Here is a 140,499-nt window from a genome sequence, read left to right on the forward strand (position 1 = left end):
GGTTGCCCAGGATCTATACATGAACATATCAAAGAACTAGAATGAAGAAGAATACTTGGATTCGCTTCCCCACGAACTAAATTCCGACTAGTATTCAGAAGATAAAGAGCTTCAAGTGGAGTTCCTCTACATGAGACACCGAATTGTATAACTCGAACTCCCTTCTTTTGAGTCAACTAGGACCTTCTTGAAGGTTGAGATGAAGAACTGCTTCTTCTAGACTTGATAAATAGAATGTGAACCTTTTCTCTAAAATCTTCTTCTCTCTAAGATGTATGAGAGAGATGATTTTTTCTGAGAAAATTCCACACCTTTTCTGAACTCATAATGAGCCTCTATATAGACATTACGTTAGTAGAGTCCTACTCAAATATGGAATCCTAAAAAGTCTCTTTCAGAAAAGATAAGCACAAGTTAGTGTTTAAACCAACAAGGACTTCTTTTATGAGGAAAACTCTAATTAGGGTTTCGCACTCATATGGCCGGCCAGAGTAGCCCTTAATGGCCTTGCTCTGTCCGACCCAACCCTATATAATGGCCGGCCAGGGATCTCCCCTTAAGGGGATCCCCGGTTGCCCCTTAAAATTGGGTTTTTACCTTTTCAGACTTCTTCAAGCCCGATTCTTTCTATCTTTTAGGTTGGATCATATCCATCTATTTACAAGTTCCCATCAGTCTATTCTCACTGTTCTAGTTACCAATTCTTATGTGTAACCCGTTATAGGATCCGGTCTATGTTAGCTGCGGATAACCGAAGTGATCCGACAATCGTAAGCGGCTTCTAGCTAAGCATTACGACTCCTAATTGAACCAGATTGATTGATCTTCCAATAAAGTCATCATTATCCTATGAGCCAAATCATACGCATAACCATCTTGGTCGAAGGACATTCCTTTAGAAGGATATACCTTCAGACTCCAAGGACATATATCCTTCAATTTACTCTTAGGTATGCAGATGGTAACTAGTTTGAGAATAATCGAGATTTAAGTGCTTTCATCGCTCAACACCTACAAAGTATACTAGTGACTATAAAACCAAAGCAGAGCACCACTATCCCTAACTTATTTCCTTCATATCATCATAGCCAACGAGATAGTTCACTCCATGAAGATGAGAAAGAGTAAACAGAAGTATATAACCTTGAAGCTGAACATATCTAAGATAGAGAGTGACAAAGGGAGATAGATAGTGTGAACGAGAGATAATGAGAGAGAAAGAGAGATAGAAAGATAGTGAGAGAGAGAGGGAAAGAGAGATAATGAGAGAGAAAGAGAGATAGAAAGATAGGGGAAAGCGAGAGAGAGAGAGACTATGAGAGGTCCAGAGAGCTAAAGAGAGTGAAAAGCCAATGAAGAGAGGGAGAAAGAGGGAGAGAGAGGTTAAAGAGGAGGAAGAAAAAAAAAAGAAAAAATGGTGGTGGTGATGGTGGTCGAAATTGAAGAAGATTATGAAAAAGAAAAAAATGTTTTATTTACGCTTAAAATTTGTTTTCCCGAAAAATCTTCTAAAATTCGCATCTTCCCTTTAAAAATTTCACCTCGGATAATATTCTTATCTCCCCAAATCAACAACCAAAACACAAATATTCCGCCTCCATTTGTAAGGGGTAAACATTTATGCTAATCTCCTCTCTTTCACGGTTATATTTTAATTCGAAATGTTATATGTTAGAATGTATTAGTTTTAAATTATTTTCACATTGTAGATTTGTAAAATCAAATAGATTTGCAAAATTAAATTGCTCTACTCGGTTTTTGAGAGTTTGTATGTTTGAATTATAAGTTTAGAGTTTGTATGTTTGAATTATAAGTTTACTTTGAGCAAACCGACTTTTATGAGCTTGCGGATTTGTAAAATCAAATTGCGTTAAACTAAAATCATTTTTTTTTACATTTTTTTTCTAACGTGTTGACTTATCTACTCACATCATCTCAAAAAGCACATTTGATAGAAATCTACGTTCAGTGTCTCACAACACACATTTTAATAGAACTAGGGGGCAAGCACCGGTCGATCTTTTTCGGTTTTGGCTCGAGCCAAAACCGAGCCAATAAGTGGCAGTTTGACTAAATCGTTGGCCGAAGTCGAGCCGATCATTCGGCCGGCCGACAAGGTTCGACTCGGTTGAGTTCGATTGATCGGTTTAACCGAACACAATTTAGAAAAAATTGTAAATTAATATTAATTTCAGTGCATATGCCGAATATAAAAATTAAGAACCCATCGTACTTTTCCGCCATTACACACATATGCCGAGAATAAAAATTAAACATTCATCGTACTTTTCCACCATCCAAAAAAAAAAGTAGAAGTGCGAATACAAAGTCAATAATTGTAAGTTACTAAGAATAGATTGTGGTAAAAAGAAAATCAGTGAAGACTTACCTTTAAAACCTTTCAATCAAGTTGAATAGATGGTTGATGAAGCCGACAACAACAACTAGGAAGGAGGACGGATAATAGTATGGAAGACTTGATTAGGGGTTTTCTAATTTTTTTTCCTTTTTAGTTTAACACTTTCTAACTTTACAAATTATTATTTCATTTTTCTTTAGGATTCGATCGGTTCGGTTTGGGCAGTTTCTAGAAACTTAAATGGAGGCCAAACCAGACTGATTTTGGGTTGTTTGTTTTTTTGGCCGAACCGAGTCAAAAATCGATCAGTTTGGCCCAAAAATCGATCAGTTTGGTTCGGTTTTTGCTCAGCCTGTTCCCACTAGAGAAATATTAGGGACCCTTTGGGATTAAATCAGAAAAAATTGCTCCCGAGTCCGTTTCTCCCACGCCCTAAGTTTCCCGTGTTCTTTTGAGAGTTACAGAGTCGGCAACCATTAGCAATTCGGGTTAATTGGCTACGGTTTGGACAGAGAAAGCAACCACAAAGAGAAGGCAACCATAGAGAGACAAGCTAAGGAACGACTTCGAGAGAGGTAGAGAGATTTTAGGGAAACCAAAGGGCTTTTAGGGTTAAGTGTTTAAAGAGAATAGAAAAGACAAGGAATTCAAAATCAAAACCTTAAATTGATGGTTAGAGGTTGAAAATCCCTCAATCAATCATCCAAAATCAGAGAAGGTATGTGATACTTTTTGAAATCTTCTTTTTCTTCATCCGAAAACCTTAATCTGATTTGAATTTCAGTTTGTTCTTGGTGTTTTAGAGAAATGATTTGATTAATGTTTAGTATTTGAACACCCGACTAAGTTCAAGTTTGATTAATGTTTGTTATTTAATTGTTTCTTGGTTATATTGTGTTGGTCGTATCGGTAATTTAGGGTTTAGTCGGGTGAAATTTATTTATTTATTTTTTTTCTCTTTCCTCATTCACGGGAAAGGGAAAGGGGAAGGGGAAACTTCCCAAACCGAAAGAAAGAAGGAACCGAGAGTACTTCTAAGCTCTAGGGTTTTCATGTTCAGTTCATCACTTGATTCACTTCATCTCCAATCTTTACTTGCTCTCTCAAGGATATTTTGTGAAGACATCAAGGAGCCAAGTTTCTGAGTTCTAAGAAACTAGCCAACTAGGTTTTTTATTTTATCTCAAATGTTCAATTTCTCTCTCAAGGATTAGGGTTAGTACTTTAATTTATTAGTTATAACAATTTCACTCATGTTTGATGTTTCAATTCTAGCATGAAGTTAGAGTCTCTAATTTTGTTAGATGTTTAAATTTTAGGGGTTTTCTAAGTTTCCCATTCTAGTATTCTCCTATTCTGGCTTGAAATTATAGTCTCCTATTATATAAGTTAGATACTTAGGTATTATATGAGATATTAGACATACCATAGTCTAAATCAATGCAATTCTAGTATGAAATTAGAGTCTCTAATTTTGTTAGATGTTTCAATTTTAGGGCTTTCCAAGTTTCCCATTTAAGTATTCTCCTATTCTTGCTTGAAATTATAGTCTCCTATTATATAAGTTAGATACTTAGATATTATATGAGATATTAGGCATACCATAGTCTAAATCAATGCAATTCCAGTATGAAATTAGAGTCTCTAATTTTGTTAGATGTTTCAATTTTAGGGCTTTCCAAGTTTCCCATTCTAGTATTCTCCTATTCTAGCTTGAAATTATAGTCTTCTATTTTGTAACTTAGATATTATATGAGATATTAGACAAACCATAGCCTAAATCAATGCAATTCCAATGTTTTAGGGACAATTGGAGGTGGAGGATTGATGAAATTCCTATTACTTTATAAGTTATAAATCTTAGAGAAGTTTGAAATTAATTCATTAGTTGGTGACTTGATGTCTAAATACTCATCCATTGACATTGTTAATTGATTCATAGTTAGCTTTAGTTCATTAGTTTGAATTCTATTCTTTGAAAGATCGTAGGGCTCAACTCAAGTAACACGATTATATATCTCAAGTGGCGTTCTTTTGATTGTCGGATAATATTTCATCTTAGTGGTTTTTTGTATCTTTTGGTAGTCTTATGTTTCCACCTTTCTTTTGTACGTATTTTATCATACTTCATGAGATATATAGCAAATCTTTTAAATAGGTACACATTGGTCAATGTAAATGTTACTTAGAGTTTTATATTAGTATACGAATATTTTAATGAATCAATTCATTTCTAGTCTCAAGCTTTTCCATGAAACATTATATTTTGTCAGGTACCAGATTGGAAGGCCAAGTTATTTCGCAGATACGGGAAGGGAAAAACGATCATTTTCGCGATCAGGTATTACTAAATTTTAACTATTGTGAACTATTTAATTTTCTTTTTCAGAAAATTTACATAAATGTGAGGTGCTCGTTATTGTTGTCACTAGAAATTGCCTTTAAATAACACTTTTACATGTATCCTAGGTATAAACCTACTTATAGTGACTTTTAGTTAAACATTTTGGCTACCATAAAATTAAAGCTTAGCCTTGGTCAAGTTGAAATCCTGGCTCCGCCCCTGCAAGTAGGTTAATTTTTCATGAGATTCTTGAGCTTTTAGTCAGTGTTAATGGTGAATTAGTCTTGATCTAAGTTCCGGAAACTTAGTTGTTGGTTTTGTATTATCTATAGCAATAATGAATTGACTGTAATCTTTTCCTAGACCTTGAATATTTTCAACTGGCTACTGATATCATGTTCATAGATTTAACTTGTAGCCGATTTATTATGTCGTTGTAAGGGAGTGTAAGGGAGAGACCTTCCGAGCCCTTTCAGGCAATTTATTCCTCCTAAAAATATTTATTTGTCAAGGGATCACTGTACCCGGTACGCAAGCACTTAGAGCATCTCCGAAGCAAGACTCAATCTTAGAAACTCCAAGTGTCGCATATGATTTTAAGAGTATTTTCTTAAGAACTATTTTCTCTTAATAGAGTTTCTTATTTTTTTAGTTTTGATATGATACCCTTTCCCCTATTAGTTCTTTACTCCCACCTTATTGGATTAGTTTACTTCTTTTCTGATTGATTCTTTTATGTAGCTTTGTCATAATTTAGCTTATTTCATAGCGTTGTCCTAGTTCATCGGTGAACCCTAATAGTCTATTTTGGATTAGTTCTTGATATTTCTGCATTGGTGATTTTCTTAATTTTCCGCATTTCTGTTCCCTTCCTCCTTTAAATTAGTTTTTGAGGTTAAACATTGTTTTTGTGTTGTATTTGAATTGCAGATAATGGGCAAGGATTATAAGAGCAGTAGAAGGGATGAAAAGGATCATGGAGGTAGAGATAGAAGAGAAGATGTAGATGAGCGAGATAAAGAAAAGAACAGAGATAAGGATCGAGAGAGGGATAAGATCAGAGACAAGGATCGAGAGAGGGATAAGATCAGAGACAAGGATAGAGTAAAAGATAAAGACCATGGAAGGGAGAGAGATATAGAAAAGGAGCATCATGAGAGAGGTAGAGAGGGAAAGGATCGAGATAGAGATAGAGATGCAGATAGAGATAAGGAACGAGTTAGGGGGAAGGAAAGAGATAGAGAGAAACATAAAGATCGGGAGAGGGAGAAGGAAAAAGAAAAGGACAAAGACCGTGATAAAACTATGCGGGAGAAGGTTAAGGGTAAGGACAGGGACAAGGACATAACTGATCATGAGGGTAAAGAGAGGTCTAGAGACAGAGATAGAGATAAATTGAGTGTAAGGAACCGGGATGAAGGTAATGATAGAGTTAAAGATAGTAGGAAAGACGAGAAGGGAATTCATGGTGAGGGTGACGTCAATACCATAGAGCGGAAACAAAAGAGTGAAGGCGCATCAGATGGACTTCAGACATCAACTTCACAGATTAAGGAGCGCATTTTAGAGTAAGTACATTTTTAGTTCATTGATGTTATAACTTATAAGTCCAATTTCTTAAGATTATTCTCTTTAGAATGCCGTAGATGTTGTCTTATTATTTGAATTTTATAAAGTACTTCCGAGAAGCATAATTTCTGTTTTTACGATAATCAGTGTCACAGACTAAGATAATCTGATGAGCCCATCTCCTACTCATAGGAAGCTCATGCTCAAAAAAGAAAATATTCACCAGTAAGTTCAACTCAGATGTGGGTTTATTACCTTGACTGATATAGATGCCTAGAAATTTAGCAGTCCTAGAATTGCTTATAATGTATTCCCTTAATCTAGGAGTCCTTAAGAGCTTTGAAGTTTATTGTTGACCATTTATGCTGGTTTCTTTAGACACCATTTGTTACACTGGATAGGTTATAGGTTTCCTTAAACAAGGATGTTTTTTTTGCAGAATGAAGGAAGAAAGATTGAAGAAGAAATCTGAAAATGTTTCTGAAGTTCTTGCTTGGGTTAATAAGAGTCGCAAGATTGAGGAAAAAATAAGTTCTGAGAAAGAGAAATCTCTTCATCGTTTGAAGGTTCTCGAGGAGCAGGTTGGTTATTGTCTATTTCATTTTTATCTTTGGTTAATTAATTTTGGCATCCTTCATTGGGCTTAACCCTATCGTTTTCGGGTATATAGTTGCATTATTAGAGGCGTTGATAGGCAGTTAGGTCTTCCAGTGAAATGGTTAATGAAAGCATCGTCGAAGCGTATAAAAGGCAAAACACTCTAATGTTCAAGCATGAGATTTTACGGTTTTCTGTATTCGTTACTGAATATTAGTGTTTGGTATGTCTTTCGCAGGATAACATCGGACAAGATGAAAGTGAAGACGAGGGTCTGACTCAACACATTTCAAGTACGTGTTAACCATATGACTTTTTGATAAAAACTTAAGTAGCGAACATTTAAGAGAAATCCTTTTTGGGCAAGAGCAAAAATTGTCTAATTCTCATGAACACTTCTTTATTGTAAAGTAAAATGATAAAATAAACTAAACTTTGTTAAGTGAAGAACATCCATTAGTTAGGAAATATGATATGTACAATGGAATAAATGAGAAAGCCGTGAACTTCTTAAGGTACTTAACTGAGGGGACTGGAGATCCTTGGACAAGCAATAGTGGTAAAAGGCATGGGGTACCCACACAGTGCCACACTCCCTGAGTTCCTCAGTAATGAACATGTGTTTCAGAATCTTCAATAGGTTCATTAATAACACTCCCCGAGTTCCTCATGAATGAACATGTGTTTCAGAATCTTCAAGTAGGTTCATTAATAACACAATAGGGATTTGTTAAGGATATACTTCTTACACAGTGGAAAAGCTGTTAGTGTGGACAAGGTTTATACCATTTTCATTGTGTCCCTGATATCAACTTTTTTTTTTTCCACAACTATCAATTCTATTGTCAAGGGGTTGGTAGACCCTTACACAAGGAGAGGGCTATAAATGACCGAGGTCCCTAACACTGTCTAGGCTTCCATGAATTAGGCTGTGTATTTGACAGGCATATACATATCCTTTAGTAACATAATAGAGCACTGCCAGTGGCAGTATTCAGATGGACTTTGGGATCTGACCATCTATGTTCATTAAGAGCAAAGAACATTATCTGTGTTCCAAAGTTGACAATTAGACATCTGATCTAATAGTGAAGTGTAGACGATTTTTATGTCACATATTATGCTAGATGAATCTGCCCAATACGTGTACATGGTCTTGAACTTAGAGCACAAATAGTTTTCACGTTTCGTGAGTTCAAGCTTGAAAATGGACCTTGTTGTAGGATATTTATTTTTCTGTTATAGCTAACGTTTAGATTCTTGGGAGGCTAAAGATACGTACGTAATCAGTAGTATCCATGAGTTCAAGTGTTCCAGTTCATTTCGGTTTTAAGAGTCAATCAATTGGAGAAGATTATGTGACATTAGGTTTAGCGAACATTTATTTGTGGATATTAGAGCCGAACTGTCCTATACCACATGTAGTTTTTGATATTGAGTTCAAGTACTATTTCTTATATATGTCCTTAGAAAAAGTATTATGTAACTTGTGATGCCGCACATTATAATTCTCTTATTTAATTGCTAACAGAGGATCTGGCTGGCGTTAAAGTTCTTCATGGACTTGATAAAGTAATCGAAGGTGGAGCAGTTGTTTTGACTCTCAAAGATCAGAGCATACTTGCCGACGGTGACATTAATGAAGGTATTTTCTGCCTGCATTTTATCTTTTCAGATTTGGAATGGTTTTGTGTGTTCATAGATTCCCTAAATCTGGAACACATTATCTCAGAGATTGACATGCTTGAAAATGTGGAGATTGGGGAGCAGAAACAAAGAGATGAGGCTTACAGAGCTGCAAAGAAAAAGACCGGAATTTATACGGACAAGTAAGATTAGTTATTTTTGCTTTTTGGAATTGATTTCAAAAGATTTACGTATCTTACCTTCTTTCATATCATTTAGGTTCAACGATGACCCCTTTGCTGAAAAGAAAATGCTTCCGCAGTATGATGATCCAGCTGAAGATGAGGTTAGTGCAAACTTTAAACCACGGGTATGATATGATACTTTTTCCATTAATAATTCTAGGATAATCTCATCTTAATTCTCTTTCAGGGGATAACTTTGGATGAAAGTGGTCGTTTTACTGGGGAAGCAGAAAGGAAGCTAGAAGAGGTATCTATCTTCTTTGACCTGATATCATATTCATCACGGGCTACCGTGCTGGTTACTTAATTGTTCTATTCTTTTTTGTAGCTCCGTAGAAGGCTTGAGGGTAGTTCGACAAGCAGTCGATTTGAAGATCTCAACTCAACAGGAAAAATGACATCGGATTACTATACCTCAGAAGAGATGCTTCAATTTAAAAAGCCCAAGAAGAAAAAATCACTGAGGAAGAAAGATAAACTGGATTTAGATGCCCTTGAAGCAGAAGCCATATCTGCTGGGTTGGGTGTGGCGGATCTTGGTTCAAGGAAGGACACGAAGATGCAGTCTGTCAATGAAGAACAAGTAAGATCAGATGCACAAAAGAGGAGTGATGCTTACCAATCAGCATTAGCCAAAGCAGAGGAAGCATCTAAAGCATTACGACAGGAGCAATTTCCAGTGGCTCCAGTGAATGAGGATGACAACCCTATCTTCGGAGACGATGATGAGGACCTCCACAAATCATTAGAGAGAGCTAGAAAACTAGCTTTAAAAGAGCAGAATGAGACAGTGACATCTGTTCCTCAGGCAGTTGCTGCACTAGCTATTGCTAAATCAACAGATGTCCAAGTGCCCACAGCTGGAGTAACACAAGAAGACAAGGTTGTCTTCACGGAAATGGATGAGTTTGTCTGGGGTCTTCAGCATGATGAAGGTAATTCTTGTTATCTCATACTCTCATAGTCTCATCTTGATTTATCGCTTTGTTGATTGTAGACGCATTTTAGTGATTCCACCTAATAGATGCAAGCTGAATGCTAAATAGTAGATCAACTGATGATTTCAACTTTAATAGTCACTTTTATATAATTTTATCTGGGTTAGCTTATGTTGATAACTATCCAAAGAAATGTGTGGGATAATATGGTTTACAAAAGTAGATGATTTAAAATGAATGAGCCATTTAACAATATACTATGGCCATTTTTTTTTGAAAATTATATTGAATATATAGCCAAAAGAAAAACTGTACAAGAGGGGAGCTAAGATCCTGCTATGTCACAGTATCCAAGTCTCCCAGTTACTAACTACGTCTGCATAAGAAGTCAATATATACTTCTCGACGCATCTAATCCAATTATAGATTGTTCCTTTTACATCATCTACGTCAAGATTCGAGTGATCATTTGAGTCCTTAAAGATTTTGTCATTTCGGTTCTTCCAAATATTCCAGATGATTGCAGCCGGGATTACTTCCCAGACAACCTTCTTTGCTTTCGGCTTGACGATCCCCTCCCATTGTTCGACCATGTCGTTGATAGAATTTGGTCTGCACCATTGAGTCTTCAAGGATTCAATGAAATAAGACCATAAGACCATATATTATCAGCAATGCCGCAATGGATGAACAGGTGATTTATGGATTCCTCGGCTGACTTACACATCACGCACCTATTTACTAGCTGGATGCCCCTGTTCTTCAAAAGATCCGCCCTAGGGATTCTTTCTATGAAAGTGGCCCATAGCAAGAAACTCACTCTAGGAGGGATGCTCTTCCTGTTGATAGCTCTGGTAAAAAAACTGCTTAACGATTGCTCCTGAGGCTCAAGTAACAAGTAGCATTCCTTGACTGATAACTATGGCCATATCATTTCTTCTGAAGTAGTTCAATGCTATTGGTCCACTATCTCCGGCTTTACAAGAGGATCCTATATATTTTGTTTCTGTTGTATTAATTGACATGAATTTCACCTATCACATTTGTGGTGACTTTTTAGTTGATTTTGTTGGTACCTTATTCTTGTCTTTCAGATCGTAGATATCAATTTTGTTATTTAATTTTGATTTTACCCTCTTAATCGCATTTGCATTAACTATTTGTTGTTTTTTCTTTCAGAAACTCAAAAACCTGAGGCTGAAGACGTTTTCATGGAAGACGAAGAAATACCGAGAGCAGCCGTTGAGGAAGTAAAAGATGATACTGGAGGTTGGACAGAGGTAAACGATGCTAACAAAGATGAGAACCTGGTCAATGAGAAGAAAGAGGATATTGCCCCAGATGAGACTATTCATGAAGTCGCTGTTGGTAAAGGTTTGTCTGGTGCACTCCAGCTTCTTAAAGAGCGGGGAACTCTCAAAGAAACTGTAGAATGGGGTGGCAGGAATATGGACAAGAAGAAAAGTAAACTTGTGGGGATTTATGAAAATGATGGGAGCAAGGAGATACAAATTGAGAGGAGGGATGAGTTTGGCCGGATTGTAAGTATTTCTAGCTTTTAGACCTAAGACCCCATTTTATTAACTGAACTTAAATGAAATGCTACACTATGAAATAAGATAGTAAATGAAGTTATAACTCAGATCATTGTAAAATACCTTAGGTAGCATACAGCATAGGGGCAGAGGAGGTATGTCTTATGAGCTTGTTGTCTAAACATCCATGACAAAAGTTCGATCTGCCTGGACAGTCACAATACTCTAATATGCATAAAAAACACAATTGGTATACTTAATTAAAGGGAACACGATAGAAGTTGGCATGTGGATATTTGACTGAACATACACGATGATCATGTTTGAATTGTTTAGTGGCGGCCTTTGTTATTTCCTGAAGGACAATTTTGTCTTTTTCTCTAGTACTACATCTTTCTGACCTAAGTTTGGTTTCTATGATATGATGTTCAAATGCACTGATTATGTACTGTATTAATACTTGTTTGATTTTCTTTACCTTCCCAGATGACTCCAAAAGAAGCTTTCCGGATGATTTCTCACAAATTCCATGGAAAAGGGCCAGGCAAAATGAAACAAGAGAAACGGATGAAACAATACCAAGAAGAAATGAAGTTGAAGAAGATGAAAAATTCTGATACGCCATCCGAGTCAACAGAGAGAATGAGGGAAGCCCAAGCCCGGATGAAGACACCATATCTTGTGCTCAGTGGACATGTTAAACCAGGGTATGTACTTTTCTCCCTTTCATATGTTGTTGTGTCGTGATAGATACGGGACCCCCCATTTGCTCATTGGTGTCTTTCTTTCTTCCCCCAACTAGGGATGAAACTATGCCAAGATATAAGGGCTATCATTTTTCATTTACTGAAAATTTAAGCATGTGAAGTTTCAAGGCATTCTGGATACAAAGAAGATCTTTGCTTAAGCATGAATTCTGCACATTTCATTTTTCTCTAGTAAAACGTGTTGATATCAATTTGAAAATTATTTCCACCATCTTCCAGGCAAACAAGTGATCCTAGAATGGGCTTCTCCACTGCTGAAGACCTCCCCGGGGGATTAACGCCCATGCTTGGCGACAGGAAGGTCAGTCTGTTCATTCCATTTGTATTATCTTTGATTAATTATGTTGACTCTATGAATTAAAAGGCAAAATAGGGGCTATAGATAAACTGCATAAAAAGGACCCAAATTTAATAAAACTCCTACAACATGCCAACCAAGGTAGTATACTTTAGGATTCCTTTTATAGGACTCCTAACAGTGTACAAAAATTACGAAAAAATAGTGTAAACTTAGTCTATAACGGGGACCTAATTTAGTTAGAAAGCTACATAACTTAAGCTACAAGCAAATATAGCTTTTAAAAGTAACTATATGTACACAGGTAGCTAAGTAATATACGAAAAATAGCTGCTGCTCAGAAGAGTCTCCATGGGCCATATTGAGCTGCTCGCCTGCTCCTGTCGAGGTTTGAGGGGCTGATTGTAAACATGGATTCTTTTATATCGGGCGTGCACATATTAGTATTTTAACCGTCTTTTTATGACTAGGAAAGGATTACCATTACCTTGCACCATAATATGGGGCAACCTAAAGGTATTTTATGGCAGGATCTATTACTATTTGAAAGTTACTCACAAAAAAATTCCATTGATCTTATTGCTAAATGGCCTCAATTATTTTTCTTTTATTTTATTGAACTCTAAAGGAATCCATTACAGTGATAGAATGGCGTAGTTGATTACGGTCTATAAAAGAAACTCATTTTTATCACACCTAGAATTATTTGTTGGTTATAGTTTAATGTCATGATTTAAGGTTAATGCGAATGATTTAGTTTGAAATTTCAAGATCCCCACATGATATGAGCTGCCTCTATTTCTGTGTAAATAATGTGTACAATCTTCACATTTCAGGTTGAGCATTTCTTAGGTATCAAACGGAAAGCTGATAACAGTAGCATGGGTCCCCCAGCAAAGAAGCCAAGCACCTAATCGGCTAATCAAGATGCATGTCATTGGAGTTTGATAAAGGAGTTGTACATCATGGCCAAATATCTCGGTCTCAAACAGGTTACGGTTTATGAGATCAAAAGCATTGATGAGGAAAGAGTTGTGGAAACCATTTCTAATTGATAAAATAGTTGTTACACTACAGATGATGACCCTGTTTTGGTCACGTTCTTTTGTTAGTACGTATTCCAGCTTCCTAGTTCTTTTGTTACTCATCTTGGGATTACTTTATGTTGTTTAGTAGCGAACCTTGATCCCATGGGACAAGGATAACGACTAGAAGTACATACATTGAAAACACTTAATTTTGAACACATTTTTATTTGAAACTTGTAAAAACTTTCTTTTCATATGCGACTGGAGTGAAAACCATAGTTGAATCCCTATCTTGTGCTTGCAGGCTGTGGTGGGCTAGTTTCAACGTATGATCCATTCAGCAGTCCATTCAGCTTGAACGGATAGTCCCTTCAAAAACCAAAAACTTTCTTTCCCATTATCAGATCGTTGTACATGGCTGAATAGTAACTTATCAAAAACCAAAAACTTTTATTTGCCTTCTTCAAACGCTCTTTTAGCAGTCTAGTGAGCTCGAATGGTTATCAAACTATCGAGTCTCCTTGTATCCCGACCCTAGCACCTGTAGCAATTAATGGCAAAGCTGAGGGGTTGAAGAGCTGACATTGCCTCTGCTGACCTGCATCTTTTGATGGCCTATTCCCATCCCCATTGGTTACCTACATAATTTTTGGCTAGTTAAGACAGAAAGATAAGAAGCATCTAAGTTTATAGTAAATAAATGATCTTCCATGACTAGTATTACATTCCTGGCAATGTGTGCTTTCATGGTTCACCTCTCCATTAAAGATAAGAGCTGCTATCCAGTAATCATTGAGATTAAGTTGATCTTGAGAGGGTGAAACTCAGAATTTTTTCTTTGGAAAGGTAATATATGTAAATATGTCTCGAACAAGAGATATCCAGGGTGGAAACTAACTCGCTAACCGCTTTAGCCAGGGGTTGTTGAAAACTCCTCCGAATACTATTATCTCACATTTATGCTCCCATATCAGGCACAGACACAGGTAATCCAAAGTGATAGTGGAATGAGGTCAGCCCCACTGTCTATTTAAGGGAAGAAGCTGAACCATTCTAAGAAAGTTGGGGCAATATTAGGATGTGTGTGAAATCCTTGAATATTTTCGAGACACTGCTCTTATCGAGTGGTACTTGAAGATCAGGTAGCACCTAGTCTCTTGCTATTACTTCTCTAATTGGGGGCGCATTATGGGATCCTTGTGATGGATGGCGAAGTAGTACCGTGAGAGAAGGGTGAAAAGAACCCCTATCGGAGAGTGAAATAGAACATAAAACCGTAAACTCCACAGCAACGTAGGAGTCCAGGGATCGCGTGCTTGTAGAAGATTGAGCTTTTGGAAGAGTATTCATCTTCCAAAAAATATTCCCGACAGTAGTGTTCGGGAAGAGGGGATTGGTCCTTGAAAATTATATGACACGATGTGTCAATTGGCCTCTCCCCCTGATATGGACAAGACATTAGTAATGGAAACACAATTTTGGTGTCTTGAGGAAGTTGGTGGGTTAAGTTGTAACTTTCATAAGCCTGACCACTATTGAAGTTATATGACGCTGTTTATTACTTTATTGGCTTCCCGCCCTATCAATTTATCATGCCACGTTTCTAAACATGCTGTTGGCCGGGCTAAATGATCCCAAAATTGGAATGAGGAAATATTACTCCACATGCCAGGATACTAGAAATAAAGGCAGTGCTATTTGGGAATATGATTTAGTCGCGGATTTGGGTGGATGAGAAAATGTGGGGAAAATTTTCTGGAAGTCTAAAAATTTACAGATTTGCTTTTAGTCATTTTTTTCCATCGGTTACACAACTTTGGTCCACCACCGTTCCGACGAACAACTGAAAGGTTTGTCTTCTCACTCTCTTACTCACCCGCTAACTCTCTCTCTCTCTCTCCCATAAAAAAATAGAGAGATAGAAGAAAGAGAAGTGGTGAAATTTTCAATGTTGGTCCTTGTATAGTTATATACGTATAGGGAGTGGGTTTCACGACCCAGGTGAACCCGACCCAGGCATTATTTCAGGCAGTCTAGTTCTGTGGCCGGCCGGCCATTTCCCCGTGCTTAAGTGGTAGTAAAGAAAAAGAAGTTGTTAAAAGTAAAAACAAATCTTTGAAACCTCAAAAAATAATTTCCTCCACAACTTTTCTTCCACCCAAATATTTGGAAGGCCGGTGTTACGGGGAAATAAAGAAATTTTCCGGGATTTGAAGTTTTGGGTGGAAACAAAAAAAAATTAGATTTTTCTATTTCCCCCAAACAGCCAAATCCTTTTCAGCTTCTTCTTCCTTTCTCCGGCAACTCCACCATCTCCGACGACTCCACCATCTCCGGCGACAATTTTTTTTTTCTTCTCCTTCTCTCCATTGCGAAGGGGAGGAACCCCATCGCCGGAGCTCGTCTGGTGCAAACCAGACGATATCTGGTTTGCAGACCAGACGGGATCTGGTTTGAAGACAAGCCCCTTCGCCGGAGATGGAGAGAAAAAGAGAACAGAGAGAAAAAGAGAAGAGAGAGAAGAAACATAAGAGAGAGAGAGAGATAGGAGAGAGAGAGGAGAGAAAGGGGAGATAAAAGATTATGTTGTCGGCAACACCCGCCCTGCGACTTTCTACCGGCGACGTATAAAGGGCGTTTGGTTCTATTCTTTTTATTTCCACCGTCTTCTCCGGAAGCATTTTTACTTTCCCCAAAGCGGTGGCCTATTTGTAAAGTGGATGACGAAAAAGGTTAGGGTAATTTGGGAAAAAGGTCCTCCATGACAGGTCATATGTTGCCGAAAGCCACGAAAGGGAAAGGGAAAGGGAAAGGGAAAGGGAGAAAACTCTTGGCCGACCGACCTGCTGGCCGAGAATACTTTTGTTATTAACTACTCCATTCAAGGGTATTTCTGTAAAATATCCTGGAAAAATTAAATTAGGTCACATATAAGTACTGGGTCTTGCCTCCGAAACCCTATTCTGCTCTTATTATCGTTTTCTTTTTCTCGCATTGGCTAAGGGTTTTAGACGAGGCGCTCTAGAAGGTGAGATATTCTTCTTCTTCTCTCTAATGCATTTGAGTCTCTTCTTTATCATCAGTGACTGATTCTTATATTTATGTAACTGTTGATCTTGTTGTTATAGTCTATTTCTATTTTGATTTGTTTTGTTCTGTTCATTTTCGAATCAAGGCATTTAGGTTACTGATAAAAACTTGTTCAGATCTCAGTTTGTGATTTTAGATCTATATTTCTTGATGATTCTCTTTAATGGAGTTTATTATCTATACTTCCTGCTAGTACGTAACCTATTTCTATCTGAGATCTGCCTTAATATAATTTAGTTTTCTCAACAGTGTAGATCTCTCTTGCTGAATTTTTCTAGGTTTATGTGTTTTGATCCGCGTTTTCTATATATTTTATTTGTAAATACTCGTATTGGTTAGGTACTTTGGATCTCTAACTTGATGTTTTACTATTCTTTATGATGATGATGAGCAATTGTAGTTTATTAGTATGATGCTTTAATTTGTTAAGTGAAGCATATGGTTTCTGTTTGTTCTGTGGATTAGCTTTGTTTACCTCTTTGTCAATGTTATAGTTTTCTGATTTGCATGTACTCATGTTTGTGTTTTGGCATCTGCAGTATCGTAGCATCTGCTCATCATGGGTAAAGAGAAGATTCATATCAGTATTGTCGTCATTGGACATGTCGACTCTGGAAAGTCGACCACCACTGGTCACTTGATCTACAAGTTGGGAGGTATTGACAAGCGTGTTATCGAAAGATTTGAGAAGGAGGCTGCTGAGATGAACAAGAGGTCATTCAAGTACGCATGGGTTCTTGACAAGCTTAAGGCTGAACGTGAGCGTGGTATTACCATTGATATTGCCTTGTGGAAGTTTGAGACCACCAAGTACTACTGCACTGTTATTGATGCCCCAGGACATCGTGATTTCATCAAGAACATGATTACTGGTACCTCTCAGGCTGATTGTGCCGTCCTCATCATTGACTCCACCACTGGAGGTTTTGAAGCTGGTATCTCTAAGGATGGACAGACCCGTGAGCACGCTCTTCTTGCTTTCACCCTTGGTGTCAAGCAGATGATCTGTTGTTGTAACAAGGTATATTTTATTGTGATGAGTTTAGTATTCCTTATGATATTTTGATGTTCATTTCTTGGTTAGATGATATACTAATTGTACTAACTGTCCTGTTTTTGTTAATAGATGGATGCCACTACTCCCAAGTACTCAAAGGCAAGGTACGAGGAAATCGTTAAGGAAGTCTCATCTTACTTGAAGAAGGTTGGATACAACCCAGACAAAATCGCCTTTGTTCCCATCTCTGGGTTTGAGGGTGACAACATGATTGAGAGATCCACCAACCTCGACTGGTACAAGGGACCAACCCTTCTTGAGGCTCTTGACCAAATCAATGAGCCAAAGAGACCCTCAGACAAGCCACTCCGTCTTCCACTTCAAGATGTTTACAAGATTGGTGGTATTGGAACTGTGCCAGTTGGACGTGTTGAGACTGGAGTCATCAAGCCCGGTATGGTTGTCACTTTTGGTCCCACTGGGTTGACCACTGAGGTTAAGTCCGTGGAGATGCACCACGAGGCTCTCCAGGAAGCACTTCCAGGTGACAATGTCGGATTCAACGTTAAGAATGTTGCTGTCAAGGATCTCAAGCGTGGTTTCGTTGCCTCCAACTCCAAAGATGACCCAGCCAGGGAAGCAGCCAACTTCACCTCCCAGGTTATCATCATGAACCACCCTGGGCAGATCGGTAACGGATACGCTCCAGTTCTTGACTGTCACACCTCCCACATTGCTGTGAAGTTCGGTGAGATCCTCACCAAGATCGACAGGCGATCAGGAAAGGAGCTCGAGAAAGAGCCCAAGTTTTTGAAGAATGGTGATGCTGGTATGGTTAAGATGCTTCCAACCAAGCCCATGGTTGTGGAGACCTTTGCTGAGTACCCACCTCTAGGACGTTTTGCCGTGAGGGACATGCGTCAGACTGTTGCTGTCGGAGTCATCAAGAGTGTCGAGAAGAAGGACCCATCAGGTGCCAAGGTCACTAAGTCTGCTGCCAAGAAGAAGTAAATTGTGAAGCTCAACTGTGGGGTAGATTTCTTCAACCTTCATTTTTACTATTATCACAAAGACTTGGTCCTCTTTAGTCTTATCTTGAAACGGTTATGTTTAGTTTGTTGTCTTTATGGTCCTCTGCCATCTCCTCTTTCTAGCCTCCATGAGAATTGGGTGTTAGATAGGCGGTGGGAGTCGTTACATATGAACAATGTCTGTCTTTAATATCTGGATTTTGTTTTCTTTTCAATTTAAGTTTTGAATTGCAGAGTTATGAACTAATATTGCATTGGGGGTTCGGGTATTTTTTTACTGCATCTGAAAGTTCTTCTATACTGGTTTCTTATTTGCTTTAGAATTGCCCCTCAAGCACTCTTTGGGAAATCATGTTTTTCGTGAGTTTTAGATGTTGTATATTTGGGTGGGAATTTGGACCTGACTTAGAGCATCCATGCATGGGTGCTTCTAGTCTGGGTTAGTATATTTCGTGTGTGGGTTTGGATGTTTTGTGTAGCCTACCATAAACCAAAATTAACCTGTACAATGTTGGTCATGTTTACAAAACCCCATGGGCCGAGGGAGCTCTCTGCAGCTGGGATTGTTGTCCAAGTTATAAGTCTCTAACTCATAATGGATCCTGATGTGTTTTTAACTCCCCTCTGTAATGGTGAAATGGAAAACTTAACTTATTATTTTCAACCTAAGGTTTGATATTTGCACTTATATCCCCCAGTTTGCGGGTTGTGGGGGTCCCCTACCTCAACTCAGCAGGCCTCTTTGGGCGAAAGGGAACCCCCTTTGCTGGATTGGGTGATGAAGAGGGAAGAAAGAGAGGGCCGGCTTGGTGGATGAAGAGGGGGAAAGAAAAGGGGAGAAAGAGAGCGGCGAAAGGACAGAAGAGAGAGGGGCCTTTTGCCGGATTGGTAGAGGGCGAACAGAAGAGAGAGGGATGAGAGACGACGGTGGTCGTAGCCTCGTAGGTGGAAAATTTATGGTCTTCCTCGGAGGATTATTCTGAAGTGGAAAAAGAACGATGGTGGTTGGGGTAAAAAAAATTAACTCAAAATCTTGTGTCCCAGAATTTTCTTGTTTTTCAAAATGGCAACAACCATAGTTTTTTTTTTTTTTTTTTTGTTGAACCGCCAACAACCATAGTTAATAGCACAGGTGATTAAAATAGATAAAGGAAAAAAATATTAATAGTGTTGTAATATAATAATAGATATGGAGATGAAGAGAGAAGATACTATTGATTTAAAACACTACAGATTTTATAACATAGAAAAGTTTATTTCTCAAAGTGAAAGACCATAAATTATATTTCATCAAAAAAAGAAAAGAAAAGAAAAAGAAAGACCACAAATTATAGTAATAGAGAAGAGGGGCAGAGGGAAAGATACATATTAACATGGGAAGTGAAGACCATAAATTATGGTATTAGAGAAGAGGGTAAGAGGAAAAGATACATATAGGTCACGTTTGGCGCGCGGGAATGAAATGTTGATTCTCGGGAATTGTATTCCTATCACGCGATTCCTATGAATTAGAGCATTCACTTTGATGTTTGGTTTGAATAAGAATAGGAATTCGATTCCCGATAGATTCCTAACTTGGTGTTTGGTTCGTGTAGGATTCACAACATAAATTTTTGTAAAAGTCCTATTATATCCTTTAATCCTTGAACTACATAAATAAAACGCCAACTTTGTTATATATTTTGATCGGTATTATCTGTTCAAATTTGTAGATATGAAATGATAACGTGATACACCAGTTTAAGTAGTATTTAAGAATTTGTTTAAAATAAATAAAAGGTCTCGGCTAAAAACTTTTAGTTTTAAACATCATGAAATCGATTGGAATGAAAAGAGAATAATAGAAAAGGAAAAAAACTAGAGAGGAAGAGAGAGTTACGTTCGAACGAGAGAAAGAATTGTTATGGTGGTGGCTAACCATAGATTTTTAATTTTTTTAGTTGTGATATTATGTGGAGGACGATTTTAATAATAGACACTCCAATGTTTATTAAGGATAATTTGGTCTATAAATATTGAAAGAAAGCATTCCCGGGAATAGGAATCACAAACCCACCCCCTCCATGGGTTTGCTATTACCCCATTTTGAGGGAATCCTACTCCACGGGAATAAGATTCTCCCTGCATTCCCGCGAGCCAAATTGTTATCAGGATGGTGATTCCCAGGAAACACATTCCATTCACACGCAATTTCTGCGCACAAACATGGCCATAGGGTTAACGACAACTTAAATCCACTGTCTCCTTTCATGATAAATATACATGGGCAAATGCGATCATTTACATGACCTTCTTTGATCAGATATTCACTAAGACGATTGTACCACATTCGTCCAGATTGTTTCAATCCATATAATGCTCAATTAAGTTTCAGTGAATACATGGTACATGGGTTGCCTTTAGGCAATTTAAATCTTTCAGGGACTTTCGTGTATATATAAGTATCTAATTATCCATATAGATACGCAGTGACCACGCCCATTAAGTTCATCTCGAGTTCTTTTAAAACTACTAAACTGATCAAATATCGAATGATTATTCCATCTATAACTGGAGAATATGTTTCTTCATAATCGATCCCTGGTCTCTACAGGAAACCTTGTGTCGCAAGTCTAGCTTTATTGCGAACAACTTCATTGTTTTCATTTCGTTTTTTAACGAATACCCATTTGAAACCTATATGATTTACATATTTGGGTGTCAGGACTACAGGTCCAAAAACATTACGTTTTGACAGTGAATTCAGTTCTGTCAGTATTGCTTCTTTCAATTTTACCCAACCAGTCCTTTTTCGGCATTCCTCAATCGAAATGTGGTTCATAATCATCATTTTCAGTGATAATATCAATGGCTACCGAAAGTGCAAATATATCATTGATGATTTTGTTATCTGATTCAACACTTTATCATTACAAGCATAATTTATAGATATCTCTTCATTTGGAGATAACTCATATTCCTCAAGAGCTTCTGCCTCTTCTGGGCTGCACCCACTCTTAGGGTTGTATTAGCTAAAGGTGTAGCTTGTGATTATTTGCTTGTGATTGTTGTCTTTTCTGGGACATTATTTGCTTGTGATTGTTTTTTTATTTCTGGGGAACTATATCTTTATAACCGATTGGTCGTCCACGTTTCAGACGTGTTTTGGACTTTCATTTGCTACAATATTTTTATCCTGTCCTTCAGGGACATTTATCTTGCTGGAACATTAGCAACAAGTATATATGATTTTGTCACTCTCGTTGCGTCATTAAATGCGTCAAGCATTTTATTAGCAATCTCTTGTAGATGTATTATCTTTTGTACTTCAACTTCAGATTGATTAGTACTAGGATCAAAGTGAGACAAATTTGGAGTAAACCAAGATAGTTCATTTTTTGTAATATTTGCTTCAGGCAAATTTACTTCCCTTAATGGCGGACAAGTTGCCTCATCAAAATGACAATTGACGAAGTGTGCAGTGAAAGTCTCTCCCGTCTGGGGTTCGAGATATCGAATATAGATGATGTATCAAAACCAATATATACTCCCGTCGGCACTGAGGCCCAAACTTTGTACGATGTGGAGCTGTAATAGGAAATATACAGCACAACCAAAAATACGCAAATGAGATATGTTGGGGTACTGGCTTTGAACATATTGCAAAGGTGAGTATTGGTTATTTAAAGTATGACGTAACCTTATCACGGTTGCAGTGTGGAGGACTGCAGGTCCCCATGCAGTAATGGGTAGTTTTTTCCTCATCAACATAGGTCTCGCAATCTGTTGGATATGCTTAATGAATGATTTAGCTAGACCATTCTGAGTATGAACATGAGCTACAGGATGTTCAATATTAATTCTAACTGGGAGACAATAGGAATCAAATGTACTCGATGTAAATTTTCCTTAACATCTAGACGAATCTACTTAATCGGATAATTAGGAAAGTGAGCTCGTAAACGAATTATCTGAACCAGTAACTTTGCGAACGTCTGGTTTCGAGTCCACATCAGATTCACATGAGAGTATGAGACCATCTAGTTGATGCATCGATTAATACCATAAAATATTTAAATGGGCCACACTACGGGTGTATAGGGCCACATATATCACCTTGAATCATTTCCAAAAATTTGGGAGATTCGATATGTGCTTTTGTCAGGGATGACCGAGTAATAAACTTTCCCAATGAACAACCAGTGCAAGTAAAAAATCATTTTTATCAGAAACTTCTGGTTCTGAAGAGGGTGTCCCTGAGAGTTTTGTATTATTCTACTCATCATGGTAGAGTTTGGGTGTCCAAGTCGATCATGCCAAATTTCATAAATATTTGGATCGTGCAACTTCGGGTTGACAACGACATATGATTCAACTGTTTTAATCTCTGTAAGATATAACCTAGAGGAAAGAGCTTCAAATCTTTCTACAACACGCTTCTGGCATGATATACTTAAGGTGATATATAAATATTCTTTATTATCCTCATACCCAATTTCGACGTGATACCCATTTCGGCGTATGTCTTTGAAGCTCAACAGATTCTTCAGAGACCTGGTCGAGTACAAAGCGTCGTCAATTATTAATGTAGTACCACGAGGCAATATTATAGTAGCTCTTCCGGAGCCCTCTATACGACTTGATGAGCCGGCGATAGTAATCGCATTTGTCTCAAATAATTTTAAGGTTGAGAAATATTTTGTATTTTGAAGTATCGAATTTGTGGTCTCACTGTATGCTAGACAGGTATCTTCATTACTTTTAGATATGTTTCTTCCAAAATCCACACCTTTCACCGGGCAGAATAACGGCTTAGTTGTTCGATCTTTGACGTCGACAAACGGTCAGAGTAACAGCGTAGTTGTTCGACTTGGAGAACAAATAAATAACGACTTCTTAGTTGGCTAAAGGCTCGTGTTGATAACGTGTTGTGATATAATAGATACGGAGATAAAGAGAGAAGATATTATTAATCTAAAACACTATAGATCTTATAACCAAAGAAAAGTTAATTTCTCAAAGTGAAAGACCATAAATTATAGTATTAGAGATGAGGGGAAGAGGGAAAGATATATATATATTAACATGGGAAGTGAATACCCATATATATATATATAGGGTTAAAAGGGAGGTGGAAGTCGAAAACGCGCAGGAGGTTCTCTCTCTAAAACTTAGAGAGAGAAAGTAGATCTAAACAATTTCTACCAAGAACATAGTACAAAAATCTTGTTTTGATCCTCCTCGGGTATGTTCCTTCCCTTTTCTTGTATTTTTGGTACAGATCTGTCTGGTTACAACCATTCCTATCAACAACAATTTCCATCTTCTAGAGAGAGAAACCAGATCTAACTTCAACTCCTCTCATCCTAATCTTTTCTAACATCAATCACGGATCTTGGCTGGAAACAGTCGGAGATAACGGTATCCCAGAACCCAATATGCAGGGACTAGATTCTTATCATATAAATTAGGTTTTTTATTCCTAGTTTTAGTTTCATGTATTAAGTTTTTGTTTTTCATTGTTGTCTAGTATATTATCTTCAGATCTGAATTATATATTTCCATTAAGAATCGGTTGTTTGTTTTAAGTGTTGTAACAAGGGAGATCTTGGATTAGTCAAGTAGTTTTTTTAGTTGAGAATTTGCCCTCAAATGAACAGCCGTACTTTATTTACCTGTTTGATTTTCTCTATCATGGGTTGATGGTGGACGAGCTCTCCGACGCCGGAAACAACAATAGTTCGGTGGAAGAAGATAGTGCACGCGTCACTTGCATTGCAATTACTAAACAAGGTGGATACACGTGTGACATACGTGTACGTTCTGTAAATGGGTCGCAACTTTTAGTGGGCCTTGGAATAGTTTGGTGGCCCCAAATCATATTTTATAGTTGGACTTGTTTCCATCACTATTTAGGCTAGACGTTTGATCCAGGAATAATTCAAAGGGTATGTGTACTCTGTGGCGCCCCGTGTTCCGAATCACGATTTGCCCGGCAGTTTATAAAAGAAACTCGGTCTAATACTAACTCAAACCAGTTTCAAATATAAACCCAAGCCAAAACTCTCATTACGGGTTACAAATCAAGAACAAACACAGCGGAAAATTAAATATAGTTTAAACCTTTTGAAAATATGTTCGGAAAATATGTAACCCAAAATAGTTTTCATAAAGAGAAAAACAACTTGAATTCATGTTTATGAATAGTTCACAGAAGAGACTGAATTTGGACAGAGTCTCCTCTATAAATTGAACATATCAAACCTGAAAAACCTGTCAACATTCATACATATCTCATAAACTTCTAAATATCAATAGCATCAAATAAAAAGTGATAATGTGCATATTATTTACATGTGTACAATCACAAACAAGTGAGAGAACGATCCTAACTATTCTAGATGATACATATATAATATTAACGTTGTGATTATGTTGAAAATATAATAGAAATTATAATCTTACATAATGTGAGCCGTCGAAGTAAACTATGTCACTCCGGGTCACCAATACCTGCAACTGAACAACAACAAATAGGAATGAGATAACCCGAAGGTCAGCTCAGTAGGATACCTAGACATCCTACCCGCACCACACACATCAACATTTTAATATATTAATAGTTATAAGTGTTACATATATACAGAGATATCAATATGCACACGAAGCAAAACAATATAGCAAGATAATTCTTCTAGCTTACCAAGATCACGACTGAATACGCCCTCAGTCGGGGTCACCTACTATTCGGCTAGGAAGAACCGGTAGGCCTTTGTTAGTGCGTAGGCAGGCAGCGCCTTATCGAACGTTTGACTACTGCAGTGTACACATGAATCCACGTAATACCCCGGTAAGAGCTTCCGTAACTCTCCCTTCGTCATCATCGCCCATCGGGCTGGCTTGTGATCTCAATACGCATCGAATAGTAAATCTCACCCAAACAATGATACGCTTAGAATATGTCATGACTTACCCAGACGACTATAAGAGTATCGTCGCTTAGTAGAGCCATATACCCACGGCGATACAATTATCTCGTCTTGAGGCGCGTCCTATCTCCGGCCAGATCTGACGCTTCCTCGCAAGGTAACTCATTGACCATTCGAATACCCAAACATATGCATGAACCTATAATAATATTAAATGATCTGATAGGCTCCCAAAGCTACAAGAACAGAGCCCTCCTAACAAGTCCCATCAACCGAAGGAGAAGAGCGTTCTTGTGTCTCAAGGTAGGGTAAACCCTGTTTAAAGCCAAGCTTTTACAAGTTTTCACTTTCAGGGATTAAGTATTTTCTTTTAAGAAAACTTAGGTAAACACCCTCTTTCGGTTCGGTGAAACATTGTACGTATCAAACACAACAGAATTCAAACCACACACACCAGTGGTTTAGCATAATAAATAAACAAGCATGGCATTGGGTCAGTCCCCTAATCACTCCAAGGGTCGGAATACCCCAACTCCCATCCTCTCCGGACCCCATTCCGGGTAAACTAGAATGGTCGTTACCAAACGGCTGGCCACGCACCGAGTGTAACCCTTGACATAATTCATGGCTAATCCATAACATAAAATAAACAAGGGGACCAACCAATGCCCGTCGTAAAACAACCATTACACGTAACACAGATCAAGCGATTCCGCCTCCATGTTATACACGCAGCTCAAGCGATTCCGCCACCACGTGTTTACAATTCACACAAAACGATCACACAGATCAAGCGATTCCGCCTCCATGTGATTATTTTTCAAAAAAACCAATTTGTTTTGAAAAGAGAAACATCCATAACATAGAGTGCACCACATACATACATATCAAACCATATCATATCATAAATTGAACTAGAGAACTATAAAAAGAAGAAAAACGACTATATATATAATGGTGAAACGGGGAATACCCGTGCTCCAAGTAAGATTCGTAGGATCCTACCTCTTCTTGCGCCTCCAATGGTGCTCCTGGCTACCCTTCACCTCTCTTCGAGTTCCCTATTGCAGTTCATTAGTCCTACTGAAATATGAAAAGGCAAAACGGTCATTTGACAGTTACATAACTGTCAAGAGTCCTCTTGCAGAGCAAGAATGCATAAAATGAATGAAACTATACTAGAAATGTCCTATCGACACTAAAGAGATCACTGAGACGTCCCATCGAATAACTGAAATACAAACAAATTAACCAACCAACTTCCCACAAACTCTATTTTACATTTCCGATACCCCATAAGCTGACAAATTATATAACGAACCAAATTCTATGAATCTTGAACTATCAAATCATAAAATGAACCTAATGTTACGAATCCATAACTCAACCTATCCATTTATGTTAACGGCAAGATTCGGGTAACCATCTCTATTTCAATTCATTATAGAAACTGATCCAAATATCAAATTTGAGCCGTAAAATAATTCGGCAGCAACCCGTCTATATATGAACACCCCAAAATAGTCTATAACATTCTAAACATGATTCTGAACATAAACCATTAGAAGAAATTGACTAATAATCGTCTAAATAGCTCCAAATTTCGATCCCAAATGAAATTAGTACCACTATACAGTATACGAAATAGCTATCACAAAACCACCAAATTCGGACGAAATTCAAAATTCTGAACGGATAGATATGTAGAACAAGCCGATTGGAATTACCTGGAATAAATTTCATCGAATTCCGATAACCGAGCGCGAAGAAATTAGTTGTCGAAATCAAACCATAAAAACTTTATAAATCAATTCACTTTCTCAACCTCTCTGTTCTTACAGGTGACTTCAAAAGAAAGCAAATAGCTTTTGAATTAAGTGGGGTGCATGGCAAAAGAAACGTGTACAATTGTGGCGTGAGGTGGTTTTAGAGAAATAATAAAATAATATATAAGCCGGTTATTTCATTTCAAAATCTCAATTTCAAATTCTAATTAACCCCCACGTATCCTCAACAAAAAAAAAAAAAAAAAAAAAAAAAAAAATTAACCCCCACGTCACACATGCATGCACGGTGGAAGGAAATAGTGGGTTGGGTTCATTTTTGAGTCCTACATTTACAACACCACCTAAACAAGTCCCTCGATTTGGCCAGATTGCAAAATGACCCCTGAAATCAGAACAAGTTGCAAATTTAACCCCTCTTTTGACTTGACCCAATTGTCAAATAGTCTTTCAACTAACCTTGAAAACATGGGATGTTACAATCCTCCCCCCTTATAGAAATTTAATCCCCGAAATTTAGATCAACTCGCTTCTTTATGCCCTGTCCTTTCGACCAACTCTGAATTTGAGAGAACCTGACCCATTTCGAAAATCACCAACTCACTGTATCTAACAAAAATCAATCTGACTAAACTCTATAAACAAATTAGATCCATTCCTTCATATCCCGAAATTTTTCTACATAACCACACGACTCAAGAATATTCAATAACAATAACGGTCCTTCATATGAAGAGATAAAGAAAAAAAATGAAGGCCTCTATAATATAATATACAAGAATAAGTTCTCGTCGATCCCACATCTTCATAACAAATACCATTCTCGATAATATAAGAAAATACCGTTGCCGATAATATAAGAAAATACCGTTGTCCATAATATAATAAAATAACGAATGAAGACCTCTATAATCTATAATAAATTTAAGTCAACATTGGCCTTGACACTATAATCTCAAGAAAAATATAGTTGTTGTCGATAAGATGATAAAATGAAAATAGAAGACCACTATAATATCTATACAAATCGTAGATAAACCAACCATCGAAAAATTCTACAATAATCTGAGAACCCCAGATACATCTAATAACAAACACAGTCTCAGACAATATAACCTCCAATATCAGAGTATCTCGTTGAACCAATATAATTCAACCCTACGCATTAGCCTTAACAGTACAACAATAACTTGCTAGCCATAATTCCTCAATCTCTAAATAAGCTGAATGTTGTCGATGAGAACCATTATAGTCTTATATGAAAAATATATATCCTTTAGAAAAATCGAACTCAATATCGTGCAGTCAACATATAACTTGAGAATACCATCTCGTATAGTACAACTGAATGAAAAGATGTACCAGATAACAACTGAACTTAGACAGCTATCCTTATCACTGATAATACTCTGACAACTGAATAAAAACCCCGACATAACTGACATTTGTGCCACATCTATAAATCTGAAGACCAACACATCTATTATTTCCAGGTGACGAACTACCATTCAGTGAAGTAGTCTCTCTCGATAAGGTTATGTGTCTGATGCCCCTAAATCTCACCACCAACAACTATAGCCGATAAAAGATATGTATCTCTATCATATAACTTTCTTTCAACCAGACCATACCTTATCTGTAATCAAACTAAAATAATACATGCTCGAAACAAAACCGATCAAAGTCAACCTCAACTCTCTCTAATTGATCTGATCGAAACTCATAAATGAAGGACGGTGTACAACTACCATGAGGTCCATAACACAAAAGGTCCGACTCATCTTCTCATCTAGTTAATCCTTCGTAGAGATGGTTTCGCACCATTATGATCACAATACTTCTTCAGTGGTTCAATATGTAGCTTTTTGATTACTCGATGGCATTTCTCATATTACCGATTCACCTAGGTTAATTACTCCTGGCAATATCTTCATATGAGAATCACCTGCTCGAGTGATTTAGGCTCACAAAATTTTACCACAAGTCCATCCATATCAGATAAGTTGTCCACGCATATTATTCCTTGGCTTTGCTGCCTAAAGTTCGTACACCTTATCGTTAGCACCATTTGTTGCTTTAGTTTCCCCGAATCGTTGCAGATTTTCGAATTTCCTTTCTATGGAGACTAGGTTACTAATTTCCATGTCATTGTCCTAATGAACGAACCGATACATCCATATATATCTTGTAAATTTCTTAACATTTTTTGATTGTCGATCTTTGTGAACTTGTATACTGCCAAAAGTCAACTACACTTAACTTCCTTAGGCACTTTTGTCTTTGATACTTTCACAATATCAATATGTCGTCCTGCCCAAAACTTTTAACTAAAACCTCTTATCAACCCTTGATTGTCCTCGTATACCACCTTGCACAATAATCAAGGAAAGATCAACCAACGTCAACCAATCACAAAGTGTTCCCTTTTTTTTTTTTGAGTAACTCGAAGTCACAGGAATACATCCACAACCATCTAATGAAATGAACCTGAACCTAGTATGAATGCAATTCGTACCTCAGTAATGCTTGGTGAAGGCTATCTTAATTGGACATAAATGTTGGCAAGAAAATGGTAATACCAAAGACCCTCAGTCTATGGGCAACCACAGATGCAACACTTATTTTGTGGGCAACCACCTCTTTATAACAATTAACAAATAGGTACTGATTATTAATAGTCATTAATATTGACAAAATAGACCAAATGCAGATCCTTAGATGAAGATGAAGTAATGACTCCATATCAGCACCACTGGATGTCTATCACTTTTTTGGAGTTACTAATTTTGATATAATTCATTTTAATTGTGTAAATATATCTGAATACTACAAGCAGAAAGAAAAATTAGATAAATGGAATTGGTGGATTAGAGCATCTCCAACGCAACACTCAATCTTAGAAACTCTGAGTGCCACTTAGGATTTTTAGAGTTTTTTCTTAAAATTCATCTCCAATGCAACACTCTATTTGGATCTCTAAGATGACGTGTCGAGGGTGGAATAGAGATATCTCAAGAGGACACTCTAGAAATAGAGTGTCCTCTTGAGATATCTCTAATTGTCCAACTCATCAATATTTGATTTTCAACCAATAGAAATCGAGTCTTTTATATTTTCTAAAATAACTAATTATTTATTGACAAAAATAACTATGCCACATAAGTAAATAAGATAAGTTTAGAGTTTTGCATTGGAGACAAAAAATATTGAGGATCTCTATTAAGGCCACCTAGGAGTGAGAATCTCAATTAGAACTTGACACATAGGATGAATAGAGATTTTTGTGAGTTTTGCATTGGAGATGCTCTTAGGAAGTATAAGACTTCTTGATCTTGCAAAAATTGTATTTTAGCACAAGAGTTAAAACTCATTTTCCAATGTCTCCAAATGTGTCTTTTGAGTTCCGATAATTTAGCAAACATTTCATAAAACTTGTTTTGTTTCTAGGTTTTCCAAGGTTTGGCTAATTTTGTCAAACTCGTCAAAAGAACGTCAATTAGTCAATCATGAATCATGTCGATATCTTGGTAAATTTCGTAAATGTAGAATGTCTCTTGTTTTCTCATATTCCATCTCGTTTATAGGTTATGCATTTCCACTGATTTTAATCACGATGTTTTAGCTTACTCCAATGCTCAATTCTTATTGTGATGTTTTCCCATCTGCGTGTAAATGTAAGAAATGATAGAATCTCAGGTGCTCTACTTTCTGCTCAACTAGTTGAGTTGGTGATGGGTTTGTTCAAATTGAATCCTTAGCTGGATTGTTTTCGCTGTTTCGAGGGATCTATGGACGTCAATTCAAGAGCTTCTCTGGTTCGCTAAATTTATCTCCTTGAGCTCTTGAATTTAGACCCAAGTTTCATCTAGTTCTGATGCCCATTGATGAGTAAGTGAGGTTTAAAATCAGGTATAAATATAGTACAAATTAACACTATCTCAAATTAAAGTTTATCTCAGTATCATATTTACCTAGGAGTGAACATCGGTTGGATAACCGACTTCTTGAGCCTATCCATAGTCCAATCCAAAGGGTTCGGTTATTTTAAATTTCAATCCGAACCAATCCGTTCATGGTTTTGGTTACGATGCATGAACGGTTTGGTTCGGTTAAATAACCGAACCAAAGGTCAATTATACTTAGAACGTGCTTAAAAAATTGTATTATCTCACAAAACCTCAAGTCTACATGTACGTGATTAATTCGACATAGTTTATCAACATTCAAGGAAGAGAAGAAAAATGATAAATAATTGAATCATATATTCTCACATATATAATATATAGAAAGTAATAATAAATGGTTTGGTTCGGTTATCTGTCAAACAAATCCATAGACCGAACCAAACCACTCAGTTTTATATTTTAGTATACAAACCAATCCGGATAATCATTGGATCGGTGTCCAAACCGCCCAAACCTGTTTGGATCGGATTGATTTGGTTGGTTCGGATACTAAATGTACACCCCTGTATTTGCCTAATAGAAACAAATGTCTTCCTCTCTTATAAAACACTTACCAATTGATAGGGTAGTGACTAAGAGAATGTTAAAGTATTTTGCCTCGTACAAAATTACAAATCTCGCAAACTACGCTCTTTTGGCGTAGGCGTTTAAGATACTTGGTGGAAGGAGGAGAGAAAGCAGGCAATATTTTCTTTACCGACAAGGGAGATTTGCTGTCTGGACCCCCTTTCATATAATTAACTTGTCGCTTGCTAATGATTGAAGAAAAGAAAAGTGCTAGTGGGATGTAGGGGGCAAACAAGAATCAGGGTTTCCACCCAAAGTTTAATATGCCTCTAACAAATATCGTGTTCCCCATACCATCGACTTGTAGATTCTTAGACGGATTTCTATATTAGTTAGACGAAGTTAAGGTAAAATTCATTTTTATAACAAGTTTCACATTACCCCGAACACCGAATCAATGGTTTCCCCGATCATGTTGGTCCAGCCAGATCCTGACAGGCCCAACTCCTTTAAGATAGGCTGGACCTAGTCCTTAGGCGGGCCAAGCAGGCATGCAATCTGGACTAGACCCGATTTGGTTGAGTTTTCAGTTTTTCAGATAATTTTGGCTCCTCCCCACAAAAGACTGGCACACGGGAAACAAGGTCAGGTCGAGCCGAGTAGCCGACCATGGTTGTGGAGGACATAAAAAAGTTAAAATAAAAAAAAGCATCTAGTTTACCTTAATTTTGTATATGATTGAAAAATAATTAAATTAGTGAAATATTACAATTTGAATGAACAAGGAGCAAAAAAATATTTTATATTGTATAAACTAGTCTGTCACTTGAGACATAAGTTTAGCCCTCTATTTTCATAAGTTTAGCCCTCTATTTTTTCAATTGGGGGTTTTATAAAGATCAAATAAACGGATGCTAACAACTGCTTGCCTAGTTGGTTGTTCATCTACTCTGAAAACCCGAGGTCACTGATTTGATTAATGGTGGGGACGGAATCCATCATTTATTGACTTGTGTTAAAAGCATATAAATAACCTAAAAGGTAAAAATGAACTTCTATGCCCTTAGGATGACCTTCAAGTCTATATACCAACCTTTAGGATCCAAGTGCCTTTAATGATTGGAGTTACCGGACTTCATCAATTCATGATGTATCTATATTATATTAAATGTAATGGCTCTTGGAGCCCACATAAAAAATTGACGGAGGAAGATTTTTTTAAAGTATAGGTTAAGCTCTTTAAGTAATTCTTTATCTCTGCTTCTATTCTATTATATGGTAATTAAGTCAATATTATGACATACATGTGATCATGTGATCATCTAACATATGTAAAACATAGATAAATAAGATAAAAAAATTGAATGTTAAGGTTGACGGTAGTTTGGGGGGCAAAATTGAACACTGAACAAATATAGGGGGGCATGATCGTCCTTATTTCTTAAAATGGATCCACCCGGTAGATGAACCCCAGTTTGAATAAAAATGGCTGGGTTGATCAAACTACCCTAAAGAACTTATGATGAGGACGATCTAAAAGCTCCTAAGGGTTCTTAGATCGTACCAATCCGAAAAATCGTCAAGAACATAGAAGTTTGAGTGAGAAAAATAGAAGTAAGCGAGGGAGAGAGAACAAAAGAAAACAAGAAGTTAGAGAGAGAAAATTTAGAAAAATAGAGAAGTGAGGGAAAGAACTGTATAGAAAAAAAAGAGACTAAAAGGAAACTGAAACAAAATAGAGAAATTAGAATGAGAAAGATAGAAGTTGAAGCGAGTGAAGTGTGTGAGAGAGAGAGAGAGAGCAGGAGTAAAAGCCTCCCCAGTGCAAAACTCAAAAAAACACAAAACTTGTGTCTCAATTGAGATTCTCTTTTCTAGATGACACTATTGAGATCCTCAATTTCAAAGACATCAGCTATCATTTACTAGATTGGTAGCTTTTTAATATTCAGTGGACAATTGAAATCCTCAATAGAAAATTCCAATATTAATTTTCTTCTTAAGACATTTTAATTAATCCTGCTCAATTCCGAAGACATCTCCAATTCAACACTCTAAAAACTTAAAAATTATTTAGGTATTATTTCCTAAATTGGTAGTTTTCTACTTAATACGGAGTCGACATTTGAAACCCTCAACAGAAATCTCAAATATTGAGTTTCTACTTCATACATCTTAATTAAATGTTGTCATATCATCTTAAGATCCAAATTGAACTTTGTGTTAGAAAGAGCTTTTCTTAAACATCTTGAGGAGCAATTAGGGCTTTTCCGTTTTGACTCTTTCAATGGAGATGATCTAAAAGAGAAGTGAAAGAAAAAATGGGGTGACTAAAACCCACCATTAAATCCCAGCCCCATAAGGGAGTGCAGGTCGAATAAAATTGACCCAAGTCATCAACATAGCTGGCGCCGCTACAACATCCAAGTGATTTCAAATTGATGTCTCATGACAACCCTAAATTTGAAAAGATATCTTGTTCTAGTGTAAGAAGGAAAAAAAGACAAACAAATGTCGTTTAGAACTTAAAAAAACGGCAATCAGATCAATGAACATATTAAAGAAGGAATTTCAGCAAACAGAGGTCCTCTCAGTTCTATTAATTTCAAAATTAAAACATGTTCAATATCCAAATAAAATTGGTTCTTGAGAAAACTAAAACACCACAAAACATAGACTGATTCAAATCATAAAAACCATTACCCAAACAAAATTTCTCTCTACTACCTCTCTGACCCTGTTGCTTCTCCTGCCAAACCAATTCCCATTGCTCATTTCTTCTTGGCAGCTGACTTGGTGACCTTGGCACCTGATGGATCCTTCTTCTCCACACTCTTGATGACTCCCACAGCAACTGTCTGTCGCATATCCCTAACAGCAAAACGACCAAGGGGTGGGTATTCAGCAAAGGTCTCCACAACCATGGGCTTGGTCGGAAGCATCTTAACCATACCGGCATCACCATTCTTCAAAAACTTGGGCTCCTTCTCGAGCTCTTTTCCAGATCGTCTGTCAATCTTGGTGAGGATCTCACCGAACTTCACAGCAATGTGGGAGGTGTGACAATCAAGAACTGGAGCGTATCCGTTACCGATCTGACCAGGGTGGTTCATGATGATAACCTGGGAGGTGAAGTTAGCAGCTTCCCTGGCTGGGTCGTCCTTGGAGTTGGAGGCAACGAAACCACGCTTCAGATCCTTGACAGCAACATTCTTAACATTGAATCCGACATTGTCACCTGGAAGTGCTTCCTGGAGAGCCTCGTGGTGCATCTCCACAGACTTAACCTCAGTGGTCAACCCAGTGGGGCCAAAAGTGACAACCATACCGGGCTTGATGACTCCAGTCTCAACACGTCCCACTGGCACAGTTCCAATACCACCAATCTTGTAAACATCTTGAAGTGGAAGACGGAGTGGCTTGTCTGAGGGTCTCTTTGGCTCATTGATTTGGTCAAGGGCATCAAGAAGGGTTGGTCCCTTGTACCAGTCAAGGTTGGTGGATCTCTCAATCATGTTGTCACCCTCAAACCCAGAGATGGGAACAAAGGCGATTTTGTCTGGGTTGTATCCAACCTTCTTCAAGTAAGATGAGACTTCCTTAACGATTTCCTCGTACCTTGCCTTTGAGTACTTGGGGGTGGTAGCATCCATCTATTAACAAAAACAGGACAGTTAGCATCATCAAACCAAGAAATGAACATCAAAATATCATAAACAATACTAAACTCATCACAATAAAATATACCTTGTTACAACAACAGATCATCTGCTTGACACCAAGGGTGAAAGCAAGAAGAGCGTGCTCACGGGTCTGTCCATCCTTAGAGATACCAGCTTCAAAACCTCCAGTGGTGGAGTCAATGATGAGGACAGCACAATCAGCCTGAGAGGTACCAGTAATCATGTTCTTGATGAAATCACGATGTCCTGGGGCATCAATAACAGTGCAGTAGTACTTGGTGGTCTCAAATTTCCATAAGGCAATATCAATGGTAATACCACGCTCACGTTCAGCCTTAAGCTTGTCAAGAACCCATGCGTACTTGAAAGACCTCTTGTTCATCTCAGCAGCTTCCTTCTCGAATCTTTCGATAACACGCTTGTCAATACCTCCCAACTTGTAGATCAAGTGACCAGTGGTGGTAGACTTTCCAGAGTCGACATGTCCAATGACGACAATACTGATATGAATCTTCTCTTTTCCCATGTTGAGTTCCTCAGAAAATCAAATAACTGCAATATATTTCAACAAACCAGTGGTAAGCCTATGACTAATTCTAACAAACAACTGCACATAATGGTAAACAACAACACATACTAATTAACATGTAGGCAAATTCGAATAACATCTTCAAACGTCCAATGTGATTGGTAAACCTAGATCTAACTTTCAGTAATGTACTGACAGCGCATCAAACTTGTAAAAAGGAATGAGATGAACATACAGATACAGATCCAGATCACGATTGAAGATTTTGAGTATTCATCAACGATAAGCCATTATCTAATCAAGCAACTACAATCGTACAAATCAGATCCAGTAAAATAAATTGCAACTACGACCTAAAGCTCAGATTCAGTGAGAATCAAATCCGACTACAAGTATAACAGTGAGATCTACTTAATACATGATCTAATATATTGAATAAAATGAATCATGAAACAAAATAACCTGATTATAGTAAACAAAATAATCGAGAAACTCTCAGATACTAATTCAATTAAGTTATTCAACAAACCTAGATTTCGATCTAAAAACAACAACAAAAAACGACGATATGATTCATGAAAAGAATTGATACAAATCATGCAAAGAAAATCACAGAAGATATTTGAATCTCTAAGAACAAATCAAGTATTCATAAATAGAATAGGAACTAAAAGAAGTAAGGAAGGAGAAGAAGCGAACCTTTGGTGATGAAAACGTCAAGGAAAAAAGCTCTCGCCAATAAGAGCTTTCGAAGTGAAGAGAGTCTGAGGAGGAAGCGGCTTCTCCTTTTTAAAACCCTCAAAATGCGATTAGGGTTTCATTTTTAGGTTTTATTGATCTAACGGTCTAAACCAAAAGTTCTATTTTTAACCGTTGATTTTGTGTGGGGAAAGATTTTGAATCGCTTTACGAAAAAGACGGTGCCCTAGTCACCGCGGCTTCCACTATTACAACAAAATGTCGACATAGGGCTTTGGTATTTGTTAGAATGACTGTATACTCCTGCGCTTCACCAAACCCTAATGGGAAGTTTTAAAAACGCCCCACCCACAAGTATTATTAGCGCCCTCCTTCTTTAGAATCTTCCTCCAAATTTTGCATTGAAGCGGTGCCATTATAGAGGGGGCCTTTAAAGCAACCCAACCCTAGTCCCGTGTTACCGATGCGAGTGGGGTGGGGTTCTGATACTCAATGTGCACATGGCCCCATGTACAACATTTCCGACTCTAAATTCACAACACTTCAGGTTTTAAGCAAGCTAGGTCTGAGTAACCTTATTAATGGGTTGGTATCACAGGGATCTAATCTAATGGCTCTCAATCGAGCCTTTAATTGAAGTACACGAGTTTTGAAAAGTTTTTTCTTTCCTTGTTGTCCATAGGTAACCTATCTAGTATGCGAGGGGGTGTCATAGGTGCGGCAAAATCGGTCCTCCATTAAACAACAAGAAATATTGTGAATTTGTAACACGAAAAGTAAAAGGTGTGAACTATTTCCTTGTAATGATGGAAAGATTGTTGTGTTGCTCTTTGTATTTACAATCACAAAGTTAAAATAGGTGTAGGAAGATTTATCCTTTAAGATGTCATGTAACAAAGAGTGAGAAGTCCAGTGAGCAACTTTTGATTCAAATATTTGATGATGTTTTGTGAGACTCCTTCTAGGATAAAGTGACAAACTTTATGTTTTGGAAAACATCATCAAACCGTATTAGTCACTCGTTTTTCACAAAACAAAGTTAGATATATAATAGAAAAGTTGGTTTCCTTTGTTGTGTTAATTCGCGAGAAAGGTCGTCCTTATTTTAGCCATCAGAAAAGTTACACGCCTGAGGATAACGTGAACCATAAGCAGCACAACAAAGATGGTTATTGCACCGATGCGATAATATACAACGAAGTAAAATGAATCAAACTTGACTTTAGTGGGGGAAAGACTATTATACAACAATTCTACAAGTTATGCAATTACCACCAATATATTATGAAACACTCGTGTGATGAATACTGTTATGAGGTAGTCGGATTATTCTTTGCACATCCAAAAGGTGTAAGTCTTGTTTTATGTTTTCACTAAGTTGTCATTATTGATTGCAACAAGACGAACAAGTTTAAGCACTCCCTTTTTCATGCGGTATCTCGAACTTCAACTGGGAAAACATCACTATTGCCTGTGCATTCATGTCTTAAGAGACTGGAGATTATTATAAGTGGGGTTGGAATGTGTCAAACAACTATATATGCCGGGTGAACTGCCTTGTGTTATTTTAACCGATAGAGAACTTGGTTTAATAAAGACAGCCGGCGTGGTATTTCCGAAAGCTCATCTTCTTTGTACATGACATACAAATAGAACGTTAAATCCCGTGCAACGACTACATATGAGGGAATCTTTGCTTGTGAAGATTTCATTATCGACTAACACCTCGTCACTTGGGTACGAAAAAGATTTTGAAACACAGTTGTCTAAGTTGAAGGTTAACTGGTTTAAAACTGATAAGGATGAGGAAATAATAACGGTATTGTTTAGATAATTGGATCACACCTTATAAGGGAATTTCGTACATTGTTTGATTAATCAGGTAAAACACTTCGGCGCTACATCAACGAGTATAGTAGAGGGTGAACATGGTAAACTTGAAGGGTTTTTAGCTAATTCAAAACGAAATTTTGTTACATTGGGAATCTGCACACCAGGTGGTAGAGCATGAGTTTGTCGGCATTACAAGCTCATTAACTATATATAAACACATCATATTTAAAACACAATATAAACTCACTAAACATAACAATAACATTCACAAGAAATTTACCATATATCATAACAAAAAGTCAAGATCAATTCAATGGCAAAAGTATTCACAAGAAGTTTAATACATTTCTTAACAATACAAAGTCATCGTAGTCAGCAAACTAGATCTACAGTACTACTATAAAGAAACATAATGCCAGTTTTTCTCATCATCCCCTTGTTCCTTGTGTATTCCGAATAGCTAGAATTAGACTCTTCACTTAAATCAATCTCATCATTTACTTCATGTTCACTTTCAATGGCTTGTTTTTCTCTTCTACATTTCTCGTACAACAACTCAAGACTTTTCATAAAGTTTCTGTGTATCTTTCAATTTGCCTAAAATTAAACGAAGTTTTTTTTGTTATATAACACAGACAAAATGTTAGTGTATGTCACATTTTCCTAGGAATGATGTAGTTATATAAAAAAAAGTCTGAAAAGTTAAACTTACACAACGGTTGAGTAACAAAGATGTTCTTTGATCAATTTCATCACTCGACTTAACTACTGTCATTGTTCTCTTAGATGGATGTGTCACAATTTTATCATGATTCGACTTCGCCTTGATTTTTAGATTTTTGATTCAAAAGATGACTACTCCAGTCATTCCATGTCCACGCACCCATGTTGGCATAGTTCTTGGCAGTCACCTAATTTGATCTCTTCATATTATGTTTTAGTGGCAACAGTGGTACACCTTGACAAAACTCAAACTGGCGTAAAACTCTGTTAGGATATATCACTGAAGTCGCCTCGAGACAAACTTAGAATCCAACACAATGCGCCCAAGGTCCAATTAGGTATTCGACACAGTAGGTTTTGTAGAGGTCCCATACAACCTAAGAAAATTAAATGTTATCATACACGTCAAAAATAATGAAACAATTTATTTGCAAGTAATATTTTTATATACTTACACTGGTATTAGTGAGGTCGTCCAACTGCTCACAACGATTCTTTAAAATCATATTATCCCTGGACCTCTCTTTTAAATTCAGGTTCACTATGACGGACCAATGGCATCCCCAATCGAAACCTATGAACTAAATTCGTTTTATAACTAGCGGGGAAGTGGAGGTAGATTCAACTCTGGGAAAAGAATAGTGATCAACTCAAAATATTTTGTGATAAATGACGACCATAAAATATATTCAAAGTTAAATTTTAATATCTGGACTAGAGTGATGCACCCTAACATCGTTTGCCTACCGTGCCCACTTACATAACCTAGCTCATGGAGTAAACAAGCCAAACAAATGGTCCCCCGTCAATACGATCTTAATGATCTGATGTCCCTCAAGCATAACAAATATAATACAAAGACCATACCACCACTCTTGTCAGGACACAAAAACTACCTATAACATATAAAATACATGCTCTAATAGTCATATCTTTTCTCTTTATTGGGTCGTCCTTAATGGAATTTTGAAACAGGGATCGTAGAAATTCAAGATTCATCTTTTTCACCTTTCCATTCTTAAGCTCTTTAATTGACCCTGACTTACTAAATCCAAGTGTTTCCTCCATAAGGGTATAAATTTCAGAGTAAGACATATTTAAGCTTTAACATCTTCCATGACTCGTCCATCGGTAAGGAGATGGAAAATGTGTTGTACGTCATCGAGAGTTATCATTATCTCGCCAAAAGGTAAATGAAGTGTATTGTTTCTAGGATGAAATCTCTTTACAAACGCATCGACTAACACATTGTCTATCTTTTGATGGGAGTAATTCGTTAAAGTTAAAAATGCGATGTTTTTTTATAGTGTCCATCACATAAGAGCATTGATTCTCAAGCTTCCACATGTCAATAATGGATACAGGGATCTTAACCTTTAACAATTATGTTGAGCATCCTGTAATTTTAGGAATGACTCATTACTCAAATAAATTAAATTATTTTCAAATAATACTTAACTAAAATACTGCAAAAATTTTACATCTTTGTTCCATATCTCTGTAGCTATATGATATTTAAAAGAAAGAAAGAGTAAAGGTTTTACTCATTACCAAATATAGAAAATTAGGTACAAATAGAATTGCAAATCAACACTATGCAATAAGTTGTAAATCAACACTGTGTTTAGGTTTTAGGGTACACATTGGAAGAAACAAATCAACACTGTGCAATAAGTTGTTGAGTTCTGAGATATATGTCTATTTATCCTCTGTATACCCTAAAACCTCTTTTCTCCCAATGTAAACGCGCATGACAAAGTTTCGAAGGAGGTTTACGATCTTTATATAAAATAAAGTTATATCTCAAGAGTTATCTTATTAATCTTTGTTGATCGAAAGAAACTAAACTGTTTAGCTCTAAAATTAAAATGCATGTATGAATAACTCCTTCAAGAAGACCCAAAAAACATACCAAAAATTTGAAGACTCTCTAAGCTTCATATAACCTCAAAATTAACAAGTTATGACCTCCTAAAATCTCTCGTACAGGCAATTACAAGAATTGATGAAAATAATAAAAGAAACTAATCCCGACTAATGAAACAACATGTATATAAAATAAAAGATAAGTAAGTATAAATAAAAGTATTCTAATTAGGAGACTGCCTTTGAAATAGAAGAATCCAAACTCTGGCTGCAATAGTTGATAAATTACTAGCTCAACATACATGAATGGCAAAGTAAACAAGTTTAACAGGCCAACAATTCTTGCAGGGACGGAACAAGAATTTTTGTTGACGGGGGACCGAACTATTATAGTCATAAACTAGTTCGACTGTTCCCGCTAGTTATTTCAATTGTACCTACTTAAAATACACTTTATTGACATTAGTTAAATGATTACTTACAAAAATATACACAATTATGTAATTAACTTGTAACGGAAGAGACGAGAGATAGGGAGAGAAAGAGAGAGAGATATAGATAGAGAGAGAGAGAAAGGAAAAAAAAGACTAGTTCTCTAAGAATTTACCTGTTCACGAGTTATGATTTGAGAGACAATCGATTTTGGTTAGTGAGAGCTCAAAATTTGGATGACTCGAATTGATTTCGCTTTACAATTGGAATCAATATAGTTAACATATCGAAAAGAAATTAAAATAAGTTAATAGTGAAAGTGGAAAACAAAAACTTGTTGTTGGGTTAATCAGTTCACTGGGTAAGTTGATTGGTAGCTATGAATTATGGGTGGTGAATTGAAACCTAAAATGATAGAACTAATCGAAAGTTAAGGCCCTTAGGAACAGGACATTGGCAGCTGTGAGTTGTGACCTGTGGGCGGTGGAAGTCAATTGGCATCTTTGATTAGGTCATTGGTTGTTAAGAATTTAAGTTGGGCTTTAGGTTAAGATTAGGGATGGTTTAAGTTTGGAATAAATGAGGGCCAATAAAGGATAGGTTGAATATTTTAATTGTTATAAGTGATAAACAGTGGGAACATTTAAGGGTGAGGAGGGTCATGGCCACTCCTGGCCCTTACATACCTCCGTCCCTGAATTCTTGGTTGGAGCGGTAAGAGGTTTAGTCTTCCACCTTTTGGGTCAAGGGTTCGAGGCATACTGACAATACCAAAAAAGAAAACTGTGGCTTCTAAAATTCTGGTTTTGTAATCATATACATACAAACTAAACAATTGTCTCCTTCTGAATTGATCTCATCATTAAAAAAACAAATTATAACCGTGTACAATCGGAAATAAGAGAAATTGAATGGGAAGTAAACGTACAAGAATTTTGGTTTTGTACTTCTTTAAAAAATTTTGAACTTATGAATGGTGATGAATTCTTCTGTTGGACACGTCTCTTTGTTAGAGACTAAAGGTGACCCACATTCCTAATTTCCCTCTTTCTTGGCTTTGACCAATTTACTGATTTGAATTCAGTAAATGTTTACGTACATGGGTATTGGGAATAAAGATTTGGGAGATAAAGTTGGTTACAATAACAACTCACTAACCCCTTCTTCGATAGAAAAGAAGTGGGAGTAGTTACAATAACTGAAGGTCCCTAACCCCTCTTATATTATTGCTTGTGTCTCTCCATCATAAACACAACAACTTACGGAGAGGATTGGGGTTAGAAGACATTCAGTATGCAGTATTCAATTTTTTATCTTGGTTCCAACTTAGACTTAATCAACAATGGCTGAAGGTATGTAACTTCCGCACCTATTAGAATTTAATTTTCTATCATTTGATATCAGAGCCTTCCTTTGGCTTTGTTGATTAGTATTTACAATTATTTGCTGTTTGTTATGATATATAAACCTATGATTCCATTTATCATTTAAGATATCAGAAATTATAATGTTAAATTACTTTCATTTGAAACAAATTCGTTTTATTCCCATAAATCTATAATTCTATAGAGAATTCGGTTGAGATTTAAAATCGAATTTGTTTTTTGAAACCAAATTTGTAGGGATTTTTGGAATTTATAAGTCTGTTACTTGATTATTATATCTCTGTTTGTAAACAAAATATTTGGGTATACAGTCTATTGAGATATATTTGTTTGACTCGGTAAACACGAATTTTCAATACTTTCTAAGAAGCAAAATCTATTCGACTGGTTATTGAAGGTATTGTTTAGACAACAAAAGTTGTTTGATTCGGTTGGAATGTTGAACATTTGGTTTATTGAATTAGTCACAGAGAGGTAGTAATATTCTTTGACTAAGTAAAGAGAGATATTAGGAAACAAATTTTGGTTGAGATTTTATGATAACGTAATTGGTTACTGTTTAATTACTCGGTAGATTTTAATAGAAACTAATTCGTGGAATAAATATTCCAAGTCAATTAGTTATACATCTATATAGAATTTTTAGTATTCTCTTGGGTATGTTTAAACTAAACATATTTGATTTAAATCTTCTTGTTACATATATTTCCTGAAATAGATTATGATAAGTTCGACTTGAAACTTTATTCCCACATGGAGATGTCTCGTATATTATTACTGTAAGTAAGAGACAACTTATATTGGATTATGTTATGCTTGAAACTCATTAAGTAAAATACCAAAAGTTATTATCATTACAGTCAAGGGCGGAGCTGTTAGTAGGCTAACCCGGGCTGCAGCCCGGGTCAACCTACTAATTATTTAAGCAATGTAGCCATTCATTTTAACAGAAGCATGTGTTGGTGTAATGGTATGATGGTTAGATGTCCACCTCATTGGCACAAGTTCAAGTCCCCTGTACCTACTTCTTAGTCTTTTCGGCCTCTTTGGTTCTTAATTCCTAAAAAGAGTCTCAAATCTTCAAAGTATATAGTCGATTCTTTTCAGCTAATTAAACACAATATTTATATAGTCGATTCTTTTCAGCTAATTAAACACAATATCTATAACTATCAATGATATATTGTACAAATTTCTCATTTACATAATAGTAATTACCACATGAATTGTGTGAAACGAGTTAAAGATTCACATGGTGAAAAGTTTTTTGTGTACTCTTTATATACAAAATTATTTTTTATCGACGTTAAACTTTCAGCCCGGGCCTGCGCCAATTCCTGGCTCCGCCTCTGATTACAGTGGATATGACATATATGCATATGAAACATTGTGTTTTAATAATTAGCCTGATCTTGAAAGTGTGTTAGTCCATTTATGTTTTTTTCAGTTTGGTTATGTAATATTTTATATGTACACATCGTATGAGTACAAATGCCAAATAACACGAGCATAATGACTAGCTTATGAATGCCACTCCATTCATGTTGTCATGACCAATTTATGCTAATTTTATTAGAAATTTGATGTGTCATGTGTTGTTTTATAGACATGATATTAGTGTATGTCAAATTACATGAGGAACCGTTTATTAGGATGGATAAATTGTCATTTGTTTGAACATTGCACATTTTTAGAGTAGTCATATATAGCATCTAGAAATATACAGATGTGTTTATTATTTATCGCATCAAGTTAAAATGACATTCCAATTGTAATGTAATTTTTGATAAATAATTATTTTGCCCCACAGGGAGATAATTATGTTGTAAAATTATATTAGAATAGGATAGTAAAATAAAATATTAAATGTGAATTTTCTATGCCCACAAGTATGAAAATTTTACGGGTTTGATATTTTCTTTATACTAGTCTTATTAATAAAGTATAGTAAATTCTTATGCGTTGTAGCCTCTGCCCACAGGAAGGTTAGAATTTACAACTAAATTTACATTGGTTGGTTTAGATTAAAGATAAATGTTTCATAGCTTGAATGTTTTTTTGCAGCGATTTCTACTGCTTTTATGAATGATACTTCTCATATTCCTATTTTATGTGGTGATAATTTCTCGGATTGGAAAGACAGTCTTCTCTTCACTTTGGGGTGTATGGACTTGGATTTGGCGCTTCGTATGGATGCACCACCCGTCCCCACGGAATCAAGTACGCCTCAGGAAAGGTTGGACTATGAGCGGTGGGAGCGATCTAATCGCCTAAGTTTAATGCTCATTAAGTCCCGCGTGAATAAGATTATTCGGGGTTCCATAACTGATTGAACTTTCTCAAAGCGGTTGAGGAACAATTTGTTCGATCAGAAAAGACACAAGCCATCACCCTAATGAAGAGACTTTCAGACAAAACTTTTGACTATTCTAAAGGAGTGCGTGAGCACATTATGGGGATGAGGGACATTGATGCTCAGCTGAAACCCCTTAGAGTTGAGATTTCCGAGTCATTTTTAGTTCATTTGGTACTTAACTCTCTTCCTAAGGAATATGGGTCTTACAAAATCTCCTAAAACACACATAAAGAAAATTGGTAAATCAATGAACTTCTGACCATGTGTGTTCAAGAGGAAGAGAGGATGAAACATGAGAAATTTGAAAGTTCCCATTTTGTTTCTCATGCTAAAGGAAGTACCAAGAAGGGAAAACGTGTCAAGAATGTGCAGAACAAAGAAACTATGCCATTAAAGCATCATGGCGAACGGGTGAAATGTTTCTTCTGCAGAAAGGCTGGACATGAAAAGAAAGATCGCCTGAAGTATAAGAACTGACTTAAGAAGAAAGGTAATCTCATATCTTGTGTATGTCATGAATCATTTTTTGTTGATGCCCCAACTAATACTTGGTGGATTGACTCTGGTTCTACGATTCATATTGTTAATACCATGCCGGGCTTTCTGGACTTAAGGAAGCCGAAAGGAAATGAGGTTGGCATTTATTCCGGAAACCGGATGCGGTCTCAGGTCGAAGCTGTGGGGACTTTTAGATTAATTTTGAAAACTGGTTTTGTGTTAGATTTAAGCAATGTTTTCTATGTTCCATCTTTTTCCAAAAACTTAATTTCTGTTTCAAAACTTGTGGATGTTGATTATGAATTTTTATTTAAGAAACCATGTTTTCGGATTTTGAAAAATAATTTTTCTGTTGATGGTGGAACTTTAATTGATGGTTTGTTCAAAATTGATCTAGACCCCACTTTCGAGCATAATTATTTGAATATGCATACAGATGTTGGTATTAAACGTAATAGGATCGATGAGAACTCCTCTACTTTATGGCACAGGAGATTAGGTCACATCTCCATGGAGTTTTAAAAACTCTTGATTTTCCTGATTTTGATACTTGTGTGGACTGCATAAAGGGAAAGCAAACAAACAAGACCTCTAAGGATGCCAAAAGGAGATCAGAAATCCTAGAGATCATACACACTGACATATGTGGACCTTTTCCTACCCAATGCCTCAACGGTCAGAGATATTTTATCTCCTTCATTGACGACCATACAAGATTCAAGTACCTTTATCTTTTGTTTGATAAGGTTGAAGCTTTTGATGCCTTCATAAGCTTTAAAGCAGAAGTAGATAAACAAAAGGACATGAAAATAAAGATTGTAAGGTCTGATAGAGGCGGGGACTACTATGGAAGGTACATAGAAAAGGGTCAGATGCCTGGTCCATTTGCTAAGTTCCTTGAGGAAGAAGACATTGTTGCTCAATATACAATGCCTGACACACCTCAACAAAATGGTGTAGCCGAAAGGAGGAGCCGAACTCTTATGGACATGGTGAGGAGCATGATTAGTAACACTAATCTTCCTTTATTCTTATGGAGTGAAGCCTTGAAAACCGCAGTGTACATCTTAAACAGAGTTCCATCTAAGGTCGTTCCTAAGACACCATTTGAATTAAGGAACGGATGGAAATCGAGTTTAAGTCATTTGCAAATATGGGGGTGTCCTACAGAAGTGAGAATTTACAATCCTCACATAAAGAAGTTAGATCCAAGGACAACCAGTGGGTATTTCATTGGCTATGCAGTTAACTCTAAGGGATTTAGATTTTATTGTCCTTCATATCCCCAAAGAATAGTTGAGCTAGAAATGTTAAGTTCTTTGAGGATTTTGATTCAAGTGGGAGTGATATTCCTCGACTGATAGAATTTGAGGAAACATGAGAGGAACCTAAGTTGTCAGTGGATACTAGAAATTTGGTTGTTGTGCAAAGAAGTCAACCTGACATAATTGCTTAACAACCGATTTTAGAGCAACCGATCCATGAAGAACAAATCCCTCAAGAACCTGTTTCACAAATTGAGCATGACGATGTGGTTCTAAATAGATCCTCGAGAACAAGAAAACCAGTTATTTTCAGCGATTATCTGGTATATCTCCAAGAGTCTGATTTTGACATTGGGCCTAAACGTGACCCAAATTCATTCAGAAGCCATAAATGGAGAAAAATCTGCACTTTGGTATGATGCCATGAAGGAAGAGATGGAATCTATGGCTAAAAATCAAGTCTGGGATCTCGTTGAGTTACCAAAAGGGTCTAAAGCCATTGACTGTAAATGGGTTTATAAAACCAAAAGACACTCTTCTGGAAACGTCGAACGATATAAGGCTAGACTTGTAGCCAAAGGTTACACTCAGAAGGAAGGCATAGATGATGCACTCGAAAAGGTTGCACACCCAAGCGGATGTATCAAGTAGTAATCCGGCAAAATCGGGATCGATCCAAGGATAGGAAGGTAATTTGGATAACGAAGGAGTCTCGTTCGCCGGTCTAGGTATCACTAGCTAACTTAGACTAAAAAGTAAAGGGAACAAAGGCAAATGGGGGTTTTGATTGAATAAGCAATAAAGAAAACAAATAAAACTAATTAAACGATAAAAGTAAACGGACGAGAGAGATTCGAGAAAAGAGTCGGAGGAACAAGAGTCGAGACGGGTAAGAATCGATTCGGGCAACAAATAAGTGAGAGAGGTGTCGAAGTCCGGGAATCTATAATGATAAACCTACGACTATGTGTAGTCCGATTTAGTGTGTCGAGGTACAATCGATATTCGACTCCTAAAGTAGATGTCTCTAAGTACTATGTATATCTGGAGATCATACTTAGTCAAACAAACGTCTAAATCGGTTAATCCCGAGTCATCGAAAGTGTCGTCTAGTCGCCTAACTATGTGAAGTGCATGACAAGACTACGATCGAAATCGAATACTTCATTTCGCCTATTAACTATGTGAAGTGCTTGACAAAACACATGAAAATACGATCGAAACGATAATCGAAATAAGTGAACATCAATTTATAATCAAAACATCAAATCATATTAAACATAATCACGAATTCATCACATTTCATCTCATATAATCGACACACTAAAGTTAGCTAACATGATGATTGAATAAGAAATGGAAAGAAAATGATAAGAGAATCCCCCTTTTTCGATGTGGTTCGAGGCTAAGATCGTCGGAAAATATGAGTCTTTAAGGTGCAGCCGATCTCCCTTTAGCAAATTCTGGGTTCCCCATAGTGACCACCATCATCTTGTCCATTTAGAACACAATCTCCATTAAAGCTAACCCTAGCTTTCTCTCTCTAGAAATTTGTAGTCCAAAATCAAATCAAACCACATGGGTAGCTAGATCATGCATGGGGAGTAAAAGCCCTAAGGTTTCCGGCCAAGAAAGTGGCCGGAAGACCAAGAAAAATCCGACCAAAGGTATGAAGAAATCCGGCCAAATCCTGTCTTTCCCGAGCCTTCTTAAGCCGTCCCCTGAAGAACCCGTGCATCCCCTTGCTCCCTTGCGCGTCTCGTGCGTCCCATGTTGCTGCCCCGAGTAAACCGAGCAGTAGCTCCGCGTTTTGGAGATCCCGAGCAGCAGCTCTAGTAAACCCGAGCTGCTGCAAGCTTTTTGTTGTTCTGGGCTGAACAGCTGCAACCGCGGCCTTCCCGAGCAGCTCGAGTTGCTGCCGTGCAGCCCGAGCTGCTGCCGGCCAAGGCTAGGCCGGCCTTGAGCTTGGTCGGCCTTGCTTTTGCCGGCACTCCTCCTTCTTGCTCTCTTTTTCTCTCTAGCTCTTTCCAAACCCTAAAGCTTCAAGAACAATAAACCCTAGAAACTTCAAGCCCTAGCCTTATTCTCTCTCCTCCTTCTTGGTTGCTTGATGATGATTAAAGAAGATGATGAATAGTAGCCTAAACTACTAAAAGCCTAGGTCAAGACTTTGACTTAGACTTGACTTGGATCCATAAAGAGAGTGCCTCCATGATTCTTCCTTGTCTTGTTCTTCTTCTTTTCTTTTGTGGGCTTGGACTTGGCTTTGGGCTTTAATTAAAAACCTAGGGAGTGCCTTCATCTTGTCTCTACATTTAGAACCAAAGGGGGTGCCTTCAAGAAAAGACCTTAGCTTCTATCTTTCACATCTTCCCCGTCCGAACTCCGAATTGGATTCCGTTTTCACCGTCGGACTCGTCATTAACTCCTCTTGTCATTTGATTTGTTTGAAGTCTTTTTCTCTCGTTTTCGGCACATGAAATGATAGTGACAATTCGTTCCCTTTATTCCGATTCACATGTTTAACTCCAAAATAGGTACCTAACATTAAAAACACATAAAATATTATTTATAATACTCAAAACGAACTAACTAGCTTAGTTAGGCTTTCCAAATGTGACATTTTCGTGTCACATCAATAGACTACCATGAAACCTTCTCTCCGGTTTCTAAGAAGGATTCATTGCGGATTATTATGGTTTTAGTAGCTCATTTCGATCTAGAACTACACCAAATGGACGTTAAGACAACATTCCTTGATGGACATTTGGGAGAGGAGGTATAAATGGTTCAACTCGAAGGGTTTCTTGACGAGAAAAATCACCATTTAGTTTGCAAGCTCAGGAAATCTATTTATGGACTAAAACAAGCATCCCGTCAATGGTATTTAAAGTTTCACAATGTTATAACCTCTTTTGGTTTTACAGAAAACATTGTGGATCAATGTATATACCTTAAGGTCAGTGGGAGCAAATATATATTTTTAGTCCTATATGTAGATGATATTTTACTTGCAACTAGCGATTTGGGATTGCTGCATGAGACTAAAGAATTTCTTTCTCAGAATTTTGAGATGAAGGATTCAGGTGAAGCCTCTTATGTCATAGGCATAAAGATTCACAGAGATAGATCTAAAAGATCCTTAGGATTATCTCAGAAAGCCTACATCGAAAGAATTTTAGAAAGATTCATGATGCATAACTGTGCATCACTTGTAGCGCCAATCGCTAAAGGGGAAAATTGACTCAAAGTCAATGTCCACAGAATGCATTGGAACAGGGGGAGATGAAAGACATTCCATATGCATCAGCAGTAGGAAGCCTTTTATATGCACAGGTCTGCACAAGACCTGATCTTGCTTTCGTGGTGGGATTGCTAGGAAGATATCAAAGCAATCCCCGGAAAGAACATTGGAAGGTTGTGAAAAGAGTTATGAGATATCTGCAAGGAACTAAGGACTACAGACTGACCTACGGAGATACTGACCATTTGGAGCTGGTTGGATATTCGGATTCAGATTTTGCGGGATGTGTAGATTCAAGAAAATCTACTTCGGGGTATATCTTTCTTCTTGCTAGAGGAGTTATATCTTGGAGAAGTACCAAACAGACCATCCTCGCAACATCTACTATGGAGGCAGCGTTTATTGCATGCTATGAAGCAACGACACAAGCGATATGGTTGAGAAACTTTGTTTCAGGTCTCAAAATTTTCGATACTATAGAGAGACCATTAAAGATCTTTTGTGATAATTCTGCTGCGGTTTTCTTCTCTAAAAACAATAAGAGTGGAAGCAGAAGTAAGCATACCGACATAGTACCTACTTGTCAGAGATAAAGTTAAGGAACATGTAGTGGCCATTGAGCATATCATTACTAAGTTAATGATTGCAGATCTGACTAAGGCGTTGCCGGCACAAGTGTTCTGAGATCATGTAGAGCGTATGGGTCTTTGTTAACTTATGTAATGCTTGACATGTACTTTCTTTGACTAATTTAAGGTGTTTGGCTATTTTAAATAAATGGTTTTATTCGTACACATAAAGAATAACTATCTTATATCCATTGTGATATTAAAGGAGGACCTAAGTAATTTTGTCAAAAATTACTCATTCGGAAGTTATGCTCATCAAGTGCTTAGTTAGAGAGCATAATGCATTGTAATACATAGAAGGAAACATTCACTTATCAGAATGTGACCGCTATGATTCGTGTGATATGTTCTTTAATTAAGAATGAGTGGTATCCTAACTAAGTGTTCGTATGGCCATACAGTCCATCACTCATGTGCTTATGAAATATATCATGTGGGACAAGTGGGAGAATGTTGGACACGTCTCTTTGTTAGAGACTAAGGGTGGCCCACATTCCTAATTTCCCTCTTTCTTGGCTTTGACCAATCTACTGATTTGAATTTAGTAAATGCTTATGTACATGAGTATTGGGAATAAAGATTTGGGAGATAAAGTTGGTTGCAATAACCAACTCACTAACCACTTCTTCGATGGAAAAGAAGTGGGAGTAGTTACAATAACTGAAGGTCCCTAACCCCTCCTATATTATTGCTTGTGTCTCTCCATCATAAACACAACAACTTACAGAGAGGATTGGGGTTAGAAGACATTCAGTATTCAGTATTCTGTTTTTTATCTTGGTTCCAACTTAGACTTAATCAACAATGGCTGAAGGTATGTAACTTCCGCATTTATTAGAATTTAATTTTCTATCATATTCAACATACATAAATACCCACTAACTATGTAAATAATCATTCAAGCAACAATCAAAGAAGGAAGTAAACTAGGGATGTCGACGTGGTGGATTTGGGGCAGTTCGCCCCCTTCCCAATCCCGTCCCGTTAACGGGTCAGACCGCCATGTTCAAAAGAAAATTTTTGCGTTTTGTTTCAAAAAAGTTATTTTAGTTAAAAATAATGTTATTAATAACAAAATTTTATAAAGATTTGAATTTATTAACCATAAACACTACACCTAATTAAATAATATAAAAATTAAAATAGTTAACTTGGTAATATAACATAGCTAAGGAATTCTAGTCATGAACAAACTAGATATATATAGGTAACGAATTACCAACTCGAAATCAACCTTTTTCTAATCATTAGCATAAACAAATTACAATAGTAAGTAGGTACTAGGTTTCAATCTCTCAACAAACAATTTGGTAAACCCATCAATTTATAGTCTCCTTATTCATTTCTTCAATTCCAAGTGAAGAAAAAGAGAATCCCCACCACACCAATAATGCTATTTTTTCCTTACACTTTCTAACCTTCCAAATTTTAATCATTTTTTATTAACTAATACTAATCTAAGATCTCATTGGTTCCCGCCTCTTTTAAATATAAGTTCATTATTTTTTATCTCAAATGTCAAACTTATATATATGCTTGCAATTTGCAATCTCTCTCTCTATTTGAGTTATAGTGGATTTTTGGGTTCTTGTTTTTGTACATGTGTTTGAATTGGTTCTAGATTTATCATGGGTTCTTTAGATAGATCAAAAAAGAGATTTCAATTATGGAAGAAAGCTTTATTTCATTTCACTTTGTGTTTTATTATGGGATTTTTCACCGGTTTCGCCCCCATTACTATTCGGTCGACTTTCAATATACGCGTCAAATCGAATCAATCTATGGAGTATGGAAAATTTTCGAACGAAACCATTGGAACTATAAGTACACAAGTCCAAGTTGAGAACTCTAATGGAAGTTTAATTGCAGAAATTCCCGTATCGGTTCCAACTAGAACGGAAAATTATTCAGTACAGGATTTTCAAGTTGGTGAATTTGAAGAAGAATTGGTTCCTAGAAAGCAATTGATAGTTATTACACCAACAAGTTTAAATGATAGATTTCAAAGTGCATTTATAAGAAGACTTAGCTACACTTTGAAATTGGTTCCAACTCCACTCCTTTGGATAGTTACTGAATCTGGTTCCGATTCTTCCAAATTGTCCGAAATTTTGAGGAAAACAGGAATTATGTATAGGCATTTGGTTTATAAAGAGAATTTTACAGATCCGAAAGCTGAAGTTGATCATCAAAGGAACCTTGCTCTTAATCATATTGAACATCATCGTCTAAACGGGATCGTTCTTTTCACCACAATTTACAATGTTTTCGATCTTGAATTCTTCGAAATGATCCGAGAAATTGAGTACGTATATCTATTTTCTTTCTCCCGTAAATAATTCATGTTAAATTATTCAAATGGATAAAGTAATAAAGTAACACTAATAACAGTTATACGTTAAATAACAATAGTTGTATACCGTTTCAACAATACTATAAAAGAATTGTTAGTATTGAGTTATAACGATGATTCTAAAAATACTAATTATTAATTATAATAGTTGGAATAATGATTAAAATTTAATTAGAATTTTGAATAATTTGGGGAAATTTGCAGAGATTTTGGGACATGGAATGTGGCAAGGGTATCAGCAAATAGGAAGAGAGTGGTAATAGAAGGACCAAATTGTGAAAAAGTAAAAGGTGGAGGATGGAAAATGAGAAATACGAATAATGTGGAGAGTTCAATAAGAAAATCAAATTTTGCATTTAACAGTTCGGTTCTTTGGGATCCAGAAAGATGGGGCCGTTCTTCTACTCAAGATTCCTCACAGGTACTATATATACCTAACTAATAATCATTCTCTCTAATTTATGATTTTGTAGTATTTGTTTGCTTATAGTATCTTCAAATTATTGTTTTTGCTTGCATTTTTAATAATATTTTTGAGCCTCAACGCGTAACTCTCGTTCGCTAACCCTAATGTTCCTGGCCAATATGTATGGTTGTCAGCAAATTTGTTCTTGATATTTTATACAGTTATACTTCTTCTATATATCAAGGTACATTTGTTGCAAAATTTATGTTGGGTCTATCTCACCTCGAAACTAATCCAAGACGGAAGATTTCGGGTTTTATTTCTTTCGTGGATTAGTTATACTTCAGTATGGTCAGGTCGACCTAGGGCTAAATGAGTCATGGGATCTAATGTAATGAGAGTCGTCTAATAACATTAAATTTTAACTTTTTTATTTATTTTTCTATATTGCAGGATTCGATTAAATTTGTTCAAGAAATGGTGGTGGAAGATGAGACCAAATTGAGAGGACTGCCAGAAGAGGATTGCTCCAATATTATGCAATGGCATCTCAACTTACCCTCCACACTTTCTTGATAGTATCATAGTTGAAAGACTATATTTGCACATCAAAGATTTTGATGCCCAAGACAATACAACCAAATAAGCAGATAAAACTGAAATGAGCAGAAAAGCAGTAGAGATGATGCCCAAGACAATAAAACCAAATAAGTGAAACTAGAAGGTGATAAAGGTGCTAATATTTATATTTGCACATCAAAGATTTTGAATTTGTGGCATTGTAATATTTGCAATTTTCCAAAAAAAATATCTTTTGTATATACATCTTGTAATCTTTTTATTTTTATTTTTTTGTGCATTATTGAGCCCGCAACAACCACAAATTGTAACATGTTCTTCTTTGTTGGTGATGTATCTCGTGGTTCAAATCGAGTTTTCATTTTTTCTAGTTTCCTCATTAAAACCGAGTTTATGTTCGTAGTCGTAACATAACAACCTGACTATACTTCGAGTTGTCACTCTATCTGTTTCACCAAATTAAAAATAGAATTTTTGGTTGTACACAAACCAGAATAGCCCTTTCTCTAACTATTAGAGAGATGAACAATGTTAGTGCCTAACAATAAATGTTCAGTGACGTAAAGTGGTTTAAGTTGGGGCCGTAATAAATTATCTTTTCTTAAGACAATAACAGTACCGCCAGTAATAGTACCAATTGTGAGGTGTTTGCTTCCCAAGATCAAACTACTCCCTTTTAGGGTTGTGATGGTAGTTATTAGAGGGGAAAGCGGGTGAACCTTAGTGAGTAATACAAACTCTTTGAATTCTTCTGACTTAAATGCTCTTGATTTCTGCCTTAGGTTCTAGATAAACTAGAATGCTCCTGACTTCTGACTTGTTTCTTGGACACAATAGATTTCTCCTTACTTCGGACTTGGTCCTAGACAAACTAAAAATGCTCGTCATTTGGTATTAAGACAAACTAGAACCTTCCTAACATTCTCTGTAGATGTTTTATTGTAGACACACAGAGAATGCTCCTGACTTTCTCTTTAGAGTTGATATTGTAGAAACACTAGAATGTAGAAACCTTATTGTTGAATGCACTAAAAAAGACTGTATTTTGGAGTTGATTGGTGTCCAATTTATAGGAATCGAAAGACACCTATTTTAGGAAATTTTGATATTTAGGGACGTATACGTTAAGAAAGTGTGAATTAATCTTGATCGGATACGATATGGAGCGTCAGATCTGGCTTAAAACGCGACGGGAACCTTGGGTTTTCCCCAATCCGCCTGAAAAAGGAATAAAGAATGATGTTAGATTAAGATCTGAAGTGATCCCCGCCACGCGCCCGATTTGGGCGAAATGCGACTGTCGGATCTCGTAGATTCAACACCCCATGTAGGCGTCTCAACAAGATCCCAACATGTGCCTATAGTGACAGTTGGATCCTCCTCTTTGGGGCAGGTGGAACACAAGTCATTCAATCTGGGCGGTAACGCATTTCCTCAAATAACCCCCAACTGATTTTTCTTCTTTGTGGTTTTAGTTTCTAAAGTACCCGATTTTGTCCAAACTTTATTATCTCATTTATCAGGAGTCGGATTTGTATTATTCTTAGCTCTAAATTTTAAGAGCTCGACGAAGCGCACACAATGACATGCTCTGTTTGAGTTTGATGAGTTGGAGCAAGCTAAAATCCGTTCCAATTGGAACAGTTGGAAAACTCTATGGCATTACTTTCTGAGCAATTTGGTTGGATAGAATGCTTTGGTTCTTTTACTTCTTGAGCTATTTGGTTGGATAGAAAACCATGGCTTGGTACCCTATACATCTCCTTATCTTCTACTTTTATCTTCATAGTTAAGGTTCTTTGGATACACCCCTCTTATTGATGCCTACACTTACTACTTTCTCATTAAGTGAACTACAAGTAAAACTCTTTTCAGCCAATTAATACAATTTCATACCATTCACCAAAAAAAAGAAAATTACAATTTCATACAACAATAAATAGGAACTTAGTTACACTTTCCACTCGACCTGAGAAGTATTTTCATATTTTTATATAAGAATTAATTGATAAAAAATTGGAAGTGGTAAATAAATTTTCAATCAATATATATTATATATACATGTATATTTTGTGTAGGTAGGTCAATAATTATATGCACCACAAGAAGCTAGCCGGTGGTTATTGTATAGGGAGCAAGTAAGGCCCCACTATACCAGTAAGAGGTCCCACCTACAAGAACTTCCACTGTTGATTAAGCAACAATTTATCTGACCAATTAACAAATAACAATTTCTATGATTGGTAGGTTAGCTCTGCATTTGTTTGTGTCATTGTTTGAGAAACTGTAAAATTGTTTTCTCTCCAGAGACAGTAATATTCGTGTATCTTTGTTGGTATCTTGTAGGAAGGTAGGGTGATTTACATGAAAATTGTTTACTTCAAATCTATATGGTTACTACTTTGTTTACTCATTTAGGTTGTTTTTAACATAAACCATACTTTGACGTGTTAACTTTTTTCGGTCTCTAATTTATGACCAATTTATTATTTTGACCGCGATAAAGAGTTTCTTATTTGATCATCATAAGTGTCTGAATTTCCATTTCATCAAAAAAAAAAGTGTCTGAATTTCCTATTTAACTTCTAAACTTTTTTTAACCTTCAAATTCTTCGTTCATGGCATTCAGTAATTTAATTTTTTTTTTTCTTTTTATCCACCTCACATTAACTATTTCTACCTCACCTTCTTCAACGTAAGAAGGTCGGTCGCATGAAAAGGTTACCACAGGCGACTTTTTCCAATGAGTTTCAATTTTTTCTTCTTCTTCCCCACCTTCTTTCTCTCTCTATCTTCTCTTTTCTTCCATCTCTTTCTCCCTCCATACCCTCTTCTCTCCTCCCTCTAACTTCTTTGTTCCGACGAAATAGTTTTCCTTAGTTGGAAAGTCGTCTAGATTTGGGGAAAATCTTAGATCTAGAACCCTTCTTTGTCCTGGATTTCGAGATGAAGAAGAAACCTCTTCGTCTAGAAATTCCAGATGAAGAGGGGGTCTGGATCTGGTGTTCTCCTCAAATCCAGAGGACTTTCCGGCGAAGGCAAATTTATTCGCTAGAACATAGAAGTTGGAGGGGGAGAGAAGAAGGGAGGGAGGAAGAGGGAGGAGGATGGAAGAGAAGAGGGGGAAGAGAGAGAAAGAAGGTAGGGAAGATGAGAGATTGGGAAGAAGAAGATAAAAAAATTGAAGGTCGCAGAGAGAAGTCATCGGTGGGTGACCTTCTTATGTCGTCGGAAAATTGAAGCTCGCTTCTACAAATCTCCCATTCCAGGACTCAGGTTGTAAAACTAACTCGAGCCCACCCTTCTACTGGTGTTTAAGTTATGACATAGTTGAAGGTGCCTCGTGTTGACCTCCTTTTCATGGGCTCGGGTGGTAGTGTTTTTTCGAATGTATCCCTCTATTGGTTATATCGAAGTTTTGTTCGTCCTACATTTAGGGTACCGCCACGTGCCGCCTAAGTCAATTGGTTGATTTCTTAATTAGTTAATGTTGATCAATATTTAACTCAGCAAACACCTTCGATCGACAACTTGTTGTTGAAGATAAAGGGGAAAGAGGAAAACTTATAAGAGACAAATTAGTTAGAAAGATAAATGAGTTAGAAGATAAAAAGTAAGATGAAAAAGAAAAGAAAGAGAATACATATTTAAAGAAGGGGGTAAAGTAGAATTGAAAAAATTAGATAAAAAAGATAAATTAGTTAGAAAGGTTTAGAACTGATCAATTAGTTAGAAAGATAAATGAGTTAGAAAGGTTTAGAAGTGATAAATTAGTTAGAAAGATATACTATTTAGAAGATAAAAAACATATCGAAAAATAAAAGAGAACGAACACATTTTTAAAGAAAATAAAAATAAAAATTGGGACTTTAGGGGCCTAAGCTAATCGACAGACACGATGAAGTCCAAAATAACCAATTAATCACGACTTAGGGGCCAAAACCGCATTAAACCAAAAAGGATATATATCCCAATAAAAATACTTAAAATGGAGTAACGGTCACCTGTGATAACATTAATTTGGATATGGTTACCGTTCCCACCGAATTTAATGTTTAGGTGTTTGACCAACCCATTCCTTTCCTTATATTGTTTAGGGTATTTTGCAATTGGCCCCCTAAAGTGCGATTAGCTCTCAACATGACCCTTTAAGTTAACATTAATGAGAAATGACTTCTTTTTGTGATTTCTATATATTAACTAAAATCAAATCTAAGCTTTCTAGTACTTTGTCTTTTTCTTGTCTGTTTTAGTCTCGTAGTTTCTCTCTAATCTCTTTCATTTACTTCTTTTCTCACTCAATATTTTTTAAATCGAAATTAAAATAAGTTCTTGGTCTTTGCTCTCTCTCTCTCTCTCTCTCCTTAGAAAAAGGTTTAAACATAACGTTTATTTTATAAATTTTACAAAGAAGAAGAAGAAAAAAAAAATCTATTTTTGTGTAAACGGAGAAAAGAAGCCCAAAATTTATTTTAATCGTTTTTGAGGTCCTTCATTAATGGATGTCTTTGTTGAGAGAAAGAGAAGACGATAAATAAATCAAAAGTGAGAAAAAAGAAACTATCGAACTAAAACAAAAATAAGGGGAAAAAACAGAAAGACATGGTTAAAAAATTTGAACTTGACTTTTTAATCAATGCTTCCAATTACTCAGACGAGGCTCATCTCAACATTTGTAATCATTTAGAAGTCCACGTGGAAAATTAATTGCACTCCGGGGCCAGAATGAGAAATATCCCCACATTTATGGCAAAATGTTGAATCTTTGTTTTGTTAATAGTGGATAAATATACAACTTCTTATGCATTTTGTTTAGAAAATAACCTTACATATATGTTGGCCCTAACTTATATTAATTACACAACTTGTGTGTTTCATAATCTCATTAAATTACTATCACTTACCAATTACATACCTTGCGTATTTCATAATCTCAGTTAGACTTGTTACTATCACTTACCATCGAGCAACTTTATCTAGTAAGTATATTAGATCCGAAGCATTTCAACAACAAAAAAATTCGGAGAGGCCGAGAGGGTGTCTCTTCATATCCATTTGCTCAATTTCGGTCATTACAAATCTCTAATTGACTTAAATGCATGAAAATAATTGTGAGCATACTGTATCATTTAGAATTTCATATTTATTTGAAGGGGTAAAGTAGAATGAATTTTGAATAAAGTTAAAAGAAGTCCTATTTTTAACGGAAAACAACAGTACTTTGTTTGATAAAATCGATTATCACTTAAGCCAACGAGTGGGTCCACTTGCAACACACAGGCTGTTCCTTCTTCATCTCTATCTATTCTCGTTAATTTCCTTTTCCAAGATCCAATTTTTATGTCTGTCTCACAGATAGAGTGAGTGTGAAAGTTTTAGAGAGAGAGAGAGTGAGTGACAGAGGCAATAGAGTTCCGAGATCCGGGGATTTAGTTTTACAGGTATTTCTCTTTTCTATCTTCTTTTCCTTTCAGATCTATGAAAAGTCTATTATATGTTTGAAAAAATGAGTATGGGTATTTTGTTTTTCTCAAGATCTTGTGATTTCAGAATCTGGGTTCTTCATTATTTGAAGATTTTGATTCATGATTCATTGATTTTGGGGTTTTCAATGTGGGTTGGTGATTGCATTGTTTCTCTTTATCTTAATTTGGTTTTACTGGAGTTTCATGTTCGATCTGTTTATGGTTCATGTTGTTTAGTCTTGAAAAATGCATCTCTTGAGCTGAAATTTGTAGATGGTATGATTTCATTAATTATGATCCTCTTTTGGTTATAAATGAATTAAAGCATAAGCATTGCCTTATTTGATTATGGAATTGTTATAGAATACTCTTAATTTGATTTGAGTTTGTAATTATGTTTTTCTATATATGTTAAAGATCGAATCGAGGAATGATAAAGAGATGGGTAGGAAAGGAAATTGGTTTGTTGCATTAAAGAAAGCTTTTAGCCCGGAATCAAGCGAGAAGAAAGCTCTGGTTAGGACTAAAATCCCATTCTTTTTTAGTAATGAAAGCTTTTAGGTCTAAATTAATCATTGATTTGTTCTTGATCAGAGAAAGAGCAAGTCTAAGAAGAAATGGGGGTTTGGAAAAGAGAAAGAACACGAAACATCTTCTTCAGTGGTGGAAAGTGTTCAACCCTATCCTCTACCAAAGGAGGAGGTGAAACTAGAAGAAATAAGGAATGAACAGAACACACACGATTACTCAGCTGTAGTAGCTAGTACTGCTCCTACTGCTGAGGTTCCAGTTGCTACTCCTGTTGTAGCTGCAGAGGTTGTTAGGCTCAAGAATGTGAGACGATTTCCGGGTAAATCGGAGGAGGAAGTTGCGGCAATCAAGATTCAAACTGCATTCCGAGGATATCTGGTATTACCCATGTTTACATTAAAGTGTTTTTTCTCAAAAATACTTACCCAACGTGTTAGAACTTTATATGTACAGACTTTGATGATAAGAATCATTAGATGTCGGGCATATGATTGCCCATTTAGTTAAAATTTAATGTCATCGATTTACGAAATATATAATGAAAAATGCCACTTTTGGAAAAGGTTATTAGTTTCTTGAATTTGTTTCCAATTTCAAATGCTTGTAAGTTGGTTCTGTTTAAAAGAGTGTGGCTCCTGCTGTCCTCCAACTGATATATTTGAGGACAGTTACTTTCTCCTAATATGTCAATGCCATATTGATCTGGCACTCTTGTAAGCCGCATATTCAATTCTTACTTTCTCGTAATGGATTTCGATGATCTGAATTTACGGCTCACAGTGAGTTGTGAGAATAGTCCCACATTGGGAATAGGCACTCCAACAACCAAGAATATAATGTTTGGGTCCTTTCCACTCATTGCCAATTGGTTTTGAGTTGGATGACCACCAACTTAACATGAATCTTACTTAGGGAGTGAAAAAGCATTTCCAATATATTTAGCAAATCTGGGTATGTGAATTGATGTTCTATCATGGGCGTGATAAGCTGTCTCATATTGCTTTTGTTCAAGAGAGCGTAAGTTGGGTTGGGAAAGAGTAGGGTACTTACAAATATTGCCAGAAAAACTTTTATGAATTGATTTGAACACTTTTTTCAGGCAAGGAGAGCTTTACGGGCTTTGAGAGGTCTGGTTAGGTTGAAGACGTTGATAGATGGGCAATCTGTCAAACGCCAAGCCACAAATACCTTAAGATGCATGCAGACTCTGGCACGAGTGCAGTCTCAAATCCGGGCTAGGAGAATCAGAATGGCAGATGAGAACCAAGCTCTCCAGCGGCAACTCCAGTTGAAGTATGACAAGGAGCTTGAGAACCTGAGAGCAAGTGTATGCCCTTCCCATTATTCTATCAATCTTTTCTGTATTTTTTTCATTAGATTTATTGTTATACCTTGATTGCCGGTAACTTATTAAACTAAGAATACTAGGGAAGAACTAAAAAATAATATTTGAACCTGTTAATTACCTTATTGAATTCTTGTTATTAAGCATCTCGTAGTGCTCATGTGTTTGTTTAAACTAGATAGGCCTGCTCTACGAAGTGTTCGCATTAATGTTCTTTTTCCGCCTTTTTGGTTCTCTTATGAGTCTTTGCTGTCCGATATATTTGACAGATGGGAGAGGAATGGGATGACAGTGCTCAATCCAAGGAGCAAATTGAAGCAAGTTTGCTACATAAGAAAGATGCCGCCATGAGAAGAGAAAGAGCACTCGCTTATGCTTTCTCTCATCAGGTATCTCATTTTATTCACTCTTGTCTGCAAATTACAAGTACCATTATAGCCGAAGAGCTGATGAATTAGATAGTCATCTTATGGCTCAACATGACTTCATGAGAACCAACTTCCTGATTCGTTAAGACTGAGTTGACAAAGTAACGACAATCTAGGTTTAGGATGAGATTTGTAACAGCATTAGTTTGATACGATTGTAGTTATAATTTTATAATATTTTCTCATGACCTGCAGCAAATGTCAAAAAATTCTACGCGATCTGTAAACCCAATGTTCATGGACCCAGCGAATCCTCAATGGGGTTGGAGCTGGTTAGAGCGATGGATGGCAGCCCGTCCATGGGAGTCAAGAACCAATGAGAAAGAACTGAATGATCAATCATCAGTAAGAAGTGGAACTCGTAGTACTGGAGTAATAGATATCAGCAAATCATACGTAAGCCGTGAAGCCATGGCGAATAGGCCATCACCAAAATCACAAAAACCAAATCGCCTCTCACCTTCAACTCCTCAATCCAAGCCGATATCATCATTAATGGCATCTGGGAAGTTCAAATCAGCGAGTCCAAAAGGAGGTCTATATACTCAAGATGACGATTCTAGGAGCATGGTTAGCAGCATACAGTCAGAAAGGCCACGTCGTCATAGCATTGCTGGGTCGTCCGTGAGGGACGATGAGAGCTTAGCAAGCTCCCCAGCAATCCCAAGTTATATGATACCCACTAAATCTGCACGGGCCAAGCTTCGGTTAATAAGCCCAGTAGCAGTCGAAAAACAAGAGACTCCAGAGAAGAGCTCAGCAGGGTCTGCCAAGAAGCGGCTTTCTTTTCCAGCTTCTAGTGGACCTCGGCGACATTCTGGCCCACCCAGGGTGGATATTAGCTCCATCAAGAGCATTGATGCATGAACAGAACAAACTGTGACCTATGAAGTAAGCAAATAGATAGATATTGAAAGAGAAACAAAACAACAAAGGAAAGGGAGACCTAGGTTTTCTAATGTGGAGGCTCTTTCTGCTCAATCTATCTAAGCAGAAATCTTATTATTAGTTACTACTATGTTGTATTAAGGATACGAGGGTTTGGGGTTTGACAGTTTATGATTTTTTTTATAATTGGGTATGTTGTAAGTTAATGGTTTATTCTTTGTTTTTCAGGGCTTAAACCCTGGTTTAGTGAATGGTGATAAATTTGAATTTGTGTTTCTTTCTACTAAATCATAAATGAAGTTTCAATTTCTAAAATTTTCATGTCAAGTTGGGATTTTAGATGCTTTTTGCGGCGCCTTTTATGATTTTTTTTTTCTTGCAGTTTGTTGCCTTTACGGGCTGCATATGAAATCTTGTCTTCTCGAAAGAAAACGATAAAAAAACAAGGAGAAAACATAACAAATAATGGACAAAGAAAGAAAGCACATCGGAATTTTTTTTTTTTTGTTGAACTAAGCACATCGGAATTCAACACCAAGAAAAATATTACAACCAAAAAGACCGGACCGGGCCAGAGAAGCCTCGGGGCTCAGATCAAGGCCCAGCTCGGGCACGAGGATAAAACTCAGGCTTGAGGATAAAACTCAGGCTTGCCAGGCCCATATTTTGTACGAGTCGGCTAGGCCTCCCTAATCGGGCCGTACCAAAGGAGTACCATGATACGGTCTGGGCGGGCCATCCTAGCAACCGACGTACATGGGCGTTGCTTGAGAAAGCTTATTACTGGCCGGGCATGAGCAACCAAGCTTAAGAGTACCCCGGGCTGGGCCTGACGGATCCATAAGCACCACTATAGAGGATATAGCAACACTTTTATCTCCTATTTTCTTTCCTGCCCAATAGAAACTGTCACTTTATAAAAATCTAGCAAATACACTGTCGGGTATGGGTTACCGACAGTTTATTTTGTAAATGTAGCTTACAAGAGAAGAATGACAAAACAACGGTCATCTCCCTACCGTACCGTTTCATAATCTAGTTACTGCTGTTCTCATCTATGAATTTCGAAACCCTAGATGACAGAAATTCCACCCAAATCTTCTCCTCCTCTAATCCCCATTGAGTTCATCACCGAAGATGAAATGTCTCTCATTGAAGCTGCCTTTGCCGCTACGACCTCTTCTTTATCTTCTTCTTCTCAGTTTCATGGACACCAGAAATCAAACGATTCGATGACTTTTAATTCTAAGAGGAAATTGACAAGTTGTTCTGAAACTGAAACCCTTGATGATCAAACTGAAGATATCGAAGATTTGGGTGATTTTAAAGGTACCCAGAAGAAAAAGATTAAAGCTTTCGAAACTTTCTTACATAGATTCCGGAAAAGAAGAGGGCTTGCTATCACTGATATCACGGCTACGGTTAGAATTTCCGGTTGATAATTTGACATGGGTTTATGTTAATTCTGCTTAAAATCCCATAATCCAATTAAGTTCTTTTAAATGAATCAGTTAATTGATTTGTTTGTTATTTGTAATTGTTGTGAAATTTGTTCGTTCTGTCTTTTAAAATTTAATTCAATATTGTAGACTAACTTGATCGACTTCATTTTTCTGTTTAGGAGTGGTGCGAAAAGCAAATGGAATTTGTTCTCCTAAGAGGCAAACCAAAAGACTCTAAAGGTATGAAGGCAGGTAAAGCTCGACATACGAAACTCGAAGAAGAGGTAAGCTTTGAAGTTGTCGAAATCATCAGATTTTAGTATTAAATGCTGCTATACTTTCGTTATTTAATTATGTTATTCGACTATTGGTGGGCATATTCTCTTATTCAGTTGTGTCTTAAGACTCAATTTTTTCATGAAATAGAGCAAAATAAACTCTTGCTTTGGGAGATTTTGGTGCATGTATCATTTTCAACCAAATGACAGTATCATATCAAAGTATTGATTTTTAACTTTTTCTACTTTGAACGTGAAGAAAGATCAATTAATAGAAACGTGAAGAAATATCCATTTGAATGTGTTTGTTTGTGTAGTTTGGGCATGATATCAATGAGGATTTGGGCATGTATCAATGTCCATGCATATTCTTGTTTATTGTCTTAATGAACAGAGAGCCTCACGTCTTTAAAACAGTGAGAGTCACACAATATAAGTTCGTTTTGTTGTCCAAACTTCTACTTATGGTCCTTTCTATCTTCTAGTTCTTTTATCATTTCTTACTATGTGATGTAATTGTTGAGTTTATGATACTGGAGTCAGGTTCTAACCAAGGTAAAAGTACATATAGAGGCACCGGAAGATGGTTGGGCTCTGAAGTTTATGAATTTTATTGCTGGTGTACATCAACTATTACTGGAAGGATTAACCCGTGAGCTTCCCCTGTAAGTTGTTTATTCCATTTGTTTAGAATTAGATTATTTCTGACCCTCTTGGTTAATAAGCGTCTGTCGAGTGTCCCAGAATTTTGTGTATGTGTGTTGAGTTTTACAAGTAATGGAACTGTTTATTTGAGTCGTATCTGATTATTAGAGTCGTATCTATTATTTAGGGTTTATTAGTTTTTACGTGAAATAGAACTTGTGGATAATTAGTTTAGGATTCTTTAAATTAGATCCAGAAAACCCCGTAATGACTGAAAATTTGATTAAGAAAACAACAGGATAAACAGTCAGATAACGGGTTAAAAATTTGACATTTTGGGTGGGGGGACAATCTTGTGGAAATTGTAATTGTTTGATGGTTTCAAATTGGCATGTTGTTTCATATTTGGAGCTTGCTGGATCATTCTGTTGTAGATGGTATTCTTTCTAAATTCCTCTTTTCAATTTCAGAATAGGTTTTGTAGAAGGGGTATGGATGGTTGGAATAATCGATGAAATTCAAATGCCTGTAAATGATATTGCCCGCAACCCTTTATTAGTTGAGACAAAAACTCGTACTCAAGCTACACTTCCTCTTGAACCACAAAAGAGAAATGGAAGGTATGAATCTGTTTCGAGGATTAGGTGGTAAATATATTCGATAAGTTGATCGATCCAATGCTTTGTAATAATTAGAGGATTTTTTAAGGATTAAGAAATTCGTTTTCGCTTTTGCAGGCTTCAGTTAATGTGCTATAAGTACTTATGGGACAATCTAGTTACAGATAACTTTCATCCAAGCCGCTTCTTCATGTCATTTGGGTTGAATCCTCACTATATTCTATCCGAAGAAATCCAACGGCTCACTGCTAGTTCAGGTTTTCCTGCAAAGGTAACAAAGATCACCCTTCACTCTTAGATATGTCCCAATCTTCGTGAATATATGGTGATAGAACGCATCAGAAAGATCTCGATGAATATGATATTTGCAGTTCTCAATAAACCCATTCTTAACAAAATATTATTGAAGGTGAGGCTTGGGTTGACTGCTAACCTAAGAACATCTTGTAGGATGATCCTTCAACAATATTTGTATTTATTCAGCTGCATGATTATATTATAGCCAGCATATGGTGTGATGATTGATCACCAAAAAGTGGAAGCTGACTAGTTTGCATCTGTTATTTTGCATTTGCAGACCCTCGAGGACATAATGAGATTGTTCAAAAATACATGTTCTATGCTTCTCCCTGCTCACGATCAGCTACTTTTGAGGTAAACAGAATCTTAGCTATTGCTTCCCCTGACATTTGTTTTGATGCTTAAAAGTCGACCAGAACATGAACTCTGCCATTGATGCCCCTGTCGAAGCTTTGACACCCAACTCTGATCCAAAATTCCGCATTGAGATTTGTACGTGATAATGTATTTACACAAACTGAGGAGAAGTGTGGTTTGATGCAGATATGAATTTCAAGGAGATAATTCACTGGTAGGTGAAGAACAGTTCACATATGATCCCATTTGGCTCATGAGCAAAGTAAAATACCGTCTAGGGTTCTGGTTGGGAGAGAGAGAAGCTGTTTATGTTCCACAGGAGGAGCGCTGGAAATGCAAGTCCTGTAAGTTCGCTCCCATTTGCCCTGCTAACACCGATACCGATATCAAATGTAGTAAATAGGGGCCACCATATCTCCCTGCTGTTTCTATCCAAATTCCGTTGTAAGCTTAATATGTAGGTTAGCCCTCTATTGACGATGGTGATTGATCATAAAGACGTTTTTTAGATCTCCCTTTCTTTTTCATTTTTTCCGATGCACCTACGCATATAGCTTTGTATATTATTGTTAGGAAATCTCTGTTGTGATAATTATTGCTTGTACAAAATTCAACATCATTGAATCAAAATTCTTACTTCGAGTTTTTATTTTTGAGTTGTAGTATTTGAAGTCTATTTGTAAAATCAAATTGTGTGCAATAGATTTTTCAGTTTAATACTATACGTTTTAAGATCTACCAACTCAACTACACGTGTTGCATTAGAATAAAACAATGTGACAGAAACATTAAAGAAACACTCATGTCGGCCCATACGAAACTTCCCGAGTCTGATTGTCACTTGTCAGTTGTCACATAAGGTTTTGAACCAACAACTCAAACTCATCCTAATTTTGCCTCTCCCATCACGAAAGTTACAATGTCGCGTCAAAAGCTTCTCAAGACGCCGTCAACTCCACAAGACTCGGGAGTTTTACCCACTCCTTCCCCCTCGACCAGAGAAACAAAGTCCTTCGGATCAAGTGTAAAATGGAGCCGAGTGAGACCAATCTTTTCTTAAATCCAAACACTCCAAAAAATGACGCGAGAAAGTACTTTCCAAATGGCAGGGCACGTACTTGGGGATTTGAATTTCCCCCACTGCAACAACAGGTCCTTATGGACTCAACAAACTTCAAATGAATTGAGAAAGAAAGCCCAAGCGCCAACAACCACCTGATAATATAGAAAGAGATGCAAACTACTTTCTATGTTGTTCTTGCATATGGGGCACCGTTCCACCCACGCCACTCCTCGTCGAGTCAGATCCATAGTTGGGATCTTAATCAAGGAAGCAGTCCGAACCAGGAATTTAACAAATAATCTTTTACACTTTCCTTAGTGTCTTCCCCGATTGATAAGAGAAACAGAGCACTCCTTAAAGAGAATTCCTCATCCAGTGGAATCCAAATCTTTTTGTAGACATTATAGACATAATACCACAAATCAATTCAATGTAAGCACTCTTCAGAGAAAAAGAAAAAGAGTTGTCATTATTCATACAATTTTTACAGATACAGATGCAATTTCAACTACTTGCATTGTTAAATGTTAATTTACCAACTACTTGTAAATTGACAAAGAATAAGAGTTCGAAGAAGGATAAAAAAAAACGATGAGCACTTGCGAATTCCGGGACAAGCGGCTAACACTAATCTAACCAGTGAAACCAATTCCTGCCAGCCCAGGGACTCGTTCTATGAAAGGTAGGTTATAGTTCGCTTCATCCTGACAATTCTTCCATCAACCCCTGATCATAAAAAGAGCATGAAACATTAGAAGAAAGATGACATACCAAATTTATTAACGAAGATTTTGACTCAAAAGGCTAAGTGAATGCGGTCACTGACCAGAGAGATGAATTTCTCAGCATCCGTTCTGTTAAGGAAGTGAATTGAGTGTCGAGCAAGGTTTGTTGACTGATACCCAAACTCCACATGACCGATATCTTGGAGGACTCTGACTTTAATGCAAGGATCCTTTGGAGGAACCATATCCACAGCCAAATCAAGGTCCAACTCTGATATGTAAGACTCCAGAGCTTCAGAATGGCTCTTGAAATACTCTTTCTCAGAGTTTGTAAGCTTTTCTTGTATTTCTTGAGGAAGTTTATTACCCACCTTCCATCTTAAACCCTGGATAACCTCCGCCCGATTATACCTGTTGCATTATTAAATCAAAAATCAGGACTTGGAGAATAAAAGTATATGTAGCAAATCTCGAGCACTCCAACTGAAGAAGTACACATTCACTTGGAAACATGGTATAAATAAGTTTAAGAGGATTACACATAAGCCATTAGGCAACGCTTATTCCGAATTAAAGCGAGGTGGTGGATGACTGCACCAAAATAATCAGCATTTCTTGTTGTTTGTATGTCTAATCCTTCTTCGTGGATTTTCCTGTTACAAATAAGCATCAAGAACAGATAGAACTTGAAAAAATACATGCAAAATCGAATGCAACCTCCTAACTCATGTAATTGTTTGGGCATAAAGCGTGCACTATTCACAAGTGAAGCTAACAGGAGATGACAGATCAAAAAGCAATCCTTCTCAAGTATTTCAATTATGAAGATGATAAGTCCATATCATTGACATCCATAAAATGATATAAGAGAAGAATAATTAATTCGGGTTTTGTGGCATCACTAAGAATATGAATAACTTTTCATGCAATAATGCCTTTGCCTGCTTAATAGGCAGTGAAGAATTAGGACTAAGTTTTTTTGAAACCATTGTCATGCATTTTAACCACATACAAGTGTTCTGGAACTGCGATGCATCCAGGACTAGGAGTCATGTCTTAAAGTCTTTGGAAATAATGCCTTAATTCTATCGCACCGATCAACCACATAAAAGACAACTAATTGAGAAACTTGCCAATCCTAACCAAACAACAAGAGTAAAAACTTTCACATAACACCACTAGAGAGGGAAAGGGTTTCTTTACTTATGTATACAGTATACATGCAATAATATTGTCAACATTTAGTCAAGAGTCGTCATGTGCAGATAGGACAACAATATGTACCTCGTCATGTTCTGAAGCTCGAGGTGATGATCATTGCATTCTTTAATTACTTGATCGAATGTATCAGTCTACATGGCCACAAAGACAATTGCTAGATTATCAGGAGTTCAATAAATTGAAATATTTTAGGAAGCAAGATAGTGTCCAAACTATGTAACCACACTTTTATTTTGTCAGTAAATTAACAAAAGGACAAATAAGTAAAGAACTATGGAGATATTGAGGTTTCCATAATATAGAGCAACAATCATGAGATACTCTAGAAAACAAAGCAAAGACTACATGTATGAAAATCAAACAAACTAACTATACTCTACTAAACAATGTTATTGAAGTACGACTTCTCCTCACTAGTCTCCAATAAGTCAATAATCCTCACTTGAACATCGCAGTTGGATCAAGAGAAATGATATCCCACTCAGACCAAGAAAAATTGCTATTTCTTGTGATCTTTTTCATTCAAGCAAAAACTAATCTGTCGGCCAAGCCTTAGCAATTACGATATGGTCCCCGCTTTTGATACCCAGACCTAAGCCCACGGCTTCCGGGTTTTTTTCATGGCAAAATTAAAAACTCCATGAGCCCACCCTTAAACGCCTCGACACTTATATGCAAAAAAAAGGCATCGACACTTTCTAAGCTTGAGCACGGCCTTATAACCCAGCCTCGGGACGCTCTCTCAAGTGATATAGAATTCACAACTAAGGTGAAGCAGGGATGGGAAAAACTCTTAAGCTGGCGAGTTTATATATTGAGCTATCCCTAAACCCTTCTTTTGGTTTCCTATAAAATCCATTCTCTGTCCTCATTTCAATTCAATCAGTCTTTTTTTGAAAATTAATGAAAATGGTGTTTTTTCAGCATTTAATAACTGCAAGCTATGTAATTTAAAATTTGTGGGCGTTGAACATTAATGTAAAATTCCTACTCACATATAAAGTATTGGAAAATGTAGAACAATTACTAAAGCATGGAGGAGGAAGGCTTACATTGAAAGCAGAGAGTTGGTCATCTTCATTAGAAGCAATTTCTTTAACTAGCTTTGATGCACTTCTTCCATACATCTTTGCTTCCCTTCCCACTTCTTAGAAACCCTAAAAGAACAAATAACTCAGAAGATAATTATCTACAAGACGGAGCCAGGATTTGAATCTATACATCAGTAGCGATAAATATATACTCGCAAGAATTAACATGTAAAGGCAATTTGAAGCATTTAAACTAGGTTGTCCATCACCAATTGAAGTGTCAATGTTATATGTACAAGGTGATGTTTCTAATTAATTTTTGTTGTTTTCTCTTGTCGATGTAAAGAACAACGAATATAGAGTTTTTTTCCTTCGCTTTGGTACTTGAGGATCTTTTGGCATATTAGGGTTTAGGACTGGTATAGAGTTGTGACCAAAAATTAACCCAAACAATCAAAATTAAAAATCATTTACCTAAACAATCAAAATCAAACACCAAAATAATCTAAATCAGTAACACAAACAATCAATTCAGTCAACTAATGGACATTGAAGTAATTAAAATCAATTACCCAAACAATCAAAATTAAAAATCATTTACCTAAACAATCAAAATCAATCACCAAAATAATCTAAATCAGTAACACAAACAATCAAATTCAGTCAACTAATGGACAATGAAGTAATTAAAATCAATTACCCAAACAATCATAGTTATTAACACACCCAAATAATCAAATTCAGTAACCTAAATGCCCTAAACAATCAAAATTGAAATTACTGAAGTATTACAAACTTCAGAAAGAATCAACAAGAAGGAATAAATGTTACTTACTTATCTAGGTAGTTGATATCAAACCCCAAATTTCTTGTTTGTTAACCAGTGAGAAGAGCCCTAAATTTCATTTCGAAAGCTTTAATGCCCTAGTTTTCCCACTTTTAAATTTTGTTCCTGGTTCTTGCGGGAAAAAGGAAACCAAACGAAAGTACGAAAATACCCCAATTACTTTGAAATATTTAAGAAATTTACCCCTGGCTTCAGCCAGGGATAGCTTGAAGTAATGGAGAAAACGCATACAAAGAGAAAGCGGCGAGAGAGAGAGAGAGAGAGAGAGAGAGAGAGAGAGAGATTTTAGAGAGAGAAAGTGAGAACAGCTGTGGGGTCTGAACTAGGGTTTGAAGAAGAATTTTCATCATTAAACCCTCCTTTCAAGGAGTAGTTGAATCAACCAGTAATACAGGTAAAGATTTTTTTTTTTTTGCTCAAGTTTTGATTAAATTTGATGAATAACAATACTTTTCATAAATTTGACATTTTTATTAATAAACTGTATTAGGGTTTACTGATAGATTTAGGCTTCTCTGCCTAATTGATGGAATTAGAAAAGATCTAGCTCTACCTTCTGTTTTATTGTAAAACCCTTGTAGGGTTTATTGATTAGATACCAGAACCATCATACTACCACTACTGAATCACATAGTAGAGACGTCGGCATGCATTTAGGTTTCATTCAGACATAAGAAACTGGAACCACCCCTTTTTTGGGTGGTTGTGAAGTTTGAGAAAATTGGTTTCGGAAGGACTCAAAACTTGTGTTTTTGGCAGTTGGGGAGGTTTGCGTAATCATCGAACAATGGGTGACAATGTTAACCCAGTTGGATCAGACCAAAAGAAACGTACTTTAGATGCATTACAGAGAAGGTTTGCTCTTGCTAAAGCTGAAGTTCTCCAACAACAACAACCAACCCCACCAAAGATCCGGAAACAATCTCGTTTACAAAAGCAAGTAGAAGGTCAAAACAAGAATGTTTCTTCTTCTACTTGTGCTGCAGAAGACGTAGAAAAGCTTGACTTACCACCACCCTCGACTCCACACTCCAATAAAGGTACATATCTTATTCTTTACATTGTTTTCTGTAGATGCAATTATTGATCTTTAGTATAAAGTAGTTATCTAGGTTAAAAAAAGGAGAAAATGTTAGATGCAAGTTAGTTCGGAGAATTGATAGGGAATAGCTATTGTTTGGCTTTCCTAATTGAAACTTCGATTTTAATTTAACCTTTGGCAATTTGCAGGTCATTTTGCATTCTCGGGGTATGCTCCATCATCACGAGGAACTCCGGGAAGTTCAGGTAAGTACTTGGACAAAGCCTATACATATTGACCTTTTGGTTCTCTTTAAGCATGTATTTAGTGTAGTGATTCTTCAATGATTACTTGAATGAATGGACAAATTGGCATCTACTTTGTGTGTGTCTATGCAGGTGTTGAAGACGATGGTCTTGCATACTCTAAAATCAGTCATCCCGTGCATGACAATCTGCTGACTACTGATGCTGAGGTATTTATTTTCTCGAACGACTTTAGTTTTATACCCCTAGATTCTTGTATTAGTAAACAATAGGTAGACATGTTTTTAGCCTCTCAGTTCAATATCAAATGATGCAGCCTACAGGGAGAAGGAGAAGCACTGTAGATAAGATTCTCCATGAACTTCTCCAAAATGGCGACTCAGCACATAGATACATGCAAGGATCTAGAAGTATGAAAATTGACAATTGGATCCTTCTCGATAATGTAATACAAGGACGTAGTGCATCCCTTGGTGCTCGTAATAAGGTCTCGCAGAGTAACTCAAAACGCTCAAAAAAGCACATGTCCATGAAACAACATAAGAAGTGTGGTTCATTTGAATTGCCTCAAGAATTTCACAAGTACAATTCCTTTCTACCATTATTACAGAAAATGTGTTTGTACACTGTCTTTTTTCTTTCAACGGTTCTCTTGCAATAAGTATATGTTTTTTGTAATGTTCTGTGCTTCCCCTCTCTTTTGGGCTTTGTGGTATCAAGCCTATAACTGATTTATATCAAAGGCGCAACTAATTTATAAGTGAAAGAAAATTTTAAGGACGTGGGAGAAGCACCATGCTCATTTTGAAAGCTGACACTGTAAGATTTTGCTGCAGGTTCGATTACTTCAAACCAATGCATGAAATGTGGAAAGACTATGTAACACAACTTCTTAAGAATGTTGGGTGAGATACCTGTTTTTTGTCCTTCTCTTCCATCCCTTCTCTTGCCAGAAATTTACTTTATATCATCTTTTGAACCAAGTCAATGCTTACTTTTATCCGATATTGCAGGAAAAGTCAATTATCTCAATGTCTTTTGACTGCAGACTTACATGGTGCCATTCTTCTAGGTGACACGAGAAATAAACTCTTTTTTTATTTCTAATTGTCATTGTGATATTTGTTTGGTACATATAATGGAGCCAAGAGGTGGCTGTCATGTTGCTCCACACTCAATTATCTCAGACCTCTAGTTGCTTGGACTCCCAATTCCCACCACTCAATCTGTTGCCTGGTTCTATACTAATCAGATGTTCGTTTATCTTGGAGAACTTCTCATTGTATGTTCGTGATAGTTGATCAGTTTCTGCTAAGAATAGATGATTTAGCTTGTTAATATTATATTTAGGATATTACCCATCAAAGAGGTGTCGGACTCGTTTGACACTTCAGATTAGTATAGGCAGCTCACACGTATAATCGGGGTCTGAATTACAAGTTTTTCACTTCAGATTAGTATGGATAGTTTGCTAACTCATTTTGGGTATAAAGTGATTAACAGAGACTCTTTTCCACTTACTTCTTGCAGTTGCCGAATGTAAAGTAACTTCGTATACTGGAGTGAGTGGTATAATGGTTCGAGAAACCGCAGAAACGTTCGGGATTATTACGCAAGACAATAAATTTCGAGGTTCGTTCATACCCATTGGCTAATCTTGCTGAAAAAATATCACCTTAGTTTGTTATGAGTATCATCTTTTATACACTATTACATAATCTTGTTCATATTCTCCTACATGAATAAATATATTAATGCAATATCTCTTACGGCATAAACTGTTATTGATTGTTTAAATTATTTTATATTTCTTTTGTTATAATTTCAAAACGTGAAATGATTCTTATCTAGAAGGCTTCATATTAACTTGCTATTTTTTGTGATTCCCAGTCGTACCTAAAAAGCCTTCTGTGTTCATATTTCAAACTGATTCTTGGAAGATTACATTGCACGGGGATAAACTCACTTCCAGAAATGTTAGCTCCTGATTTTGATACGGACAGTCACTCCTGCCGGTAATCCCCTTACTCATGACTCGCCTGAGCTTTGATCTGAAGCGTTTAATTTCTCACAGTTTATTCCATAAATGGGGTTCTTCTTAATATATGGGTTTTATAATTACTTTTGACGGCTCCTTAGTTGTGGTTATTACTTTGTAGAATAGGTTTGGACTCATAACCTGGCTGATTTCTGCTTGAAACTTGTTCTGTAAAAGCATTATTGTGCATTGATTAAATTTTCAACATTTCAGGAGCCGATAAACCATTATAAGAAGCAGAATACGAAAGGTAACACTTTTAACAAAGGTGAGAAGATAACCAAGACTCTCGAGGAATACGGAGATTGCAAGGAGAGCCCGAGAAACTGAAACCTACATGGTCAAAATTTAGATGCTGGGCGGACAGGCTTGTTTTTTGTCCGACTGTTTACCCAAAGTACCATGTCAGATGCGTGTTGAAGTTTAGTTAGGTCACAACTTGTCAATGGAAATAAGTGCTAACAGAGTAAATGCACTTATTATACTATTTTGCTATGATCCTGAGGAACTTTTAAATGAAACAATGAAGTTCTTGCTTTGTGCACTCTTTATTTCCTCGAAATCCTAATAGCTTTTATTTCGATTTAATTGCTTCCAAATCTTGTATTTGGAAGGACAGACCAAGCGATTAGCTGAAGTGCTTGAGTTAACAATCTTAAGCCCATTTTTTACGATGTCGGTTGGTTGCACATTTTTTTATCTCTTTGAATGGTTTGTCCGGTTAAATAAGCAATAATTTTCAATCATAAATTATTCGGCCTTGCATCATGTAGGTTGTATACTCTTGCAACAACAAAAAACTAAGATAGGCCACTGACTTCTTTCTGTTTTGTATATTTTTGCATTCTTGATGCAAGCAAATTGGTATTAATATTAGAATTGGGCGAAACATTTTAGATACCAAAACGATTTTAAAGTACGATATTTTCACATCACCTAAAACATGTGTCGGAAAGATTTAAAGAAGCAGGAAGGTCGGATGAAGGCAATGAGATCAACGCTTCTCAGGAAAGTGTGTGGTCAAAGGGCAAAGGCAAAGAATTAGGTTAAAACAGTTCGGACATACTTCCATGAAACACAAATGAGACTTTCTGCCCTTTCAGATGGTTTAATTGAGTCATGTTTCAGTATTAGTTCAACCATGGACATCTAAACGAAAGAAACTATAATGTCTATACCAAAAACAACTTAAGTTGAGTTCCGGAAAGATAAATAGACAGGTAAAGATACAAAACCAGCTAACCATGTGAATCTAAAAAAAATGTCCCTTTTCCTGCTCAAAATTCCCAGTCATCATCGTCGTCCTCAATATTATATTCGTCCTCACTATTATATTCATCTTCTTCGTAATCTGAATCAGAGTCGAAATCATCATGCAATATATTCTCCTCGTCCCATAGTGGACAAGTACAAGTTGCCTTCTTGTTCTTCCATTCCGCTCCACAAGTATAGCAAAATTCATATCCACACCTGCAAACCCAAGTAAATTTTTGTTTACCAAATGGACCTTATCAACAAAAGCGTAAGAACTAAAGAACTGTTTATAAAGAAGAAATGTATTTGTATACGACCCTCGGATCTCTATAGGCTTTCTGAAACTGATGTATAAATTAAGCGAGAGCAGAAAGTAACCTAGGAATAAAAGAGATACAAGATAATATCCCCAACTATTGAAATTTTCACCTCTTACATAATCTTCAGTCTGCACACCTAAAATGTAGGATAAAACTTTTCGAAACAAACATGCAAAACCGAACTTCCATTCATAATGCAAAGGCACATGTAAATTGAAAGAGCATTTTCTTATTTTAATTTTTCTTTTGAGAGCGGTATCTTTGATCATTCAAAAAGGAATTGCTTGTTCCAGACAAGGATCAGCAATAGTTGGTCCAATCCAAGAATAGTTGAAACTAATTATACGATACATACATATTATGAAGAGATAGATACTTTCCATAATATTTTCGAGCTAAAAAGCAACTATATACGTGGGTAAGGTGGGAGAAGACCGAAGAGTACCTGCAAGTCATATGGTAGCAACCTTCAGCCAGTTCAATCATATGGCTGCACTTTACACACTGGCGCCACAGTTTCTCTGAAGCAAGAAACTTCAGTTTTGCTTCTTCTCCACGAGGATTTAACCTTTTATATTCAACGCAGGACACGCCACCATGCCATGGAACCTTGCAATTGATACAGAAAAGGCCTTGGCATTCAATGCATTTTCTAGCTCCAGATTGATATGTAATTCCAAAAATCTTAGTGCCAGATATAATCTCACTCTTTGACATCAAAGCAGAGCACTTCGGGTATGGGCAATATATTTTTTCTGTCACAGGAACAGATGCCTCCTTTATACGCTGAGTCATCATCTCGACAAATTTAGGGGTCAAAAATCTTTTACAGCTATCTACGATTAGCTGAGTTTTACATTTTTCATGAGGGCAAGCAGGCACAATTCCGTGAAGTAACTTGACTTCTACATGCTGTTTCATACAAGAAAAGCAGTATCGATGCAAGCAACCATCAATAGCAAACATTTGAGCAACCTCAGTATCTTCTAAGCATATGTTGCAGGTCTCTTTCACATTCTTGGCATGGCTAGTTTCGGCAGACCTTGTGATTTGAGAATCTATGGCATCCCTTGCCAACTTAATTGCAAATTTAACATCATTCCGTGCCAGCAACACAGGGCGAAAACTCGTGAACTTCTTCTGAAGAACAGATACCTGGTTGATTAGTATTTCCATCTTTCGTTGCTTTACATTCCATCTCCCTGTGACCTGTGTGAGAAAGTATTTCTTAACGGTTAACCATCTCGTTTCTATACATTTGTAGCCAATACTAGTATACTTCAGTCCTTGTGTTTGGACTCAATTCCAAGGAATCAACGACTAAAGGCTCAGCGAACGCATCTATGACCGGTCATGAATTCCAAAACCTCCTGGACCTAGGGCTTAATTGTTTGGTATCAGAGTTACTAATAGCTTTGATATGGATAAAACACAATAAACAAAACAGGTTCCATCGATATTCTTTTAAATCGTCATATTGATTATACAGCTTAAGAAAATATTACTGTTGTTTTGTTTTTTTTATTAATCTGAAACCCAAATCCGAATTAGGTATGTGAAAACTTGTTTTTAAGATCAAACTCCATTCAGGACTCATGTTAAACAACTAAATCACACACAATTCTAATTTGGGTTTAGACCTCAGATAACCCTAGATATGAGGAAAAACAAGCTAGGACTAAGTAAAGTTTAATAACATACGCTCTAAAGAAAAACCCTAACCCTAGATATGATATCAAGTGAATGAGTAACGCAATAACTTCAAGAACAAGTTTTCACTTAACTTACTTGTTTAAACAGAGGAAAGTAATCAATGAACACGACAATGTTCTTAACATTCAAAGAAAGAGCAGCATGAAGACCTTCAATCAAAGCCTTAACTTCAACAAATCGATGACTTCTCCAATCACCAATCAATGGTTTTTGAACTTTCAAAATCAAATTATCCCTAGGATCACAAATAGCAGCACCAATAGCTGAAATAGTAACTTTAGAACCTTTAACAGTTTCTTCACTAACCAAACCCCTAAAATACAACCTAAAAGGTTCATCAATAACTGAATTAGAAGAAGAAGATGAAGAACCTTCACCAAACGGTTTCTCAAAATCATCTCCATAGTCTAACCATTCTTCCTCAGGAAAGCTAAGTATTTCTCGAGCGAATTTCTGATCATGAATACTACGGTTAAGATCGTGAGTAAGTTTGTTCATCTCAGCTTCACATTGCTCACGATCCTTTCTTTCTTGCTGAAATTTTTCTAATTCTAGGGTTTGGATAATAGTGAGACGAGATAGGTCGTCATCATCATCAGGTGTGAGTTCAGGTTCGATTGAAGTAGTAGGGTTTGATGTTGAAGTAGAAGAAGAAGAGGTGGATGGTTGAAGCGCGATTGAAGCGTTAATGGCTTCTTCCATCTGTAAACGAAAAGCTAAATCAAGATCAGACATCATACCTTGAGCTGCCATTAATTCTCTTTGTTGCTCTGGAACTAATACCTTTAAATCGTCTTCGTCCATATTTCTCTCACTAGAAATCTTTCTCTCTCTAGAATTCTTGTTCATCCGTTCAAGGACTCTCTACCTTGCTTGAATCCTCTTCGTACGGGAAACTTCCCGTACAATCCTCATGAAATGACAATATTAACCTCCTTTGTATTTTGGGCCTAAGGTTTGGGCTTTGATTTTTAAGGATTGAATTGCTATTTGACTTGGGTAGGTAATGGGCCTTCTTAGTCAATCATTAACCTCCATAAAGTAGAATAAGGTTATATTAGTAATTTAGTGTCTGGTACAATTTGATTCCCGCCATTTTCTCGGAGAGAGATCTTCCAACAAAGACGAAGCCAATTTCGATCAAGGGAGTAAACATCAAGATGACTTCGAATCCAATAAACTTCGCACTATATTATATTATAATTTTTATGCCGCTTGGTTTTGTTTGGTTCTAATATAAAATCCATCAACCAAACCAATTTTCTTTATTCCCTAAAGCCAGCGGCCATTAATAACCTACATTAGAAAAACCAATTGGACCAATTTGGTCCAAATTTGGATTGAGTGGTTCAAATAATATTTGAACACTCCTACTCCCCACAATAGACGAAGATAATCCTAACAATCTCTTTCCGTAAATCACAGACCATGAAGGAAATTTCTCCTACAATAGGACTTGACATAATTCTAGAAGACGTTACAAATCAAAGTCTACTCATAAAATGCATTGTCCCCATTTTGGAGTCAACTATCTCTCTTAATGAACATTTTCACAGTTAATTCTTGTTTAAGATCAGAGTAGGTCTATTTTTCTTTTGATAAACATATCCGACGGTATCATTTGGTTGTGAAGAATCGGGCCTTTATGAGTCCAATGGTCTTAAGACCTTTGTCACTCTATAAGTTAGCTCAAGAGTTAACACATGCTACATATACATCCCAAGTGTTTTACGAGTTCACAACCAATTGATCTATGTGGAAACAAGAAGTACCCGTAGTCAAAAAAGTCCTCAAAATCCATAATGAAAATACCTTTACAATCACAGTCCTGTGAGGTCTGCAGTATAATTTGGGTAAGGTTTCGACTATTGAATTGGATATTATTCTGCGAAAGAAGTTGGGCAGAAGAGAAAGCTGTTTGTAAACAGTGAAAAATATTTATGATGTTTTATTCTTATTATGGTACAACTTTATCAGAAGTTTATCAAGGTCTAACCATCAACAAACGACTTCTACAACAACACAAACTGCAGAGGAAGTTCTGTACCTAATCCTCAAATGAAAATATCACTCCATCTTTTTTGTCGAAATCATGTGTTGTGTGATCCACTACCTACATATAGAAGCATATAACATAAATAGTCAAAGATCAATTAAGTATAAAATACACATATCTGTTTTATTTGTATATACGATTAGCTTGCAGTTCAACAAACTGAAATATATCAATTAACAGGGAATACTTTGGAGCAAAGCAGAATTTTCTATTGAAAAGGGTCAGTTTATACATGTTCCTCTAGTGGATAGATTGAACTCTGGCTAATTAGCATAAACCATGTAGAAACTAGAAAATTGAACATATTCGCCCTCTAAAGAGAACCGGCGTCGACTAGCCTGGGCTAGTGTTTCGCTACCAAGAAATACATCTTGAAACATGTGTTATCGAATTTAACAACACCAATGATTAGTTACTGGTCACTAGTCACATATGCAAGCAAATATCTTAAACCAGGTTAGGAGTTTTTTTGGGTCAGGAAGGTTAGCTATATTAATGATGGGAACTGAAATGGGTGCATATCTTATGGTTATGGATGTATTTCCCTTAGAGCATGCGACGTCAGGAAGCAGTTCATTTACAGAAAAATTAAGAAAAAACTAGAACACTATACTCTTACAATGAAAAGAAAGAGGGTGCGATCACTTTAAACCAAAAAGCTGCAGAAACTCTTCATAATTCTTATCTAAAAAACTCGCCATTCTAAAGGCTCCTAAGCATCTAATTTTTCACATTTTCTCCTTGATTACTGTCAATACTTTCTGAAATCCAAAGGAAGTCCAATTGAGTAAGGTTCGGGACTTCGGCTTTCTTAGAGAACCAAAACTAATTTCTAACAGATGATAAACCCTACTGCAGAATGAACATTTGCTTATCGAACATTCAAAATAAAATGTCCAATTTTATTACCAAAAGTGCTACAACGGAAGTGAAGCGAAAATGCAAGAACAGTCCCACATGGCCTAATTAAAGCCTCATAACTAAGTCTACAACGTTTGAGTTATCTCCGCTCATCGCCAATTGTTTTGAGCTGAATACCCACAAACTTTATATGGTGTTAGAGTTAGGCCAACACACGATAGACCCATAGGCCACGCGAGCTTCTCGTCACCAAACAATTTGACATATTATGGGCTAAAAAAAAACCACACACGAGGAGGATAGTGTCACATTGACAAAGGGAAACCTCATGGCCAAGTCTATAATGTCTAGATCCTCCTTAGTTATTTCCAATTAGTTTTGAGTTGGATGCCCATGGTACCATAGTAAGGCCAGCACGACATAGGCCCATCAGTCACAAACACTTCTCATAAACCCACAAAAAGACACATCGTAGGCTCAAAAAACGTCATAAAGGCGTTCGAGAAAAGTGTCACATTAATATTGAGAAATTATAAGAAAACATAAAGAGAACTTATTAAAAGGTTAAGGAATACTAACATTAGTGTTGCTGAGCTCTAGATTGTAGAAGTCCATCGAATCCGGTTTGAATAAAGGACCAGCATGCCATGTCCCTCTATGAAGCTTCAAAAACTTGGAGCCAGAAATACGAAAAACACGCACATCTTCAGGAGAAGGAGGCACGTAAAAATGCCCACAATCTGATTTTACTATTTTCGTTTTCATGGTTTCATCGTCAACTTCATTAGGGTTTATAATAATAGATGCATTGGCAACTCCAAGATACCAAACATGACCACCAATTGAACCAAGACATTGAGTAACACTAGCATGATGAGTGATCTTAGAAAATCGAAATGGTCTATCTGATATATGCATAATATAGAACCTGATTCATCAATCACAAAATTGCAATCATTTTACTCAGAAACCCTTCAATTAAAGATCAATTTTCTATAGGAGTTGAAGCGTTGACAAGATATAAAACAGAGAGGAGAACTATATTGATCGAAGCTCGTTCAGTTCAATTTAATGGTGAAAACCAGATGAGTGGGTCGTCTTAATTATTAGTTATAGAGTAAAACCCTAAAAGAGAAGGAGAAGAAGAGATAGAAAAGTGTAAATACTACCTCGGAATTCCTTGAGTAAGATCTAATTGAGCATCTAGAGGACCAAACTCAGCACCGTCGGAGGAGGCGTCGATGACCTGACCAAAATCTTCGAAAGTGGTTGGTGTGGCGTCGATTACCGGTAGCTTCACCGTTGACGACATTCCTGGAGAGGGATAGATTTTGAACAGGAGAGACAGACGGGTGCTATACTGGGGAGAGAGAAGATAGAAAGTATACGTGGGATGTGGGGAGATTAGAGCGACCTCAAGAAAGGGCACCCGAGGAATGGTAGCGAATATCCATTCATGGTAGTAAACACTTGGTTGGGAAGTCGTCGATTGTGTTGCGTAAATTTAAAAAAATTTGAAGGTCTCAAATTCGGTTCGCAAAGGAATGATTTTATGGTTATTGAATTTAGGTTATTAAAGGTATAAATAATGTAATAATAAGTTTGTTGGATTTTAAACATCTTTCATGTTGTTAGACTTTAGACATCTTTCATTATAAGTTGAACGTAGACAATTATCGTGTTTATCACATCTTCTCTATCAACATAGGTGTTTGGAGAGTGTCCAAACTTAGGTTGTATGGTCTATGGTCAACTATATTGATCAATGTGAGAGGAGGTTTACATAGGCGGTTTAAGGTTTGCTTGTGGCGGTTTGCTTGTGGGTGTAGGCGGTTTTTGAAAGTAATTAATGGCGGTTTCCAATTTGGATTGTTTCCAATTTTTTGGTTCAAATTGGAGTCGGCAATTGGGATCCCACCGGCTTACTAAGATATATAAATAGGGGGTCTGGATGCTTGTAATTATCATCAACACAACTACTCAACAACAACTCTTCTTTAGAGAAAGCTAGAGAGAGAGCAAGTGAGAGAGATTTTGTTCATAGTTTTGAGCGGTGTTTAATTTCTCGGTCGTCGAAGATTTAGTATAGAGGTTAATTTCTATACGGTACCATCTTGGGACGAACTTGCGGGTTGTGTGAGTCGTCTTCATCTATCCTTTAATAAAGATTTCTTGTTCGCCCGAGGACGTAGGCTTTAAAGCCGAACCTCGTTAAATTCTGTTCGCATATTTGATTTTGACTTAGCTTTTCGATTAATCTTCATAATCGGATCAATTTCTAGGATAGGTTCGATAGCTTCCGCGACTTTTAATTATAACAATTGGTACCAGAGCCTTGTTGAGATTGAACGAAGAGAAGATGGGATCGAGAAGTGGTACGGTCAAAGCAGGGAAATATGAGATAGAGAAGTTCAATGGGAAAAACGATTTTTCTTATTGGCGGATGCAGATGAAGAATCTGTTAATCTCGCAGAAATTACACAAGACGTTGACGGGAAAGAAACCAGGAGATTTGTCAGATGAGGATTGGGAAGAGTTAGATCTCGAAGCACGGGCTACCATTATGTTGTGTCTTGAGAGGGATGTGGCGTTCCTAGTAGACGAAGAAACAACGGCGGCGGGTGTGTGGTTAAAGCTAGAAAGCAGTTTCATGACGAAAACTTTAACGAATCGGGTCTACTTAAAATCCAAATTATTCACATGTAGAATGGAAGAGGGTTCTTCTATTCAGGAATATGTGAATAGGTTTGACAGGATTATCTCAGATTTGAAGGATATTGATGTTAAGGTTGAGGATGAGGACCAAGCCCTCATATTGTTACTTTCATTGTCAAAATCCTATGAAAACCTTGTTCAAACTTTGATGCTTGTTGGTGATAGTCTAAGCATGGAAGAGACGAGAAATTCGCTATTAGCGGATGACCTTTGTAAGGTTGCTACTAGCAGTATGGCGTCGGGTGGAGTAGACAAGGATCAAGCACAAGGGTTGTTTGTAACGAAGGGGAGGAGCAATGAAAGGGGAAAGGGAAAGGGCGGGAAATCTAGATCCAAATCTAGAGGCTCTTTCAAGAAAACGTGCTTTAGTTGTGGTGAGCTTGGCCACTTTAAAGCAGCTTGTCTAAAGAGAAAGTTGAAGCAAAAGAACGAAGGCTACAAGGAGAAACAAGAGATGCAAGAGGCGGGATATGTGTCAGAAGAGGCGGACGAATGTTTCTCGGTGACAGAGGTGTCTGAGAAGATCTTCGATAAGTGGATGCTTGATTCAGGGGCGTCACACCATATGTGCCCAAATAGGGAGTGGTTTATTACCTATAGGAGTAGATGGTGGTACAGTTATACTGGGTGATGATAGTATATGTAAAACTATGGGACTCGGAACAATACGGATCAAGATGCACGATGGAGTGGTGAGAACATTGACGGACGTGAGACACATACCCGATTTGCGGAAAAATCTAATTTCCCTTGGTGTGTTGGAGCGGAACGGCTGTAAGATAATTATAGAGAATGGCTCCATAAAAGTCGTTAAGGGTTCTTTGGTGGTAATGAGAGGTACTCGTTACGGTAATTTATACAAACTTTTGGGGACAACAATTACGGGAGATGTAGCAGTAGGAATCAGTGGAAGGGATCCAACGGCTAGTACGAGGCTTTGGCATATGCGCCTTGGGCATATGTCAGAAAAGGGTCTATCTTTGATGTGCGGGAAAGGCTTGTTGAAGGACATGAAGAAGCCTTGCATGGAGTTTTGTGAGCATTGTGTGTTCGGGAAGGCACACAGGGTGACGTTCTCTACAAGCAAGCACAGGAGCAAAGAGGTGTTAGACTACGTACACACCGATGTCTGGGGAGCGGCAAAGTTACCTTCCAAGGGTGGTTCCAGGTATTTTGTTACATTCGTTGATGATCATTCGAGATTTGTCTGGCTTTATTTTCTGAAGCATAAGAATGAGGTATTCAACACATTCCTGGTGTGGAAAGCAATGGTTGCGAACAAAACTGGTCGAAAGCTGAAGACGTTAAGGTCGGATAATGGGACCGAGTACACGGATGGGGCATTCAAGGAGTTTTGTAATCAGGAAGGCATTGTGAGGCACTGGACAGTAGTAAACACACCTCAGCATAATGGAGTCGCAGAGAGATTGAACCGTACACTACTTGAGAAGGCTAGATGTATGCGCTCCAATTCGAGATTAGGCGTAGAATGGTGGGCAGAATCTGTTGCTACAGCTTGTTATATTGTGAACAGGTCTCCACATTCTTCTTTAGATGGCGGCATACCTTACGAGGTGTGGTCAGGTGAACATGCAGATTACGGGAGACTTAAGGTTTTCGGTTGTACGGCCTATTACCATGTTAAAGGTAACAAACTTGACAATAGAGCAAAGAAGGCAATTTTCTTAGGATATGCTACAGGAGTCAAGGGTTATCGGTTATGGTGTACGGAAGACAAGAAGTTTGTAATCAGCAGAGATGTGGTGTTTGATGAGTCATCTATTGTAGCTATGGCGAAAGCTACGGTGCCTAGTTGTGGTGATGTTGGGTCTACTAAAGCTCAAGTAGTGGAAGTAGAAATCGAAGACCAACGGGTTTCTAGGAATCATGATCAGGTGGAGCATCAGGATAATACTCAGGATGAGGAAATTGATGAACCCGATCATGAGGAGGTTCAAGGGGAAGGTACACAAGTTTTACAACAACAACAGCAGGATGTTTCGGTACACACTAGGCCGAAACGGTTATATAAGCCGGTACAGAGGTTAGGGTCAGACAAACCTCTTAGGCATTACGGGCAGGCAAATGTGGTTGAATATGCACTCTCGGTGGAAGACGACGAGCCGGTCACCTTCAAACAAGCTATCACCGCGGCGGAAAGAGAGAGTTGGTTGGTTGCTATGCAAGAAGAGATGGAGTCTCTTCACAAGAACCAGACATGGGAGGTTGTCCCATTGCCCGAAGGTAAGTCTGTTATTGGTTGTAAATGGGTGTACAAGAAGAAAGAGGATTCTTCCGAGATCAAGGGTACAAGGTATAAGGCAAGACTAATGGCCAAGGGTTATGCACAGAAAGAAGGGGTCGACTACAATGAGATTTTCTCACCGGTCGTGAAACATACTTCTATTCGGGTGCTATTGAGTATTGTTGCTCATAGTGATCTTGAGCTGGAACAACTCGATGTTAAAACCGCCTTCCTGCACGGAGATTTGGAAGAAGAAATTTATATGGCTCAACCTGAGGGATACAAGGTTGAGGGCAAAGAAAATCAAGTGTGTCGTTTGAGGAAATCTCTTTACGGATTGAAACAATCCCCTCGCCAATGGTACAAACGATTTGATTTTTTCATGCTAAAGCATGGTTTTCGCAGAAGTGACTATGATTGTTGTGTATACATCAAGAAGCTTCGCGAAGGTGACTTTATTTATCTCCTTTTGTATGTGGATGACATGCTTATTGCTTCTCGAAGCATGGTGGAGATAAATAAGTTGAAATCTCAACTCAGTCAAGAGTTTGAGATGAAAGACATGGGCGCTGCAAAGAAGATACTGGGAATGGAGATTAAGAGAGAGCGATCAAGTAAGAAACTGTACTTGAATCAGAAAGGTTACATCGAACGAGTAGTTTCTCGATTTGGGATGCAGAATGCGAAGGCGGTGTCAACACCTTTGGCACCACACTTCAGGCTCTCGGGAAAACAATCTCCCACTACTACGGTGGAGAAGGATCATATGGATCGTGTACCGTATGCTAGTGCAGTTGGCAGTTTGATGTACGCTATGGTGTGTACTCGTCCGGATATTTCACAGACGGTCAGTGTGGTTAGTAGGTTTATGGCAAACCCGGGGAAGACACATTGGGAAGCTGTGAAGTGGGTCTTGAGGTACTTGAAGGGTACTGTTGATACGGGTTTGTGCTTTGGTGGAGACACATGTCAGGTAAGCGGTTATGTTGACTCGGATTATGTTGGCGATCTCGATAGAAGACGATCTACTACTGGTTATGTATTTAAGGTACATGGTGGTCCAGTTAGTTGGCGATCGATGTTACAATCTACAGTTGCGTTATCTACTACGGAGGCCGAGTATATGGCTATGGCCGAGGGTGTGAAGGAATCATTGTGGTTGTGGGGTCTTCTGGATGATCTAGGGATTAAGCAAGAGTGCGTGGATGTATGGTGTGATAGTCAAAGTGCGATCCACTTGGCGAAGAATCAGGTTCACCATGCTCGTACTAAGCATATCGATGTCAGGTATCACTTTGTACGAGATTGAAGGATATGGTGCCTGAAGTCTGAAGGAATGGTATCCTTCCGAAGGAGTGTCCTTCGACCAAGGATGCAATGCGTGCAATTTGGCTATTAGGATCTTAATGACCTTATTCGGAAGATCATTAGTCCGGTCCAATTAGGGGTCGTAATGCTTAGCTAGAAGCCAACTACGATCGTCGAATCAAGAGTTGATTCGCGGCTAACATAGACCGGATCCTACAAGGGTTACACAACAGAATAATGATTTGAACGGAGAGAATTGACTAGATGGATAATGGCAAATAAGTGGATTGGATCCGTTATTGGTAAGTCCAGAAAGATTCGGAGAAGTCCGAAAGAGATAAACATGTCCGGGCCCAGGAGGGAGGCCCGGAATGGCTTTAGGGAAGCCGGCCATGTGATGGCCGGCCAAGGCAATAGGGCCGGCCATGTGATGGCCGGCTAGGCCCTAAGTGGGCCGGCCAAGGAAGCCCATAAAGGGCTATGTTGGCCGGCCACACTTAAGTGACCCAAAGGAGGGTATTTTGGGTGTTGCCTAATAATTAGGTTTATGGAATCCTAGTTTGAGTCTAATACCTCTTCTAGGGAATTCTATATATACCTAATTATACAACCTAAAGAGAGAGGCAATTTTGAGAGATTGAATTCTCAACAACTGAGAGGGTTAACTGAAAGAGTTTCAGAATATACATCTCAGAGAGAGAGAGAGAAAAGGAGTTTTCTCAAGTATCTAGTCAAGAAGAAGGAGTTCTTCATCTCAACCTTCAAGAAGGTCCTAGCTGACTGAAAGGAGGGAGTTCAAGTCATTATTCGGTGTCTCAAGTAGAGGAGCTACACTTGGAGCTCTTATCTTCCGAATACTGATCGGGATTTAGTTCGTGGGAAAGCGATTAAGAGGTAATCTTCTTTCCAATCTAGTTCATTGGTATGTTCATGTATAGATCCTGGAATTAGTGTTAAACATATGATGTTTGAGATTCCGCTACCAACACTAATAGACAATTAGGTGTATGAGATACACTAGGTTATTCCCCTTCAGTGGCATCACGAGCCGTTTGCATGAACTATCTTTGACTAGATGAATTAGATTCATACTTGAACAACTAGATATTAGTGTTTTAATGTTTGAATAGAGATTTAAACATAAGTTTGATGAGATCAAATTAGGGTTTTGGATGAGATTCATGGCCTAGAAACACTAGAAACAAAGTTTTATGAAAAGAGTTTTCATAAACAAGTGTTAGGGTTTTAGAATTTTGATAAAAATCATCAAAACCATGAAGATTGGTTGATGAATTGATCAAAAACAGTACCTAACAGCAGCTGGAACAGAAAGAAAGAAAAGAAAAAGAAGTTGGAACGGCAGGATTTCCCAAAAATTAGGAAACCCTACTGGCCGGACCGGCCAGGACGCGTCCGGGCCGGACCAGCACGTCTCGGACAGACAGTCCGAGACAGACAGGGACACGGACTGGAAATCCCAGTCCGTGAAGGACCGGGAATCCTAGTCCGAGCTGGACTAGGAGTCCGAGACTCTCGGGTCTCGGACATCCCAGAGCGTCTAGGACGCGTCTGGGAATCCCAGTCCAACACGGACTAGGAGTCCGAGACTCTCGGGTCTCGGACGTCCCAGCGCGTGGGACGCGTCTGGGACATCCCAGTCCGAGACGGAATAGGATTCCGAGACAGGAGCGTCTCGGATATCCCTGACGCGTCTGGGACGCGCTCGAGGGAACCTATTTAGAGTCTCGGTCTAGGACCGAGACACTGGACAGGCATCCGGATGCATCGAGGATGCGTCTGCAGCAACCAGAAGCATCTCGGATGCGACTGGAAGCTTCCGGACGCAACTCGGATGCGACCGGAGCATCCAGAAGCGTCTAGGACGCGTCTGGACGCGTCCAGAAGGCATCCCAGATGGGATGGCCTAGCCGTCTGTGCACAGAAGCGTCTGGGACGCGACTGTGGGGCACGGGTGCATCCCGGACCAAAAATCCGAGATGGCACGTGTGCTGTCCCGAGACCAGACACGTCGGGGACGCGTCTGGGAGTTCCAACAGCTCTCGGATTAAGCATCCGAGAGGCATATGCAGCAACCGGATGGTCTGGACGCGTCTAGGACGCGACCAGGACGCATCCTAGACATCTCACCCGAGATGTCTATGGTCTGTCCTAGGACAGATGCGTCTAGCTGGGCTAGGACGCGTCTGCCCGAGAGACATAGCACGGCAGGAAGGTGCTGTCTCTAGGACCGGACCTTGACCAGGCTGAGTCAAGAGTTGACCAGAGACCAGTCAAGGGGCTTTGACCAGGGTTGACTCAGATTCTTTTGAGTGAGACTCAAGGGCCTTTTGGGCCATGATCTGAAAGGGAGTTTTTCAGACTTTTCTCCCGGTTCCGAGCATAATTTTTCCGACTTAGACCCGGGTTAGAGGAGTACCCGAACGGAGTTTTTCCTTATTTTGGTTTTGGAAACAATTAAGGAAGAAACGTAATGTTTTAGTTTAAGTATTGAGAATACGAAACTTTAGAAACATTAGACATAGAGATGTCACAAAATCCCACGAATAGCTATGTGATAGCAAAACCTAGAAACGAATCTAGGATACATACTTTATTTATTATGATTGTCATATTTTTGTATGTATGGATGTATGTGATTGCGTAGAATAGTATACCTTTAGATAGGATTATCGTTTTTTGTTCTAAGCGCAAGGAGTTGTGCCCGAATAATACTTAGAGTATAGGGTCTTAGAATCTATTGACGAACTGAATGATGAGATCATGGTTCAAGTGGGAGTAGTCAATAGAGGTTCTTGGATAAGAATCCAATCGAACCATAGGCGAACAAGAAATAAACTTAAAAGATGGGATCTTTTAAGAGGTAATACTAAGATTTAACAAATCATTACGCAAACCCACATAAACTTTTACGTAATAAATCATGAATGGTTATGCAAGAGTTCACAGTAACGCAACTTGATAAATTACGTAATAAGTCCCAAAAAGAATTTTGAGTAAAGCCTACCCAGATTAAGACACCTGTTGAGCCCTTGTTCATCGATGGTGGGTCATGCCAAAGCAGGGTGCCATCTTTTACCTCGGGACAATACGGGTAGATCTATGAAGAGGTCTACATGTCTAAATGGTTATTCTCAAACGAATCAGCAAAAGGGTTTTGGATTTCGAGGCTAAAGGACGGTTTAATGTTTAAATCGTTAACCAAGAGTCATATGAGATATGATCAGTAAGGAGTTACTCACCCAGGAGGGTGAAGTTAAGGGCAGTGCCAAAGTACGCTTAGCTTCACAGGAATGGGATCTTGGAATTATATTATTCTAAGGGGACAACAAAAGTAGAATAATATAGGCAAATTAGGAAAATTGCCAGGATAACAAGTTTAATCACTTTCGCATTTCTTACATGTAGTTTAATTATGACAACAAAAGACTCAAGCAGCATTCGCTGGCTTCTGGAAAAAGAAAAGTTGAATGGTGACAACTTTATGGTATGGGAAAGGAACTTAGGACTTGTCCTAAGATCCGAACATAAGGCAAACGTGTTAGACACACCTATTCCTGTTCTCAATGAAGATTCGACTGAACAAGAAAGGGAGCAAGAAAGGAACATTCGGAAGAGGTCCGAACCCATAACATGCCTCATGTTGGCAACCATGGAACCTAATCTTCAGGATAAGTTCATAGAGATGGATGCCTACACCATGATTCGACAACTTAGGAATTTGTTCCAAAAGAAGTCAAGAATGGAGAGGTATGAGATTTCAAGGACGATATTGGATATGCGTCTTGAAAAGGGAAAGCCTGTAGGGCCACATGTTTTCAAAATGATTAGTCTTTTTGAAAAACTGAATCGACTGGGAGTCGATAATGGCCGAGATTTTGCCACTGATATTATTTTGCATTCTCTTCATAGTGGGTTTAATCAATTTAGAATGCACTATAATATGAATGGCTGGGACAAATCTCTAGAAGAACTACACGCTATGCTCCAAACAGCCGAAGAGAACATTGTAATAGCTGAACCTAAGAAAGAAGTTCTAATGGTTCATAAAGAAAAGGGATTTAAGAAGGACGGGAAGCAGAAATTCAAAAGGAAGAAAACGGGTAGAGTGAAAGGTAAAGAAGTTGCCATGAACAAGAGTACCCATTCTGATTCCAAGTGTTTCTATTGCGATGGCACGGGCCATTGGAAAAGAAACTGTCCAAAATTCCTGGAAGACAGAAAGAGCGGAGCTGGGAGTTCCGGTCAAGGTAAAAATTGTTAAAAGTTATTCAATTAAATACACATTCCTCAAGGTATGAGATACCTAAAAGACTCTTATCATTATGAATGACAGGAGCGAGAGGGAGCTGAGTATTTATTGAAGAGGAGATGAACCTGTCGAAAGCTGAAGAAGGCAAGAGTTGCTGGAAAAGCTCAAGAAGGATCATAGACTCGATAGGCAATACTTTAAAGTAGTTTTAGTATTTCTATTTCTTTTGAGAACATTGACTCTGTAATGAGATTATGGGAGTGAATAAAATATGAGATATTTTATGATGTTCTTAAAAGAGCCTATCTAACTTTTAAGTAAATTTTAACGGACGATCCGACTTAGTCATTCTGAATCTTGTAAGAGTATACAAGAGTACAATTAATCGTAGAAAACAATGTTGGACATGAAAGTCTGCGATTAGTGTGATTAGAATGGACATAAGACTTGATTGTGGAGGAGTTTTAGAAACAAATCCAAAATCGAGAAGTGGATCTGGATGACTAAAGAATATGATGAGATCATGAGTTCGATAGTCATCGGTCTTCCAAAACACAAAGTCTAATACGTATCTGCCAAACCACTAAAAACCTAAAAGCTATAGTGAATAATTGAGTCCATCCGGATATGGACATCGTTTTAGAAGGAGTTCTAAAATTATCAATTATTCCAATGTCTAAAGCGTGTTAGACATAGGTTCTTCAAGAAGAAGAACGGGGTTTTCCTACCAAACATCGGAACACAATGAGATTGTTGCTCTCGATGGTGTCTTCATTAAAAGGAGGGTCCTTCTAAGAAGACAACTGGGAGGAAAAATCGAATGGGATTCGATAAAGAGCAACAAGAGGAAGTAAGGAGTTACTTGCCTTAAAACAAAAGAGAGTAAGAGTTACTCGACTTAAAACGAAAGAGAGTAAGAGTTACTCGTCTTACGTGACAAGGGATGTCGACTTGAAGGGTTCAAGGGACGATCGCCTAGAAACTTCTTAAGGAGTTAAGAAGGTTGCTCATAAACCCCAATGAGTCTTGGGAAGATTCAAAAGAACTATAGCAGAAACCACTCTGAAATTGGATCGGAAATCCAAAGAGATAAGAGTAAGAATGGTTGAATCTTGTGAGACAAGAAGGTAAGTGGGAGTGAAACAAGAGTTGTTTCAGGGGTCCTGTATGTGGGAGACATACAAGAAAGGACAAGAAGACGAGGGTGAATTAACCATGGGCATCAAAAGTCTATGGAGATAGACCTTAGATGATAAAGACTCGTTCAAAAGGAGTTTTGGAGAGGTCTGAATAAGAAATTCTCTTGGAGAGAAATTCTACCCAACTCCCGTGATAAACACAGGAGAGACACTTATGTTAGGAAACATAAGAACGATCATGAGATGATTGTTGTTTACCCGTACATCTAAAAGGTACTTGGAGTACGAAAAGATGTCGTCGCCCATACAAGTCAGAAGATTGAAGAAAGTCATAAAAGTAATCTTCCGAAAATAAAGATAGGAATCTTTTAGGAAGGGCTAACAGATGGGAAAGAGTTTTCCATGCCGGGAGTCGTTACTTAACTCTACTAGATAAGAAAGTAAAATTAGAACTTGGGAAGTACTAATTTCAGTGGGAGAAAACTGATAATATCATAACAGCTTACGAAGAGTTCGAAAGCAAGATAATTACAAAGCGAAGTGAAAAGGAAACTAAACTGTCACCTTAGAACGATCATGAGATGCTCGGGTCTAAGGAATTAGGATCCAGGAGGAGAATCCTAAAAGGACTTGTAAAATTGAGAACGTGAAGGAGTTCACGCGGGTGCTCAAATTTTACAAACTCTTGTTATCCGAAATAAACTGGGTTTATTTCGTCATCTAAATTGTGGTTTAGAATTTAGACGACAGTCCAAAAGGATGGAGTGTTCCAGGTAGGTTTATTAGATACGTGATCTAATGAAAGAAACCCTACTAAGTGAACGTGGAAGCACATCATCCTACTATCCCTAGTCCAGGTCATTAGTTGGACAATAATGACTTATGAAGACTAGCATGAGTGATTGACAAGATAGCGCTGTTTCTTGGGCTATGGGAATAGGAGTATTCAAAGGTCAACTTCATGGGTGTATAGTTGATACACTGGAAACCCGCCGAATGAGAGTACTTCAAGAGTTGAAGTTATAAGATGTCATAACTCTCATTTAAGCAAATTGGAGAGATTCCTCAAAACATGAGTACTCACTCAGTTTATGGAAGGATTGTCGAACTTTGGTACCGTCAAACGCCATCCGTAAAAAGTGGTTATAAAAGCGGCATACTGGGGGAGACAGGATAGACATGAAATTGAGTGGGAGTACAAGAATGGATTATGTTTTCCTGAGTAAAATCGGGATAAAGTATCTCCGGGCCACTTGATGAGAAACAACTGAAAAATGCATGGCCGTGCTCAAACGGATTAAGAGTTAATCGTTTGGATTGGAAGTTGTTCTCGGGATCAAGAGAGTCTGATAAATATGACATATCAGATGAGATACGAAAAAACATGGGAATCGAGCATTGCACTTGTTCTAAGTACAAGTGGGAGACTGAAGGATATGGTGCCTGAAGTCTGAAGGAATGGTATCCTTCCGAAGGAGTGTCCTTCGACCAAGGATGCAATGCGTGCAATTTGGCTATTAGGATCTTAATGACCTTATTCGGAAGATCATTAGTCCGGTCCAATTAGGGGTCGTAATGCTTAGCTAGAAGCCAACTACGATCGTCGAATCAAGAGTTGATTCGCGGCTAACATAGACCGGATCCTACAAGGGTTACACAACAGAATAATGATTTGAACGGAGAGAATTGACTAGATGGATAATGGCAAATAAGTGGATTGGATCCGTTATTGGTAAGTCCAGAAAGATTCGGAGAAGTCCGAAAGAGATAAACATGTCCGGGCCCAGGAGGGAGGCCCGGAATGGCTTTAGGGAAGCCGGCCATGTGATGGCCGGCTAGGCCCTAAGTGGGCCGGCCAAGGAAGCCCATAAAGGGCTATGTTGGCCGGCCACACTTAAGTGACCCAAAGGAGGGTATTTTGGGTGTTGCCTAATAATTAGGTTTATGGAATCCTAGTTTGAGTCTAATACCTCTTCTAGGGAATTCTATATATACCTAATTATACAACCTAAAGAGAGAGGCAATTTTGAGAGATTGAATTCTCAACAACTGAGAGGGTTAACTGAAAGAGTTTCAGAATATACATCTCAGAGAGAGAGAGAGAAAAGGAGTTTTCTCAAGTATCTAGTCAAGAAGAAGGAGTTCTTCATCTCAACCTTCAAGAAGGTCCTAGCTGACTGAAAGGAGGGAGTTCAAGTCATTATTCGGTGTCTCAAGTAGAGGAGCTACACTTGGAGCTCTTATCTTCCGAATACTGATCGGGATTTAGTTCGTGGGAAAGCGATTAAGAGGTAATCTTCTTTCCAATCTAGTTCATTGGTATGTTCATGTATAGATCCTGGAATTAGTGTTAAACATATGATGTTTGAGATTCCGCTACCAACACTAATAGACAATTAGGTGTATGAGATACACTAGGTTATTCCCCTTCAGAGATGTCATAGAGGAAGGTGATGTTTCTCTCATGAAGGTACACACGGATGAGAATCCCGCGGACATGTTAACTAAAGTGGTGACATGTAGCAAGTTTCAGCATTGTCTAGAATTGCTACAAATTGGCTCGTGTTAAGTTGCCCGAAAGGGCGTAATGGCGACAAGGTTTTCTTTATGTGAAGGGTTGGTAGAACTACGGTAGGCTTGATCCTGTAAAAGGGTACGTAGGCAGCCATGGTCATATGGCGCAGTCAGATGAAGTTACAAGAAGAAGACATATCTTACAAGGAGTATCCTAGTGTTCGTCCAAAATTTGAAGTATATCAAATTGTGTACGAGGTGGAGAATTGTGAGAGGAGGTTTACATAGGCGGTTTAAGGTTTGCTTGTGGCGGTTTGCTTGTGGGTGTAGGCGGTTTTTGAAAGTAATTAATGGCGGTTTCCAATTTGGATTGTTTCCAATTTTTTGGTTCAAATTGGAGTCGGCAATTGGGATCCCACCGGCTTACTAAGATATATAAATAGGGGGTCTGGATGCTTGTAATTATCATCAACACAACTACTCAACAACAACTCTTCTTTAGGGAAAGCTAGAGAGAGAGCAAGTGAGAGAGATTTTGTTCATAGTTTTGAGCGGTGTTTAATTTCTCGGTCGTCGAAGATTTAGTATAGAGGTTAATTTCTATACGGTACCATCTTGGGACGAACTTGCGGGTTGTGTGAGTCGTCTTCATCTATCCTTCAATAAAGATTTCTTGTTCGCCCGAGGACGTAGGCTTTAAAGCCGAACCTCGTTAAATTCTGTTCGCATATTTGATTTTGACTTAGCTTTTCGATTAATCTTCATAATCGGATCAATTTCTAGGATAGGTTCGATAGCTTCCGCGACTTTTAGTTCTAACAATCAATTAGTAGAGTTTTCGTCAAAAGTAAATTCATTAGTGTTTGGTTTTGAGTAACGAAATATGAGTTTGGGCATGAAAATGTTGTATGGTCTATGTGTCCAAACTTAGGTTGTATGGTCTATGTATAGCATTATAGAAAAATACTTTTAAATAGAGTTACTTTGCGAATATGACAAGTATAAGTAACCAAATATAAGTTTGGGCATGAAAATGTTTTTTTTTAGAGTTTGGGGAATGGACTAAGTTTGACTAACTTTACAATCTAAAAAGTAACAACGTCCAACAATTCTTAACGTTAGTTAACTATTTCGTTATTCAAAAATCGTGTGATGCCCCCGAATAGGGGTGGGAAACGGGCGGCTATGGACACCCACGTACACTTGAAGCATCGGGTGGGACACCATTAGGGTAAGCGGGTTAATTGAGCGGGCAATTTTGAAATTTACCTTGTCCATTGCCCGCCCAATCCCATTAAGAGGATCTGTAAGTTCGGTATGGGCCGGCGGGTAGCGAGTAAGCCCGTGACTTGAAAAAATTCACTTATTCCTTTCCATTTATGAAGTCTCCTAACACCTTCCCTAATTTTAAGAAGCAATGTGGGACTAAAACTAATGAAGAATTCTCATGAGACTGTGATGATAGGAACTAATCCCACTCCTTGCTACTTTAAAGTCAAGCACTACTTCACTAACCCACTAGGAATTCTCTTGGGCGATTGCAAAGCAATGCATTGGGTCTGTGTGATTGCCCTTAAACATATAGTTTATCATTTCAACTAGGCTTAGCAACATGAATTTTTGGGCTTCATCAACCGAAAAGTGTGATTTAATATGATTGTTTATCATTGAGTGATGCTAAGTGGGTGCGGGCATGGGTGGCGTGCGGATAGAGGTTTTAACCCATGTCCGTCCACCAAAACTTGGTGGGTTGGGCGGGTTGTGCCCGAGACGGTCGTGGACGTCTATGGTCCTCGTTGCACTCGGGTGCCTGTGGCGTGTTCGGGCTCATGCGCATAATTCCCACCCTACCCCAAACACTAAATTATTTCAACTTTTGATGCCCTAAACCTTAATTTTTTCAAATTCAGAAGCCAACACTAAGTTAAAAAGACAAGTTATAGTTTTTTTGGTTAAAAATCTAAACTTTGTATTCTTCTTTTGTTAAAACTTTCAAATGTTATTAGCTCTCGGTGGTGGAGTCTTTTTTTACCACAAAGACCTGTTCGCACCCGCTAAAATTTTGTATACGGATCGACCCATCTGAATGATTTCGGACTGACCCTTCCGAATGGTTTCGGACTGACTACTACGAATGGTTTCAAACTGGCCACTCTGAATGGTTTCGGACTAATCAACCTGAAATCTGTCAAATTGGTCCGAGACCAGTTCGTGATTAGGGTTCCCAGAAGTATTTTTAATAGTGGTTTTGGAACATTCGGACTGACCAAATCGAATAGTTTCAGACAGACTAATCTGAAATAAGATTGATGGCGATGGGTTTAGAAACAAGATCTTTTTTTCCATAAAAAAATGTTGACTACGATTTGAAGAAGGAAAAGAGATGAAGAAGAAGAAAGAGAATAACAAGAACAAGAAGAAAGGAAAACAAAAAAAAATGGTGGGGGTTGGGGTTGGGCGAGTACCTCCTTAGTAGGCAAACATTCCGTACTGAGTGTCTACCGAAGGCGGGGGCTAACAACACTTTGGGCAGGTGCTAATAGCCTCTCTCCAAATTTGCATTTTATTTGATAAAAAACCAATATTTTATGCAGTATTTTTGTAAGTCATCGCAACTTGAAACCTTTTTAAAACAAGTTACAAATTACTTATTTCATCAAAAAAAAAAAGTTGCAAATTTCTTATATTTTTTTTTGTTGAAAAGGTAATCTATTAATTAGCTAGAAATAAGAGTTCTATTACAATATAATTTACATAGAAAATAAGGTACATGTTTCCAAACCTTCGATCTGTTTTTCTTTCTTGCCCATTTAGCCAACTTGTCTGCTGCTTTATTGAAGTTCCTGCTCGTATATGAGAATTTTACTATTTCCAACCTCCTTTTTATTTCTAGTATGCTGTTAATATGTATTTGGGATTGCCATTGAATGTTATTCTTTTCATTCTAGAGATATTTTATGATATTTATGTTGTCGCTTTCGATAATTATTCTTTTATATTCATGAGATTCTGCCCATTGTATTCCTTTGAGAATTGCAATAGTTTCACCTTCCTCCGGGTTTCTGCTTCTTGAGATGTATGAGACAGCTTCGACTAATTTAGAGTCGATGTCATGTATGATTAAACTTATACCTATAATACTGTGTGTGTCTATAAAAGATGCGTCCACATTGATTTTCAAGAAGGACGTTTCAGGGGGATTCCATTTTCCTCGTTCTTTTTTTATTTTAGTGTGGTTCGTAATATGATTTTGTGGAAAAGTCGTAATGATAGAGATAATTTTGTCTAGCGTATTGATTTCATGTTGAAAGCAATGGTCGCATCTCGTCTTCCATATGTTCCACATAATCGTAGCGAAATGAATGTTATTGGCCGTGTAAACCGTTTGGGAAATACTTTCCCACGAGAGTATCCAGTCTTTGACAGATATTATATTTTCAGATATGATATTAAAGTAGAACCAGATGTTTTTTGCTAGGGGGCAATGTAGTATGGCGTGCTCTATGGATTCAATCTCATTACAGTTTGGGCAGGTGCGGTTATTATCAATATATTTTCCTATCCTCTCCTTGACAGGGAGGGCTTTAACACAAATTTTCCATAGAAACAGTTTAACTCTAGGAACAACCGGTATGGACCAAATAAAATTCCAATTCGGAGACTGGGGTTGGGGAAAATTCATTCTAATGCACAGGTGTTGTTACATAGATTTGACGCTAAATTGACCTGTTTTAGTTAGAGTCCATTTTCTCTGATCTTCACTATCGATCGATATCGGGATCGTTAAAATAAGATTCTTTGTAGCAGTATCAAACTCATTATTAAGAAGGTTCTCGTTCCATTGTCCTTGGTCAATAAGCTGAGAAACTTTTGTTAAGCTAGAATTCTGGTTATTAGGAATAGTAGGAAGAGTGGAAATCCAATTATCGGTCCAAATATCTATACTTTTTCCGTTATGAACCTCCCACATGGTATAATTTTCTATGGTATTAAGGTGTTTAGTGATATTCTTCCAAATCCAGGAGTGATGGGATTTAGCCGGGTCAGGTTTGTGTTATTGAAGTATTTGGCTTTCAAGAGCTTCACCCAGATAGAATCCGGCTCCGATTTAATTCTCCAGGCTAATTTGCTTAACATAGCATGATTATCCAGCTCTGGGGAATGAATTCCAAGGCCACCAAGGAATTTAGGAAGGCATATGGAAGACCAAGATTTGGTGCATATGCCTTTGGACTTACCCCACCAGAACGACTTTTGCAAAGTCGAAATGCTCTTGCATGTGCCATTGGGTAGGGCAAAGCATTGCATTTGGTATCGGGGTACGGCCGCTGCTACTGTCGAGATGACTATAGTGCGACCAGCTTGAGAGAGGAAGCTGTGATTCCATTTATCTAATTTCATTTTTATTTTGTGGAGAATATCATTGAAGATCTTATTCTTATTAGCGCCAATAAATAATTGTGCCCCTAGATATTTATCTGATGTGGAAGCATATTTGACTTTGAGAGAACGCATGATTAGCCGTTTGAATTTTGGGTGGGAATTTTTAGAGTAGAAAATATTAGATTTTGCGTAGTTGATCATCTGACCACTCGCATTACAAAAGACATTATGAATAGTTTTGAGGGTGTGGATATTATCCAGAGAGTTGCGACAAAAAATAATACAATCATCTGCAAAGAGGAGATGAGAGATAGTGAGATTAGGATTCTTAGTAATGAAACCCTTGAAGTTATCTCTATCTTGCTCCTCTTTAAGAAGGCGACTAAGACCCTCCATAGCGAGTGTAAAAAGAAATGGGGAGAGGGGGTCTCCTTGTCTGACACCTCTAGAAGGAAAGAAAGTAGGTCCCGGACGCCCATTGACTAAAACTGCCATTGAGGAAGTAGTCACGCATTGGGCAATCATTTTGATCCAATGATCAGAATACCCCAGCTTCGCCAATATGTCCGTCAGGAAATTCCATTCAATCCTGTCAAAACCTTTGGACATGTCCAGCTTTAGTCCAAAGTAGCCCGTCGCACCTTTCATTGTCTTGAGAGAATGAATTATTTCCTGACCCATGATAATATTGTCTGAGATTTGTCTGCCCGAAATAAATGCAGCTTGAAAAGGGGAGATGATATTTTGAAGTGAGGATTTGAATCTATTAGCCAAAATTTTTGTTATTACCTTGTAGGTGGTGTTTAGGAGGCTAATGGGTCTGTAGTCAGCTGGAGTTTGAGGGGCTGTGGTTTTAGGGATGAGACATATATTTGTATGATTGGTGTCTTGAGGAAGCTCAGTCGACCTAAAGAATTCTTGGACTAAGCTGTAAATGTTAGGGCTTACCGTGTCCTAGTTAGATTGAAAAAAGAATGGGGGATAACCGTCGGGGACCGGGGCCGCTTCTTTCTTAAGACTACTAATAGCACTGTTAATCTCTTTCTGATCAGGGATTCTAGAAAGCTCTATATTTTGTTCCAGCGTAACAGTTTGGTGGAAAAGATTAAGAATGGTATGATTAGGGTTGTGGCCCTCAGAAGTACTAGTATTGAGAAGATGCGAGGTAAAGACTGCTTGGATGTCCTCTAAACCTTCATGCCACTCCCCGTCAGTATCTTTAATAGCTATAATTTTATTCGTCCTATTGCGCTGGATGGCTTGAGAGTGAAAGAATTTCTCTATTTTGTTTCATGACCTGCAGCTCAAAGATAACTGACCAGCCGAAGACTTAAAAATCGGAATGATCTATCAGTACATGAATGAAATGCTTATAGAAAAATTTAATCGAACTTCTTTATTTTGTTTCACGACCTGCCCACAATGGTGAAAATAGATGGTTAAAATAGCATAATGTCAGTCTGTTTAGATATACAGGCAGAAAAATCTATGTATAGTTTTCCTATTCTTTTACGGGTGCACAGGAGGAATTTGTGGGGCCGGCAGCATCACGCAACCTATCCCGTCTGCTGCAATAAAAGCAGGACGTATCAAATATTGATTACACCATAGGGACACCATATACATATCTGACAAACAAATTTAATACCCACATGCCAAAGTGTGTGACCAATCTTAGTACTATTATTACAAATAAAATAAATAAAATAACAGTCAACGTTAGTCAACTACAAAATGCTAACTACCCTTAAGTCAACCAGGATATGAAGTTTGAAATCAAGTGATCTAAGCACAAATTTCATGGAGATGGACGGTGGATAACATTAAGGTGCACCAACTTGGAGTCTCCCTATCACCATTGTATAATCATTCTTGGGGGGTCTGATTGGTTTGGCGAAGTTAATGAATAGATTTGAATTTTAATGGGGAAATGATAAGCAGGTAAGAAATTGAGACACTTTACCTGAAAGGACACAATGAGAATTTCATTAATCAATATCTTATAACAAAGTGGGAATTGAGTCACTTTGTAGACTATTTTACTCTTTTGTTTTCTTTATTTCTTAACCAATACCCTTAACTAATTTTGAATTTGGAACCTCTTAATGAGGATACTCTTTAATTTGATACTCTCATTTAGGACCCCATCCAGCCAAATGAAACAATAAACATGGATACCCTTTATATTTATTTATTGTATTTTATTTTATTTGAAATTGATCTATAAGAGTCATTACATTTGAATGACATTGATACTTCATGATTAATATGTAATACATCATGAATTTGGATAAATACGTAATTGTCAATTAAGACATATTGGGTCCTAAAACCATATAAAGACCTTTAGGATCATCTTAGGAGGCGTTTAAGTTCATCTACTTTATTTACTGCTTAAATTACATGGAATAAATCTTGATGATGAACTGTTTTGACCGAGACTCGATTCCAATACCTCGTGAGATTAAGAGGGAGGTCCAACCACTACATTGTAAAATGAGAACTACATCTTTAAATATCTTTTTTGTTGCAAATTATATCTATAAACGAAAATAGTTGTCTATATGGCTTATGTTTTTGTGTGTTAGCTTTTCTTGCACATATATTTGTTAATTTAGTTTCAATGGGCATCTCACATGCAAGACTTTTAAATTGAACAATTTTTAGTGCCACCCTACAAAAGATTCTCTCAAACACAAAATTCAAATTGAGTCTCGGGATAATTTAGCAACATTTCACTTTTAAGATGTTCCTAAAAGAACTTAAACGTTTGGGATTTATATTGAGAATCTCAATTGTCCACTCAATAGTAAAAACAATACTACCCATTCAAGAAATAACACCAAAGTAATTTTTAGGTTCTTAGAGTGATGCATTAGAGATGTCTTTTGAATTAAGAATCTCTCTATCTACGAAAGATAATTTCAATTGGGACTACACACTTGACAATAGAAAATTGTTATTAGAATTTAAAATATTAGACACTATAATCCAAAAAGCAAATGATTTTTTTAAACAACTAAAAGTAGCATGTTTATTATTTGTAATTGTGATTTGCGTGTGAAATAATATCTCTCATTGTCAACAAGGTCATTTTGTATACTTTTTTCTCATTCCAGGAATACCTTTATCTAATAATCGAAATATCCATACGATCATTTGAATTTTTTTTAAGTTTTGCATTTGAGATGATCTAAAGTAATATTTGATATCCAATTTAGTTTTAGTTTCCACCTAGTTATTGCTCAATGTTTTGATCTCTATGTGACATCTATAGAAAACTATAATTAATCTTTCTTTCCCATTCTCCATCCACTGATGCTCAAATTTTCAAATAAAACAACAGAATTGTCTTGTGGTCTATGACCTATGCGGAGACAGACAAATGCGGACCCAAACCAACAATTGTTTCTAGTTAATTAATATTCTCATTCACACCCCACGACAAAACCCCCCCGCGCTCTTTTTCTTTTTCATTTTTTCTCACTCAGTCATCTTCCACGCTCCAAGTCTTGAATCGTCTCTATAATAAAACGTACGAAAGATAAAAATCTAGTGAGAGAAAATAGAGAGATTTTAGAGAGAGAGAGAGAGAGAGTGAGAAGCGCCTTGGGAGCTGTAAAAAAAAGTAGAACAAGATTATATACATTTGTCAAAAACCCTAGCAATCCTTTCACCTTCAAACCCTAGAAATCCTCTTAACAAACAGTTGAATCAAAACGTAAATGTCTAGTTATTTGTTTCACTCCTCTTCAAAATCATCCGTCAACCAGTTCTTTTCTTGTTGAATGAGCTGAAATTTTCTTCTTTGTTTTAAAATGAGTTTTCTTTTGGTTGTGATGATGATCTTTTTGAACTTCTTTATGAAAGAAACCGATTTCTTTACTAACTAAAGCTTTTCATTATGATTTCGTCAGCTTGAAGTTGAAGATTTTAGGTTTTCTAAAATGGTCCTTTTACCAGCGAAGTTGCTTTTAGAACAAGTTTTTTTTTTTCTTTAATCATTTATGAATATCTCTTCATTTTGTTCAATCTGATGACATTATAGCTGATTTTAAGCTTTTTTCTGTTTCAGATTAGTTTACCGGAGCTCTCAGTACTAGACATTGACGGATTTGCTGGTAAGGATCTTCATCTGTTCAAGTTTGGTCAGTACATTTTGTGAAATCAAAAGGAGCTTAATCTTGTTTTATTTTCTAGCCCAAACTAGCTTGATCTTCGTTGAAAATAGGTTATTTTGAGATCTTCATTGAAGAAGTTAAATTTTTTTCCTTTTGTTGTTTACTAGTTAGTACTTGACGAAGCAGTTATTTAGCGCTCCTTCGTTTTCGGCAAAAAATGGAGGACATTTTGATAATCATCTAACCTAATATTGTTCTACTCTTTCAATTTACCAAAATACCCCTTAGTTTCCTTTTTGTCCTAGTGATTGAAAGAACTATGAAAACAGTAATTTTCTTGAATCTAGTCATAATATCTTAAGTTGGGGGCATTTTCGTGACTCTAAATTGTGGAAAAGGAACTGATTTTGATTTGCAATAATGGACATGGAAGTTGGGTGCAAGCAAAAGAAAGAATCTAAGATAAGATGACTCCTTATTTACTTACTAACTAAAGAAGAAGAAATGTATGATAATGATTTTGTGTTTTTTACTTGCTAAATTTATTCATTCTTTTGCTTGAAAGATTTGTGCTTTATTGTTTTTTAGTAGAGGTAATTTTGTGGAGTCTCTTCAAAGGAGAATTTATTGGGATGGGTGGTTCATCTTTCATCCCTGTTTAATTTTTCAACATGATTTCTGTGTGAAGTGTTTTCTCACCTTGTGAGTACTCTTTAAAGGTTTTGCAGGTCTAGTAGGTGAAGCCATTAAAGACATAGTGACTTTTTATTCTAAAGTTTGCTACCAATTAAAGAGGGAAATATGCAGACACCTAAAACAAGGTAACTTATTTTTTGCTTATGTTCCTTCAAAAATTTCTCTTACATTGCATTTGGTATTTTGGAACTGTTTTCTAGAAATACGTTGATTATTAAGAATAGTCTCACACAAACAAAGAATATGGTACTTAAATGTTTATGGTCCCTCAATTATTCGCCCATTGCCTTTATGTTTGATGTCTACAAACATAATATGGTAAATAATTAGGTCAAATATGTAGGCCCATCAATCATCTCTCCATGTCATTGAACAGGAAAGCAAATGTTTGGCTCAAAGAAAGCCACAACCGAGGGGGTGTATGAAAATTTCCCATGGGACATTGAGAAGTCTCTTGAGCAAGTAAATATTGTCTAGGGTCTATCCACTTACCAATTAGTTGGGTTCCTGAGAACTTATTAGTGACCCAAATCTCTTTTCCTTATTTGGGTCTGTTAAGCTCGAACCTTGGTTGTTTTGACTCCTTTTGGTGGACTTTTGTTTTGTTTATTCAGTTAGTTTTGCCACTATAATATCGCGTATCGTTCTGATATCCTATGACCTGCTATTGTTCCGTTTTTCATAATTTCATTATGCTCAAAACTATCCGAACTTTGAAGCATTTAGTCAGTTGCATGGATTACTGTTTACTTCAGTCTTTAACAAGCAACATGCATATCAAATTTTGAAATTGTGGGTGATACTCTAACTGCATTAAGGGCTCAAAGATTTCAGTCGAAACTATTCCCATAGAATACTAGGAATGCAAATAATTAAGGGCATGTTAACTGATGTATTCTTCACACTTATGGCATTCCCATATTGATGCCTAGATTGCTATATCTACCTTCCATACATGATAATATCATAGATCCCATGTTTTATCAATCTTAATTAATTTCTGTACCTTATTTTGAGAGCAGACCTGGATCTTTAGAAGTGCCTCAAAGAACATCACCTGTGACACCTCGAACTGCTCGCAAACTCAAAGTTACTGGTGCTGAAACTGATTCGGCCTCTTCACATTCAACAAGCAGGACTCCAAAAGATAAAATGCCCCAAATTGCAGAACGAAGGTCTCCTAGGAGTCCAATTACTGAGGTATTCACATATCTACAAACCAATATTTAAGTTTATTTAGCTAGAATATTGTATTTTTGTGCACTAAATTCAATGCTAATCTAAATTGTACGTTACTAGTGTGGCCTTTTCTATGACTTCATCTCCAAAGAAATTATCGTAAATTTCATTGCTTTAATTGATGTGCATGATGCAGAAGAAGCGCCCAAGCAAGTTATCTGAATTGGAGTCTCAGGTTGCTCAGCTCCAGGAGGATTTGAAGGCAGCAAAAAGCCAATTGGGTTCTTCCGAGTCAGGCAAGATTGTTGCACAGCAAGAGGCTGAAGAAACCAAAAAGCAGCTCGTCGAATTAAATGCAAAGCTTGAAGAGTCACAGCGCCAACTTCTAGAGCTTTCTGCCTCAGAGGAAGTTCGTCTCCAGGAGCTCAGAAAGGTCTCACAAGAGCATGCCGAGGCTTTGAAGTCTGAGCTAGAGATGGTGCAAAACAAAGAGTCTGTGGACTCGAAATCTTTAGCCTCAGCCCTCAGTGAGATCGAGCGTCTTAAGATGCAGCTCGAAATGCCAGCCAATTCCGTGACCACACAAAGCGAGGATATAGAAGCTACTAGAGAGGCTGAGATTAGTACTTTGAAACTAGAACTGGCAAAAGCACTTGCCTGTGTTGAGAATTTGAATACCCAACTCCAAGACTGCAAAGTATCAGAAGCCCAAGCCCAAGAATTGATCAACAAAACCTCAGTGCAGTTTGAGACAGTCAAGGCAACTGCAGAGACATTCCGGTCTGATGGTCTTAAATTGGTAGAAGCTTACAACTCCTTATCTTCTGAGTTAGAGAAGTCCAAGGTGAAAGCAACTTCACTTGAGGAATTGGTTAGTAAACTTAAGCTTGATCTGGTTAATACAAGTCGCAGACATTCTGGTGATGATCAACAAACACCGGAAATTGAAAAACACGGAGAAATGAAAGAGGAGCTCGAGAAGCTCAAGCTGGAGCTTAATGCTGTGAAGCTGGAGGCAGAACAACTGGAATCTGCATTAGAAGCAAACGAGATTAAGTTTCAGGAAGAACATATAAGGACCTCAACAGAAATCCATACTGCATATGAACTGGTCGAACACATCAAAACCGAGGCAAGCCAGAGAGAAGCTGAACTGGAAGCCGAGTTAAAGGAAACCCGAACACATATCGACGAGTTGAGGGCGTCACTAATGGACAAGGAAACTGAGTTGCAGAGCATTTCAGAGGAAAACGAGGGTCTTAATAGGAGAATTATGAACTCATCAACCCATATACAATCTGAACTAGAAACAAAGCTCAAGAAATCAAATGAAGATTTTGCAGATTTGAAGTCATGCTTGATGGATAAGGAAACAGAATTGCAGAGTATATTGGAGGAGAACGAAAATTTAAAGTCAGAAGTCAAAAGAAAGGAAGTGGAAAAGGGCAAAGCTAACGAAATAGTGGCCGAGGTAGAGGCAGCAAAGGCAGCAGAACAAGAGGCTTTGAAGAAACTAGGTTACGCGAAGCTGGAGGTGGACGAGAGTAGTAGGAGAGCAACACGAGTATCTGAACAGCTCGAGGCAGCACAAGCATCAAACTCAGAAATGGAGGCAGAGCTTAGAAGACTTAAAGTTCAGTCAGAGCAATGGAGGAAGGCAGCTGAGGCAGCAGCTGCAGTTCTTTCGACAGGTAACAACGGGAGGTACATGGAGAGATCAGGATCCATGGATAGCAACTTCCATCCTGTAACAGGGAAGCTAAGTTCCCCTTACTCCGACATGGACGACGAATCTCCCAAGAAGAAGAACGGCAACATGTTGAAGAAAATCGGCGTTTTATGGAAGAAGGGTCAGAAGTAGCTTTGAGGTTCGATATTATATTGGTTTTCTGTTAGCTCACGTTATAATCTTTACTATGGTTCTGATTAATTTCAGTATACTCAACAGGTTTACTGGCTCGGCTTGGCAGTTTGTCTGACTCTACCCCCTGCCCTTTTTGGTGCATTAGACTAGTGTGGTAAATATTGTTTTTCTTTCCCAATATGTATTATTACTGTTATGAGAAGACGACGAATTCCCACTTGTTTTCCCACTTGTTTGTTGAACTTTAGAAGTGGATTATGATGGAACAACTAGTCTAATTGTAGTGAAGAATTACGTTATGTTCTTGCCCATTTGTTTATATGGTTAGGAGTCGACTTTATTCACTATTTCCTAAAGGAACTTCTGCGACTCTCAGATACTTGGTGACATAGTATGTGCCTTTTGATTTTATATGCTTCAGGTTTTCATAAGAAAAAACGTCTTGATGAAACTATGTGATCAGTAAAGACGTCACATTATTCTTTATGGGGAGATTTTGACATTGACCTCCACTTTTATATCTATATTAGGATTAGTGGATTACACTCCCGTTTTTTCAAAATTTTTGATTTACACCCCACGTGGACGGAAAACTTTAACTTCTGGTTAAATGTGAGTGTGCGAATCATCCATATGAATCATGACAAAAAGAATCATGACAAAAAGGCCCTTATGTATGATTTTGACATTGACCCCTACTTATATCGATATTAGGATTACATTCCCGTTTTTTAAAACTTTTTAACTTATACCCCGTGTGGATGGAAAACGTTAACTTTTAAGTAAATGTCAGCCGTGGAAATCACACACGTAAATCCGGACAAAAATACCTTTATTTACTTTTTAATTTCAATACCTTTTTTCTTCCATTAATCGACTTTATCAACCACAGATAACTATTCCTTCATCGACTGCCACCGCCATCATCATCGTCTTCACCTTCTCCCGAGCTAAGCAACCATCGCCACAATTTTAATCTTCACAAACTGCTCGAACTAGTTTTCTTGATAATAAATCTTATAATCTTCATTATCTCCAAGTCCATCATTATTAGCACTATCCAGAGAGTGATTTTGCGAAATTTTGTAAAAAGAGGTCTCAACAACTTATACATCCTAAAATGGAGTTATCTCATTTGAAAAACACACACTGAAGTGTCAACAACTATGACATCCCAAAGTTAAAGAGAAGAGAGAAAGAAGTCTGAAGAAGTTGAGCGAAGAGAGAGAAGGGTAATTTGCCAATTAAAAATTGTGTCAAACTGAACTAAGATGCGGAATCAAATTTTCAATTAACCTATAGACTATCATTATCACAAAAATTGAATGCCACCCAACAAGTCTAAAATTTGTTACAAGTAGAAGTTAAGAAACAAATTTGCTTCCTCCTAAAGATTTCTGTACCCAATCTTGATATCCAACTAAAGATCACAAAATGAACATATTTCTTCAAGTCTGCAAAAACCCCATCAGACCTCATTTCTTGGACATCATCATATCCCTAATGAGCTTCAATATTTCATCCCTCATTTCAGACACCTTTGATGGTTGAACCTCTTTCAAACCAGAGAACCATAACTCTTCGTCACCAGACCCAACACCACCACCATTTTCATGCCAATCACATATAACCTTAGCAACGGCAGTAACATATAAACCACAATCGTACCCATTAATCTGCTGTGGCATCGTTTCACACTTCATAAGGCGAATGCCAGACAATTCCGAATCAGAGAAACCAACAAATCTTACAACAGCTTCATAAAGTTTCTTTGCATATCGCCAGTTAGATCTTCCCATACTGTCGTGGTGCACAAACACCTTAGAATTTCTTTCGAAAGCAAGTAAGCTCCAGTGAGAACCACCCTCTGCTTCTGTTACATCGTCATTATTGTTTACAGGAAAGATTATTACTTTCTTGTCCAGTAGCTTTAAAGGTTCGACGAAATCTTTGAGGGTTTGGGGATCTAGGCAGTTTGATAGCCAAAATGAGATAGAAGGCGGAACAAGCAAGATATCTTGTGAGAGAAAGCGGGAAGAAAGATAACTGAAGTAGAATTCGATAATCCGATCATTAAGGAAGTGAGGACCACTGAGGATGCTCAAATCTGATCTTCTCATAACAACATCATTGTAGCTTAGTATCTTGTCGTCGGCCATGAACAAATCCAGGAAGGAGAACTTGATGAGTACTTGAATGAGACTGGCAAAGAAGAAACAAGAGAAAAAAGTTACTAAGAGAATCATATTATTGGAATATCTTAACATAGTTGCATCTGCAATTAAGTACCTTACTAGATAAATTCACAAACTCTATATTCAGAGGAAAACTAAGAAATGGAAATCATTCGATCATTCAAACCGTTTTGATTCAATCAAATTCCATGAAGTCAGATATCAAGAAACCCGACTTCGTTCAGTGATATCATGAGTTTCTTTCTGATACGAGTAATGGAGTTCAATACTCGATGGTGAGGTTCTCGTCTTCTTGCCTCTTGAACCACTCTCAAAACCATGATGACACTTGTGAGAAAACATACCGGAAAAAAGAAACTAGCAACACCAACACCATTCACAATTGAAGTATGAATTTTAGAGGAAACACTTGCTTGTGATGAACAACCCTCCAATCTAGAGGAATGTCTTGGGTTCGACTTTATGAAATTTGATATCTCTTGTGAGAAAACAAACCTATGTCTAAATTAATAGTTATCGACAGAATAACGTAGGTAGCTCTCATGGCCTCTAGGATACTTCCGATGCTTTCATAATTCATACACAGAATACATTGTTCGTCAAGTGAGGACTCGATGTTTCTGCGTTGAACGAAAACAAACACTTGTTCTTGACAGACACAACCATTTCGATATAGATCGAAATGACAGATGCTTCAAAAAGGAGAAAGAGAGTATTTATAATATCATACTTACGAATCGTATTGAACCTAAGTAATGGGCATAAACCACAGAAATCTCAAATCTTTTTTTCAGAAAATTTTAACATGAATTGTTTGAATCCAGTAAAAAATAATTCATAGATTAAAACACTCCTAAATTACTTAACTCTTCCACATATCATTCACAATTGAATAAGACTAGGTTAAGATTTTTGAACATTCCCAAAAGATCATTAGATTAATTCTTACTATCATAAGTAGATTTTAGAAGACAATAATCAAACCCTTTTTCATCTTCAAGACTTCAACACAATCAACACCAAAGCAACCACAGATATATAACTACAAAAATTCTTCAAGAAACCAATAATTACTTCAAGTTTATAAAGAAGTATGAATTAATCTCCACTATTAGCATAACCCACATCTTTGTTGGCTTAAATTTTCAGGGTTTTGTAAACCCTAATTGAAACTGAATAACTTCAAAAAAGAAATCTATATAAACAAAATCAACTTGATTAGAGAGTAGATAATAAAAAATTAGCTTAATTTACCTTACACTTTTCTTTCTCCGCTTTGGAGCTCTCTTTCTTCTGTACAAACTGGAATTTGTTCGCGCCCTAACTATGAGCGAGTTTCACTTTTGTCACATAATTTTAACGCGTCAGTATATTTATTTTCCTACCCAAAAAAGAGACGGTAAGGAGATTTTCCCGCCCCACATTATTGGGGTTATTTTCCACTTCACCCGAGAATCTTCTTCTAATTTTTTTTTTTTTTTTTTTTGAGAAATGGACTACGAGATCTAAAGCCCCACAATATGAAAGAGTTCTAAAACTCGATAAATTTATTACAACTTCAACAAAAAAAAAAAAAAAATTTATTACAATATTTACTTTCTATATTGTATAAATTACATGAGATAAATTTTGATGGCAAACTGCTTTCAACGAGACTCGATCCCACGTCCTCATGGCCACAAAAGAGGTGTTCAACCTTTACACTAAAGGGTGGTGGACGTACTCCTTCAAAATTTAAGGATAAAAGCTAGCTACAAATTTTTTGACTGATTTAACATTAACTTTTCATGAGTTGCTCGAGAATAACAACATCTACATCATCATTAAGTTTCTAATGTATTGTTCAATTGAAAATAATTTCTTAACAAAAATTTTCAAAAAAAATCTCATGTAACACTCTAAATTTTAGTGTTTGAGCGTCCCATCATAGATGCTCTCAATTTATGACATATTTTTGTCTGACTCCCTATCTCTAAGAATACACGTAGATAACATGTTTTTACACTTTACATCAATTAACTCTCAAGTCATATTTTATCTGAAGTTACCCCTCTTTTAAATGTTTTTTCTTTCTCTATTATATTCTCGTCCATCCTTTCTATCTTCGTTTTCATCATTTTCATCACATTTTTAGATTTTCAAAAACTCATTTAAACTCTTTTTTCTATTTCTACTTTTCTTCAGTCATCTCTGTTACGATCTCTCAAACAACATTTTTTTTTGTCTTTCTTCTCTCTCTTTATACTATCACTTTTCTAAGAAAAAGAAGGGTCTATTTGTCAAGCCCAGAGGCAAGCCTACATAGGGGCCTGACACGTGCCCCCACATGCCCAAATGGGGACTCCCTTTACAATCACAAACATGTGCCCAAACCCAAATCCACGTAGCACTGGTCTAAACAACAATTTTAGAGTCTAAGCCCAAACCCAACTTCAATGCTTCATACAACACGTTTAAAATGCAAGCCCAACCCACATAACAAAGGTTATATGTCTACACAACTATGCACAAGCTTACTTATTAATTTTTCACAACCATTCTCTTCTCTCACTTGGAAAGTTACATATGTGCCACCAGTTTTACAAACCCAAAGCAACATTTGTCTTTAGCTTGGTCAAAATCCAACTCTTTATTAAGCCCGCAAAAAAAAATGAATAGACGGTGAACAACAATGGAGAAATCCTTTGCTAGCGATACAAACAATGATCAAAGAAACAAGAAGAGAGTAAAATCGAGAAGGATTTAATGGGGGAGAGGGGGGGGGGGGGGGGGGGGGGGGGGGGGGGGGGGGGAGGGGGAGAAATCGTCGGATTAAAGATAGAGATCGTAAGATTAAGGGGGAAAGTGAGAGAGGGGCATAGAGAGAGGTACGAAGAAAACTCGTTTGTAGAGAGCCCCTTTGCCACATGCAGCAAAAGAAATCGAGAGATAGACTCTTTCTTTCTCACTCTTTCTCTATATCTCTCCGTCGCCAACCAAGAAAACCCTCTGTCGACGATATACATTTTTGTATGTTGCGTGTACAAATAATGCATGTGAATTAAAAAATCCATGATTTTTCTTAATGAGCTCGATATAAATGAGGGGTTGTTTGCGATATAAATGAGGGTTTGTTTGCGATATAAATGAGGGTTTGTTTGCATATATAATTTTCAATTTCACTTTGAAACTAAACTCTCTTAGTTAATTTTCTCTGACATTCGATTCTATTTATTTTATTGTCACTAGAACGTACCTCCATGACACAAAGTTTCTGGCCTCGCTACAGGTCGAACCCTGTCCCTAAGGGTCATTAGGACCTAGTGCCTTCAAGTTGATGTGCCTCGCCTAGCATTTTCAACATTGGAGGACTAAATTCCGTGGTAACGACCTGAATTGTTGAGCATGCCTGTTTCTAAGGGGGCATCCGCCCTGAGGCCTCACTACAAAGGGACCCATTTCCTATAAAGGTTATCGAAGATATATAACTGACAATATGTAGTAAAGCATGAAATGTTTATTAGCTCTACTGGTAAGGACCGTGAGCATCTACACAAGTGACACAGGTTAAAGTTCCACCGCATCACATCCTATTTTTCTTTTTTTTGAGTTGAGAGTACAATTGCTGAATCAATCTTTAATTATTTCTACTCCGTTACGCTTTCATTAACATTTTGTTATTTTTGAGTGCATTTCTTTCATCTTTTGAAGTGTTTTTAAGAAATAAAGGTGTAAGTGTCTTTATAAAAGTTCCAACAACACATAACATATGTGAAAATCATGTTAGAAAAGATACCATATTCAAAAAATTGTTTAGATTCTAAACTGTACATTTTTTTTTTTGTTGAACTGATTCTAAACTGTACATGTTATACAAAAAAAGTATTTTCTTTTTATCATTTTAAGCTAGTCAGGCTCACTATAAGTCTTTGTTCGACTCTTGATCATATTTGATAAGTTGCAAACTTAATAATCAATATGATTTTTATTTAAGATCCAGAATCTCAATCAAAACTTAAAACTTCATTATGCTATACTTGTTGTTATAAACTTATAATCTAAGATTGAATAAACAAATCCTTTTGCTCACAAGTGATTGTGGTATAAAATGAAATTTAAAATGGAAATTTTTTCTTACGATTTCTTTTTCCAAATACATTTGGATTTGTTTATGGTTTCCATAATCTACTGATAAATCATTTTGCATGCTCGATTTTTTGCTCGTAAGTTTTTATTGTACGAAAAAGCCAAAATCAAGTTTCTCACATAACCCTCAAATTCCCAGCCACGACCCTGTTATCTATTATAATAACACAACTCAGTCGGTTAGAGGAGGGATAAGTTTGACCGCTCATTTTTTTTGGGAGTTTGATAGAGATCACATCCGACGGCTGGTATAAATCCCTTTTTTATGTAAATAGACTCGAAAGGGAATTGTAATAAAGTCATTAATTAAATCTTTTTAAATACGGTTAGGATATCTCTGAAATAACCACTGCAACACTTTCTTCTCATGCTACTTTTCTCTCTCACGATTTCTCCAACAAATCTTCCCATTAAATTAATCGGTTGAGATCTCTCCACTAAAAAATTTACAATATTCTTACGATTATATTTAATGTTACGGTGTTAGCCAAGAGGGATCTTTCGCGTCCTACGCGACGGAAACCTAGTTGAGTAAAAAAAACGAGACAACCCCCTATTTACACTTCAATACCTTATGTTAAGTTTCTCTCTCAAACGGTACACTCAAACGAATATAGTTGAATAATTCGACTCAAGTCTACCGTTTTTGAGTGATGAAGTTACTGAAGTTTGAAATGGTAAGTCCATGCCGAATTTTGACACTTTTATCGGTCTGGTTCAGCTGTTCAACATGACAAAAATGTAAACCCAAATCCATCCAAATCTGAAAAGAAAACCATATAAGAGCATCTCAAGTGAAAAACTAAAAAAAAAAAAAATCAAAGTTGTCCTATATGTCAAGGCTCAATTGAGTTTCTCTTTCCTAGATGTCAATGTTGAGATCCTCAATTCAAAAGACATCTCCAAAGCAACACTCTAAAAACTTCAAAATAACTTACGCGTTATTTCCTAGATCGTTAGATTTGTTTTTAATATTGAGTGGTCAATTGAGTTCTTCGAAAGAAATCTCAAATATTGAGTTTGTTCTTGAGATATTTCAACATTAAATGATGCCACGTCATTTTGAAATCCAAATTGGGTGTTACATTGGAGAGAGTTTTTTTACAAATAAACTCAAAAAATCCTAGGTGGCACATTAAAATTTTCAATTTGAGTGTTGCATTGGAGATGCTGCTCTAAAGGGCATGAAGACACTCTTAACTCTAATCCAAACCTCAAAACACCACATTCAAGATCAGGAAAGCTTAACTAAATCGCAGTTAAGGATTTACCTCAAATCGGTTATTCTTCTTCCTTCTGATCTGATGTACCCTTCACCAAACGAAATTGACCAAAATAATGGATTCAATAAGCTCATAAACGTCCCTAAGCAGGATATTGAGAGCTTTGGAAAAGATTTCTTTACACTTTTCTTTTATTACAAAATGTTGGGCTTAAAACAAATTTCTTCAAATTATGTTAGTCTTCAAATTATATTAGTATACAAAAATAAAAGTCATCAAATTATATTATACAAAAATAAAGTGAGAACTCTTGTAGTTGTTGACTGGAGCTTAGGTTCTGCGTGGAATTTAGCGAGATAAAATTTGAGAAAATTAAAAGGAAGGTGACGGAGAAAAAAGGATGACTCTTGTGGGTGGGGGTGCTTCTTTTTCTTTTTTTGTTGAATAATTCGACTCAAGTATACCGTTTGTAAAAAAAAGATTTTGTATAAATCGACCCAAGTATACCGTTTTTGACTGGTGAAGTTACTGAAGTCTGAAATGGTGCCGAATTTTGACACAATTATCAGTCTTGGTTCAGCTGTTCGACATGACAAAAATGTAAACCCTAAATCCATCCAAATCTTAAAAGAACCCTTATAAAGGGCATGAAAACATTCTTAACTCTAATCAAAACCTCAAAACACCACATTCAAGATAATAAAAGCTTAACAAAATCGCAGTTCAGGATTTACCTCAAATCGGTTATACTTCTTTCTTCCTTCTGATGCCCTTCACCAAATGAAATTGACCAAGATAATGGCTTCAACCATTGAGAGCTTCGGAAAAGATTCGTTGTTAGCAAATGTACATAAATTACTCAATTCCGTTTTCGTGTTAAAAGTGATATTCATCTTTGTGTAAAATCAATACCCATAAGAGTTTCTACAAATCGTACCAGTAAAATTCTTTTCACCTGGTTTCCGGAACTAGTTCATAATCATATCTCATAGTTAAGCATATCAAGGTATGATGGTCAAAATGTAGTCAATAGAGATATATTCGGGCAAGAGCCACGCCACAAGACCACATCATCGATCTTGTTCTAGTTTTAAGTTGTTACTCTGTGAAAAGATAACTTAACATCAAGTTTCGAGAGAATCTAGATAAGAGTAAATATGAAAACTTCAAATACTTTTTCGTTATTCATTTTCTCGTCGCGAAGGACATTCATGGTTAGCCCCAATATCATACTTCAAATAAAGAACCAAAACAATATTCAACAATATGATTTCCAATCTGATTAATTTCCTAAGCAACGTGGAACTATAAGAGGTCATGTACCTGAAATTTCAAAATGGTGCTCTTCTGTCTTGAACTCATTGCCGGAGAACACTATCGCATCTTTGTGTCACCTGAACCTCTGAAACAACATCCCTTGTATCATGAACATCTCACGTCGGATCTGTGGATTTAAAGAAATCGACATCTTTTCTTTATTTTGTTGCAGGAGTGGAAGAGTTTTCTGAAGGTTTTGCCTGTAAATATATTAGCTGGTAACTAGTAAGTGCTGGTCCGAAAATGCTGTATTTCCCAGCACTACTGAAAGCCACTTCTGCATCGTTTCGCTTCTTAAAAACCACTTTCGCACTCTTTTTCTTCCGAAATAGTTCTGTATCAGACTCCTTCAAAGGTCCAAAGCGGCTAAAGATCTTGTTTAGTTCCGTTTTTAAAGGGATAGAATCAGCGTCTCTGAAGTTCAGAATAAGAGCAGTGGGATCATTTGCAGAAATCCCATTAGCACGGTCTATTAGTTCTTCTGCCACCAATTTGGAAGAATTGATCTCAATAGGAACTTCTGGTCTGTATTCCTTTGATATCTCGGAAGAATTCAACCGTAGATTTGTTTCAGGTTCATCGGAGCTACCTTCTTCCTTCTTTGCTGGGGTCTTGCACTTTGAATTACTTTTCTTCTGCTTCTTCCGAGATGATGGTTCTTCTGAACTGTCATTGGTGATCCCATCACTCATATCCTCATAATCAAAAGTATCAAAGGACTTCACCGTAGGCTTAGAGTTAGATGACTTCCTACTCCTAGCTCCAGCTTTACCACCATCAGTTTTCGTTTGAGATGCCTTCTTCTTTCTCGAACTGAAAGATTGTAAGCTAATTGAGTTCCTAAAATCAGTGAACAAAGAAAACAATAATGAGTAGAAAACGTTACCCTTTCGCAATATTTCGTGCAGCTAAGTGATTTAGTGATAGCATTTCATCTGAGGAAGAATATTCTTTCGGAGTAGCAGTCTTTCGTCTTCGGCGTTCATCACTAGGACAGAGGATAGGGGAGGATCCTTTCAATTGACTCGCAATTCTACGAATGCTATCCCCAACCTTGAAAGTGATTGGAGATCGGGATACAGTATTCTCGTTTTTTGGTGAGGAAAGTTTCTCTTTTTTAGTTTTTCCTGTCAAATCATTGTTGCCCAAATAATCAAAAGATGATCTACTTGAACCGCTCTCCTTACCCGTTATCTCCAACAAGCTTCTGTCTTTCATTGTAAGATTCAAATTATTATCGTCTGAAACCTTACGTCGTTTACGATAGACCTTGTCTTCACTTGTTAGCTTTCTTTTCACGGGCGAATCCTGCTCCTCCTCATTCTCTACGATGAGAGACGGATCCTCACCTTCATTCACCAATAAACCTCCGAAGGACAAGAATTCAGGTAGTCTAGAATAACCCCTTAAACGATAAAAAGCTGTTAATTGAGCTCGAGATACCACAAATTCTAAACGATCACCAATTCCACAATGTGGATTCAGAGCTAAAGCTTTGATATATTTGATAAGTTTGCTCGGCTCAAATGAAGCAACACTAAACTTTTTGTCCACACCATTTCTTCTACTAGACTCTGCCCGGATTCCAGCATTCTTTATAATCTGGGTCTTGATCTCGTCATAGGCTTCATCTGGTGTGCACGAACAAGCTAACCCTAACTGTACACGTCTAGAAATCTCGTCCAAGGCAGAATCAACTGCATCATGGAAAGGTTCCAAATTGGATTGCTTCTCCATCTGTGAGAAATGGGGTTCAAATGGCTTCAAAGACGAAGCTATATTCCAAGCAAAGGTTTGATCTCCAAAATAAGCAACCAAATACCTATGCCTATATTTCTTACGATGCCTCTTTGCTAACTTTGATGAATCTTGAGGATCAAATATCTGTGCAGGCCACCATGGATGACTATTAACTTTGGCCCACACCAAATCAGACACCAAAAAATCACTTTTAATCTCTTCAATCTCAGCTTCCTCGATATGAGGCTCGTTTAGCGTCTCAACAACCTTGTCTCCGTCTTTGTTAGGACACAAATTTGAACCCACATTTAAACTATCAAAAGAAGGATCATCGCATTGAGAAATAGGAATTTCACAAACCTGTGATCTCATAATCTGATTCCCACCCAATTTTTCGAAATCATCTGCTTCTTTAATTTCAGTCATATCATCCATAATCTGATTCTTCTCTTCCAACCTGGTAGCAATTTCAGCATCACAACTTCCTGTATTTTGATCTTCATCTTTAAGGTTGCCACTAGCTTCAATTTCTTCACCCTCTTCCGCGTTATTATCAGGACATGGTCCAGCATGATCAATGAGCTCAACGACTGAGTCTAAACCTACTTTAACAGGATATAAACTCTCTCCATCCACTTGGGAAACCTTCTCTTGATTCTCAACTTCTTCTGAAGTAGTATTCTCACGAAAAGTTTCATCTTTGTTAACAGAAAGACCAGCAATCTCCTTACAGTTTCCAGCATCTGAAACTACCCCCATTTGTTGATTTTTCTCTATGGAAAAGGGTTTCTCGTGTTCACGATGACCATCATCATTCAAAAGAACGTCCTTTCTGGAACTCAGAACTTCCTCTTGTTCTATCTCTGTGATTTTCCCTTCTCGACCAACTTCCGATACTTCAATTGACGATTCAGTTAACAATTCTTCCTTCATAACTTCATTTTCAGCTTTCTGAACTTCAGTTTCTGAGAAACTAAAATCATGGGAGGTGGAGGCAACAGAATCAGTACATGATTTCTCATAGCCTCCCTCAATTACAGCTTTCTGATCTTCCCCGGTTCCCTGTTCTAAACTGTTTTTTACACCGCTAGAAACCCTAACACCCTCAATTTCAAACTCAGTTAGGGTTTCAGATTCAGAAACATTAACAGTATAAGGTGATTGAGAAACCCTAGAAACCTCTTTGTGTTCATCCATCAGGACGGTTTCCGACGTCATGTCAAGTTCATCAATGGTATTTACAGTCATTCAAGAGATAAATTCGGAAACCCTAAATTACTAAAAATAGGATCTTACAGAATCATAATAAAACATGAAAAAAGCAAAACCCTAAACTTCCAATTTCTTCTATGGACAAGTAATTAACTTCAGAGAATCTTGCGTACCTGGATCATTCGGTCTCTGTCTGTGGAGAGAGAGAGAGAGAGAGAGAGAGATGAGTTGAGAAGACGAAGAGGAGAAATTATATGCCCAAACGGTTTTCAAAATATTCAATTCATACTCCCGCATAATTCCCGCTAGGCTAATCATTAACGTGGGCAGCCAACCCGATAAAAAATGAAATCTAAAATTCTTGAACGTACGATTAAGTGAGCGGGATTGTATCGCTAGTAAATACGGTGTCAGTGTGGTTACTCAGCCGGTTAATATCATTTCAGGCCTCTCTTTTTTTTTTTTTTTTGAGTTTAAACCCAACTAAATAAATGAAACAGTCAATTACAGCAAGATAAAGGACTGAACAATAGAAGTTAACAATCGAGGGATAATAAAGTAATAGAACTAGTATCAGGGAGCCAAAGCAAGAGAGTGGGCCAACTGATTGCTGCCACGTGGGATGTGCCTTAATTCCACGTCCAACTCAATTAAGGAGCCATGGATTTCGTCAACCAAAGGTATTAAACGCCAAGGCACGTCAGGATCTACATTTGATAAAAATCCGACGGCCACAGATGAATCACTTTCTAATATAAAGCACCTCTGTTGTAGCTGCTTTGCCAGTCTTAACTCTAATCGCAAAGCCAGTAACTCACTGTGAAGCGCAGAAATAGGGTGAAAATCAGCTCTTAAAGATCCGATCATTTCTCCATTAGAGTTCCTAGCTATTGCTGCCGCCGATCCATTGTTGGGGTTGAAACCACCATCCACGTTTATTTTTACTTTACCTGGAAGAGGAGGCGACCAAACGACATGGTTCCTGTCTGTATTAGATTGAGAAGGGTCAAGAAGGGAGAAAGAGATATTATACCTGAGTTCCTGAATCGAAGATCGATAGATCTGTGGAAGGCTATATGAGTGTTAGACTATATGAGTGTTAGAATATTTAGTACCACATTGCCCAATAGATAAAACTTCTCTCCTATGTAACTCCTTATAAAGACTTATGTAATAGCTTAGGAAATCAATACAATTTCTCTATTTCTTACATGGTATAAGAGCTTCTAGGTTTCTTTCTTGGGTTAGTCAATAGAGTCTTCCGCTTGCCGGCGGCGGTAGTCCCATTAATGGCTACTGTCCGCCGGGCTTTTATCGGTTTTTAGTTCAAGTTTAGTGTTTTTTTTTTCTTTCCAATAAGAGTAGTTCTTTTCTATTGTTGAGATCTAATCATTCTTCAATACTTTTCTCAATAGTATTTGAAGATTGACAAGAAGATGAAAGATCCAAAGAAGAGTGATTTGTTGAAGAAATCACATGATATACTCTTCAATGATCTCAAGCATTTCAAATGTCAAGTCCTCCACAACATCAAATCCATGTGTACCCATGGTCCATGAAGTTATATTTTGAGAGAAATTGGAAAGCTATTAGAGAGGGGGAAAAGAATTCATGGATTTCTTGTTAGAATAGTTATATACCCCATGTTTATCTTGAAACTATACTTATAGTTTTCCAAAATCTTGATTTCCAATATGATGCACATGAAGTGTTTGATAGATTGCATCAAAGAAATCATGCTTATTCTCAAAGATGATGCACATGAAGTATTTGATAGAATGCATCAAAGTAATCATGCTTATTCTCAAAGATGATTTTCTTTTGATGTTTTGAAAACATGTTAGTGGGTTCTATTTGGCAAAAGAGTTCATCATCTTAGTTGATTTGCTCATACTTCTTGTATACAAGTTGAGAACTCTCAAGCTATTGTTCCTTAGTTTTCATAAGATCAAATGAAGAGGAGATAAGAGAAGATTATAAAGAAGAATTGAAGTGGGAAAAATCAAGAATGGTGATTGCTAGTGGTTGAAAAATGATAAAATCATAAGATCAAGGGTTTGCATTATATTACATTGATGATGTTGGAGTAATAATCATGTGTGAGGGCTATTAAAATCAATGGAGTACGAACTCCAAACAAAACCTTGACAATGGTTTATAATTGTCAATTTTCTCTTTAAAAAGAGAACATACCTAGGCAATGGTGCCAACTTTTCCTCAAATGGAGAAGGGAGAAAAGACATTCAACAACAACATTCAACAATATTCAACAACAAACAAGATAGCAAGGAGTATATCTCCGCCCACAACCGGACAATGGGTTATAATTGTCCGCTTTCTCTTTAAAAAGGGAAAATACCTGGCAATGGCGCCAACTTTTCTTCAAATGGTCTTCCAATGGAGAAAAGAAAAACAACAACAAAGAACAACAACAACAACAACAAAGAACAACAACTTAGCAACCTCACAATGATGTTCTTTGGATAAGCTATATCATGGATGAACTGCACTTATCCCTCTCTAAACCTTTTATTCTTCTCTGTGATAATCAAGGAGCTAAGCATATTGCTTCAAATCCTGTCTTTCATGCTAGGACTAAGCACATTGAAGTTGATTATCACTTCATTAGGGATTTGGTTGCTAAGGGTACTGTTCTCATAAAGTATGTATCTACAACAAATCAGTTGGCTGATATTTTTACTAAAGGTCTGCCATTCCCTTTGTTTCATTCTCTCAAGAACAAGCTGATGCATTTTGAGGAATCTCAGCTTGAGGGGGGATATAAGAAGATAGAAGTCAGGTCTGACTAAGTTGATTAAGAAATACTAAGAAGACAGCTGAATAAGGAGTTAGAAGAAGTGGAGGTGTTTTTATAATAATTGTTGAGTTAGTTAAGAACAACTGATTCTTAACTAACTAACAGAATCTGTTACTCTTTCTCTCTCTGTTCATAACTGATTCTCTCTTTCTCTCTCTAGCTTAGATTACGACCTATAAATAAGACATCTCTCTAATTGTAATTGATTGAGAAAACTTCATATAATAAAAGAGATAAAAGTTTCATAGAATAATAGAGTTTTAGTTTTCTTTTATGGTATCAGATTGCCATGGCGATGAATCGATCTTCATCTTCTTCTTCTTCTCTTCCTCAAATTCATTCGATTTCAAACATTGCAAACTTTGTTTCAGAGAAACTTGATGGAAGTAATTATCTAGTTTGGAGAGATCAAGTGGAGACAATCCTTTATGGTGCAGATCTTATTGAATTTGTTGATGGATCAATCGAAGTTCCACCAATGATGATCATGGTTAATGACAGAGAAATTTTGAATCCAGAATATCAACAATGGAGGAAACAAGATAGTTTCGTAAAATCTTGTTTAAAAGCGACATTTTCTCATGAAATCAAATCAGATGTGTTAGGTTTGAAAACAGCATCTGATATATGGTCATATCTTGATCATAATTACACAGAGGAGTTAGAAGCTAAGAAAGATCTTCTTCGAGCTCAACTTCAATCAATCAAGAAAGGCAAATCTTCAGTAAATGATTATCTAAGGAAAATCAAATCACTCTCTGATGCTCTTACAGCAGTTCATGATAAGGTAACAGATCCAAAACTTTGTCGAATTACTTTACTTGGATTAGGTAAAGAGTATAATCAATTTGTGATTTCAATTAATAATAGAGAAGGTCGAATCTCATTTACTGAACTTAGGTCAAAATTGTTACATCATGAACAGTGGTTATTGAATGACACACAAGATGAAAGTGAAAATGCTTTCTTTGTCAAATCACAGTATGAACACAGAACCCATAGTAATTACAAACATAGACCCCAAGGAAAGTTTTATAATAATCACAGTAAGGCCACACAAGGTCAAGTTCATGATCAGGCCAAAACAAACAACAACAAAGGAAAAGCATTCAATGATAGACCTAAATTAGGTCCAAAGGCAGAAAACTATGATTTTGCATCAGTTCCATGTGGCATATGTAGAAGATGGGGTCATCTTGCTACACATTGTTATTTTAGGTATGCTCCACCTAAAGAAAATACAAATTTTCAGCACAAATTTGGTGGTTTACATATTGAGGAAGAAGGAGAGGAAGATGATATTGATGAGGTAGTTGAAAATGTTCTTATTGAGGATATTGATGATGATTTGATAATTGCTGAATGTAATCTTGTTGTCCTTGGTGATTCTTCTTCATTATCAGAGGATGAAGATGAGGATCTCATCTCCTCTGAATGTCATTTAGCTACAACTATTCCCTGGTTAGCTGACACAGGGGCTTCTAGCCATATGACAAGCAATAAATCATTGCTCAATGATCCTAAAGGCTATAATGGCAAGGAAGGAGTAATGGTAGGAGATGGGAAGTTTCTTAAAATTAAAGAGACTGGTAATACTACTTTGACTGCTTCTTCTCATCATTTTAACCTTCAAAATGTGCTTCATGTACCTAATATCAAGAAGAACTTGTTATCTATATCCAAGTTTACTAAGGAAAACATGGTTTCAGTAGAATTTCTTCCATGGGGATATAATATAAAGGACTTATGGTCTGCTGAGGTATTGGCAACAGGTCCAATGAAGAATGATCTATATCCTATAAATTTTACCAAAAGTGAGAGGTCTATTGAAGCAAATATGTCCATTAATCACCAAGAACCATCTCTTTGGCATTTAAGATTAGGTCATCCAGCCAAATCAATCCTACTTCAACTAAAGTCTGAAAAGAAGATTACATTCTCCCACAAATCTCTTGAACAAGTGTGTAACTCATGTCAGCTTGGTAAAAGCAAGTGCCTTCCCTTTCCTGTTTCTTCCTTCAAGACTGTTTTTCCTCTTGAACTTGTTCATTGTGACATTTGGGGACCCTCTCCTGTCACAACTTCTACTGGCATAAGGTACTATATACTCTTTATTGATGATTACAGTAGGTTTTCATGGATTTATCCCTTATCATTGAGGTCTGAAAGTCTCAAATGCTTCCAACACTTCAAAAGTGCAAATGAGAATCTACTTTCTTATAAAGTTAAGCAATTTCAAAGTGATGGAGCTCCTGAGCTGGCTAAAGGAGAGTTCAAAAAGTTCCTAGATGATAATGGTATAATCTTTAGATGCTCTTGTCCATATACCCCACAGCAGAATGGAAAGGCAGAAAGAAAGAATAGACATGTTACTGAAATGGGCAATACCCTTCTTATTCAAGCAGCCCTACCCAAATTTTTTTGGTTTGAGGCATTCTCTACTGCCACCTACATTATCAACAGGCTTCCAACTCCTATTTTGGGTAAGATTTCTCCTTTTGAAGCTTTATTTCATAAAAGTCCAGACTATACATTCATGAAAGTATTTGGGTCAGTGTGTTATCCTTATCTAGCTCATTCTAGGACAGATAAGCTAAGTCCTAAGTCTGTAAAATGCATTTTTCTAGGCTATAGTTCTATACATAAAGGCTACAAATGTTATGCCATTGATTCCTCTAAGCTTCATATATCAAGGCATGTTGTTTTTGATGAAAGTGTGTTTCCTTTCAAAACCAATTGTGTGGAAAAGTCTATGTCAAAGTCTACTTGCACTGGTCATGAGGTCACACTTCCTATTCCTGTGACTTCTTATATTGAGTCACCACAAATTGAGATTCCTCTTACTTCAGCAACTGCTGTCTCAGACAATGTAGCTTCATCTTCCTATACTCCACCTCCTGCTCATCCAATGACCACTAGTTCAAAGAGTGGTATCCAAAAGCCTAAGTATATACCTGATCATGTAGCTCACTATACTATATGTCATCCTCTTTCTTCTGTTTTTATGGCTGTTTTAAATAAATATCATGAACCAACATCCTTTAAGGAAGCTTCTAAATCAGTAGATTGGTGCAATGCTATGAAAGAAGAATTTATTGCTTTGGAAAAGAATAAGACATGGTCTCTTGTTCCATTTGAACCTTCTATGAATGTCTTGGGTTGCAAATGGGTGTACAAAGTCAAACAGAGGTCTGATGGGAGCTTAGAAAGATTTAAAGCTAGGTTGGTAGCAAAGGGTTATCACCAACAAGATGGAATAGACTATACTGAAACATTTAGTCCAGTGGTAAAAAGCACAACTGTTAGGTTGATTCTAACTATTGCAGTGACTAAGTGTTGGGTGATCAAACAGCTAGATGTTTCAAATGCTTTTCTCCATGGAGTTTTAAGTGAGAAAGTTTATATGGCTCAACCTCAGGGTTTTGTAGATCAAACTAAGAAGTCTCATGTTTGCTTATTACATAAGTCCTTATATGGACTTAAACAGGCACCAAGAGCCTGGTTTAATAGGTTTGCTTCCTTCCTTTTGAAATATGGTTTCCAAAAGAGCTCCACAGATCACTCTATGTTCTTTTACTTCAAGGAGAAGGACACATTGGTACTGTTGCTCTATGTTGATGACATAATCCTCACAGGGTCTTCTTCATCATTGATTTCTTCTCTAATTACAACTCTTAGTTCAGAATTTGCTATGAAAGACTTAGGATCCTTACATTATTTTTTGGGAATTGAGGTAAATAGGAATAGCTCTGGCTCTATTTTGTTAACTCAGAAGAAATATACTCTTCAAATTCTGGAAAAGGCATCTATGATGGATTGCAAGCCTAGCAAAACCCCTGTTGCTTGTGGGTCAAGAGTTTCAAAGACAGATGGAGATGTTCTTCCTGATAAAGTCCTATACAGAAGTGTGGTTGGGGCATTACAGTATCTATCTCTCACTAGGCCTGACATTTCTTTTGCAGTCAATTACACTGCTCAATTCATGCAGGAACCCAGGACTTCTCACTATTCAATTGTGAAGAAAATTCTTAAGTACTTAAAAGGTTCTATTGGGTCTGGGATCACCATCAATCCAGGTGATATTTCTTCAATTCAGGCTTATTCTGATTCGGATTGGGCAGGGTGTCCTAATACAAGAAGATCAACTAATGGATTTTGCATCTTTCTGGGTTCCACATTGCTCTCTTGGTCTTCTGTTAAGTTTGTGGCCATCCAACTCAAAACCAATTGGCAATGAGTGGAGAGGACCTATACTTTATATTCTTGGTTGCTAGTTACCCATTCTCCCATGTGGGACTATTCTCACACGCCCCCTCACGTGTGGCGTTCTTTGAGCCTAACACGTGTGTTTTTTTCTTTACGGGTGACGTGGAGCACGTGTGGCTTTTAAGCCTATCACGTGTGGGCCTAGCTTTGATACCATAAAAGAAAACTAAAACTCTATTATTCTATGAAACTTTTATCTCTTTTATTATATGAAGTTTTCTCAATCAATTACAATTAGAGAGATGTCTTATTTATAGGTCGTAATCTAAACTAGAGAGAGAAAGAGAGAATCAGTTATGAACAGAGAGAGAAAGAGTAACAGATTCTGTTGTTAGTTAAGAATCAGTTGTTCTTAACTAACTCAACAATTATTATAAAAACACCTCCACTTCTTCTAACTCCTTATTCAGCTGTCTTCTTAGTATTTCTTAATCAACTTAGTCAGACCTGACTTCTATCTTCTTATATGTTAGAATATATGAGTGTTAGAATATTTAGTACCACATTGCCCAATAGATAAAACTTCTCTCCTATGTAACTCCTTATAAAGACTTATGTAATAGCTTAGGAAATCAATACAATCAATACAAATTCTCTTTTCTTACATGGTATCAGAGCTTCTAGGTTTCTTTCTTGGGTTAGTCAATAAAGTCTTCCGCTTGTCGGCGGCGGTAGTCCCATTAATGGCTACCGTTCGCCGGGCTTTTATCGGTTTTTAGTTCAAGTTTAGTGTTTTTTTTTCCTTTCCAATAAGAGTAGTTCTAATCTATTGTTGAGATCTAATCATTCTTCAATACTTTTCTCAATAGTATTTGAAGATGATGAAGATTAACAAGAAGATGAAAGATCCAAACAAGAGTGATTTGTTGAAGAAATCACATGATATACTCTTCAATGATCTCAAGCATTTCAAATGTCAAGTCCTCCACAACATCAAATCTATGTGTATCCATGGTCCATGAAGTCATATTTTGAGAGACATTGGAAAGCTATTAGAGAGGGGGAAAAGAATTCATGGATTTCTTGTTAGAATAGTTATATACCCCATGTTTATCTTGAAACTATACTTATAGTTGTCCAAAATCTTGATTTCCAATATGATGCACATGAAGTGTTTGATAGAATGTATCAAAGAAATCATGCTTATTCTCAAAGATAGTTTTCTTTTGATGTTTGAAAACATGTTTGTGGGTTCCTTTATGGCAAAGAGTTTATTCTCTTAGTTGATTTGCTCATACTTCTTATATCATAGTTGAGAACTCTCAAACTATTGTTCCTTAGTTTTTTCATAAGATCAAATGAAGAGGAGATAAGAGAAGATTATAAAGAAGAATTGAAGTGGGAAAAATCAAGAATGGTAATTGCTAGTGGTTGAAAAATGATAAAATCATAAGATCAAGAGGTTGAAAAATGATAAAATCATAAGATCAAGGGTTTGCATTATATTACATTGATGATGTTGGAGTAATAATCATGTGTGAGGGCTATTAAAATCAATGGAGTAAGAACTCCAAACAAAACCTTGACAATGGTTTATAATTGTCAACTTTCTCTTTAAAAAGAGAACATACCTAGGCAATGGTGCCAACTTTTCCTCAAATGGAGAAGGGAGAAAAGACATTCAACAACAACATTCAACAATATTCAACAACAAACAAGATAGCAAGGAGTATATCTCCGCCCACAACCGGACAATGGGTTATAATTGTCCGCTTTCTCTTTAAAAAGGGAAAATACCTGGTAATGGCGCCAACTTTTCTTCAAATGGTCTTTCAATGGAGAAAAGAAAAACAACAACAAAGAACAACAACAACAACAACAAAGAACAACAACTTAGCAACCTCACAATGATGTCTCCATATCAATACCAAGTCAACATCTACAAATTTTAGCAAACTCATGAATTTTTCACTAGCAAAAGTCATTAGTTTGAGGGGGAATGTTAGAATATATGAGTGTTAGAATATTTAGTACCACATTGCCCAATAGATAAAACTTCTCTCCTATGTAACTCCTTATAAAGACTTATGTAATAGCTTAGGAAATCAATACAATCAATACAAATTCTCTTTTCTTACAGATTCCATTGAAGTGAAGGTTATTCCTTGCTTTCCACCAAAACCAAAGCAGATAAGTGTATTGCCACCATTCTTTCCATTAATTTTTACCTTGGTTGAGCAAATTAGTTATAGAATCAATGGGGTTTGTAAGAACCTGAGTTTGTTAACTCTGGTTAGTAATATTTATCAGATCCCTAAATTTAGGACAAGATCCGAATAGGTGTTGTATTGATTTTATATCACTGTGACACATTATGCATATTGTGTTTATGGTATTTACTCTTTGACCTAGGTTCTCTAAAACAGCCAATCCATTGTGTATAAGACGCAAAGGAACATCTGGATCTTGGGGTTCATATCTTTTGTACCCCAGAATTTATTTCAAGGGAAGTCCCTAATATTATCATTGATTATAGGTCTCTGTCTGAAGGAAGTGTAATATGATTTAGGGTTGAACTTACCTGTTGGTGAGGGACACCAAATTAATTTATCAGTACCTCTGTTTGGAGAAAGATGAATCCTGTTGATAGCCATTATAGTTTCTGGATTTAAGTGTTGTTGTAGAATGTCTTGTCTCCATTGATCTGTGGATGGGTCTATGATGTCTTCGACCTTTTGAATGTGTTGTGGTAGTTCAGTGGTGGTTTTAGGAATCTTGGATGGCAGGGTTGGCACCCAAGGGTCATGCTGTATATTTATTTTGGTTCCATCTCCCAATAGCCAGATGACATTATTTTTCATATTGTCTCTGATTTTTAGAACTGATTGCCAGAAAGGCGATTTTGATCTAGATGAATGATTGTTCCAAAAATCAGAATTTGAGTAGTATTTCCCTTTTAATAATTTGGAGATTGCTTCTTACTCCTAACTCTACCTGGGTACAACTATTAAAAGGGAAATACTACTCAAATTCTGATTTGATAAGGGTTGTTATAGTGAGATTCGACGAAAACTGCATGAGAGCGGCTAAAGGCACCTGGCGGAACTGCTATTTCTGCAGCGTGCCTGATAGCACCTAGTAAGGACTGCGTGCCCATTAAAGAGGCGCCCCGTCCGCCCAAACCCAAATCTTTGGTTTTCCCCCATTTTTTTCTTCTCCTTCTCTTTCTTCGTTGTCTCTTTTCCTTTTCCTTTTTCGTACCATCATCATCGTCGACATACAATGAGGAGTTAGAGAGATAGAACTTTGTTATAAAGAGAGAAAGAGAGTAAAATCATGAAGGGAAGAACTTTTATTCCAAACCAATCTTTATCTATCATGAGGAGGTAGAGAAAGAAATAACCTTGATTTCAAACCCTTGATCCAAAATCACTCAGACTGATCCGAGTCTGAAGCCTTGCTTTGGGTTTTGGACGGTCGATCCGTGGGCGGGTGCCAATTGATGTTTGGGGTCATAGGAGATTAGCTAAGGGTCAAGCTCCTCTCCCTGTTGGCTTAGTCAATCTCCTCTCCCTAGTGCTAACAACAATTTTAAGTACGCTGAGAAAAACGCCCATCCAAAATGTATTTCTGGAGGGTTTTGATGTCATCGACGAAATTAAGACTCAAATACAGAAACGTTGCCCCGATGTAGTTTCTTGTGCAGATATCATTGCCTTGTCTGCTAGAGATGTTGTCTCTACCCATGTAATTAGTAACTTCAACCAAAGCCAAACTATACATAACTGGCATTTTATTTTGTATTTAGAACTTACAGCAACGGTCATTTAAGATAAAACCATCGCCTTGGAAATTGGATAGTGTGATATCAAGAGGTCTTCTTCAAATTGGTTACATACATCAATCTTAACGTAAAATGAAAAAACAAATGGAAAGTTAAAATTTACGATTTTTATTTCGAATTGTTGTGATTTATCAGTTTTAAATTTTCAATAAATGTTGTTGATAAATAGAAAAAGATGGATAAGAGAAAAAAAAAACTATTAGAAACGAAAACACGTTAGTAAGCATAACATCGAAGAGGTAGAAGAAAAAAAGAAAAACAATAAGGATAAAGGTATATTTGTACTTTTAAGTGCAAAAAAGGGGGTTTGCCTAATATCCAATTAAAAAAGGGGCATCCCTAATTGGACATTAGGGATGAGGGGTATCGCTAAATACCCTTTTTTTTCAAACATCGTTTTTTTTTGGGTTATTTTCCAAATGCCCCTACTTTATGACCAGCTTCCGTGTAGCCCCTACTTTATCAAAACTACTCAGATGCCCGCCTTTGACCGTTGTCGTCCATTTGACGGTTAAAGTAAGCTTTTTTTCTTTCAAAATCACCCTCTTTAATTCCCACGCATAATCAACTTTTTTTCCCTCCATAAAACCTTTATGAAAAAGTTATTTTCGAAAATAAAAATTGGAGAAGCGTTATAAAAATTGTAATAACAATAAATCGTAAGATTTTTGTTAGTTATCAAACAAACCAAAAAAAATCATTTGGGTTCATGAATCTATGGATTCAGAATTCGTTTCTCCAAATACACCATCAATTTATTAATCTTATAAGTCTTGAATTCTTGAAGTACTTCAAATCTTGATAAAATGTAGAAAATATAGAGAATTTGTAGAAGTTGATCATTTGTGGAGAAAATAGGGAATTTGTCGAATATAAATATGTAGAGAATTTCCATAAGTTTTTTTTTGTTGCAAAGAAATTCTATAAATTGATAGGGGGTAGAAGAAAGAAAATTGGAAGGAGGGGATATTATTTATTTGGGTCTTATGGTTATTCTTATAGTTTGGTGTTAGTTTGTTATGGCTCATGTTGTTCTCGTGCCAGGTTGGGTGTGAGAACTATAATTCGTGCACAAGGCCCATCGAGTGATGAGACAGAGACATTCTAATCGAGTGATGAGACAGAGACATTATTTAGTTAGTCATGAGATTTTAGTTTCCATGTACAGATATTTCTTAGGGATGATGGGTTTTAAGTCCAAAATCGAATGATCAATGGGTCTAGAGCCCAAAGATAATCTAAAATAGAAAATAAATCCACTTAAAGTAAATTACATGTCTAACCTTTGATTTTTTTTTTTATTACTACCTAACTTATCCTAAGTTAAAAAGAATAACCCAAATTAAAGATTCACTAAATTATTTCCTCAAAAAAAATTCCTTCCCCAACAAAAGTATCCTTTTTCGTTTATCGTAATGACCAAGCTTTAAGTTATACCTTTTTTATACAGATTTGGTTAACATAACATAATTGCAGGAGAATTGTGTCAGAATAAATAAGATGCTAGAGAAATATAAGTATTGCAGAAGAATCCATGAAATGCTAGAGAAACATAATTTAAGACATGTGCAGGAGAATCAGTGAAATGCTAGAGAGATATTAAAATTTTGGTTAACATAATATAATTTCAGACAAATTGTGTTAGAATCAATAAGATGCTAGAGAATTATAATTATTGTAGGAGAATCAAAGAAATTCTAGAGAAAAAAGATGGTCCTTCTTCTTAAATAATTTTTTTAGAATGTTGTTGGAATCAATAAGATGCTAGAGAAATGCAATCCTTATTTCAGAAGAATTTATATTTCTAAGTATATTATTGAATTTTTAAAATAAATAAAATGCTAGAAAAAAATTGAGAATTCTGTTATATATAAGAATGTGGTTAGAATCAATAAGATATTATCGAAATAATAAAATGATTATTAACCTACTTCTAACATATTCATAACAGATGCCAATAGATACAAGAAAATGCTAGTAAACTACTGAAAATGTAGCAAAAACAAATTCAGTTTATAATTTTTTTTATGAGTACAAGATTATAGTGATAGAGATTTCAAAACTCATTGTGTACGAAAAAATGTTACATTTTAAGTTTGTTGTTATAATAAAATAATTTTTAACAAGATTCTAAGTTTAATCGACATACATACAATTTTCTTAATGATTTCCAAGGGAAAAATATGTTTTAAAGATGGACATATCGAGGTAGAGATGAAAAGTCAATCACAAATTTACAATTTATTCAAGTTCGAAGAACATAAAGTTAGAGAGAGAGAGAAGAACTCGTTTTAGGTAAATCACGATTGTTTTGGTAGTTTACTTTAGACAAATATAAATTTTGGAAATAAATATTGACAATAAATATCCACCATAAATATTTCTCCTAAAATTTATGGAAATAATAAATGTATTAACTCAACCATTAGAAACCGTTGGTTTAACAATGGTTAAATATATATTTTTGAAAGGGTAACAATGGGAGGAAATAAATGACTTGATGCATTGGGTCCACTAAATAGTAAATTTTTGGAGGTATTTTCCATTTTCTCTTTATTTCGGTTTTATATCTATTATATAAAACGCAAAGTTTTTTGCTGACTGGGACAAACCAAAAGACAAATCTGGTCGTTCATTATGTTTTTCTACAAATCTTGGTCGCTAGATCTATTACCTCCCTTAAAAAATAAAAAATTGTTAACCTACTCACTAAATTTGTTATATAAACCCATAATAAATCTGCATCCAATTCTTAGTGTCATAAAAAAATAATAAGTTGTATATTGATGACCTATAAATATTATAACTCCCGAAACTAATGAGATTTCAATCGTAAACGTCGGTTTCGGTTGACACAAGTCCTAAAAAAAATCAATCAATTGTATATTGATGACTAATTAATTTTATAACCCCTCAATTTAACTAATGATATTTCAATAGTCGTTGGTTTCACGAAACCTATCCTTTAAGTTGAGCAGTAATACTCCCTAGACTTTGACCTCTCCATTTTTCTTGTGCAGTCAACTATCAAACGATTCTTGTGCTCGTAAAGTTATCTTCTCTGCAACAACATGGTTGAGTTCTCTACATTGTTGTATCAAAATCTGAGGATATTGATCTAAGGTTGTAAGCCCTCTATATTTCTTTTTGATATCTAAATATTCTAATGTGTTCGTCAAAGTTTGTATATACCGACCTCAGGTTGTAAGTTCTCTCTAAATCTATTTTATCTCATAAATATTCTTCTTGTAAGCTCTTCCTATATAGATGTTCAATGTTCTTGTCAATATGACCATCTTTGTTGCTCCATATATGTTGGAAACTCTTTTCAAGTTTTAAGTTATTGTTTTCTTGATCACTCATGATTTCAATTTTGTGTTTTTCTTTGCAGAGTTTCATGTATTTGTTACTCAAAATTCACAATTCAAGATTATATAACTATGTAACTATTTTGATTAGGTAAAAGTAGTAAGATTATGTACTTCGCTTCAAAGTTTAAGTAAATTCTAAGAGCGTATCTTAGTTATGGTTCCAAGTGATTATTAAACTGATAAGAACCTTCAAGTTCTTCTCTAGGCCAGCCAAAGATAAACGTAATAATAATATAAAACCTTATTAATAACTTCAATATTCATATTGTAACTACTATGAACTCAGCCATATATATAGGCTAGAATTAGACAAATTAGACTCTAACTAGGATTCAATATTTAGAAATATAGAAATATAGAAACTCCTAAATTACTTAGAAACTCTAAAATATAGAAACTCCTAAATTACTTAGAAACTCTAAAATATAGAAACTCCTAATACTAAATAACTATAGAATATCTTTCAAAATATAGAAACTCCTAATTTTAATTATAGAGAATATCTTTCTCTATCATTCCTCCTCCCTTGACAGCATCCTTGTCCTCAAGGATGTTCTCGATCATAGTTAACACTGGGTCTTCCTCATCTTCGACACTTGGTAATTCATCATCAACTGCAGTATTAGGGAGAAGTGTTTTCTTTAACACAGAAACATGAAAGACAGGATGAATTTTAGCTCCTTCTGGCAACTCCAAGCGGTACGCTACTGGACCGATTCTTTCCAATATTTTATATGGACCATAGTACCTTGGAGATAACTTCTGAGACACCCTTCTTACGGTAGAACTTTGTCGATATGGTTGTAATTTTAAATACACGTACTCTCCTATTTGAAATACTACATCCCTTCATCCCTTGTCAGCATATTGTTTCATCTTATTCTGAGCAGTATGAAGATGCCTTTTGAGGTTGGAAAGAATGTGACCCCTTCGTATAAGTGCTTCATCTAATGTCGCAGTTTGTGCTTCACCCGAAATATATGATGCTAATACGGGAGGTGATATACCATATACTGCCTCAAAAGGGGTTAGTTTTGTCGATGTATGATACGAAGTATTGTACCAATACTCTGCCCACGCTAGCCATACATCCCAACTTTTTGGTTTATCTCCTACAAAAGCATCGCAAATATGTTTCTAAACAACGATTCACCACCTCCGATTGGCCATCGGTTTGAGGGTGGTACGCTGAACTCATCCTAAGTGTAGTGCCTTGTAAACGAAACAATTTTTGCACAACTTGCTAGTAAATACTGCATCTCTGTCGGATACTATAGATTGGGAAAAACCATGCAACTTGACCACTGTTTCTAGAAATTTTTGAGCAACTGTAGCTGCTGTGTATGGGTGTTTTAATGCCATGAAATGACTGTACTTAGTGAGACGATCTACCACTACCAAAATTACTGATTTCCCTTTTGACTTCGGTAATCCTTCAATGAAATCCATAGATATATCAGTCCATATAGTTGTAGGAATGGGTAAGGGTTGTATAAGACCTGCAGGAGAGAGGGTACTATATTTATTTTTTTTGGCACGTGTCGCAACTAGCAATATATTCTTTGACATCTCGATGCATTCCGGTCCAGTAAAACAACTTTGAAAGTCGCTTCATAGTCTTCAGTTGCCCTGCATGCCCTGCAGCCGGTGATGAATGGAACTCAACCAATAATAATAGTTTCCATCTAGATTTTGGACTTATCAATAACTGGTTTCCTCGGAAGTACACTAATCCATCCTTTACCGTGAAATTCTTCTCACCGAAAGAGGATTTGTTCATCTTTTGTATAAAATCTACTATCCACGGATCTGTTTTTAACTCAAGCTTTAGATCATCCATCCAAGCACAACTCACATATGTGATTCCCGATAATTCTAAAGACTCGTACTTACGAGATAATTCATCGGCTACTTTATTTTGACTACCAGGCTTGTACTGAATTGTATAATCGTAACCCAATAATTTCTCAGTCCATTTTTGTTGCATGGGAGTGGCTGCTTTAGCTTCCAAAAAATGCTTCAAACTTTGTTGATCAACCTTCACTATAAACCTTCTCCCAATGAGGTAAGGTCGCCATTTAGTGATGGTATGAACCATTGCTAATAGTTCCTTCTCATACGTAGATAATCCAAGGTGTCGTGGCCCAATCACCTTACTAGTATATGCTATGGGCCTACCTTCTTGTATCAGAACTGCCCCGATTCCTACTCCACTTGCATCACTTTCAATTATGAACTCCTTACAAAAATTTGGTAGTGCTAATACCGGGGTAGTCGTCATAGCGGTTTTCAAGTTGTTGAAGGCTTCAGTTGCTTCCATGGTCCATTTGAAACTATCCTTCCTAAGAAGTTTGGTCAACGGAAAAGCCAATTTACCATAATCAGCCACAAATTTTCGATAATAGCCAGTTAAACCTAAAAACCCTCGTAATGCTTTTAATGACTTCGGCAATGGCCAATCTATAATGCTTTGAATCTTGCCCGAATCCACTTCTACACCCTTAGATGTGATGACATGCCCTAAATATTCGACTCTCTCGGTACCAAACGAACATTTACTCAATTTGACCTTGAGTTGGTGTTTTTCTAGTATCTGAAATACTTCTCTAAGGTGTTCAAGGTGTAAATTCCAATCTGAGCTATAAACCAATATATCATCAAAGAAAACCAACACAAATTGATGTAGCTGACTTCTAAAGACATCATTCATGAGATGTTGAAAGGCAGATGGTGCATTGGTCAACCCGAAAGGCATGACAAGAAACTCATAATGACCATCATGTGTCTGAAAGGCAGTTTTATGTACATCTTCCTGTTGCATCCTGATCTGATGGTACCCGGACCTTAAGTCTAATTTTGAGAAATACAAAGCCCCATGCAATTCATCTAATAGTTCATCTATGACCGGTATAGGAAATTTATCCTTTACCGTAATTTTGTTTAGTGCTCTGTAATCAATGCACATACGCCACGTATCATCTTTTTTCTTTACTAATAATACAGGCGATGAGAAAGGGCTTGTACTCGGGCGAATTAACCCAGATTGCAGTAGTTCTTTTACTATTTTCTCAATCTCATTCTTTTGACCAAAAGCATACCTATAAGGTCGAACATTAATAGGTGAACTATTGGGATGTAAAGTAATACGATGATCGTGACTTCTCATGGGTGGCAAACCTGTTGGTGCTGAAAATACCACAGCAAATTGTCTAATCAAGGATTGAATTTCTGTATCTATATTGGAATTAGCTTCATCGTTGTTTTCACCTGAAATTTGACACAAAACTCCCAATGACCCTTGCTTGAGGAGTCGTTGCATAGCATGCCTGCTGGCGATCTTCAGTTTCCTTCCTCTAACACCTTCCAAACTAAATTGTTTACCTTGTATAGTGAATTTCATTGTTAAGTACTTGAAATCCCAAGTTATTGGTCCAAGTGTTTGTAGCCAACTTACTCCCAATACCATATCACAACCCCCAAGTTTCAATATATAAAAATTTCCCGTGAAAGCATACTCATTAATCTTATATTCTAGGCTAACACATTGGCCTTCACAAGTAATTCTTGATCCGTCTGCTACCATAACTTCAAAGGAGTTGTCAAGTACAGTTTTAATACCTAGCTTCTTTGGGATGGAAGCGTCAATAAAATTATGTGTACTGTCTGAATCAATTTAAACAATAACTTGAGCCCGTTTAGTTTCACCTTGGACCTTCATGGTTTGTGGTGCAGGGGAGCCATCCAATGCATGCATAGAAATCTCCACATGTTCTTCTTCTTGTGTGTATACCTCTTCATCAACTACCTCACTTCCAGTTTTGTTTGCGTTATCAATATCTTCTTCTTTCTCAATGAGGAATAAAGTTTGTGTCTTACATCGATGACCACGATACCACTTCTCATCGCAATTGTAACATAATTGTTGTTTCCTTCTTTCTTCAGCCTCAGCTGATGTGAGTCGGCGAATTACGGGTGCTTCATTATTAACCCGGTTTGGTATTATTGGTGGTCTTAAGTTCAGTGGTTTTGCATTGATTAGGGGGTTTGCTCTTGTAATACTTCTATAACTTTGGCGTCTCAAAGAGACTTTTTCGTCTTGTAATCTAGCTATAGACATTGCCTCATGTAAGTTTACTGGATTAAAGGATTTAGTTTCCAGTCTAACCTCATCTTTCAATCCACTCATGAAACAACTCATTAAAAAACTATCTGGTAAACCATTAACCATGTTTGAGAGACGCTCAAATTCTTCTTGATATTCAAAGATTGACCCAATTTGTCGTAATTTTGCTAGTGCAGCCCCTGCATCTTCATACGTCGTTCTCCCGAAGCGACCTACAACCGCTTCGACAAAATCTTCCCATGAACGAAAATAGTTTCCTCTTTTATCTCATCGATACCATTGTAATGCTTTTCCATCCAAGTAACTGATTGCAAACTGAATCTTTTGGTCTTGTGCAGTGTCATAGAATTCAAAATATTGTTCAGCTTGAAAAATCCATCCTTCCACATCTGATTTAAACCGTGCAAAATATAACCTTTCACCTTTAAAGCGATCACTTCTTTGAGGCACAATCTCTCTATTTTCGACCAATTGACCAATCTTCTCAATCAATAATGATTGATTTACCGTCATCTCAGTCATCTTCTCCGCCAATTCACCTAATTGCTTCTCCATTCTTTCTTTTTTTTTCTTTTCGAGTTTGTACCATAAACGAGATTCTCTAACGAAGATAAAAGTAATGCGAAAGCGAATGATAGGAGCGTTTGCTCTGGATACCAATTGATAAGAACCTTCAAGTTCTTCTCTAGGCCAGCCAAAGATAAACGTAATACTAATATAAAACCTTGTTAATAACTTCAATATTCATATTCTAACTACTATGAACTCAGCCATATATATAGGCTAGAATTAGACAAATTAGACTCTAACTAGGATTCAATATTTAGAAATATAGAAATATAGAAACTCCTAAATTACTTAGAAACTCTAAAATATAGAAACTCCTAAATTACTTAGAAACTCTAAAATATAGAAACTCCTAATACTAATTAATAACTATAGAATATCTTTCAAAATATAGAAACTCCTAATTTTAAATATAGAGAATATCTTTCTCTATCATAAACCATTTTCAATTTCAAACACTATTGTATCCTTAGAGAAATGATTTGCCAAGTTTTAATAGTTTCTCATCTTTAACTCATTTGTGTTGGGTGCTTAAAACTCTTTATCATTTTATTATTTGTTAGCAACTTATCTGTGGAGACCAAGTCTTCGCACCACTCTTTCATTTGTCAAGCCAAAGAGAGTTCCACCTATTGGTAAGAGCAACTATTCAACAAGTATATTGTTTTTAGAATGAGATCATTTTCAGATTTTTCTCGATTTTCATAGAATAAACTTCAGCTAGAAGATTCAAGCAATCTCAGAATTTCTCGATTTTGATGCAATCAGCTGGTTTGACTTCTTGTAAACAGACTGGATCAACCTCAGAATTTCATCAGTATTTTGTTGTGCATGGACTTCCAATAACAACCTGCAGTGGAAGATTTGAGCTTCTTGATGATGGTGAACATATTCGTAGTGTAAAGTCATAGTAGGTGGTGATCACATGATAAGTGTAAGATGGAGTTTACAACCTTCATGTGTTTGTTTCTTTAATTTTACTACCTTGAAACCTAATATAAAACCCCAAATATTTTTTAGATTCTTGAAGAGTTAGTACTAACCTAATCAGAAATCCTACGTAGCCAGAACTAGGGGTGTACACGAGCCGAGCTCTTAACGAGCTGCTCGAGCTCGGCTCGACTATTGCTCGTGCTCGACTCGAATATTAACGAGCCCGAGCTTAACACGAGCTCAAAATCAAGCTCGTTTACATAAACGAGCCGAGCTTGAACATTCTTTAGTGTATCACGAGCTACTCGTGAACAGCTCGTTTAACATACTCTTATAATAGTGTAGTACATAATTACGTATTAGTAATGAAACTTGTACATGAAATATCAACCATTAAAAAATTATTGGAATATGAATCATTAATCATTATTATTGTATGTGAAAAATGATCATTGAAGTATTTTGATGATTTAGAAAGTTTTAATTTGAAGTATTTTGATAAACGAGCTTAAAACAATGCGAGTTCGAGCTCGTTCAAACTTATACGAACCGAGCTTGAACAAGTGGACAATTACTCGAACGAGCTCGAGCTCGAGCTCGACAGTCAAATACACGAACCGAGCTTGAACATCTTACTACTCGGCTCGGCTCGACTCGAGTACACCCCTAGCCAGAACTCAAGACTACAAACTCTTGGACTTAGAAAGGTATCAAAGAGTTGTCGTTCTTGACCAACAAATATATTCTTATGAAGATTTTTGTGTGAAATCTGATTTTTTTGAAACAACTGCTTACAATTATTTATGAAACGACTTCATCGGTTTAGTGATTTGCTTTAATAAAGGATACTCACAGTATCTAAATAGTAGTATGATGTAAGATTGTAGACATAGTTTTTGAATTCCTTTCAGCCTTATAAAAACCATCTAATTCAGTTGATTAAGTTGTGTTTCTTATAAATTGACCTCTGAAAACAAATTGACCCAGGTGAAAGCGGGTAGTCGTTGCTGAAACTTTTATTTAACTATTAAATGGATTACAGAAAATAAGGGTATGGGTGGCGAACTTATTACCAGTTTTGTTGTCATCTTTTTTTGTGCATCATCCATAGTCTAGGACGCTACAAATCAAATTCACTCATGAAATACCATAAATAAACCAAAGAGATGGAGAATACCTATTTTAGATCGAAGTATGTTTCTTACCTGTAACCATTTGTAAGTTCAAAATAATGAAATTTTTTGAGCGTTTATAATTGCGTTCAAAAGGGTACTTTGATTTAAATGGTGATTTTTTTTTTTACATTTAACCATGTGTAGTTCCATAATATAAAAATAATAGAGTACAATTGTTGCACATTCTTCTAACATCTCTCAACAACGAATATCTCAGCTCTCGCTCTCCTAAATAAAATAACAAAATGTGATACTCGATGTAAATTGCAAAATGTTGTAGAAACGGTGTAACCTAGACAGGAAAAATTAAGTGATAAGAGAGAGAACATGAGAATATATGGATGCACAGTTGGAACCATATGTCGTGATATTCTACATATGCCTGATTACCCCCCCCCCCCCCCCCCCCCCATATTATTGAACAATATGTCGT

The 140,499-nt window shown here is 36.9% G+C and overlaps 13 protein-coding genes, 2 long non-coding RNA genes and 1 pseudogene across 27 annotated transcripts; 8 read left to right on the top strand and 8 right to left on the bottom strand.

Moving 5' to 3' along the window:
- Positions 1-2,573: 2,573 nt before the first annotated feature.
- Positions 2,574-13,560, top strand: DOT2 (SART-1 family). 3 transcript variants are annotated; one of them, XM_086659982.1, is made up of 14 exons: positions 2,574-3,077; positions 4,633-4,700; positions 5,634-6,271; positions 6,712-6,853; positions 7,108-7,162; positions 8,401-8,514; positions 8,602-8,698; positions 8,775-8,841; positions 8,928-8,987; positions 9,069-9,675; positions 10,858-11,219; positions 11,700-11,920; positions 12,200-12,281; positions 13,115-13,560. In XM_086659982.1, the coding sequence occupies exons 3-14, from the start codon at positions 5,637-5,639 to the stop codon at positions 13,190-13,192; spliced, it is 2,520 nt and encodes an 839-aa protein (XP_086516108.1). In that variant the 5' UTR covers positions 2,574-3,077; positions 4,633-4,700; positions 5,634-5,636; the 3' UTR covers positions 13,193-13,560. The 3 variants fall into 3 exon arrangements, with proteins under 3 accessions (XP_086516108.1, XP_086516109.1, XP_086516110.1); XM_086659983.1 differs by lacking the exon at positions 2,574-3,077 and adding an exon at positions 3,094-3,574; XM_086659984.1 differs by lacking the exon at positions 2,574-3,077 and adding an exon at positions 3,263-3,527.
- LOC147558323 (uncharacterized) lies at positions 5,713-8,002 on the bottom strand. The gene is made up of 2 exons (XR_015234346.1): positions 7,350-8,002; positions 5,713-7,302 (listed from the first exon to the last, which is right to left on the bottom strand). It is a non-coding gene; the product is annotated as an uncharacterized LOC147558323 (long non-coding RNA).
- Positions 13,561-16,042: 2,482 nt separating the features above from the next.
- On the top strand, positions 16,043-18,671 carry LOC147558324 (elongation factor 1-alpha). Its single transcript, XM_086659985.1, has 3 exons — positions 16,043-16,334; positions 16,936-17,417; positions 17,523-18,671. Exons 2-3 carry the CDS (start codon positions 16,956-16,958, stop codon positions 18,402-18,404), a joined length of 1,344 nt encoding a protein of 447 aa, XP_086516111.1. The 5' UTR covers positions 16,043-16,334; positions 16,936-16,955; the 3' UTR covers positions 18,405-18,671.
- Positions 18,672-24,695: 6,024 nt separating this feature from the next.
- On the bottom strand, positions 24,696-26,425 carry LOC147558325 (uncharacterized). Its single transcript, XR_015233471.1, has 2 exons — positions 26,338-26,425; positions 24,696-24,922 (listed from the first exon to the last, which is right to left on the bottom strand). It is a non-coding gene; the product is annotated as an uncharacterized LOC147558325 (long non-coding RNA).
- Positions 26,426-34,157: 7,732 nt separating this feature from the next.
- On the bottom strand, positions 34,158-36,824 carry LOC147558326 (elongation factor 1-alpha-like). The gene is made up of 3 exons (XM_086659986.1): positions 36,500-36,824; positions 35,336-35,823; positions 34,158-35,241 (listed from the first exon to the last, which is right to left on the bottom strand). The coding sequence occupies exons 2-3, from the start codon at positions 35,795-35,797 to the stop codon at positions 34,360-34,362; spliced, it is 1,344 nt and encodes a 447-aa protein (XP_086516112.1). The 5' UTR covers positions 35,798-35,823; positions 36,500-36,824; the 3' UTR covers positions 34,158-34,359.
- Positions 36,825-50,142: 13,318 nt separating this feature from the next.
- LOC147558327 (secreted RxLR effector protein 161 pseudogene) lies at positions 50,143-50,694 on the top strand (annotated as a pseudogene).
- Positions 50,695-52,113: 1,419 nt separating this feature from the next.
- On the top strand, positions 52,114-54,438 carry LOC147558328 (beta-1,4-xylosyltransferase IRX9-like). The gene is made up of 3 exons (XM_086659967.1): positions 52,114-53,035; positions 53,288-53,504; positions 53,943-54,438. The coding sequence occupies exons 1-3, from the start codon at positions 52,359-52,361 to the stop codon at positions 54,063-54,065; spliced, it is 1,017 nt and encodes a 338-aa protein (XP_086516093.1). The 5' UTR covers positions 52,114-52,358; the 3' UTR covers positions 54,066-54,438.
- A 4,806-nt stretch (positions 54,439-59,244) lies between these two features.
- Positions 59,245-63,040, top strand: LOC147558329 (protein IQ-DOMAIN 2-like). The gene is made up of 6 exons (XM_086659987.1): positions 59,245-59,509; positions 59,951-60,049; positions 60,128-60,442; positions 61,164-61,391; positions 61,679-61,798; positions 62,033-63,040. The coding sequence occupies exons 2-6, from the start codon at positions 59,975-59,977 to the stop codon at positions 62,702-62,704; spliced, it is 1,410 nt and encodes a 469-aa protein (XP_086516113.1). The 5' UTR covers positions 59,245-59,509; positions 59,951-59,974; the 3' UTR covers positions 62,705-63,040.
- Positions 63,041-63,613: 573 nt separating this feature from the next.
- On the top strand, positions 63,614-67,016 carry LOC147558330 (exonuclease V, chloroplastic-like). 2 transcript variants are annotated; one of them, XM_086659969.1, is made up of 7 exons: positions 63,614-64,146; positions 64,347-64,451; positions 64,989-65,110; positions 65,561-65,710; positions 65,828-65,981; positions 66,288-66,364; positions 66,554-67,016. In XM_086659969.1, exons 1-7 carry the CDS (start codon positions 63,802-63,804, stop codon positions 66,768-66,770), a joined length of 1,170 nt encoding a protein of 389 aa, XP_086516095.1. In that variant the 5' UTR covers positions 63,614-63,801; the 3' UTR covers positions 66,771-67,016. The 2 variants fall into 2 exon arrangements, with proteins under 2 accessions (XP_086516095.1, XP_086516096.1); XM_086659970.1 differs by having other exon boundaries at positions 63,673-64,054.
- An 860-nt stretch (positions 67,017-67,876) lies between these two features.
- Positions 67,877-71,342, bottom strand: PSF1 (partner of SLD five 1). 2 transcript variants are annotated; one of them, XM_086659972.1, is made up of 6 exons: positions 71,243-71,342; positions 70,429-70,533; positions 69,440-69,507; positions 68,695-68,808; positions 68,257-68,566; positions 67,877-68,156 (listed from the first exon to the last, which is right to left on the bottom strand). In XM_086659972.1, the coding sequence occupies exons 2-6, from the start codon at positions 70,501-70,503 to the stop codon at positions 68,130-68,132; spliced, it is 594 nt and encodes a 197-aa protein (XP_086516098.1). In that variant the 5' UTR covers positions 70,504-70,533; positions 71,243-71,342; the 3' UTR covers positions 67,877-68,129. The 2 variants fall into 2 exon arrangements, with proteins under 2 accessions (XP_086516098.1, XP_086516099.1); XM_086659973.1 differs by having other exon boundaries at positions 71,247-71,333.
- Positions 71,283-75,160, top strand: POP4 (ribonuclease P family protein). The gene is made up of 10 exons (XM_086659971.1): positions 71,283-71,648; positions 72,014-72,294; positions 72,485-72,541; positions 72,674-72,750; positions 72,858-73,123; positions 73,378-73,446; positions 73,555-73,613; positions 74,072-74,173; positions 74,432-74,556; positions 74,793-75,160. The coding sequence occupies exons 2-9, from the start codon at positions 72,042-72,044 to the stop codon at positions 74,527-74,529; spliced, it is 981 nt and encodes a 326-aa protein (XP_086516097.1). The 5' UTR covers positions 71,283-71,648; positions 72,014-72,041; the 3' UTR covers positions 74,530-74,556; positions 74,793-75,160.
- A 578-nt stretch (positions 75,161-75,738) lies between these two features.
- Positions 75,739-79,757, bottom strand: LOC147558333 (E3 ubiquitin-protein ligase RSL1-like). The gene is made up of 3 exons (XM_086659968.1): positions 77,942-79,757; positions 76,599-77,362; positions 75,739-76,049 (listed from the first exon to the last, which is right to left on the bottom strand). The coding sequence occupies exons 1-3, from the start codon at positions 78,713-78,715 to the stop codon at positions 75,857-75,859; spliced, it is 1,731 nt and encodes a 576-aa protein (XP_086516094.1). The 5' UTR covers positions 78,716-79,757; the 3' UTR covers positions 75,739-75,856.
- A 26-nt stretch (positions 79,758-79,783) lies between these two features.
- On the bottom strand, positions 79,784-82,256 carry LOC147558334 (uncharacterized). The gene is made up of 3 exons (XM_086659974.1): positions 81,953-82,256; positions 81,363-81,711; positions 79,784-79,979 (listed from the first exon to the last, which is right to left on the bottom strand). The coding sequence occupies exons 1-3, from the start codon at positions 82,093-82,095 to the stop codon at positions 79,914-79,916; spliced, it is 558 nt and encodes a 185-aa protein (XP_086516100.1). The 5' UTR covers positions 82,096-82,256; the 3' UTR covers positions 79,784-79,913.
- Positions 82,257-102,682: 20,426 nt separating this feature from the next.
- LOC147558335 (interactor of constitutive active ROPs 3-like) lies at positions 102,683-107,526 on the top strand. Of its 2 annotated transcripts, none has more exons than XM_086659988.1 (6): positions 102,683-103,078; positions 103,433-103,478; positions 104,198-104,299; positions 105,197-105,374; positions 105,550-107,221; positions 107,302-107,526. In XM_086659988.1, the coding sequence occupies exons 3-5, from the start codon at positions 104,280-104,282 to the stop codon at positions 107,212-107,214; spliced, it is 1,863 nt and encodes a 620-aa protein (XP_086516114.1). In that variant the 5' UTR covers positions 102,683-103,078; positions 103,433-103,478; positions 104,198-104,279; the 3' UTR covers positions 107,215-107,221; positions 107,302-107,526. The 2 variants fall into 2 exon arrangements, with proteins under 2 accessions (XP_086516114.1, XP_086516115.1); XM_086659989.1 differs by having other exon boundaries at positions 104,207-104,299.
- A 975-nt stretch (positions 107,527-108,501) lies between these two features.
- On the bottom strand, positions 108,502-110,773 carry LOC147558336 (Cysteine proteinases superfamily protein). Its single transcript, XM_086659990.1, has 2 exons — positions 110,667-110,773; positions 108,502-109,419 (listed from the first exon to the last, which is right to left on the bottom strand). The coding sequence occupies exon 2, from the start codon at positions 109,374-109,376 to the stop codon at positions 108,693-108,695; it is 684 nt and encodes a 227-aa protein (XP_086516116.1). The 5' UTR covers positions 109,377-109,419; positions 110,667-110,773; the 3' UTR covers positions 108,502-108,692.
- A 4,413-nt stretch (positions 110,774-115,186) lies between these two features.
- Positions 115,187-119,400, bottom strand: LOC147558337 (Tudor/PWWP/MBT superfamily protein). Of its 8 annotated transcripts, none has more exons than XR_015234352.1 (4): positions 119,203-119,400; positions 116,964-118,790; positions 116,084-116,890; positions 115,187-115,578 (listed from the first exon to the last, which is right to left on the bottom strand). XR_015234352.1 is itself a non-coding variant. In XM_086660005.1 (3 exons), exons 2-3 carry the CDS (start codon positions 118,748-118,750, stop codon positions 116,236-116,238), a joined length of 2,442 nt encoding a protein of 813 aa, XP_086516131.1. In that variant the 5' UTR covers positions 118,751-118,790; positions 119,203-119,400; the 3' UTR covers positions 115,919-116,235. The 8 variants fall into 8 exon arrangements, 3 of the variants coding, with proteins under 3 accessions (XP_086516131.1, XP_086516130.1, XP_086516129.1); XR_015234351.1 differs by having other exon boundaries at positions 116,964-118,913; positions 118,961-119,375; XR_015234348.1 differs by having other exon boundaries at positions 116,964-119,341.
- Positions 119,401-140,499: the final 21,099 nt, after the last annotated feature.

The sequence above is a fragment of the Eschscholzia californica genome, unplaced genomic scaffold (assembly GCF_041429995.1).
Source record: "Eschscholzia californica isolate CP2 unplaced genomic scaffold, dmEscCali1.0.p SCAF_2, whole genome shotgun sequence".
NCBI classification, from domain to species: domain Eukaryota; kingdom Viridiplantae; phylum Streptophyta; class Magnoliopsida; order Ranunculales; family Papaveraceae; genus Eschscholzia; species Eschscholzia californica.

What these genes read in the sequence shown, in the direction of transcription:
- LOC147558328 (XM_086659967.1), top strand. Translation starts at nt 52,359, where the DNA reads ATGGGTTCTTTAGATAGATCAAAAAAGAGATTTCAATTATGGAAGAAA. An exon ending in GAAATGATCCGAGAAATTGA is followed by an intron (nt 53,036 to 53,287) that starts GTACGTATATCT and finishes GGAAATTTGCAG; the next exon opens with AGATTTTGGGACATGGAATG. An exon ending in CTACTCAAGATTCCTCACAG is followed by an intron (nt 53,505 to 53,942) that starts GTACTATATATA and finishes TCTATATTGCAG; the next exon opens with GATTCGATTAAATTTGTTCA.
- PSF1 (XM_086659972.1), bottom strand. Translation starts at nt 70,503, where the DNA reads ATGTATGGAAGAAGTGCATCAAAGCTAGTTAAAGAAATTGCTTCTAAT. An exon ending in ACCAACTCTCTGCTTTCAAT is followed by an intron (nt 69,508 to 70,428) that starts GTAAGCCTTCCT and finishes GTGGCCATGTAG; the next exon opens with ACTGATACATTCGATCAAGT. An exon ending in GAGCTTCAGAACATGACGAG is followed by an intron (nt 68,809 to 69,439) that starts GTACATATTGTT and finishes TATTTGTAACAG; the next exon opens with GAAAATCCACGAAGAAGGAT.
- LOC147558330 (XM_086659969.1), top strand. Translation starts at nt 63,802, where the DNA reads ATGACAGAAATTCCACCCAAATCTTCTCCTCCTCTAATCCCCATTGAG. An exon ending in TCACTGATATCACGGCTACG is followed by an intron (nt 64,147 to 64,346) that starts GTTAGAATTTCC and finishes TTTTCTGTTTAG; the next exon opens with GAGTGGTGCGAAAAGCAAAT. An exon ending in GTTCAGGTTTTCCTGCAAAG is followed by an intron (nt 65,982 to 66,287) that starts GTAACAAAGATC and finishes TTGCATTTGCAG; the next exon opens with ACCCTCGAGGACATAATGAG.
- POP4 (XM_086659971.1), top strand. Translation starts at nt 72,042, where the DNA reads ATGGGTGACAATGTTAACCCAGTTGGATCAGACCAAAAGAAACGTACT. An exon ending in TGCTGACTACTGATGCTGAG is followed by an intron (nt 72,751 to 72,857) that starts GTATTTATTTTC and finishes CAAATGATGCAG; the next exon opens with CCTACAGGGAGAAGGAGAAG. An exon ending in TTGCCTCAAGAATTTCACAA is followed by an intron (nt 73,124 to 73,377) that starts GTACAATTCCTT and finishes ATTTTGCTGCAG; the next exon opens with GTTCGATTACTTCAAACCAA.
- LOC147558335 (XM_086659988.1), top strand. Translation starts at nt 104,280, where the DNA reads ATGCAGACACCTAAAACAAG. An exon ending in ATGCAGACACCTAAAACAAG is followed by an intron (nt 104,300 to 105,196) that starts GTAACTTATTTT and finishes TTTTGAGAGCAG; the next exon opens with ACCTGGATCTTTAGAAGTGC. An exon ending in CTAGGAGTCCAATTACTGAG is followed by an intron (nt 105,375 to 105,549) that starts GTATTCACATAT and finishes TGCATGATGCAG; the next exon opens with AAGAAGCGCCCAAGCAAGTT.
- LOC147558334 (XM_086659974.1), bottom strand. Translation starts at nt 82,095, where the DNA reads ATGTCGTCAACGGTGAAGCTACCGGTAATCGACGCCACACCAACCACT. An exon ending in CTTACTCAAGGAATTCCGAG is followed by an intron (nt 81,712 to 81,952) that starts GTAGTATTTACA and finishes TTGATGAATCAG; the next exon opens with GTTCTATATTATGCATATAT. An exon ending in TAGAGCTCAGCAACACTAAT is followed by an intron (nt 79,980 to 81,362) that starts GTTAGTATTCCT and finishes TTCTATATGTAG; the next exon opens with GTAGTGGATCACACAACACA.
- LOC147558336 (XM_086659990.1), bottom strand. Translation starts at nt 109,376, where the DNA reads ATGGCCGACGACAAGATACTAAGCTACAATGATGTTGTTATGAGAAGA.
- LOC147558326 (XM_086659986.1), bottom strand. Translation starts at nt 35,797, where the DNA reads ATGGGAAAAGAGAAGATTCATATCAGTATTGTCGTCATTGGACATGTC. An exon ending in TGATCTGTTGTTGTAACAAG is followed by an intron (nt 35,242 to 35,335) that starts GTATATTTTATT and finishes TTTTGTTAATAG; the next exon opens with ATGGATGCTACCACCCCCAA.
- LOC147558329 (XM_086659987.1), top strand. Translation starts at nt 59,975, where the DNA reads ATGGGTAGGAAAGGAAATTGGTTTGTTGCATTAAAGAAAGCTTTTAGC. An exon ending in CTGCATTCCGAGGATATCTG is followed by an intron (nt 60,443 to 61,163) that starts GTATTACCCATG and finishes CACTTTTTTCAG; the next exon opens with GCAAGGAGAGCTTTACGGGC. An exon ending in TTGAGAACCTGAGAGCAAGT is followed by an intron (nt 61,392 to 61,678) that starts GTATGCCCTTCC and finishes TATATTTGACAG; the next exon opens with ATGGGAGAGGAATGGGATGA.
- LOC147558333 (XM_086659968.1), bottom strand. Translation starts at nt 78,715, where the DNA reads ATGAACAAGAATTCTAGAGAGAGAAAGATTTCTAGTGAGAGAAATATG. An exon ending in ACTTTCCTCTGTTTAAACAA is followed by an intron (nt 77,363 to 77,941) that starts GTAAGTTAAGTG and finishes TTTCTCACACAG; the next exon opens with GTCACAGGGAGATGGAATGT. An exon ending in TGCTACCATATGACTTGCAG is followed by an intron (nt 76,050 to 76,598) that starts GTACTCTTCGGT and finishes TTGGGTTTGCAG; the next exon opens with GTGTGGATATGAATTTTGCT.
- DOT2 (XM_086659982.1), top strand. Translation starts at nt 5,637, where the DNA reads ATGGGCAAGGATTATAAGAGCAGTAGAAGGGATGAAAAGGATCATGGA. An exon ending in ATTAAGGAGCGCATTTTAGA is followed by an intron (nt 6,272 to 6,711) that starts GTAAGTACATTT and finishes TTTTTTTTGCAG; the next exon opens with AATGAAGGAAGAAAGATTGA. An exon ending in CGACGGTGACATTAATGAAG is followed by an intron (nt 8,515 to 8,601) that starts GTATTTTCTGCC and finishes ACATTATCTCAG; the next exon opens with AGATTGACATGCTTGAAAAT.
- LOC147558324 (XM_086659985.1), top strand. Translation starts at nt 16,956, where the DNA reads ATGGGTAAAGAGAAGATTCATATCAGTATTGTCGTCATTGGACATGTC. An exon ending in TGATCTGTTGTTGTAACAAG is followed by an intron (nt 17,418 to 17,522) that starts GTATATTTTATT and finishes TTTTGTTAATAG; the next exon opens with ATGGATGCCACTACTCCCAA.
- LOC147558337 (XM_086660003.1), bottom strand. Translation starts at nt 119,065, where the DNA reads ATGACTGTAAATACCATTGATGAACTTGACATGACGTCGGAAACCGTC. An exon ending in GCACGAAATATTGCGAAAGG is followed by an intron (nt 116,891 to 116,963) that starts GTAACGTTTTCT and finishes ACAATCTTTCAG; the next exon opens with TTCGAGAAAGAAGAAGGCAT.